The sequence below is a fragment of the Mastigoproctus giganteus genome, chromosome 7, assembly GCF_048544385.1.
Source record: "Mastigoproctus giganteus isolate SK-2022 chromosome 7, ASM4854438v1, whole genome shotgun sequence".
In the NCBI taxonomy this organism is placed as follows: domain Eukaryota; kingdom Metazoa; phylum Arthropoda; class Arachnida; order Uropygi; family Thelyphonidae; genus Mastigoproctus; species Mastigoproctus giganteus.
This window is the reverse complement of record NC_143581.1, coordinates 106436366-106558261: the sequence shown is the minus strand read 5'-3', so window position 1 is coordinate 106558261 and position 121896 is coordinate 106436366. Positions and strand designations below refer to the sequence as shown.

General features: G+C 37.2%; 1 protein-coding gene across 1 annotated transcript; it reads right to left on the bottom strand.

Moving 5' to 3' along the window:
* Positions 1-4887: 4887 nt before the first annotated feature.
* On the bottom strand, positions 4888-104056 carry LOC150083130 (uncharacterized). Its single transcript, XM_090377065.1, has 7 exons — positions 103567-104056; positions 82630-83695; positions 71809-71910; positions 53945-53992; positions 30614-30689; positions 15143-15198; positions 4888-5078 (listed from the first exon to the last, which is right to left on the bottom strand). The coding sequence occupies exons 1-7, from the start codon at positions 103818-103820 to the stop codon at positions 5028-5030; spliced, it is 1653 nt and encodes a 550-aa protein (XP_090233191.1). The 5' UTR covers positions 103821-104056; the 3' UTR covers positions 4888-5027.
* Positions 104057-121896: the final 17840 nt, after the last annotated feature.

Sequence of the window (121896 nt, the reverse complement as noted above, 5' to 3'; positions counted from 1 at the left end):
CCATCTTTGTCTTCCAGGTTTTCTTCTAGCTTCTCTTGGGTACCGTTTCTGTTATTTTCTTTGTCCATCTGTCATCATGTCTTCGAGCTATATGTCCTGCCCAAGACCATTTTAGTTCTTTAGTTTTGATAAGAATGTCCTTTACTTGAGTTTGCTGCCTGATCCATGTGTTTCTCTTCTTATCTAACAGTCTGATTCCCAGTATAATTCGTTCCATTCTTCGCTGTGTAAGTTCTCAGCTTCTCTTCCATTCTTTTGGTGAGTGCCCAAGTTTCACTTCCATAAGTCATGGTGGGGAGTATACATTGATTCATTATTTTATGTTTCAGACAAACTGGGATATTGCTCTTCAGTACGTGACTATATTTCCTGAATGCTATCCATCCAAAATTTATTCTTCTCTTGACTTCCAGCCATTTCTCATTATTACAGCTGATAACTTGTCCCAGATAATTATATGACTCCACCTTTTCAATTACTGCTGCTCCAATCATTATTTCCCTTTCCGTGGCATACTTGTTCATCATTACTTTTGTTTTAGCCATATTCATCTTTAGTCCAAAATCCTTACTAATGCATAACTGATTAAGATTTTCCTCTAATTGTTTGGGATCATGGCTTATGACCAGGGCTCCCACTCACAAATTTAAAAAAACTTAGATTGCAACTTAAATAAACCCAAAAAAAACCTAGTTTTCATCATATAGTATAGCAACACAAATAAGATAAAACTTACTATGCAAAAATATCTTTTATTTAATTGTAATCAGAATTTTCATCCCATTCAGTTCCCTCCACATTTGTTTTGAAGTTCTTTCTTTTTTTTCAAATGTTCTTCGTATCTTTTATGACAAGTTCCTTGTATGACTTCTTTTACCAATTCTTATTTAGGTTTCCACGTATAGCAATTTTGATTAGATCTATTTATCGCCTGTTTTGCCATTAGTCGATTTTTCACAGTTTCTAGTTTAAGGGAGTTTGTCGCTTTTGTTTTTATATGGTTTACTTGGGCGAAGATTCTTTCTACGCTTGCCGAAGAGTGAGGTAAAATAGTTAGACTGGTCATAAAGTTAGATAAAATCTCATATTTAGAATTATTAAAGTCATCTTTTACATTACGTAACAGATACCAAAATTCAGGGATGGTTTTGTAAGAGAAATCTAAATCTTGATTTAAATGAAATGATCTCCATTCATCATCTAGAAGATCTAGTTTGTCTTCAGAAACAAGGTGAGGGAACTGCATTGCTAAATGGAAAATTGAGGATGGCGCATTGGCACGATCATGTATCACTGCTGGGTCAAGAACATTGAGACTGGCGATAATTCCCTCATCATTTAGAGGAAATCTTTTTCTGATTTCCATACAAAGTTCAACAAGAAATTTTAAACAATCATTTTTAAACCTGCTTTCACTGTCACCAAGTGGTGTTCAATTTAATAAGGCCATACAACGGCCTCCCAAATATATTTTATTCAGAGGCTTATGATTTATTGCATTGCTTGGATCAATTTCAACCAGCTTGCACGAAGTAATGACTTCTTTTATGAAAAAAACTAAGAATATTTATATACTCAATTGAAACCATTGAATGAATTAAGTGCAATCTGAAATGCTCAGATTGAAATTCAATATTCAGGCAGTTTATTTTCTCCAGTACATATCCTAAAAACAACAACATATGCTTAGTTCCTTTGGTGTTCATAGTATTGTAAATATTCCCTACACCATCGATTTTGTCAATTTTTTATTGGGACCGAAAATAAAGAACTAACGCATCCCACTGCTCAATAATAATTTTTATTACATTGCCACGGGATAACCAACGTATTTGTGCTAATTTGGGGATTTTATACTTAGCAGTATCTACAACATTTTGAACTCGTTTAATCTTTTACTACTACGGGAAAAATAACAAGAGATATCTTTTATAAATATTTCTAGATATGATGGTAGTACCTTGACTGAATGACTAGCACATAATGCAAAAGAATGGCAAACACATCCCATTATAAATACTGATGCTACATCCTTTTTTAGCAATGACTGGAACCCACTCTTAGTACCCATCATAGTGGCACAATTATCACTTCCAAAGCCAACGAGATTACTTATTTGAATGTTTTTTTTCTATGAAAAGATCTTTTACAGCTTGATAAAGCCCTTCTGAAGTACCATTTTTGACACAAACAGTGTCAAGTAACACATCTACAACATCAAGTTTTTGAATATCAAAATATCTAACAACAACAGCTAGAACTTGCGATAAAGATAAATCTGTACTTTCATCTATTATCATTGAAAACTTGTTTCTGCATATGTTAGAAATGTATGTTTTTTCATGATAGGCTATGCCATCTTGTATAAGATAAGAGACTTTAGTCGCCTTCATCTGAACTTGTTTTGCAATATTGCTATCATGAAATGCTTTCTTACATGCTTCTGTAAGGTGATCACATTGCGCAAATGGAATATTATGCCCAGAAATGAGTGCAGCAATTGTTAATTCTGCCTTTGCTACTTCTTCATTCTCCGTAGGTTTACGTTTTGTGAAGAACGTGTCTAACGTTGAACTTGTCTTAGCAATATTTGCACTTTTTTTACGTTTAACTGTATTTTTATGGGCTAGTAACATCGATTTATTGGCATTCTTTAATTTCATTTCAAAACAAATACAGTAAGACGCACCTTTTTCATTACTGTCTTCTTTCAACCAATCCTTTAATTCCGGATCTTCTAACCATTCATTCCTAAAATTTTGAGTATACCACCGTTTACTCATCTTTCTCTGTGGGGAACAAGTTTCAGACATTGTGGGCAATTTGTGGGTATGGCTAATTAGCAGTTATCTTATTTAAAATATTGTATAAAATAAAAAATAAATCACTAATCCATTAACATAAAATAGAATTAATCACTACAATTTAAATTGATTATATCACTGTATGTAGTACACGCATAAATGTAAAAATCACACCAAATAATGCAATAATACCACGAACGATCACGAAATACTGCAGTAAAGACCGCCTTCCGCCTGCTCAATAGGCTGCACATACATGTTAGTAACACGAACATGTATGCTTACATGTATGAACATGTAAGCGTAATTTCATAGTGTAGAACCCTGCGAAAACTTTGAAATCCTTTTACATTTGTAGTATTTTGTACAAGCACTTGAGATATTACAAATTATGATCAGTATTGTTAGAATATAAAATTAAGAAAATTGTAAACTGTTATTAAACGTATTAAATTTTATTGTACTTACAAGAAATAAAAATAAATTTTGACTTAAAATTAAAAATTACCGAAAAAACCCAGATAATGAGATTTTTGTGAAAAAAAACCTGTCAACCCAGATGACAATCAAAAAACCCAGATCTGGGTGGAAAAACCCAGGAGTGGGAGCCCTGCTTATGACCACAATGTCATCTGCAAATCGTAAATGGTTTAGGTACTCTCCGTTCAAATTGAGTTCTTTCTGAGACCAGTCTAATCTTCTGAAAGCTTCCTCAAGGGCAGCAGTAAACAGCTTCGGAGATATTGTCTCTCCTTGTCGAACTCCTTTCTCGATTTTAAATTTCCTACTGTCTTTGTCTAGTCTAATAAAGGAGGTAGCACTCTCATATATTTTCTTCAAAATCATAATATATGGTGTATCTATGCCTTGTCTTTCCAGTGCCCGAAACATTGCCTTATGCTGTATAGAGTCAAATGCCTTTTCATAATCCACAAATGTCAGGCATAAATGGTGTTTTATATTCATTTGCATTCTCCACTAGCTGTGATATTATGTGAAGGTGATCCATGTCCTAAAGCCAGCTTGCTCTTTCGGTTGATTCTCATCAAGTATTCTTTCTAATCTGTTAGTAATGACCCTTGTGAACAACTTGTAGATGTGGGATAACAAGCTAATTGGTCTATAATTTCTAATTTCTGATTTATCTCCTTTCTTATGCAGCAAAACTATGATTGCATTATTCCACTGCTTAGGCATCACACCTTTTCTAATGCACTTTGCGAAGAGCCTTGCCAGTTTTCGTGTTATGTCTCTTCCTCCCAATTTTAACAATTCTACAGTAACTTCATCTTCCCCTGGGGCTTTCCGATTCTTCATTTTCTTCAATGCATGTTCTACCTCATCAGGAAGAATATCAGGTTGTCGTATGTGTTGCTACTTTGCAATCCATCTTCCCCACTGCTGGTATTATTCCCTCGCTCCTTGTATAATTCTCTATAGTAGTCTTTTGCTATTTGAATTATGCCTTCTCTGCTGTTTATAAGTACACCATCGCTATTCTTCAGTTTCAGTATCATTTGTCTTTCTGTATTACTGCTCATGGCTGCTGATTTAAATCCTTTGTTTTCCCTTAATGCTTGTTCTACTTTTCTTGTGTTAAATCTTGTTATGTCCTCTCTGAGTCTCTTTCTAATGGCTTTGCATAACTCAGTATACTCAATTTTCTCTCTGTCAGTGTTTTTCTTGCTCTTCATTTGTCGTCTTCGGTTCATCATGACAAGTGTTTCTTGACTAATTTTTTCTTCTTTGGATTTCTTTTTCCCTATAGGTTTCTTGGGCTTTATCACTTCAGAAAGTTGTAATATTCCTTGTCGATATCTTGGTCCTGAGCAGTCTGCAGAAGCTCAAACTTGTTCTTAAGTTCCAGTACATATTGCTTTTTCTCCTCCTTTGTTATCTCAAAGACCTTTGTATTATTTACTCGAGTCACAGTATAGTGAGATATAATTGGTGTTTAAATAAAAAGTGAACAGTCTGAACCTTACCAATGTCAAGGATACCATTAAATTTGAAAGTTATTTATAAGATTATGTGAACTCTTTATAAGAAAATTTTTACTAATAAATAAGACAAACTAAAAAAATATGATTAACATTTATTTGTCTAAAAAACTCGGATGATGTGTACAATTTCAAGTAAATGGTAAACTAAACCATAATAAACAAGTTATTCACACACCAAAATGTGTGATAAGGATCTCTCTTATCACAGGTTCTGTGAAGACTACACTGAAATACACCTTGGCTCTATAAGTGCTGTCCAGTTTAAAGTTACCTGTTAAAGAAAAAAAAAAAAAAAAAAACAATGAAATCGAATTACTTACATACGGAGATGTTTAAATTAACAGAATACACCAACCCACAAACAGTGGTGTGTAAGTGAATTTCACCACTAATCTAAAATGAATAGTATAGGTATTTATGAATATATATAGTTAATAATTTTTTTCCCCAGATCAGTGGCAGCAGATTTTCTTAAATTTAAATTTTAAAGAATTTTCTAACAAAAGTGGTTATACAAACTGATTTTCACTGGAAATTCTTACAGGATTATATCACAGCCATATATAAATATGTCTGGCTCTAAGTTTTTATTTTCTGCTAATTAATGCAATGCTATGCACATTTTAAAAGTATTATCATTATTATTATTATTTGCAGTGCCACTAGTTATGTCAGCTATTTTATAATTTAAAAGTAAAAACAAAATATTGTAATTATAGAGCATTTTTTAATAAAAAAAACTTATATTGACAAAAATTTTAACATACCTGGAGCAAAATCATTCCATTTTTTTCTTGACTATCCTCAGATATTTTTTAGCACTATTATCTAAACACCACAAATTATCCCTAAACTTCCCCTCCCCCCACAAAGCCTATATGCAATCATGCCAAACAACTGCTTAACACTGGCCAGACAAGAATCAGTCAATAACGGACCCCCTACCCACAAACCAGCTTAGTATTCAGTCCTCTTACTACCCGAGTCTAACTCAGATGGGAACACAATGCATGGTTTTAGTAAATGATTAGTTAACTGTAAATAAATTTCTTTTATATACAGTGAAGTAAAGTTTGCAGTAGGTTCCATGTTCAATTTATTAGTGGGTAAAATCTTACAATTACTGCATTTTAAAAAACAAATACAAATTTGTATAAATGAAAACCACAAATTTCATAAAAATCAAAATCAGAATCAGTTTTAAATGTTTTCAGTGAATAATTTTGATATTTTAATGCAGTTCAAGATATGTAATGCTTATTAGGTGTAACATCTGAAACCTGGCAACCTCAAGACATGGAAGCTGCCAGTTTTTGGATTTTTCCATTTTTTCTTTGGACAATATTTCTAACCTTGAAATGGCAAAATTGAAGAACTAATAAAGGGAGATCACATCAGCAGTGCAGGGATCTATTTTTTTGATAACTGTTTTTATGTTATTAACTTAGTTTTATCAAGTATGTTATTTTATTGTTATTACTCTTATCCCTAGGACCATTTGTCAAAACTGGTAAATGAGAAACTCAGCACAATGAAGTTACCATAATGATCACCTACAAAATTGATTTGGTATTATCCCATTTAAAAAATAATATAAGAAAAATAAAATAAACAGAAGTACTGCACAACATAATTTTTTATTACTAGCAGCTGAGGATAATACTGCCCACATATACAGGAATAAATGCAAAACTTTTATTTGCAAAACTATATCACTACACATCATCAGGCATCTCTCATATTGTGAAGTTATACTTCATAACTGGGTTGTCACTATTGCAACACCAGGGTACCTGCCCACCCACCGAAGAAAAGCCAACAAATTTTGAAACGGTGCCATCTGGGAAGTGGTATCCACCGAGAATAAATAACAATAGTCTTCTCCACTGGTGAAGTGTTATTTATTCGAGGTAGTACAATATCATGGCAGCTCGTTGTGAAGGCATTCACAATATGAGATATAACCAAAACGATGCCAATGTGATTAATTAATTAAATTAATTAATTCAACTACTTTGGTAGATGATGCATTTGCACTAACCTACATGAAAACTTATTATTTTTTCTTTTTATCGTTTTTTATTTATTTACTTGTGATGAACACAGATCACTTTTCTACTGCTTTGGCAGCAGAAAAGTGTTCAGTGTAGCATAAAAAAAAATGTTCTGATAGTAGCATAATACCTTCAACTGCTACACAACTAAAAAAAAAAAAAAAAAAAAAATCACTCTAAAGAGGAAAACACATCACTGCAATATTTTAAGTTACTGATTTTACTAATATAATGATTAATAAAAAAAAAAATATATATCAATACCAAAAAAGATTCATTTCCTAAAGAAATACATAAGGATAGAAACTAAAACCATACTGCTCAAGTTCAGAATGAGTCAAAGCACTGCCTATACCTGTCAAGTAATTAGTAAAGGCTGCCTACCTATCAGCAATAATAGCCATTGAAAGACAAATACAGATATGTCATGAACATTACAGAGGTTGAAAAATGATGGAATGGACCATATCACAACACAGACTGCAAACTTTAACTGTAAGTGTTTATATACACTAAAGTTATGGCCATGTTAACACCAAGTTTAAAAAAATAATAATAAATAAATAAAAAGAAAAAAGTGAACTACAGCTTGATCTGCCAAAGAACAATCAAGTTGGCTTTTAACAGAGAAATCTAAGTGTAGCCCACTTTGGACCCACCAAGAATCTTCACCTGATCAGGTGAATAATAATATCAATAATAACGATAAAGATCAAGACAGGCCAATTGGCCCAGTACCAACACGGTAACAGGAGTAAGAAATTGATTGGAAAAGTGAAGAGCATCCTCAAGAGAGATAACGTCCACAGCAAACACGACCAAAACTCAGAGAATACTTAGACACACTGAAGCAGAACCTCCTTGCACTCAGCAAGAGACTACACTGATACAAAAAGAGCTCCCAGAGGAAAATAAATTGAATCTTCAATGAAAATTAATCAGCCTTCTTCTACAGAAATTTCGGACAAGACAGGAAAGATGGAAATGGACCATCTGAGCAGAAGACGACTGAGGAGTTCTGGTGCAACGTATGGAACAGGAAGTGAAGTAAGACATAACAACCGAGCCCCATGGATAGAACTAGAACAGAAAAAAACCAAGGAAAATTAATGAAAGAATGGGAGATTCAGGAAGAAGTACAACAGTCAATCAGGATGTCCCACAATTACTAAACCCTAGGAATAGATAACGTACACAACTACTGGTACAAGAAGCTTACCTGTACATACAAGCACCTAGCAGAGCAGTTCACCTAAATGATAAGTCACCCAGAGACAATCCCCGAGTTTTTTACCCAAGGAATCACATACCTGAAGGCTAAAGGCCAAGATACAAGAAACCCAGTGAAATACAGGCTGATCATCTGTCTCCCAATAATGTACAAGATGTTGACCAGCTGAATAATCAAGAAGATATCAGGCCACTTGGGGAGCCAGAACATCATGCCCAAACAGAAGAAAGGATGCAAGGAGCAATTAACCATCGATGCCACAGTTATAGAGCAAGCCAACAAGAAGCATCCCAACCTGTACGTGGTCTACACTAATTACCGCAAGGCCTTTGACTCCGTGCCTCAAAGCTGGGTAATAGAGACGCTGAAGATCTACAAAGTCAATCTGACAGTGATAAACTTCCTAGAAGCAACCATGGCAAAATGAAGTACTCTCGACCTTCAAGAATCAAGGTCGAGAGTACCACAACCAAACCGATCCCCACCAGGAGAGGAATTTTTCAAGGAGATGCCTTGAGCCCACTGAGGTTCTGTCTAGTACTCAACATGCTATCCACCATGCTCAACAAAAGTAAGTATAGATATAATCTCAAGGAAGGAAGAAAGGAAAAACTGTATCTCTCCCACCTGATAAACATGGATAACATCAAGCTCTACATAGCACAGCAACTGAGAAGCAACTTTAGCAACTACGCCGGATGACCAAAGAATTCAGTAATGATATCAGGATAGAATTTGGCCTAGACAAATGCAAGACCCATGGGTTGCATCAGGGGATAATTTGTCAGCTGAAACTACCAGCTACAAACTGGTAAAGAAATTGAAGTCATGACAGGGGTAGACACCTACAAATACCTGGGGATGATGAAGGCTCAGTGGTTAGAGCCCAAGGAGATCAAGGCCTGCCTGACTAAAAAATACCATCAGAAACTCAATATCCTGCTCAAAGCAAAGTTGAATGGAGGAAACACAGTTAAAGCCATAAACACCTATGCAGGGATCATAAATTGGACTAACACTGAGCTGGAGGATATCACGAGAAAGACAAGAATAATGATGACTAAGGGCCACCCAAAGTTAGCCATGGAGAGACAGATAATAGCTCAGAAAGAAGGAGGAAGGGGCTGAGGGATCTCATCGAGCAACAGAAGACAGCGACAGCTAACCTGAAGGAATACTTTCAGAAAAACACAGCACCACTCTATCAGTTCATAAGGAAGATAGACAAGTGGCAAACCCCACTCAACCTAAGTGAGCAGTCCCCTCCCGTCCACATGGAACAAACAAAGCTAAAAAGATGGGCAAAGAAGACACTCCGTGGTAGACACTACAATGACCTCCACCAAGACCACTTAGATAAAATGGCTTCCAATGCATGGCTCACAAGCAGGACACTTTTCCCCGTGACTGAAGGAATCGTTCTTGCCATCCAAGACCAGGTAATGAACATCAGAAACTACAGAAAATACATCGCAAATGAACCCAGAGTGTCAGATTACACATATCAACAATGCCATCCGGCCTCAGAAATGATTCAACACATCACCACAGGATGCAAGTTGATAATCCGGACAAGGTACACTTGTAGACATGACCAGGTAGCCAGGAAAAATACACCAGAAGCCAGTGAGGAAATACCAGTTGATCAAATACAAGTATTTGAGAAAAGTTGAGGAAATACAAGTATGAACCTAAGCCACAAGCTGTACTGGGACTGCACCATAATAGCAGACAAGACAATCCTTCTAAACAAACTGGACACAACCCTTGTTGACAAGAAGGAAAAAGCTACCTGTCTGATTGACATAGCTGTGCTCAAACACTGGCAACCTCCAGAAAACCCAGGAGGAAAAGTTCAGGAAGTACACAAACCTAAGACAGGATATCAAAGAAATGTGGCATATGTAACAGGTAGCGATCATCCCAATCATCATGTCAACCATTGGTATGGTGCCAAAACCCTACATAACAGCCTAATAGCAATAGGTCTCTCAGAGAACACACACACACACACACACACACACACACACACACACACACACACACACACACACACACACACACACAAGGAACTCAAGAAAGTCGCAATCCTGAACACCTGTGGGATAGCCAGAGAGTCCCTTGACTAACTGTAACACCAGACATAACCACCCTGTGCACTTGGTACTAGTACCCATCACAGGGTGGAATCCCCCCCCCCCCTAAATAGGGAGAAATAATATAATAACAATAATAATGATAAAAAAAATCCTTGGTGGTCATTGAAGCCCACCCATTTCAGGTCTTTCAAAAACTGATAACTGGTATCTTAATGGCCTTTGGTTTTCTTAATAAATAAATTTTTCCATTTATACTCTGGATGGCTGAGGCCAGAAGAGTTTAGTGTCATTTTAATACTGCACATTTTGTAGCAATACGAGCTCCAATGCACAATTTAAATCTGTGTATGTTAATCCAAGACAACCCAAGCAGCAGTCTTGGTGCAATTGTGTTGTACAGTGACTGATTTCAAACGAATGTGAGAAGCCTGTCTGTTGTTGTTGTTGTTATTTGGTTTTTAGGAGCATTAGCAACTAAGGCCATATTGCTCTGGGAATATGCGGTGGTTATTCCCTGACCTTTCCGCATCCTCCGTATTTGGTGGTGACGGGCTCGAACCCCGGTCTAATCAAGAAGCGTGTGGTACGCACTGCTGCTCCTTCCCACCTGGCTACGGAGGCGCCTGAAGTCTGTCTGCTATGGAGTGCAAAGGAATTGAAAGTAGCGGGCCACGTTGGAATGCAAGTCTGTTCCAGTTTTTATTGAACACCGAACTCATAGACTCGTAAGCTAAACTCTGTGAGAAATTGTTTGATAGTGTCTCTCAAAGGAATTCTTTTTTTTTTTTTTTTTTTTTTTATAATGTACAATTAAGTTAAGTTGGGTTAGATTATAGATAAAGTTAATGATTGGTTGGTTGTTGGGTTTTATTGGCGTATTAGCAACTAAGGCTATAATGCGCCAAAGTTAATGACCATGAAATGATGTGACAGGACTCAAGAGATAAAGAAGAAAAAAAAAAAAAAAAAAAATATATATATATATATATATATATAAGGGAATTAATAACAGAATAAATCACAGGCATAGTAGGATGAGAATGTGGTAACCTATATTATTATTCCAGACAATGCATTAACAGATGATAATATAACAGAAAAGATTCTAGGTAATGTGTTAATGTGTGAAGCAAAGAAAAAAACGTATTTTATTCAGAGACCTCGAGAGAAAAGGGGAACCCTGCCCTGTATTTGAAAGGGAGAGTAACTAAGATGCTAACTAAGGGAGTAACAAAGATAGAAATAAATAATTTTCAGTATTACAGTTATCTCATCAGTTGTCTCTTACTAAAAATCACATTGGTGATTTGTAGTAATAGACAACTGATGTAAAATGATATGTGTAAACCTGTAAAGCAGCAGTTCTCAACCTTTTCTGACTCGCAAACCCCTTTCAATATATTTTTATTGTGAACCACTAAGCCTATATTCTCTGAAGTCATATAATAGTTCTGAATTTTATTATAAAATATTTCCAGTACTACGTTTTTATAAGTGATGTTGCATAATAATATCAAATTATTATAAAGTACCTATATATAACAATAGTCTTTGAGAATGAAAAAAAATTGAGTATGAAAACATTTATTTAACACGATATACTGTAAGATAGTAAACTAATTATAAGGAATTGTGGGAGATGTGATTTCTTTCCTTTATATTTAATTTTATTTTACTTTGTTTATTGTTACAATTTTTATAACCCTTTTACCATAGATGAACGATGCGATACATATTGGCACGTTTGCATCCAACCCCCCCACTAACATCCCATCGCACATGCTTGCTATGTAAGGGTACATGGCCCATAACCAAAACTAAATATAAATTTTTAACCGAACTGCATAAATTAATATTAAACTATTTTTTAGTTTACAAAAATATACCTATGTAAATCTAAGGAGACACCATTATAGAATTTTTATTGTGAACCACCTGGAATGCAGAGCGTTCTGTTGCTGTAAAGGAAGACAAGCTCCTTTCCAACAATAGTTGAAATTTATAAATTGTATGTGAGAGATTACCACTAAGGAAAAAGGAAAGGAAGGGTTGTGTTAATCAACATAAATTATGTATACATATGAGGAATACTTGAGAATAACCGATGATGAGTGTGAGATGATGAATTGTCGTACATCATAGTTCTTATATATGTAAATTTTGTTTATACAAGTCTCATAAAAACATTTTTATTTAGTGGAGTCCCCCAGGGGTCGGTGTTGGACCTATTGTTCTTTTCTGTATTTTTCAATGATACTGAATGATGGTATATCAGGCTTAGTGTCAAAGTCTGCAGACGATACAAAGGTTAGCATTAGCATTCATAGAGGCATATGATGCAAGAAAGCAAGCTTATGCAGCATCAGCCAAAAAAAAAAAAAAAAAAAAACCTTAAATTTATTTAGGCTATCAACTTCCACAACAAAATATGGAAGTATGTTCCACCAATCAACTACCTACTGGCTAAAGGCAGGCGCCTCCATAGCCAGGTGGGCAGGAGCAGCAGTGTGTAGCACACGCTTTTTGATTAGACCGGGGTTCGAGCCCGTCACCACCAAATACGGAGGATGCAGAAAGGTCAGGGAATGACCACCGCATATCCCGGAGCAATATGGCCTTAGTTGCTAATGCTCCTAAAAACCAAATAACAAACAAACAAACAAACTGGCTAAAGGAAAATTTTCACACATCTATTCTACAACTGTGTTTCCTCAATTTGAATCTGTGTCTCCTCAGGTTCTTAATCTGAGCAAGAGGAAGAATCCCATCAGCAACAGAATCTAGAAAAGTGAGCAAGTGGGCTGAGAGGCGGCAACTGAAGTTTAACATTGACAAATGCAAAGTACGACATATGGGTAGCAGTAATCCCAGAGTCATGTACCAACTGTGCAGTACTACCCTCAGGGTAGTGGAGAATGACAAAGATCTGTGCATACCATGTCTCAGAATAAGTGCAAACACAACAAAATACTGACATGATTTACAGCATTTTTGCAGTATGACCTTATACTTCTGGACCAAATACTCTACTCAGTTTGTTTATACTTTAAATCACTATTACTGGAAGTAATCATTATTACTTGTGTGATAGTAATAAGTAATCATTATTACTATCACACAATGCTGGAAGAAATATTCTGGAATGCTGTTCTGACCAAAAGCTAGAACATGTTAAAACTTTTCCTGATTCTCATTTCTAACAGTTAGCAGCTATAATTCATCAATGAGGACTCTTGCTCTTTTTGTTCACATGAATATACACATACAGGAGGAATCTGCTGAACTTCAGGGTTTGATGCTTGAGTGATTTTAAACAAAAGAAAAGTTTACACCAACATGAATCTAATCTAATCTAATGGATAGGGAGATACAGTAATTTCAGAATTCAGCTGCTAGTATTTGCAGCACTGCATGAATGTGTACATATTGTGGTCTAGTCTAGTCTAGTTTTCATAAGTATTCTCACAGCTTGTAAACAGCATTCAGATGTGTATTATTGGCTTGACTACATTTAACTGTGTGCTTTTGGCAAAATGATGGAATGCTAAGTTTTCAAATGAAGAATATGTTGACATCCCCTTCCTTTAAGGTTTATGTAATGGTAACACAAGAGAACTGGTGTTGAGAAATACCAACTACAATTTCCTGCCTCTGGTAAGTGACAAGTTTTTATTCATATACACCCACATAAAGGAAACGATCATTTGACATTACTTCTAAATGTAACATTAAACATGAAGTTCAAAATAACATGATTTGAGCAGCCAAGTCCTGGAGCAAGTACATAGGAATACAAACACGCTTTGGAGTATGTGGATATTTGGAGGATGCTAAATAAAGAGCGTTTACCTCTGTACCATTTGCAGTAAGTACAGCATCCTGACAAAGCAGATTAGCTGCAAGTGAACTTTTCTTGTTGGTTGATCTCTAATTCCAACACATCACATAGTGCGTAAGTACACTTTATTCACTGATGAAGCGATGTTTACTTAAGACGGAGAGAATAATATTTGTAATGAGCTAGTATGGACTGATGCATATGGGAATCCTCATACAATAGTTGAAACCAATTTCAAATGCCAGTTATCAGTAAATGCAAAATGTGTAGTTGTTGCAAACTAATTATATTCAACAACTGTCTAAGTGGGAAAACATACGTTAGTTTTTTGAAAAATGATGTTTCTTTACTGATGCAACGGCATTATGTATTTCAATCATGATGGAGCCCCGCCACACAGTTTTCTTACAAGTTTCTGATTATCTAACCCACCACTATCTCAAATGTTGGACTGGCTGTGAAGGTCCTCCTTGAGTAGCTAGATTTCCCAACCTAAAGCTTTTAAACTATAACATCTGTGGGTCACATGTAAGAGGTGTAGTACAAAATGTTAATGAGAAGGGTGAACTGTGGAAAATTTTAGATGCTGCAGACTACATTCAGAATGACCAACCAACAACGGAGAACAATTTGGGAAATGTGTGTACAGTACAAGCATATATTTTGGGCAGCTATTACAAAAATTTTATTGATATTTATTTTTAAAATAACTGATTTTCAAACTTAAGAGTAATTTTTAAGATGATTTTAATACATTCTGGAAGCCTAATTTCAAATAAAGTAAACATTTAATACTGTATTCTAGTTTTTTCTTATAAAGGCCATATCTCCATACCAGTGCTCAAAACTGAATCCATGTTGATATTACTTTGTTTTGCTTAAAAATCACTCAAGGAATCCATCCCCAAAGTTTGGCAGATTTCTCGTGGTACACCATTTATTTATTTATTAGTAAACAAGCTTATACAAAAATAAGTTTTTATTTCTGGTATTTTAAAACTACTTAATTTGTGAGTGTGACAAATTGGAGTCATAATAAGGACATTTTTTTATTACAAAAGTAATGCAATATGACTAGATTCTGTGAAATAAACATAAATAAAAATGCAATACCTGATTTGCTTCTTCAACTTGCTCAGGATCCTGAACTTCAAATTTACCACTTCTTTCTGTAAATGAATTACAGAGGCATTATTCTGAAACATTCAATTCATCATGGGATGGTCAAAATTTACTTTTTGAACCTCTGCCTCCCTTATAAATACGTTTTACCAACGTTAAACGTATTTATAAGGTTGACTGTTTTCCCTCAATATTGTCATGACAGCTTTATCTCTTCCCGATATTTGTTACTTACATTTGTTTCTTAATTTTTTACAATGCAATAAATAATCAATGAAATTAATTTGCAAGGAAAAAAAAATTATTAATCACTAATAATAGAATTACAAAACATTAAATTTTTTTAAACAAGCAAGAACATAAAACTGAATTCTAATAAATCAACTTTAATTTAGATGTTCAATTAATTTTTCTAAATAGGCCCTGGTGAAATTTTATTAGCATTAGTAGAGGCGCATGATGCAAGAAAGCATGCTTATGCAGCATCAGCCCAAAAAAAAAAAAAAAACTCTCCCATTTCACCCCTCCGTTCGTTCCAAATACCTGTCCAGCTCAGCCTTAAATTTATTTAGGCTATCAACTTCCACAACAAAGGATGGAAGTCTGTTGCACCAACCAACTACACGCTGGCTAAAGGCAAACTTCCGCACATCTATCCTACATCTGTCTTTCCTCAATTTGAATTTATGCCCTCTCAGGCAATTATTCTGAGCAAGAGGAAGAATCCCATAAGCATTGAGCATGCTTAAACCATTCAAGGCTTTATACACGCATGAGGAGTTATACAGGAAAGAGAATGATGTAGGTAAAGTAAACATTGGCAGTGAGCTGGATGATTTTGTAATAACTGAGAGGAAAGTGGAGGAGAGATTGTTGAGGATAAACATAAAAAAAGCACCTGGGGTGGATGGGATCTATCCAGTTATATTAAAGGAGGCAGCAAAGGAAGTAAGCAAACCCCTAGCCATAATTATGAGAGCTTCTTTGGACTCAGGGGAGGTACCCATAGACTGGAGATGTGCAAATGTAATCCCAATTCACAAAGGAGGATCAAAGGCTGACACAAGTAATTATAGACCTGTTAGTTTAAACTTCTGTTCCAGGTAAATTAATGGAGGCACTGGTTAAAGAAGCACTGCAGGATCATCTAGACAAGAATTCAGTTATAGCTCAGACGCAGCATGGTTTTGTTAAGGGCAGGTCTTGCCTGACCAATTTGATTGGATACTATGATGTAGTCACAAAAGAACTGAATGCAGGGAATAACTTTGATATTATATATTTGGATCTTAGAAAGGCTTCTGATACTGTTGCACATGGAAGACTGCTGCACAAATTGGAGCAGTGTGGCATTGGAGGCAAATTGCTGCTATGGATAAGGGGATGGTTGAGTGGTGGCAGAAGACAGAGTGGAAATCAATGGACACTGCTCAACGTGGACTAATGTTATTAGTGGAGTTCCTCAGGGTTCAGTGTTGGGTCCGTTGTTGTTTTCGGTGTTTATGAATGAGATACTTGGGATATCAAGTTTAATGTCCAAGTTTGCAGATGATACAAAGGTTGGCAGGGTTGTTAAGGACACTACTGACGCTATGCTGCTGCAACAGGATCTGGAAAGGTTGAACAGATGGGCTGAGAGGTGGCAAATGAAGTTTAACATTGACAAATGTAAAGTACTACATATGGGAAACAGTAACCCCAGAGCAACATATCAACTCTGCGGTACTACACTGACAGTGGTGGAGAATGAAAAGGACCTGGGGGTAATTGTGCAGGCAGGTATGAAGTTCTCTGAGCAGTGCAGACGAGCTGCAAGAGTAGCTCATGGTGTCTTGTCAATGATATACAGGAATTTTTCTAGCAGGGATAAGGAGGTGATTATTCCCTTGTATAAGGCAATGGTTAGGCCACATCTTGAGTACTGTATACAGGTCTGGAGGCCTCATTTCAAGAAGGATGTAGAGCTGCTGGAACGGGTACAGAGAAGGGCAACAAGATTAGTGAATGGAACAAAGGGTTGCTCTTACAAAGAAAGGCTTAAGTTTTGCAAATTACAGAGTCTGGAGACTAGGCACCGGCGAGGTGATCTGATAGAGGTGTACAAGGCTTTGAATGGTTTGAGCATGCTCAATGCCAATGGGACTCTTCATCTTGCTCAAAATAATCACCTCAGAGGGCATAAATTCAAATTGAGGAAGGATGGATGTCGGATAGATGTGCGGAAATTTGCCTTTGGCCAGCGGGTGGTTGGTTGGTGGAACCGACTTCCGTCACTTGTTGTTGAAGTTGATAGCCTAAACAAATTTAAGGCTCAACTGGACAGGTATTTCGAACGAACGGAGGGGTAACGTGGGAGTGGTGTGTGTGTGTGTTTTTTTTTTTTTTTTGCTGAATGCTGAATAAGCTTGCTTTCTTGCATCATATGCCTCTACTAATGCTAATGCTACACCTCAATCAGATCACCTCGCAGGTAGTCTCCCTATACTGTAATTTGCAAAACTTAAGCCTTTCTTCGTAAGAGCAGAAACGCTTAAGTTGCAAATTACAATTGTTTATTATAAACACTTTTCATACCAGGAAGAAAAAAAAGTTTTCAAAACTACTTACAATCAAAAACAGACAGCAACAAATTCTATCCAAATTGTGCTCTTCATATATCAGTGGTGTCAATTCCTGAATGCATTTAAGGTATCTGATATTCATTACGTGGCTATCAGATTAACACATGTACATCTTGCTCATTTAACAAACAAATTTTTGAAATTTTTTTTTGTAGACTGAAAAAGAGAAAGTGAAGGTAGGACTGTTAGTAACCCTGGGTATATCTGTCATGTGATGAAAGTCCTGAAATATGGCACGTAGCATAATGGAGGTGACCACCCAGGTGCGAACCAACTTAAGCAGGAGTCGAGGTGTGCTGCCTGCACCATAAGGAGGGATTCCACCCCTCAGTGTTATCAGGCAATACTAGGTTGTAGATGACTCTCATCAACTGGTGCAATAACACCACTTCGCTTAGTGCAGGCTTGAAGTGGTGGAACCCATGTTCAGTCTCCAGAGCAAAGCTCCAGCAACCCTCTCATCTCTTCCATTATGCAGTATGATTGATATCTTTTGAGGTTATGATATGGACATCATAACAAAATTCAATCTTCCTTACATATCATGTAAAGCTCTAAAACTGTATGGAAGCCTCCTAGAGAGTTAACAATACCTCCAGACTGAACCTATTGGTAACTCTCTAGGAGGCCTCGTGCATAATCTCACTCATCCAGAAGTTTGCACCTGCCTCCCACTACTGGAGGGTGTCTGAGTAGTTTGTATGCTGGTGCATTGTTGAGGCCACATGTCAAGGAGCTGAGTATTTTCTTGCCATGCATATGCCATTTCCAAAAATTTCATTACTTCATAGAGCATGTCCTTCCAGCTTTTCTTACTACTGAATACATCACAAATTGTCAAATTAACAGAACACATTTATCTGTAAAAAGATCTAAAGCTCACAAACACTTCCTCGTTCATTTCACAAATATACATGGTCTCAGTTCTAATCTCAATGATGTCCATTTCCACTTATAGTCTGCCAAACCCCACACACTTTTTCTGAAAATATCCCAGTTATTGGTTGATTCAACCATTGCTCATTTCAGTTGTCTGAATTATTCGCTGTATGATTCCTTTTGCTTCAAAGGTGATACTTGTGCATATATACATTCTGATATTCCCTGTCACAGACTTAGTAATCTGTAATCTTCTCTGGCTTAAAGTCTCTCTGCCACATTCTGTCAAATTAGTAAACAATTTGACAGAATGTGGAACTCCTTGACTTCCTCTCTTTGAAATTAATTACTTGTGACACTGAAATTTGACTTTCTCCAGTCCAATTTTCCAAACAAAGAGGGAGGTAATTTTCCTTGAAGATTTTAATGTTCACAACTCCATCTGGCTTCCATTTTATACTCAAATTAACCCGGCTGGTTGAGATGCTGGGGCTTTTGCAAATACTAATGACCTGCATAGATTGTTCATCTACCTAATCATGCAGCCAAAATGCTTGATCTTTTTCTCACAAACAACTCTACTAATTACACAGTTGAGGTGAGTGGCCCCTCTAGGCACTCCAAGTTGTGATGGTCTATTCTACAACGGAGCCTTTCTCTCATGATCATTCTCAACCTCATATTGTTTGGCATTACAAAAATGCAAAATGGGATGATCTTCAAGATTTCGTTTCTTCTTTCCTTGGTTGGATTACTGTTTCAAATCTTCTGATGCCAACGGTTGCTCAGATCATGTCAGTGAAATGATTCTTTATTCCACACTCCACCTTAATATCTCATCTTTTATCTAAACCTTGAAGGCTGTACAAGAGAAGAATGTTGCATATCGTAATTGGCTTATATCCAAATCTCCAGATTCATTTTCTGCCTGTAGCAAAGCTCGCAACAATTGTAAAGTAGTTATTAATCAATACAAACTAGATTTTGAACAGACTAAAAGTAGAAAACTTGCTTCTTTTCTAGATAGTAGTCAAGCATTCTGGTCTCTTAACAAAGCTATTGGCAGCAACTTTTGTCCACCTCTATCAGAACTAGATGGTTCTATTGACACTTCAGCCACAGATAAAGCTCACCTGCTAACATCCTACTTTTCTTCACTCGTGTATTGATAATCTTGGTACACCACCACCACCTATAATTCCCAGTACATTCCAATAAATGCCTCCTGTGGTGATCCATCAAAAGGATTTTGAATGATCTCAATGCTAAGAAAACTCCAGGTTCTAATGGTATTTCTCCACTTGTTTTCAAAACCTGTGCTCCTGAACTCACTCCTGTTTTGCATCACCTTTTTTCTCCTTCTAATTCCAAAGGCATTTACCCTTCTGTTGGAAAATTTGCTCATATCCAGACAGTTACTAAAAAGGGTGATAAATACCTCCCATCCAGTTATGGTACCATTACACTTACTACTACTATTCTTTCTAAAGTATTGATCGTGTTTGACACGAATTGATCGTGTTGATCAATTCAGCCTGGAGAGACTGCGCAAGGATCAAGGGGTAGAATTTTTCTCAGCCTGGTCTGTGCTTTTTAACAGGAGAGATTGCTTCTACAGAGATGGGATACACTTAAATAGAAAGGGTGCAAGAATATTTGCTGATGCTATCGAGGCAGTGTTAGGTTGGTCGGAAAACTGCTAGCTTTGAAGGGGGGAGGACACAGATTAATAGATTAACAGTAGCTGCTGGCAGAGGTGAAAGTGATTCTTGCACCGCTTCTACTGGAATGAGCAACAGCCTGGAAAAAAGAGATGCAGGGTATTTCAGAGATTGCTGGGAGTCATTGCGGTACAAGTAAACACATGGGATATGTTAGGGTAGCTAAGAAGAGGAACAGGTGCATGTATACTTGCATGTACACCAATGCTAGGAGTTTGGTAAATAAATTTGAGGTGTTGGTCAAAACATCAGAGTTGTTGTTATTTGGTTTTTAGGAGCATTAGCAACTAAGGCCATATTGCTCCGGGGATATGCGGTGGTCATTCCCTGACCTTTCTGCATCCTCTGTATTTGGTGGTTATGGGCTCAAACCCAGGTCTAATCAAGAAGCATGTGCTACACACTGCTACTCCTGCCCACCTGGCTACGGAGGCACCAAAACATCAGAGGCAGATATTGTTGGGATATCAGGGACGTGGTGTCACACAGATATAAGGAATGAAGAAATGGAATTTGGGGAACACAATGTGTACAGGAAGGATTGACAGGACAGGAAGGGAGGAGGAGGAGGAGGAGTTAAGCTATTAGTTAAAAAACACATAAAATCCAAGGAAGTACAGCCAGTCAACATGGATGGACAGTGCAGTGTCAAGTCAGTTTGGTGTGACGTAAGCACTGGGAAATAAAAATCGAGAGTAGGAGTGTGTTATAGAACTAATGACTCTAATGAGTTATTTATTTATTTGTTATTTGGTTTTTTTTTAGGAGCATTAGCAACTAAGGCCATATTGCTCCGGGATATGCGGTGGTCATTCCCTGACCTTTCCGCATCCTCAGTATTTGGTGGTGACGGGCTCGAACCCCGGTCTAATCAAGAAGCATGTGCTACGTACTGCTGCTCCTTCCCACCTGGCTACCGAGGCGCCACTCTAATGAGTAAAATAAGAAACTATACAGGGAAATAGAATGGGTCAGTAAATCAGAGAGTCTTATAATGGGGGATTTTAATTTCCCAGATATTGATGAATTATTGGGATGATTGTTTTCTACAGCAGCATGTTCGGGAGGCAACTAGAGGGATTAATATTCTTGATCTGATAATCAGTAGTGATTCTTCATGCATTAAGAATCTGCAGATAAAGGAACCACTAGGTGGCATTGATCACAGTGTGCTGAAGTGGGATTTACTCAAAGAGGTAACTACCATTGGGGGAAAAAGAGAAGGGTTTTTGCTTTCGTAAAGGAGACTACCGTGGTCTGAGACAGTATTTAAATTCTATACAGTGGGACCAACTGATGATGTTGCCAACAACAAATTCAAAATGGGAGGCATTCAAAGAATTAATATGGAAAGCGATTAGGCTTTTCATACCAACTAAGAAATATTGTTCAAGGTTTAGGCCTAAATGGTTGTCAGGTGAACTAATGAGACATGGCAGAGAAGAAAAATGCATGAGATTCATATAAATTAACAGGTGACACAGAAGCCTATGAGAGATATAAGCTGATCTGTAACCAAGTCACAAAGGAGGTTAGGCAGATTACGAGAAATCTTTGGCAAAGGATGCAAAGAAAAACATCAAAGAGTTCTTTACGTATGTAAACTCTAGAAGGAAAGGGATGAATCAGATAGGTCAATTGGATATTGATGGTTCAACTGTTGATGATCCTGCTCAGGGAGCTAACAAACTAAATGAGTATTTTGCATCTACATTCACACATGTGGAGTTATTCAGGGAGAGGAATGCCAGAGGTTAATTAAACTCTGGCAGAGAGAGATAGATGCTTTTATAATAACTGAGGGTAAAGTGGAGGAGAAATTGTTGAAGATAAATGCAACTAAGGCACCTGAGGTGGATGGAATATATTCAGTTATATTAAAGGAGGCAGCAAAGGAAGTAAGCAAACCCTTAGCCATAATTATGAGAGTTTCCTTGGACTCAGGGGAGGTACCCATGGACTGGAGATGTGCAAATGTGACCTCAATTCACAAAGGAGAATCAAAGGATCAACGCAAGTAAATTACAGACCTGTTAGTTTAACTTCTGTTCCAGGGAAATTAATGGACGCACTGGTTAAAGGAGCACTTCAGGATCATCTAGACAAGACTTCATTTATAGCTCGGACATAGCATGGTTTTGTTAAGGGGAAGTCTTGCCTGACCATTTTGATTGGATACTATGATGTGGTCACAAAGAAACTGGATGTAGGGAGTAACTTTCATATGATATATTTGGATCTTAGAAAGGCTTTTGATATTGTTGCACATGGAAAACTGCTGCACAAATTGGAGTAGTGGGGCATTGGTGGCAAATTGCTGCTATGAATAAAGGGATGGTTGAGTGCGAGAAGACAGAAAGTGGTAATAAATGGACACTGCTCTTCATGGACTAATGTTATTAGTGGAGTCTCACAGGGTTGAGTGTTAAGTACATTGTTGTTTTCTGTATTTAACAATGATATTGATGATGGCATATCAGGCTTAATGTCCAAGTTTGCAGATGATACGAAGGTTGGCTGGGTTGTTACCGACACTAATGATAGTACGCTGCTGCAACAGGATCTAGAAAAGTTGAGCAGATGGGCTGGGAGGTGGCAACTGAAGTTTAACATTGAAAAATGTAAAGTACTGCATATGAGAAGCAGTAATCCCAAATAATGTATAAACTATGTGGTACTACACTGACAGTGAATGAAAAGGACCTGGGTGTAATTGTGCAGGTAGATAAGAAGTTTTCTGAACAGTGCAGACGGTCTGAAAGAGTAGCTCATAGTGCCTTGTCAATGATATACAGGAATTTTTCTAGCAGGGAAAAAGAGGTGATTATCCCCCTTGTATAAGGCAATGGTCAGTTTGCACCTTGATTACTGTATACAGGTCTGGAGGCCTCATTTTAGGAAGGATGTAGAACTGCTGGAGTAATTGCAGAGAAGGGCAACAAGATTAATGAATGGAACGAAGGGGTGCTCTTATGAAGAAAGGCTTCAGTTTTGCAAATTATAGTGTCTGGAGACTAGGCACCTGTGAGGTGATCTGATTGAGGTGGTTTGAATATGTTCAGTGCTGATGGGATTCTTCCTGAGAATGCATAAATTCAAATGTAGGATAGATATGTGGAAGTTTGCTTTTAGCCAGCATGTGGTTGATTGATGGAACAAACCTCCATTTGTCATTGTAAAAGTTGATAGCTTAAATAAATTCAAGGCAGAACTAGACAAACATTTGGAGCGAGTGGATGGGTGAAATTACAAGATTTGGTTTTTTTTTTGGCTGATGCTATTTAAGCTTGCTTTCTTGCATCATGTGCCTTTACTAATTCTAATGCTAAAGTAATGGAGAAATCAATTATCTGCCAACTCAAACTATCTAGAAACCTTCCATCCACTCAATATTTTCAATATGGATTCAATCAGGGTTGATCCACTAGAGATATTCTGGCTTATGTTATTCATCTATGGACAAAATCAATGGAAAAGTTTGGTGAAAATCAAGCAGTTTCTATTAACATTTTAAAGGCTTTTAATCATATTTGGTATAAGGCCTTCTAAATCCAATTTTCTCTCTTACCGCTCACTGCAGGTGATGGTAGATGACTCTCTACCGTCTAACTTCTCCTCTAATGCTGTTGGCCTCCAAGGTTTAGTTCTTTCTCCCCCTGTTTTCCTCTTGTATATTAATGACCTTCTTCCATTGACAGGAAATCCTATCCATAGTTTTGCTGATGATAAAGCACATTTCATTCCACCTTACAGTTTGAGAAAACTTGCCCTACACAAACTTCAGCTTCAACTACTCTAATATCCACTACCAATTCCTTAAATACTGATCTCCAGATAATTCTCCTTCTAAAACTCAGTCCTGTCTTAATCTCACAGAAAAGGATCCTTCGGCTCCTATGCTTATCTTTGATGACACTGATTTTTAGGCAAGATTATATATCTCTACTGGGGATTACTCTGACTTCTTGTCTCTCTTGGCATAAGCACATTACAAATATTGCTTCCTCTGCATCTAAAAAACTGTTTTAGATGCAGAGTTTTCTGTTTTGCTCTCAGCATTACTTTTCTTCCAAACAGCTATTCACTATGTACAAATAGAAAATTTCCCTAAGATTGACTATTGTTACCACATCTGGGGCAGTGCCCCAAAACCTCTCTCAGGGTTCTAAATTCCATTCAAAAGAGGGCAGTTAGGTTAATTTCTGACTTATCTCTCTCTCTCTCTCTCCACTCTGTCTCATAGACATTCTGTTTCTGCTGCATGCACTTTGTATAGATAATTCCAAGGGTTCTTCTGAATTGGCTTCTGTAATTTTTGCTCGCGCTCTCTCTCTCTCTCTCTCTCTCTCTCTCTCTCTCTCTCTCTCTCTCTCTCTCTCTCTCTCTCTCTCTCTCTCTTCCAAACCAGTCTGTAAACATATTGCAACCAGTCAACATCCTTTTACTGTCCAGCTTGAAACTCACAGAATCAATTTTTCTTCTTCCTCATTTATTCATTTGAGGTGTGTGGTCCTCTAGGCACTCCAAGTTGTGATGGTCTATTCTCCATTTTCTGGAACACCTTCCTTCATGCATATCTCCTGAAAATTACAATCTACAAAAATTCAAGTCTAAAGTCAACAAATATGTTTTTTCATCTTCTCAACCTTTAGCCCATTCATGGTACTAAGTGCTATAGGTTCTAATACTTCTCATGTTTGGCGTTTTCACATTTATGGGGTTTTTTCCACACCATGGACATGGTATTCAGCTGTGGGCAAGGATTGAATGGTTTCTTCGTCAGAAACTAGAAATTTTAAAGAGAATTAATATTTGGTTCCATTTTTGAAATGCTAATTTGCATTACACTGCATGAGTGTGTATCAATGATTCTTGAACAGAATTTTGATTTGTTTTGCTTCATGTGTGAAAAAACAATGTATATGTGAGCAGGCAAATTTTTTAAACACATTTAACAAACTTCATACCAATTTAACTGTAAGTCTAGTCAAGAAGCATAAATGGTCACTAATGAAAAATGTTGTCAAGCTGTAGTATGACTCAATGCAAAACTGAGCCATACTACAGTTCAATTGATTCACATTGCAATTTTGGAGCATAAGTTTCCAGAGATATGGCTATGAAGGTTGCTGAAGCTCATTTCACAATTCTCAGCCAAGGAATTTATCAAAGGTATGGAAGCACTTACTGATCCATCCTTTTGAAGCACAGCACAGCAAGTAAAATGACATGCCATTCCTTATTTCAGCTACAACTTTGCCCTTCTCATTTATAAATTGATAGGCAAATTCTCCTCTTCCTAAAAAAAAAGGTGACATATGGATAAGCTAAAGAAGGCACATGAAGAGATGATGAGGTCTGTAAGTTGAGTGGCCCCACCACAGTGAGTAATGAGTTTCCAATACATCTAGTGAAACTAAACTAGTGTTTATTCATTTCCAAACTAAACATTCATGGTTTTCATATAATTTTTTTTTTTTTACCATAAACTAATGCATTCTTTTCATAGGTGGACTTTGAAAATTATTTGCTAGACTCAAATTTTCACCAGACCTATTTTACTGTAACAAAATTTTATTATATTAGGTTGGGGTACAAATGTGGGTTAACGGGTTAGTATGCACATCTTGCATGCTGAAAAAAAAAAAATAATATATAAAAACTCACTGGGGTGGGGGGAGAGAGACCCTACACCCCCCATCTGAGATCATTTAACTCTATTTCTAATTGAAGAGGCCTTTAAGAATTCATCCAGTTTTCAGTGGATATGAAGCCGATCTTCTAAATGAGTGAAAAATGCATTTTACTGTCATAGAGGTGTTAATGGCTGGCTGGTGGCAACGAATAATCACATGTGTAGTAATTTTGTGCTATGTATCTTTAAAAAATAATAAATCTGCTTCTCTGGACATGCTTTTATTTCTGCCCCACCACTACTTTAATGTGAAAGAATAATTATATACACCACACAGAAACTATTTTCCTGCATGTGATCAGAGTATTTTTTCTACCCTGCAAAAGCTGAAATGCATAGAATGCAGCACAGAAATTACAGGGTGGGAAGCATAAAAACACAAAAAAACTAGTTTAAGCTCCTTTCCAAAACAAATGCAAATCTCAGAAGAAAGCTTATGCCCCTCATTGATTAATTATTTGATTAAAAAATGATTTTTCTAGTATTTTTGAATACAAAACACTACAAAAATCCTTCAGTTTAATATCATTCCTTAAAAGTATCACATTAAACCTTGTGATACTTTTTTTTGTTTTCAGACAACCCAGACAATGTGAAAGATGAGGAGAAGGTACTTTGCGTTCTTGTTATTTGGTTTTTAGGAGTATTAGCAACTAAGACCATATTGCTCCATGATATGCGGTGGTCATTCCCTGACCTCCCTGCATCCTTCGTATTCGGTGGTGACGGGCTCGAACCCCGGTCTAATCAAGAAGCGTGTGCTACGCACTGCTGCTCCTTCCCACCTGGCTACGAAGGCGCCTGCGGGGTACTTTGCAATAACAATTACAACTGCATTTGTACCAGGAGGAAACAGTGAATAGAAGATATCTAACTGTAAAATTAATGATATAATGATCTCTCTCTCTCAGAAGCATTGTAGATGACATTGAAGCTGAATAAGGGTATGGTCTCAAAGGTGCACATTATACACAGTTATACTAGATCATAGATATAGCTTAGCTTAATTTTCAGCACTCACGTCATAGTAATCCGCTTAGTTGATTGAAAGTTTCACCACACGTACATATTAGTTATGAGATTCTAATAACTTAAAGAAATTATAAATTTAAAATTAAGTTATGAGCTTTAAAAATTTGCCTTAGAAAGGAAAGTGCACCTTCCATTCTATGGTTGTCTAATTAAAATAAATTAAAGTCAGATAAAAAGCTAATAGCCATGCATGAGCGACTTTTGAAATCGTCTTCAGTTAGCTATAGTGGGAAGGGAAGAGCGCACGAGTGTCTTATATATGGGTTGAGTTCCCGAAATGCATTTCAGTGCACGTGGAAACTTTATACGTGCTAAATTCCAAATAGGGGAGAAGTTGGTTGGAATCTTTTTGTTTAATATGTTGAACGATGTGTGTGGCGCTTAAACCACTCAATGACAAGGGCTTCATTTTGAAGGATTCAAAATCAGCGATTACAATAGTTAGACTAAATTCCAGTTATAAAATCCTTCAAAATGAAGCCCTCATCATTGAGTGGTTTAAGTGCCACACAGCATTCAACATATTAAACAGAAAGATTCCAACCAACTTCTCCCCTATTTGTAATTTAGCACGTATAAAGTTTCTACGTGCACTGAAATGCATTTCAGGAACTCAACCTGTATGTAACACACTCGCACGCTCTTCCCTTCCCACACTAGCTAACTGAAGACTATTTCGAAAATCGCTTGTGCACGGCTATTAGCTTTTTATCTCACTTTAATTTATTTTAATTAGACAACCATAGAATGGAAGGTGCACTTTCCTTTCTTAGGCAAATTTTTAAAGCTCATAACTTAGTAATTTTAAATTTACAATTTCTTTAAGTTATTAGAATCTCATAACTAATATGTACGAGATGAAACTTTCAATCAACTAAGCAGATTACTATGAGGTGAGCACTGAAAATTAAGCTAAGCTACATCTACAATCTAGTCATTACATCACAGCACATAAGGACTCCTTAAAATATCATCAGACATAGTTATACTTAAAAATAGGTGATGCAAGTATATCAAACAACGGCGAAAATACCTTATCCATGTCGACCACAGAAGAAAGGGGACCCAAAGAGGAAAGGGTACTGGTAGCTAGTATAATTTAGTTTTTTATAAGAATGGTCTGCAAATCTCACAGTGGAGAAGACAGGATTTGCAGTTTCATTACTGTCAAACCATTATAAATGTCAATGAGATCATTAGACTTTTGGACTTATGGACAGAAGAAGGACTAATATTTTTTAATTCCACAAGAGGGTCTGGGATGATGGGAAACTATAGTTAAGAACTATAGAAATCAGTAAGTCTAACTTCTGAAGGGGGGGGGGTAAAGATCAAGGAGCTATATTCAAGGACAAAATACAGAACCACCTTGATTAGAATGCAACAGATCATCACAGAATGAATTTGTGAAAGGAGGGTCATGCCTAACCAATTTGGTTAACTAATATGATGAGCACATAAAAACAAATTGTCAAAAAAAAACTTAGCACTATATACCTAAACTTTAGTAAACTTCAGATATAGACCCAGATACAGTACAAAATTTAGAGGTCACTTCAAAACTGGAATTATAAGAAAGATAAATAATGAATCAGTGGCTGGCTGAAGAATAAGACATAGAAAGAAGTCATAAATGAGCATTTTAAAGATTGGACTAATACAGAAAGTGGAGTCTCTCAGGACCCCCCCCCCCCCTTGTTTCAAATGCTCATTAATGATATTATTAAGGAGTACAGGGATGGCTGTCAAAGTTCAAGATGATTTAATGGTAATGATATGAACACTAAAAGTGCAAAGTAAATTCAGCGGGCAACGATTTAAAAATTAAACACTGTTGCAAACACATCATAAAGGAATTACTGCCGAATGCAACAATTATTTCATATTTGATCATATCATACCATATATGTTTTGTTTGTTTGTTATTTGGTTTCTAGGAGCATTAGCAACTAAGGCCATATTGCTCCAGGGATATGCGGTGGTCATTCCCTAACCTTTCTGCATCCTCCGTATTTGGTGGTGACGGGCTCGAATCCCGGTCTAACTACGCACTGCTACTCCTGCCCACCTGGCTACGGAAGCGCCCGTACCATATATAATGATTTAGTAAATTGTTATATGACAAGTGTTCAAATTATAGAGGCATCACACTGACATTACATATGAGTAAGCTGTACGAGAGAGTGCTGGAGCGGAAGATAACAGGAATGATTGAAAACCAGATGCCCAAGGAACAGTATGGCTTTACGCCTAGCAGACTGACAGTGGATCTAATTTTCTGCATCAGGCAACTGATGGAAAAATGTTATGAACACAATAAAGAATTATGGATCGCATTTTTGGACATAAAGAAAGCATTTAATGCCGTGAATAGAGAGAAAGCATGGGAGATTTTGAGAAACTTGGGGATAAGGGAACATCTTTGGAAAGAACTGAGAATATCTACACCAACACAGTAAGCAAAATAAGAACAGTGGTGGGGGTTAACAGAGAGCTTCAAAATAACATCAGATTTGGGACAAGGAGGCATCCTGTCACCACTACTATTTATAGCTGTCATGAATGCTGTGCAATGTAGAGTGGTGAAACAATTTGGACAAGACCAGATGAAAGTCATGCTCTTCGCAGATGACCTCTGTATATGGGGAGAGAGCAGGGAACAAGTGCAACAACAGCAAGTTGATGTGGGCTTGTACGGCCAATGAATTTGGACTAGTTTTCAGTCAGGAGAAGAGAGAAGTAATAGTTCTAAAGAGAAGTGACAAGCCTGACAGATACATTACAGTGAAAGGGAAAGAGCTTAAAAAGGTTAACAACTTCAAGTATCTAGGAAGCACAATCATAAAGAGTGGAGTGACAGATGAAGAAATAAGTAGCAGGATACAAGTGGACAAGAATTTCTACAGGCAGACAAGAGATTTTATCTAGAATAGGAACATACCATTGAAGTGTAAGAAGGCCATATACCAGACCTATTACATACCAATTGTGAAGTATGCATCTGAAACTTGGGACTATGAGGAAAAAGGATGAAAGCAGAATACAGGGGGCAGAAATGAGATTTGTGAGGAGTATAGTCAGAAAGACAAGGCACAACAAAATCAGGAATGATGTGATTAGGGAGATAATCCAGTTTGAAAAACTCCAGGGCAGGATTGAAAGGTACCATTTGAAATGGTTCAGACATGTCAAGAGGATGAACGAGAGAAGTTTTCCAAGAGGAACGTTTGATTTACAATTAAAGGACAAAAGACCAAGAATGAGGTGGCACGACATGATAAAGACATGTCATTAAGAGAGGAAGAAATTGGAATGAAACCAATGATGGAGAGAAGTACACAGACAGGGCATGGAGGTGAGGCCTCTTATGTCAAACCATGGAACGTTGGATTGACAGATGACGATCAAAGTGGTGACTGAAGAGTACGCTGGCTTGGATGTGATGAAGAGAAGGCTAATCTAGAAGAAGGTTAATCTAGCAAATTGCATTTAAGAAAATTTAATCAATACATACGCTTTCTTGACCCTCCCTTTGTCAGTTCAATTTCCACACAGTCATTTCTGATATCATATCCAATAACTTTTCCTTCCTAAGAAATTACACAAACAAAAATACAAAATTTTAAAAATTGCATGGATTGATTACAAAGAATGAAGTTAACAGGAATTAACATTTCTTTATTACAGAACATTCTTTAATATGGTATCAAAGGATGCATGATTTATGTGTGTTACTCTAACGACTCACTATTTTTAACCTTCAATAAATATTTAAAATTATATTTTATGAACTGAGATAATGACAATATCAAAAAGCTCAAAAGGTTTTCATTCTCATTTCATATAATCAGTGTACCCATGAGGTTTCTTTCATGGCGAGTATAATTCTAGTTTCCAAGAAGTTAACTAGTATGGTATTAAAAAAAAACTTATTGGGGGGAGGGGCAATTCCTTTAGTCCCCATCTCAGACTGCTCCTGATAAATGCTATACTGAATTTATTTTTTAGATCAGTAAATATTTCAATGACATAATATAATGCTTGTTTGGAGATTACCCTCACATATACACTCTTTATATATTGTGATTATGGTGGGAATCCAACGGTGGAATGGAAAAACGGCAGGCAGAGGATCAGAAGTCTGAGAAATGGCTCACGTACCCAACCCCATAGAGGGCCATTGCTGGCAAGAAAGGCAATGGGAACCACCTTTTACAGCTATCCCTGGTAGCTTCATGAAGTCAGATTTAAATATTAGCAGACTCAACAGGCAGATGTTGTGAGTGTCATTATCAGCAGGATAAGTAACAAGGCTACTCAAGTCGTAAACCAGCGAAATCCTTGTTAATAAGTATCCATTTACGAAGACTGGCACATGGAATGTAAGAACAATGTTGAGGAAAGGGAAACTTGAAAATGTGAAGAGAGAAATAAAGAAAAATAAACTGAACATATTAGGTATAATAGAGACTAGGTGGAAAGATGAGGGAGACTCCATGAGTGAAGATATAAAGGTAATATACAAAGGAGGAATAAGAGAGGCAAGAAGCTGTTAGAATTTTGCAAAAGAAGAGAGAGATGTTTGCATTAAACACACGAGAAAAGAAGATACACTTGGAGAAGACCAGGGGATGTAGACAGGTATCAAATAAACAATATTTTAGTCAACAAAAGGTACAGGAATACTGTGAAGAATTTGCATAGCTATCCAGATGCAGATGCCAACTCTGACCACAATTTGGTAGCAATGAATATGAAGATTACACTCAAGAGAATAAGGGGAGCAAGAAAAAGAAGGAAATAGAATTTGAATGTACTGAACACTGCACTAGCTGGAGATTTCACAGAGGCAACTGACAGGGAGATTGTGGAGGGGGAGGAAATAGAAGAAGTGGAGAAGAGATGGGAAAGGTTTAAAAAGATTGCAGTAGGAGTAGCAGAAAGAAAATTAGGTACAGTAGATTAGAAAATGATAAGGAAACCATGGATCACAGAAGAAATGATAGATAAAATGGAGAAGAGGAGAAAAGTGAAGCAGCAAAGTTCAGAAGAGGCAAGGATTAAATATAGGAGTTTAAATAATGAACTTAGAAGGGGAAACACATGAAGCAAGAGAAAAATGGTGGGAAGAACAGCACAGAAGAGAACTAGAGGGAATGGCAAGAAGAGGAAGAAGTGATCTAATGTATGAAAGAGTCAAGAGCTTAACAAACATAAAACAAGACTAGTGGAAAGATAAAAGACAAGAATGGAAAAACTATATGGCAAAGAACACATTAGGAGAAGATGGAAGGAATATACAGAAGAGCTATATGATAAGAGAAAAAAACCAAAAGTCTGGCCTGTGACAGCTGGAGAAGGCCTTAGGACCAAAATTATTAAGAGAAAAATTTGAAAAGGCAGTCCTTGTTAAAAAGAGTTATGATACACCAGCAGAAACTATAAAAGGACTTGGAGAAGAGGCAAAGAAAGAATTGTTCAGGATTCGCAGGAAAAATCTATGAAGGTGGAAGCTGGCCAAAAGACTTTCTTAAATTCATAATTATCCCATTCCTTAAAAATAATACTAAAAATTCTCTCAGCACGCATTAAAGCAAAAACCAAGGAGTGCGAATTCATAGAAGCACAGTTTGGGTTCAGAGAAGGATGTGGGAGAAGAGAAACAATAGGAATATTAAGAACACTAGCAGAAAAAAGCATGGAAATAAGAAAAGATCTGGCACTAGGAAAAGTTGGCCTAGATAAAAGAGATATAAAACTAATTTGAGAACTTTACATGGGACAGACAGCTGTGGTTCGAATTGATGGAGAGGATTCGGAAGAAGTAAACATTGGTAATGGTGTAAGGGAAGGATATTCCTTGTCCCCCTTACTATTTAATATACATGCAGAAGCACTGATGAGAAAGTACAAAGAAGAGCAGAAAGGAGGTGTAAAAGTAGGAGGGGGGGAGAAGATAAAGACAATAAGATTTACAGAAGACCAGATTTTGATTGCTAACAATGAGGAGGAATTACAGAGCTCCTTGGATACCCTGAACAGCAAAGTAAAGGAGTAAAAAAATATTAACAGCAAGAAAACCAAGATAATGGTTTTTGTGCAGTTAATCTTCTTCTTCTTCATTAATTCGTTCTAGAGGCGGATTTACTGTGAAGCTTAAGCTTCAGGGCCCCTCATTTGCATGGGCCCGTCCAGGTTCCTTGGAAGGGCCCATGCAAATAGAGTGGCCTAGCAAAGTGTTCACAGTGATATTTTTTGAAAAATTTGCAAAAGGAAGATATTTTAATCACAATCGGTTAAGACAGCTGTCTCAAAACACCTAGTCAAAATGGAAGTTCTCTCCTGTCAGGAATATACTCAATAATGCTACGTATACGATTATAAATGCACCTTACATTTTTTTTTTTTCTTTTCTTTTTTGATGGGCATCGCACAAAATAGAATTTATCAGAATTCCTGTGTTTGTAGCAGTACTACAAGCCACAAGTATGCCTGTGCCCAAATTCGCATTTTTTATGCATCCCAACATATCAAATCACATCTTAGGGTATCTGAAGCATCTTGTCCTGATGAAGTCTGGCAGTTCTGGACGAATCGGCATGCATAATTGTCACCAACTCAGTGAAACAGCCCGAAGAAACAAGTGTTCAATGACAAAACTCCTACATATATTCATCAATAAGTCAATGTATTGACTTATTGATGAATTTGGGGGGTTGTATAAAAGTAATTTGATTACGCAATTATGTAGCTCAATACAACATAGTGGCAATTTTAAAATGCATTTGAATTGTTATTGTGTATACCTCAATTTCAGATTATTATTATTATTTTTTTTTCTCAAAATTGTGATCCCAATATTTACCAAGAATCAAACAGAACATATAAAGACAAAAGAGAAGCTTTTCAAACAGATATTTTGAAAAAAAATTAATTTACTAAAATTAATAAACTAAAGTTTGCATATATTGTTTTGTTTGAAAACTGTGTTCAACAAGACAGACACTACTTACATCAGATGGGTTTTCAATATATTCAGACTGGATGAATATATTGAGAACCCTCAAAAGTCAAGAGCACAAGGCTATGTTTACTTGGATTACATTTAAAGTAAAAAAAATGTACTGGACTAGGGATTCTTAACGTGGGGTACGCATACCCCTTGGGGGTACATGGTAAAACTTTTGAGGGGTACGCCGTGAGAGCTCAAAAGTTGCTAGATCTAGTAACAAAGTTGCTAAGTTGGCAACACTGCTACTGATTAATTTCTGAGAACTGAGTGATGAAGAGCGGTGCTGTACATGTCTGTACACATTTGTCAATCCTCCCTCCCCTTCCCTACCTGAGAGCCGAACCTACCTGAACAGCTGATCTCCCAGTCAAAACAAGTGATTTATTTCATTTGCTGTGCTTAACGTTATTTTTAGTCTTCAGTTTACTGTGAAGTTAAATGAATGTGTTTCTAAAGTGCCCTGATAAATGGATAATTAAGAAGAAAGGTAATGTGGAGCCAGAGCCGATTGCTTCTACATCTACAGCTACCTCATCATCTCATGTGAGTAAAGAGGTGGATTCAGCAGTAATTAAAAGAACATTAAAAGTTAAACAATCAAATGATAAAAAAATTAAAAAACATAAATATCATGAATCATTACAATTTGGCTTTACATGGGCAGGAAATTTAGTAGAACCAAATCCACAGTGCATTGTTTGCTCTGAAGTCCTGTCACAAAATTCTATGAAACAGTCTTTTTTATGGCGACACTTTGAAACAAAACATGAGCATTTAAAAAATAAGCCCTTAAGCTATTTTGAACATCTTTTGGAAGACTTGAGTAGTAGAAAAACCGTAATTAAGCATTTTTCTGGTGTAGAAGAAAATGAACGTTCATTTAAAGCATCTTACAAAAAGCCTTCAAATTGCCAAAGCCGGAAAGGCTCACACAATAGGCGAGCCACTCATTCTTCCAGCAGTGGAAGAAACAGCTTCTTGTATGTTTGGTCAAAAAGAGCCAAACCTTGTCAGAACCATTCCTTTGTCAAACGACAGTTTCCAGGAGAATTAAAGATATGGCCTGTAATATTAAGGACCAACTCATTCAAGCTATTCAATGTAGCCCGTGGTTTGCCATACAAGTGGATGAGTTGACAGACGTAGCTGGGTTAGCTCAATTACTTGTTTTTGTGTGTGGAAAATTCCAGGATGCAATATTTGAAGATATTTTATTTTGTAAGCCTCTCAAAACTTCCACTACAGGTGAGGATAATTTTAGTATGACTGATTCATTTTTTGCCGAAAACAACCTTGAATGGAAAAATTGTATTTCTGTATGTACTGACGGAGCAAAAGCAATGAATGGTTACATCACAGGACTAGCAGGTTGTATAAAACAAGTTTCACCAGAACGTAAGTTTACTCATTGTTGTCTTCACCATGAAGTGCTAATAGCTAAATTTCTCCCTGATGATTTGAAAGGAGTTCTGGATGAAAGTGTACAAATGGTTAATTTCAACAAAACCCGACCATCAAAGTCTCGACTTTTTTCAATTATGTGTGAAGAAATGGGTAGCCTGCATAAGAGATTGCTGCTTCACACAGAAGTAAGTTGGTTGTCACGAGGAAATGTTCTTTGCCATTTATTTGAACTCCACAATGAAGTACACCTTTTTTTCATGGACCAAGAGTTGACTTTCTTTGAGACTACAAGACTTAGAATGGCTTCTACGGTTAGCATACTTAGCTGATATTTTTGAAAAAGTGAATATTTGGAACTTATCATTGCAAGGAGACAACATTGATGTGTTCTATGTTTAGAAAAAACAGAGGCCATGGTAAAAAAAATTTCTCTCTAGAAAAATGGAATTAAAAAGAACAGCTGTGACCAATTTCAGCAACTAGATTCATTTCCTAAAAAAAATGAGCAAACGATTGCAGACCTTGAAGACATCAGGCAGTAATCAGGCAGTTGAAAATTACTGCCTTATAAGGCAGTAATTTTCAACCCCCCCCCCCCGGTGAAACACAAGAATAGATTCGAGACCCCTTCACATTTGATTTGGAAAAATGTAAGTTTCCATTGTCCAATAAAGAATAGTTGATTGAGATATCTTGTGACAATAATTTAAAAAGAATTCATTACAAAAAGCCACTGATTAGTTTTTGGATAGGAGTGGAGAAGGAATATCTGACTTTGTCAAGAATTGCAGTCAAATATTTGTTACCTTTCACAACAACTTATTTATGTGAAACTGGGTTTTCGTCTTTAACTGCTTTAAAAAATAAATATAAGAACAGGCTGGATGTTGAAGATGACTTGCAACTCTACCTTAGCAAGATAACCCCAACCATTGATGAACTGTGCAAGTGTAAATAAGCACAACCATCTGATTACCCAGTAAAATGTTTACAATTTTATAAGATTTGTTAAATTGTTTATGTCACTCTTTGTGTTTATCGAGCATGTAATTTATGAATACAAAATTTAACGTGTATATATATATATGTTTTATTTTATTCCATTGTTATACTATAACTATAGTTTTATCTATCTATACAAGGGAAACGCCAGTTACATACACATTTCCAGCAGGTACGTGAAGCATAAAAGGTTGAGAACCACTGCACTATCTTGAAGAATAGACAAGAAAGAGCATTCAGTATTATTCTGAGTACTAAAAAGAGTAGTTGTGGTTATTAAATTTTTAAGTTAAAGAGATTTGTCCTTCAGATGTCATGATGAAAATTGGCATTCTTCAAATAATGGAAATTCCACAGGAATCATAGAACTAATTGCTGAATTTGGTACATTTTTGCACAAGCACTTGGAAAAATGTTAAAATGAAAAAACCATTGTTATTTATTTTTCCAAAATAGTTTATGAAGAATCAATCAAAATAATGTGAAAATGTGTACAAAATGAAGTGGTAAATCAAATAAAAAAAACAAGACACCAAATACTACTCCATTATTATAGATTCTACACTAGATGAGACAAACACTGATCAGTTGGCTATTATTGTGTGCTACTGTTTTAACAGAAAACCCTATGAGCGATTTTTAACTTTTTCGCTAACTGAAAACCATCTATCTGTAATTTTATTGAACAAAGCGAAACAAGTTCTCGACGATTATAACTTGCCATTGAACAATGTTCGTGGTCAGTCGTATGACAACGCAACTGTTATGAAAGGTGAGGACAAAGGGCTGCAAGCACTCTTTATAATCGTAATAAGTATGCAGAATATGTGCTGTGTGCAGCTCATTCCGTTAATCTTGTTGGAAAAAAAAGTTGAAGTTGTTGACTACTTCGGTATTTTGCAACAATTATATGTTGTCTTTTTGGGTTCATCTCATAGATGGAGTATTTTAAACACACATGCCAACTTGGATTTTTCCCTAGAGTCTTAAGTGTAATGAGACAATCTGCCTATTATAAAGTTGTTCAAGCCTTGCAACTTGAGTACAACATTTTAAGGACTCTAAAATATATTTCTGAAGACTTGGAAGAGGAAACCCAAACAAGATGCAAAAAGTTTATTCAAAATAAAGCTCGAATATGCCATTTTAACTGCAATTTGGGAAGGATGTTTTGAACTGTTTCAGTAAAACAAGTGAGAAATTACTGACTCCTGATTTGGATGTATATGAAAAGTACTGCCTTTTGTCATCTTTAAATTTATTAAAGAACTGAGAGAAAATTCAGATAAAAAAAATTAATGGAATATGAAACAAAAGTGATAAAGATGAGCGATGAAATTAATAGAAATTATTCTGACATCGAAAAGCAAATTGTAACAAAAAAATTTTCAGATCATACCAAAAGCAGTAATTCATTAAGAGGAAGAGATAAATTTCTAACAGAAATAATAAATAGGCTCTTGAATTGTTTGATAATCCAATTAATCAGATGAACACATTGGAAAAAGATTTAAATTTCCTGCTGATTTGACATGAAATAGATACTGACATCGACAAAGACAACATAAAATTCATAATACTACAACAAGCACATTGACAACAAACTGGTTAATGAGTGTTGTCAATTCAAAGAGTATTTAAGATTAGTCACTGTACAAGAAAACTTGAAATTCCCTGAAATCTTACAGCTTATACATGAAAGAAACTTGGTAGAGGTTTTCCCAAATTTGACAACAATCCTAAAAATTTACATGACATTACCAATAACGAGTTGTGAAGCTGAAAGAAACTTTTCTAAACTATGACTAATAAAAAACAAATAAATCTCGATCAACCATGCTAGAGAAAGACTGAATTATCTTTCTCTCTATAGAAAATGATATTACAAAATTGTTGTCATATCTTCAAATAACAACAATTTTGTAAAGGTTTTTGTAAAAATTTTGTACAGCCAAAAATTGTAGAAAAAAAATTAATTAATAAAAACATTATGTTATTTTTCTGAATTTTGTGATGTTTGTGGTATTTCTCAGCTTTTTTAAATTCGTAATCTGTTGTGATTTCTTTTCTCATTCTAAATAAGTATTCATTTTCATACCTAATTGTGTATTCTTTTCCTTAAAGAGGGCCCTAAAAAATGTATAAGCTTCAGGCCCCACAGAAACTGGATTCACCCCTGTTTGTTCCCCTTCTGTTTTCTGGAACAACCTCCCTTCATATGTATTTCACAAAAATTACCATATAGAAATTCAAGTCATGTCAACAAGTATCTTCTTTCATCTTCTCAACCTTCAACTGATGTACAGTACTAAGGTTCCAATACCTCTCGTGTTTGCAGTTTACATTAAAAAAAAAAAGTGATTAAACACTTACCTTTGAATGGATATTTTTACCCAGTTTTATTATTTTATTTCTTCATTTGTAATATGATCTTTTCACTGCTTCTAACTTTCAATTTATTTTTCTTAAAACTTTCATTTCATTGATTCCTTTATTGTGAACTCACATGGCTTGGCACCATTAAAAGAAAATATAAAAAGAAAAAACACACACATTTGAAAAACATAAATGAAACTTGAAATACAAAATAAAAGTAAATTCCAGAAAACCACAAAAGACATGTTTTCCAGAAATCTGGCAAGCCAGAAAAGTTTGCACATATGCATTTCAACTAAATTGTATGTATGTACCAAAGGGAAGTGGGATATGAAGGTATAAATATTCTTAAGAAGAGAAACATGTCACTGCAAATGGCAAGTCTCATTTTACATTTTACATAAAATTTGCATTTTACTTTTCATAATTCTTCATTGTTTTACTAAGTAAGAGTTGAAACTGATCATCTCAGTGATCCATTCTCTGAGTTGAAATCAGTCCTGGACTATCAGCTTTCCATTCACTATTCTCTCCATGCCATTTCTATTCTTCCTATTAGATCTTTAACCTTTGCCAGAATACTCAATTTCCTAATTTCTCTAACACATGACACCATCAATTCATCTTCCTCATGCTCTGCCACTAACCCTATTACCACTCACGTTTGCTTAAAAATAAATCCAATCTCCATTCTCCCATTATTTCTACATGCTTATGCTATCTTCAGTTTCTTTCACTTACCTTTGACTGCACATTATCTAAAGATTTTTCTTATTTCCTTGTTTGTTATATATCATCTCACCATTGCTCATATTTCATTTATATTTCTTAAATCTACAATATCTGAAGATCCTAATTTTTGATCTATTTATTTCCTACCCAGGTCTTAGCTCCACAGGCTAAAATAAGCTTTAAAAACCTGTGTTATAAACAATTAATTAGTTAATTTTGTGTTTAGCTAATTTCTCTTTTGCTCAAAATTAATTTGTTAAACTGCTGTCTCACACTTTATATTTTACTTATTCAATTATTTATTTCCATGTCTAGTCTTCCATCTTTATTAAAGACTATTAGCATTAGCATTTTCTTTTTATATGCAAGAAAGCAAGCTTATGCACCATCAGCCAAAAAAAAAAAAAAAAAACCACTTCCACTTCACCCCTCTGTTCGTTCAAAATACCTGTCCAGCTGAGCCTTAAACTTATTTAGGCTATCAACTTCCACAACTAGGGATGGAAGTCTGTTCCACCAACCACCCGCTGGCTAAAGGCAAATTTCCGCACGTCTATCCTACATCTGTCTTTCCTCAATTTGAATTTATGCCCTCTCAGGTGATTATTCTGAGCGAGAGGAAGAATCCCATCAGCATTGAGCATGCTCAAACCATTCAAGGCTTTATACACCTCTATCAGATCACCTCGCTGGTGCCTAGTCTCCAGACACTAATTTTCAAAACTTAAGCCTTTCTTCGTAAGAGCACCCCTTTGTTCCATTCACTAATCTTGTTGCCCTTCTCTGTACTCGTTCCAGCAGCTCTACATCCTTCTTGAAATGAGGCCTCCAGACCTGTATACAGTACTCTAGGTGTGGCCTGACCATTGCCTTATACAAGGGAAAAATCATCTCCTTATCCCTGCTATAAAAATTCCTATATATCATTGACAATACACCATGAGCTACTCTTGCAGCCCGTCTGCACTGCTCAGAGAACTTCATATCTGCCTGCACAACCACCCCCAGGTCCCTTTCATTCTGTACCACTATCAGTGTAGTACCACAGAGTTGATACATTGCTCTGGGGTTGCTGTTTCCCATGTGTAGTACTTTACATTTGTCAATGTTAAACTTCATTTGCCACCTCTCAGCACATCTGCTCAACCTTTCCAGATCCTGTTGCAGCAGCATAGTGTCAGTAGTGTCCTTGACAACCCTGCCTACCTTTGTATCGTCTGCAAACTTCGACATTAAGCTTGATATACCATCATCAATATCATTTATAAATACAGAAAACAATAATGGACCCAACACTAAGCCCTGAGGGACTCCACTAATAACATTAGTCCACGATGAGCAGTGTCCATTGATTACCACTCTGTCTTCTCCCCCTCAGCCACCCCTTTATCTACAGCAGTAATTTGCCTCCAATGCCACACTGCTCCAATTTGTGCAGCAGTCTTCCATGTGCAACAGTATCAAAAGCCTTTCTAAGATCCAAGTATATAATATCAAAGTTATTCCCTGCATCCAGTTCCTTTGTGACTGCATCATAGTATCCAATCAAATTGGTCAGGCAAGACTTCCCCTTAACAAAACCATGCTGTGTCTGAGCTATAACTGAAGTCTTGTCTAAATGATCCTGCAGTGCTTCTTTAACTAGTGCCTCCATTAATTTTCCTGGAACAGAAGTTAAACTCACAGGTCTATAATTACTTGTGTCAGCCTTTGATCCTCCTTTGTGAATTGGGGTCACATTTGCACATCTCCAGTCTGTTGGTACCTCCCCTGAGTCCAAGGAAGCTCTCATAATTATGGCTAAGGGTTTGCTTACTTCCTCTGCTGCCTCCTTTAATATAACTGGATAGATCCCATCCATCCCGGGTGCCTTTCTTGTGTTTATCTTCAACAATTTCTCCTCCACTTTACTCTCAGTTATTACAAGATTCTCTAGCTTACTGCTAGAGTTGAATACACCTCTGGCTTTCCCCTCGCTAAATAACTCCTCATGTGTGAATGTCAATGCAAAATATTCATTTAGTTTGTTAGCTACCTGAGCAGAATCATCAACAGTCCACTTGATATTGACCCATCGATATCAAGTGGACCAATCTGATTCATCCCCTTCCTTCTAGAGTTTACATAAGTAAAGAACTCTTTGCTGTTTTTCTTTGCATCCCTTGCCAATGATTTCTCGTAATCTGCCTTTGCCTGCCTAACCTCCTTGGTAACTTGGTTACAGATCAACTTGTATCTATCATAGACTTCTGTGTCATGTGTTAATTTGTATGTATCCCATGCATGTTTCTTCTCTGCCATATGCCTCATTAGTTCAACTGACATCCATTTAGGCCTAAACCTTGAACAATATTTCTTAGTTGGTATGTAAAGCCTAGTAGCTTCCAAGATAAGTTTTTTGAATGCTTCCCATTTTGCATTTGCTGTTGGTAACATCATCAGTTGGTCCCACTGTATAGAATTTAAATACTGTCTCAGACCATCGCAGTCGCCTTTACGAAAGCAATAACCCTTCCCTTTACCCCTAATGGTAGTTACCTCTTTGAGTAAATCCCACTTCAGCACACTGTGATCACTGCTACCTAGTGGTTCATTTATCTGCAGATTCTTAATGCATGAAGAATCACTACTGATAATCAAATCAAGAGTATTCCTCCCTCTAGTTGCCTTCCGAACATGCTGATGTAGAAAACAATCATCCAATAAATCCACAAAAGCCTTGCTAGTGTGTGAGTGACCAGCCCCCAAATTTCAGTCAATATCTGGGAAATTAAAATCTCCCATTATAAGACTCTCTGATTTACTGGCCCACTCTATTTCCCTGTACAGTTTCTTATTATACTCATCAGCGTCATTAGGCCTATAGCACACTCCTACTCTCAATTTTGATCTCTCAATGCTTGTGTCACACCAAACTGAGTCAACACTGCACTGTCTAGTGATGTCGACTGGCTTCACTTCCTTGGATTTTATGTATTTCTTAACTAATAGCATAACCCCTCCTCCCTTCCTATCCAGTCTATCCTTTCTGTAGACGTTGTACTCCCCAAATTCCAGTTCTGCATTCCTTATATCTGTGTGACACCACGTCTCTGATATCCCAACAATATCTGCTTTTGATGTTTTGAGCAATACCTCAAATTCATCAAATTTATTTACTAAACTCCTAGCATTGGTGTACACGCAACTATACATGCACCTATTTCTATTCTTAGCTACCCTAACATAACCCATGTGTTTACTTGTATCGCAATGACTCCCAGCAGTCTCTGAAATATCCTGCATCTTGTTTTTCAGGATTCGGCTCATTCCAATAGAAGCAGTGCAAGAATCTCTTTCACCTCTGCCAGTGGCTATTGTTAATCTATTCGTCTTTGTCTCCCTCCAAGCTAGCAGTTTTCCGACCCACCTAACACTGCCTCGATAGCATCAGCAAATATTCTTGCACCCTTTCTATTTAAGTGTATCCCATCCCTGTAGAAGCAATCTCTCCTGTTAACAAGTACAGTCCAGGCTGAAAAAAATTCTACCCCTTGAGCCTTGCGCAATTTTTCCAGGGCCGAATTGATTGACAAGGCTCTCATCATATACTCCCTCCTATCGTGTCTGGGCAGAATTGCAGACACTTTCAAATTCAACCCTATTTCACGGCTTTTTTTTCAACAGTGACCTGTACTTGTTAAGCAATTCTGCCGGTCTCCTACTCTTGATATCATTAGTGCCAACATGTACAACTATATCACCTTTTGTGCCCTTAAAAGATGAGATGATATCTGCTCTACAACGTCATCAACCATTGCCCCTGGCAGACATACCCTGGTCCTGTTCCACCTATCCTTTTTACAAAGCATGTTCCCCGTTTCCCTGACAATAGAGTCACCAACAACTACTAGTTCCTTTGGGACCAGTGCATTCTGCCTTGGGGGTTGCTGCTGTGTTGCGCGATGACCAAGTGCAAGCTCTGGCGTTGATGTGGGCAGCTGAGAGCTTGATGGGCCCCTCAATTTAGTTCCTTCGAGATACAAAAAATTACTGATATGTGTTTCAACTTTTAGTTATTTAGCTTACATTTTCTTCTCTCTTTCAACTTTCACAATTTATTTTTGTGCAACTAATAAATTTTCATGGCAAATTCTCTACAGTTCAACTTTTATCTAATTTATTCAGAGATTCTTGAATATCTCACAATACTTAATAACAAACATTATACACATATAAGCAATGATCCAATGGTTACTCTACCCACACTAAACTCTGTGAGCAGCTTACATTCTTTCCATTAACATTTTCTCTGTCAATAATAAATATAGTACAGTGGACCCCTCCACCTTTACGATATTAATCCATTCCAGAGACACCATCGTATCGTGAAAATATCGTAATGTGAACCCAATAACGCATTGTTTTTTGGTAATTCATTCCAAGGCCTCGGAAGTTGAAATTTTCACTATATAACTAAGCTTAAAAGGTCATTTTTATAACGGAGATTGTATATATTGGGTTAAAAAAATTTATTAAAACTAATATATTGAAAATACAACACAAAAAATATCACTTCAACTAAAGGATGCAAAACAAAACATACGGCAAACATATTTATAAAGGCTACTATTGGCTGAGAGAAAGGAACACGTGTCTGGTCGGAGACAATAGTAAGCCAAGTCCATCGTAAAGTGAAATAAGCAAGCACCTCTTAACATGGTCACTGGTTAGTAGAATCAGCCGCTTTATTTTTCAGAAATCAATGGTTTCAGAAATTTCAGAAATCACTACACTTTCATCGTTATCATATTTTCAGTTAAAAGAATAATTTTTGAAAGCCTTTGTGATATTTCTGGAGGTCACAACCATAAAACAATAAAAACAATTTGCAGTTTCCGGTTTATTGGGCTTTTCTGTTAGTGCAATCTAATTATAAACGGGCAGTAAACTCGATCTTATTGCATTTTCAATAGTACTGATAGCCGACATTGTTATTATGGTGAAATGTGTTTCCCCTTCCTTTGCAATCATATGAAAAACAAATAAATTTTCAGAATCTTCTCTTCATTCCTATTTTTCAATTTTCTTAAACTTGTTAGTCCACAATTTGTATTGCAATTTGTGCGTGCAGTGTTCTTCATTATTGATTGCTTATCTTTTTTTACTTTTTAACATTTACAACAAAAAAAAAAAAATGTAAGTGAACAGAAATATCAATTAGCATGTACACATTACAATAGCAATTAAGCTATGTACGTAAGCGTAAATTAATTTTTATTTTGCTAACCTGTGGGAAATATTCTTCCGATTTTCATGTATCATTTAATTTTGTTAATTGGCAAGGTAATAAAGCATTAATTTGTGCTTTATATCTTTACTTTTACAGCCTGTGGATAATATTCCTCCTATTTTTCTTATCACAATCACCTTTTAATAGAATTAAAATTCAATTTGCAAATGGGACCACAATAACCAGCACTTACCACATGACGTATAGTGAATCTATCATATAGAATAGTAAAGTGAACCAATCGTAAAGCGGGGTTCATTGTGTATGAAATTCTACCCCATTTCACAATCTTTTCGTCTTATATAATGGCGAGTTCTGCTCTTTTGCTTAGAAAGCATACTTCAAAAAAATCCTTCTTTTATCTTTGCCCTTATCAATTTTTATTACTAAAGTTATGTTTTCTGCCTACATACTACAGTAAAATCTCATTAATACAAACTCGGTTTATAAGTACTCATTTATATAAAGTACACACCATTCCCTGCAAAAGGATAGGCTTTTCTATGTAAATATATTTGCTTATTACAAAATTTGGTTAATGTGTATTCCAATGTTCATTTTCAACCTGGGAGAAATAAATATTGTTATTCTGTATGTTTAATACAAATCTTGGCATAGTTGTCTGATTATTACTCCTATTATTGCCTCTGGCCACCCGGTTCCCTGCTTCCCAAAGGGTGACACTGACTTGTTAGAATTTATTTTTGTGTAAACAAAACCAGTTTATGGTAGCTACAACATGTGTGCACTCTGAAAAGCATCATTGTGAAGGATGAGCTGCTAAATTAACAAAAGAATAAAAACAGTTTTCCTAAGTTGTTTACATACACTCCCTCGCTCTCCACAGGATTTTAAGGTCAGTTGCAATTGTTATGTCAGTTCAAAGAGTCTTTTGCTACAGTATAATCTATTTTTTGTGCCATTTTATCTGAGCTAATGTCTTTTTTTGGAACTTGTGTCTTTAAATTAATTTAAAGTTTGTTTATATTAAATCTCATCTAGCAGTGTTATGGCAGCAAAATGTAAACGGATGAAATTAAGTCTGGGAATTAAACTGAAAATTATACAAGAGGCTGACAATACGGAATGAAGCAAAATGGACATTGCAAAGGAATAAATACAACATCCCTTTACCTACTTTATTTACAATACCAAAAAAAAAACTAAGTACGTGACACTGGAGCAGCAACAAAAAAACAAGAAACAAATTTGTGGTGCAAAACACAAGGAGCTTGAAACAAAACTTTTTGAGTGGTACCAACAGATGTGTGCACCTAATTTGCCAATATCAGGTCTGATTTTGCAAGAAAAGGCAAATTACCTAGCTCAGCAACATGGAATTAGCACCTTCAAGTGTAGCAGTGGCTGGCTACAAAGATTTAAACTTGGTTTCGCAAAATGTTTGCAGCGAGTCTGTATTAGTCGATAAAGAAAAGGCTACAGACTGGTTGTGTTCTGTATGGTCCATTCTTGAAAAATGAGGCAAAGGATATTTTTAATTTTGACGAGACATTTCACTATAATTGCTGTTCGAGGAGTCTTGTCATAGTGGAAAATTATGTAAACAAAGACTCGCTGTTCTGTTATGCTGCAATCGAGATGGTAGTACAAAACTATGCCCATTGAGATTGGTAAGTTTTCCAAGCCAAGATGTTTTAAAGAAGTTAACAAACTTCCCTGTGATTATGAGGTCAATAGAAGTGCTTGGCTTATGGTAAAAATTTTTCAGTCTTGGTTAGAATGGCTTCAGAAAAAAGGAACATTTTGTTGATTTTAAGTTAACAAATATAAGGTTGTTGTTTTTACTTCCCAATACCACCAGTTTTATGCAGCCACTGGATCAAGGCATTATTTATAACCTCAAGAGAGCATATACAGCCTGCCTGATAAGGTACTTGATCCACAACATAGGAGGGAACAATTTGCAATCAAACTGGAATGTCTTGGATGCTATCCGTAATCTTGTTATTGCTTGGGACAGTACTGCATCAAGTGTAATAATCAACTGCTTCGGAAAGAGTGGCTTTGGAGAGAATATCACCGAAAAACAAAGTCCAGCAGAAGGATGTGATAGCAACATTGAGCAATGGGGGAATTTGAATGAGCATATGGATTTTGTTAGAGAATTTCAAGTTTGTGAAGGTGGATGATGATGTTCTAACACAGCAATGCCAACACCAGCAGAGCTGTTGAGCACCAAGCAATACAATGATGCTTTTGTTACCAGCGACAGCAAAGGTGAAGAAGCACACACACACAGCCATCTAAAAAAGATGCCCAAAATTCATTAAGTGTAATAGAAAATGTGTTGACCTAGAGTAAAGTTCATAAAAAACAATTATTGCATTTGATGTCTGTGCTGTAGTTAAACATGCATATAAGACGAAAAACTGTGCAAACAACATTGGATTCTTCTTTAAATTAGATTAATTTATTAAAAAGTTAATGGTTTGTATGTCTCTTTTTATATTAAGATTGAAATTCTTTTTACTGTGATACTAAAATATTGTATATATCAAAATATATACTGTACAATATTTTCATTTCCATTAATTACTTTTCTTTTAGTTTACCTTAAAATAAAATCTTTATAAAACGTGTTATTCTTATTACTGTATTGTCAGACAAGGCTTTTGTTTATATTATTCTTTATTTTTATAATTTTATTTTATTAATTTATTTTTTCATTCATTTTTGATATTATTATTCTTAGATATATCATCATCATTATCAGATATTTTCAATCCACTGCAGGATGAAGGCCTCTCCAGCAACTTTCCAGTTTCTTCTGTTTTGTGCAACGGACATCAATTTATTGCCCACAAACTCTTCAATTTCATTTATCCATTTCTGTTGTTGTCTTCTAGGTTTTCTTTTAGCTCCTCTTGGGTATTTTCTATCTGTTATTTCCTTAGCCCAGTTCTCATCATATCTTAGAGCTATGTGTCCTGCCCAAGTCCATTTCAGTTCTTTAGTTTTGATAAGAATGTCCTTTGTTTGTGTTTGCTGCCTAATCCATGTATTTCTTTTCTTATCTAACAGCCTGATTCCTAATATAATTTGTTCCATTCTATGCTGTGTAGTTTTCAGCTTCTCTTCCATATTTTTGGTGAGTGCCCAAGTTTCACTTCCATAAATCATGGTGAAACATAAAATAATGGACACACTGGTCCATTATTTTATGTTTCAGACAAATTGGGATATTGCTTCTCAGTATGATTATATTTCCTGAATGCTATCCATCTGAAATTTATTCTTCTCCTGACTTCCATCCTTTTATCATTATTACAGCTAATGACTTGTCCAAGATAAGTATATGAATCCACCTGTTCAATTTCTGCTCCTTCAATAATTATATCCCTTCCTGTGGCATACTTTTTCATCATTACTTTTGTTTTAACTATATTCACCTTTAGTCCGGAATCCTTACTAACACTGCATAACTCATTAAGTTTTTCCTCCAATTCTTCAGGATCATGACTTATGATTGCAATGTCACCTGCAAATCTTAAATGGTTTGGTTACTCTCCATTCACATTGACTCCTTTCTGTGACCAGTCCAATCTTCTGAAAGCTTCTTCAAGGGCAACAGTAAACAACTTCAGAGATATTGTCTCCTTGTCAAACTCCTTTCTCAATTTTAAATTTGCTACTGTCTTTGTCTAGTCTAATAAAGGAGATAGTGTTCTCATATATTTTCTTCAAAATATATGAGATTTTTATATATAAAGTTTATAACCTATACATTATGATTTTCTTCAAAATCATAATGTATAGGTTATCTATCCCTTGTCTTTCCAGTGCCTGAAACATTGCCTTATGCTGCATGGAGTGAAATATCTTTTCAGAATCCACAAATACCAAGCATAATATGGCATTTTATATTCATTTGCTTTCTCCATTAGCTGTGATATTACGTGAAGGCGATCCATAGTTGAGAATCTTGTCCTAAAGCCAGCTTGCTCTTTTGGTTGATTCTCATCGGGTATTCTTTCTAATCTGTTAGTAATGACCCTTGTGAACAACTTGTAGATGTGAGACAACAAGTTAATTGGTCTATAATTTCCAATTTCTGATTTAGCTCCTTTCTTAATGTATTTTGTGAAGAGTCTTGCCAGTTTCTGCATCATGTCTCTTCCTCCTAATATTAACAACTCTATAGTAACTTCATCTTCACCAGGGGCTTTTTGATTCTTCATTTTCTTCAATTGATGCTGTATGTGTTGCTAATTTGAGATCCATCTTCCCTACTGCTGACATCATTCCTTTGGTCCTTATATATTACTTTATAGTAGTCTTTTGCTATTTGAATTATGCCTTCTCTGCTATTTATAAGTACAGCATTACTATTCTTCAGATTCAGTATCACTTGTCTTTTTATATTAATGCTCATGACTGCTGATTTAAGTCATTTGTTTTCCCTTAATGCCTTTTCTACTTTTATTGTGTTAAATCTTATGTCCTCTCAGAGTCTCTTTGCATAACTCAGCAAACTCAAATTTTTCCTTGTCAGTGTTTATCTTGTTCTTCATTTGTCGTCTTCGGTTCATCAGACCTTGTTACTACAAAACTCTTTATTACAAAACGTGAAAATTTAGGTCCCTCGAATTTTGTATTAATGAGATTTGACTATACTTGATTCCTAAAATATTCCAAGACTTTTCTTTAACCCATTCATGCATATCTTAGTGCTTTAAAATTCTTTATAGTCCAGTAAGGGATTAATTAATTTTTCAAAAATTTCTTATAATTTTTTTCCCCTTCTCTAATTGTCTCTAAGTTGTTTGTGAACCAAAGAAATTAACTTCCTTTTTCACTTCTTTTTGGAAAAGCTAACAACTTTTCAATTTTTGTTAGTTTCAACATTTTTTAATACCTCTTAATTTTGTCACTAATTACCATTTTTAATTTGCTCAGAAGATGATTGCTGTCTCCAATTTGAAATCCTTTGTAACTCCAACTAATTATTTAAGATTCCTTTTTATAATGACATAGTCAATAAGCTTTTCTTGTTTCTATTTGTTTTCTTTCCATAAATTTGTGGCCATCTTAAGCTGAAAATACTGTGTTTATGATTAAGAATGCACGGCTTCTTAAAAATTCTAGTGCCCTTTCACCATCATTTGTCACCAAAATTTTAAAATATATCCCTGTAGGTGTAATTATCATCATTTCCTATCATCCTGCTATGTAAATTTCCAACCAATAATATTCTATCTTTGTCATTGCTTTTTAGTGCTCATTTTAAGATATTAAAGAATTCTATTTTATTTTTTTGAGCTTTTAATTTGGCTGTATACACAAATTTCGCCACTCAACTTTCCATCTTAAATTTTGGTCACAATAACTATTGAATAATGCTTCCCAGCTAATTACTCTTTCTTCCGATTTAGTATTATAGGCACTGGTGAGCTGTGAATATTTAAACAATGGGCTCGCAGTTTTTCCGACTTTCTACCCAGTAAATTTGATGGGTTACAGAAGTGACATCATCCGCGGCTTCCACAAGAGGCACTTCCCATGCTTGTTCTACTAGTAGTGTGATTAGAGAGGGTGACGCATTTTTCATGACCGGTTTGATATCTCTAGTCAGGGGCGGATTTAGGGGATGGACAGATGCGGCTTATTAGCCCCTTAACCATGCATATAAAATGAATGTGTAAAACGTTCCCAGGTCTATCTGAAAAAACGTAGAAAAAAACTTGGTCGTCATGCCTTGCCTTATGATGATAACTGGATACGACAGTGTCTGGAATTCTAAATTTTTAAATAGTATTATGTCAAAATCGTGCTTCCTGAAGTTACTACTGCAGTAAGTATGATTGCAACAATACAAATATTTGTGAACAATTTCTTTTTTCGCCTCGCATTTTCGTTACATTCTATTGTTAGGCGCCCTAACAATGGAATGTAACGAAAGCTGTGTATGTTGCTTCAACTACAAGATCGGTACACAATTGGTGCTATTTTACAGAGATATTTAGATACGTTGCACTCGCAAGTATACATCTCTTTTACTTTAGTTATCATAAATTCATTGCATCTTTTCTTCTAGAAATTATGAAAATCTGTGAATGATCAATAAAATATTTACAATAAAAAAGCTCTTTTATTTCGTAATCGATATATACAAATCAAAATACGTAAAAGAAACGCGAAGGATGTTTTTCATAAACCATCTACCGCACGTGCTCAGCACACACGCAACTTTTTATTCGTCTTTTTTTTTTTTAAAAAACTAGGGAAATTTAATGGATACATTTTTTTCATGATAAAATTTTAATATTGCAAATAAAAAATAACACGAAATATTTCCCATATCACAAATAACATAAAAACTATCACAAAACATTCCACAATATAAAAACAAACTTTTCTAAAAAAGTAGACAAAAAAAAAAAAAAATCACAGATTACATGAAAAAAAATTTTATTTCCTAAATATTCAAGAAACATTTATTCTAAAAATTGCCATATAGAAATTGCTTCTTTATTAATATTTGTTGTCGATCTTCTGCTTTACTCAATAGCTGAGCAATGATTACAGAGGAATGATTTGACGTAATGATCCGGATCAAACTGAAGAAATGGTTTTCCATTTAGATGGATGGTCAATCATAATCTGCAACATGTTTAATTGTCACAATATTTAATGGATTTACGCTGAAAGCTCACTCAACTTCAGCACAGTTAATCACAATGGTTTCAAAGATATTTCTGGCTTTCTTAATTGAAAAGGAAATTTCATTCGATTGTAAAGATAAACTGTCTTTGACAAAATCTCTAAAATCATTAATTTTCATTTCATATTTTATCAGAAAACAAATTTCCTATTCGGTTTTCAGCATCTTGCCACCGAGACGAAAGTTCTTTCGCATTCCACGATTTCAGGTAGCATATGTTTAAAATTTCTTTCAATGGTATTGTCATTTTCGTTATTTAATTTAAAATCACTCTGTTGCATTAATAACTTATCCTTTAAGGATAAAACAATGCATTTAATAACCTGCCATTAGGTAATTATTTTGCTTTCGATTTTGATTCCCTCAAATTCTTTCCGCTTCAACATGTTCTCAATTTTACCTTCAGAATTTTTCAAATTAGCAATAACACTGATAGTTCAAATTATTAATTTATATGCTTTTACCATTGTTATTCTGAAAAGCTTCTGAATGGTAAGAGAGCTCCTACAGGATGTCGTTCGTTAGTGCTAATTTAAGAAATTCCAAATTTAAAAGTCGATTTAATAATCCAGAATATTTAACTTCTGATTCAAAGTGTTTGCATAAAGCGGGATAATTCCTCCAACCTGCAACTGCTGTCCGCAAGCTACATGCTGCCCATCGTGGCCCGAACACACGACTGATCTTTATAGTTTCCACATAAAGTTCTTTAGCAATCATCCTTAATTCATGCTAGTTTTTTGGAGATTGGTGATACAGTTTTTTTTTTAAATTATTGCCTATATGCCATTATATTTTAGAATATTTTCTACACAGTGAAAAGCCCAACAAAGTTTCATAAATCTGCCAACGTTTCATCTTCAAAAAAGTTTATATATCTTAGTTGCCTCAATCTCCCCCCCCCCACGTTGCTACTGTCACTAGTTTAAATATTGTGCAAAATGTCAGAATCAAACGAATATTCAGCTACTGTGACCAAGTAAACATAGACGGGAGAAATTCACTGGAAGGCGTGGATCACTCACTTCTCTGTAAAACATGCCTGTTTGTCAGAGTAAAGGGGAACCACAACACAGGTTGACCAGAGGCCATTATCTGTGTCGGAAAGCTTCTTAATCCTCTGACTGGCTATGGAAAGCAGATTGACGAGTGCGACTTCTCGGTATGTGACTGCATAGGTTTTATGGACACCACTAACAATGCAAAACGGTAATTCCCTTCACCCTTAATTTGTGCTTTCTAATTACCTAAATTGCCTAAAGGCCAGAGGTGAGAACAATGCATATAAAGTTGTCTCTCCTAATCGGTTCGTTACATGGAAATCTTCTTCGTTCAACGGAAACTATTTTAAATGTAATTACCAAGGGGAATCGAAAAAAATTCACTATAAAGAAGTTCTTTAAACAGAGGTCCGACTGTAATTAAATCAAAAGTGAAGCAATTTTAAAATACATAACTGATCGATTGCGCCATTAAAATGCTGGGAATGGAGCCCCGCTCGCCCCACCATAGTTTCAGTTCTGGATACTCAGTAATTGCATTCAGGATTTCATTTGTAAAATAAATGATCGTCTCAACAATGGGATCGCAAATTTAAAAAAAAAATAACAATGGGCTCTCTCGAGCCAACTATAGCTCACCACTGATTATAGGCTATTGTTATGTCTTCCTTGCATTTGCTTTTTTATTTTACTTATAGAATAAATTAATTCAAAATTACCATTTAGATACAGCTCATGTATTCATACTCTTGATTTCAGTGATACCTGCTATTCTATATCATATCAATCCAGTTTGTCTGCTAATTCCACACCATTGATTTAAGCTTTAAATGTTGATGGTAAGTGTCTTGATGGTTGTTCCAGCAGCATATTCAGTACTGCATATTGGTTTCATGACAAGTACAGCAAGGACATTGTTGACCCAATGCATATGAAAGTTCAGCTAGTTTTCTGCTTAAGACTACACAAAAATTTCATTAATTCACACGTTTCTCTACCCTTTACTTAGGCAAACAAATTTTCTAAGTTCACCTGGTTATACTCTTTGGTATCTTTTATCCCAGCTTATATAAACTTCAATTCTTTTGTTCTACTATAGTGAGAGGTTTTTTGGCCTAAAAGTTTTTCAATTTAGTCAAAACAGTACACTGGCAGCTCATCCATTCAGTAGCCATATTGCTGACTATTTACTAACAGGTTATCTCAAGCAGATGCAGAGTGGATCTCTTCCTAAGATTCTATAGTTAGCATTGAAAAACTTAATGAATAAAAAATAATACTGGGTTATAAACTGTTATTTGGATAAGCATAGTGCAGGGTAACATATATTTTCTCATAAACATAAAGAGTTAATACCAACTTACTTTATATTCAGAAATTTCTGGACAATACGTTTCAGATAACTCCAATACCTACAAAATAAAAGTTTTTTTTTTTAAAACTTCATTTATAAACACAAAAAAAGATAATTGATAACTGACTTATAATTAACTCTTACGAGTCATTCCATCTCAAATGGTCTAAATTTAAACACTGCTGTCTTTCTCAACTCTGAGAAATAACACCAGTAGTTAAATTCAAAATACAGCTTTGATGAGCCAAAATACAGGCTACTGAATTTTGAAAAACATACCAAATATCGAAAATCATAAAAAATGACTGCTTTGCTTTGAGAAAGCTTTTTTATGTCAGAACTTGTGGGAGCATGTTTAACTGATAAGAAATAGCAATGGTTTGCTATTAAGAATTCTTTTTATCTAACACTGATCTCTGAGATTTGAAGCTGTTTGTTGTTTGTTTGTTTGTTTGTTATTTGGTTTTTAGGAGCATTAGCAACTAAGACCATATTGCTCCGGGATATGCGGTGGTCATTCCCTGACCTTTCTGCATCCTCCGTATTTGGTGGTGACGGGCTCGAACCCCGGTCTAATCAAGAAGTGTGTGCTACGCACTGCTGCTCCTTCCCACCTGGCTACGGAGGTGCCGAGATTTGAAGCAATCATAAGTTTTCTCAATGCTGTGCTAGAAATAAGCAACATTTTCCTGAAAGATACAAATATGCTGCTTATTCATAACTGTAATGTTCTTCCTTGGAAGAACATTAAAGTTATGAATAAGATGTTGTTGTTAGGAGCATTAGCAACTAAAGCCATATTACTCCGAGAATATGTGGTGGTCATTTCTTCACCTTCCGCATCCTCTGTATTTGGTGGTCACGGGCTCAAACCCCAGTCTGATCAAGAAGCGTGTGCTATGCACTATGTTCTATGAATAAGAACCAGACATACTACTGTGATGCCAAACCCCAGACAGCCATTTTAGTGACTGATGTCGCCCTATCCGCAGAAGCCAGATAGTAACCAGCAAAGCTTTTGATGATATGTAGGTTAAATTGTGATGAGTTAAGTTGCAATGACAATTTGAGGATTAAACCACCATAAAAAGTACATGCAAGTTCAGCTAATATGTTTAAATACTAACTCAGATGGGCAAGAAGTTTGCAATCTAAATTTTCTAAATTCATTTTGCATACCTTTTGGTATTCCTCATTTTTACAAAGGAAATCTGGGAGGCAAAATTACATTCCAAGTAAACAGCAATACAGCTCATCCTGTTATAACAAGACATATGTTCTAGAAAAAGAGTGTGTAGTAGAAATGTATATACACTTTATGCACCTTTCCATATAGCAGTTCGGGAGAGATTTCATAAAAGCATTAAAATTTTTTTAAAATATCTTACAAGTATCTTTTTCTTCACAGTTGTTTACAATACAGGTAGTAATAATATATAGGCATGTTATATAAATTTTTACATACACAAATAATAAATTAAAATGTACAACAAGCTAGTGGATAACCACAAATTGAAACAATGCTAGTGAGAAAAAGTGCAACATGGTGACCTGTGGGTTTCATTGTATAAGCCTGAATTTTTTCACATATAGGGTGGCCAAGGTCCACCCTACATGCCTTTATGCACAGAAAAATATTTCAAAATATAAGAGCAAAGAAGCCCAATTCTTCCTACTTTTAATAATATGCAGAAAAATACATTTAATCTGAAATGTATATTGTAAGCCAGCACATTATAACAGGATGAGATGTATACCTCATCTTTGGGGAAATGTTCCTTATTCATTGTGTAGCATTTCAAAACAGGCAATCCCCCCCCCCCATATAACATGGTACTTCGACAACATGGTTTTTCTCTAACACTATTGATAAATTGTGGCGATCCTTGCACAAGCGGTATTTATATAACATGGTTTCACACCAACACAGACAACTGCAGCAAACCGTGCATAACACCGTATTTTTGAGCTTTTGTGTGGTAAAAATCCTGCTATTATGTTGGATATAATTTTTCAACATTTCTATTCTTTTTTGTAAATTCCCATTGTTGACTTGCTAGTCGTTATGCAAAAAAAACAAAAAAAAAAATTGGGAAATCTCCCTGTTAGGTTCTGTGCTATTAAGCTTGGGCTTGTTTGAGCCATAAAAACTTGACTTCAAAGGGCACAGTTCATGGCTTTTGTTTTGTAAGTTATTTTGGTTTTTATTTGATGGTTCATAAATTTTTCAGGGTATGTATTACTAAACTTTGTTCTTAAGAATCATATTGGAATAATTTCTTTGTTGTGAATTAAATTCCAGCTCTAAATTATGCCCAAGGAAAGTAAAAAAAGCACCTCTCAAAACAAACTTTATTTATATATAATCAAAGACACAAATTTTGGATCGTCATTAAAAAGGGGAAAAGGTATCATACGTTACAAAAAGTTTAAATTTAAATGAAGCAACAATCCAGATCATAAAGAAAAATGAACAGAAAATTACAACTGCTGTTACTGTAGGATCTTTCATTCCCACAAATATGACAGCTCATCCCTGAACATCAATAATTGAGAAAATGGAAAAAGCACTTAATATTTGGATAGACAATAGCAGTAAAAAACGGATCCCATTAGACGGCAATGCATTTAAACAGAAGGCACTAAAAAGTGATAACCATTTAAAAGAAAATGGAGAATCTTCTGTTAACCAGGAGTTTGTTCCCAGTACAGGTTGGTTTGAGTGATTTAAAAACTGTTTCTCATTACAGAACATAAGAATTGAAGGGGAAAGGTGAGCCTTTGTGAACGACCTTGTCCTGCTGGTGCATCCTTGGTAACTATTGCAAGTGGAGCACTTGTGAAGCTCTAGAACTGGGCAGCCTTGCACAACCTTATCATCTTGGGAGAAAAAACAAAATCCATTCTCCTCAAAGGCAGACTACAAATTAGAAGACCACCTACCACGAAATTAAACTTCACTCCCATCTGACTGTACACAGAGGATAAATACTTAGGTATTTACACTGATTCGGATCTTACTTTCCATAACCACCTGAAATATCTAGCCACCAAAATCTGGACTTATGCAGCCATGTTCAGGAGGGTGAGCAAGGCTTGAAGCACAAAGCTCTGACCCTCATATACAAAGCAGTCTATATCCCAATAGTTTGCTATGGTGCCTCCACCTGGTACAGACAAGCTACATTAGTAAGAAACAAATGGAATCTGGATACAATTCAAATCAATTAGCTGCTATCAATTAGCAGGGCATGCCACACTGTTAGTACCCCTGCATTGTAAGTTCTAACAGGATGTCAGCCACTCTACCTGGAAGTAGTCAGGCTCAGGCGGGGCCCATTCTACCACCTTAGGAAAGGAAAATGAACAGAAAAATGAAAAGAAAAAGGAAAATGAACAGCCGAAATAGTAAATCTCCAGCTGGATCTTGCATATGACCCCAAGATAGAGAAGAGGAGAATCACCCAACACCTACATGTGACAGGGCAGCAGAACTGGGAAGCCATGCAGAAAGGAGACATCACAAGGCAACTCCTCCTAACTATAAACAAACTAACCTGGAGCCCCCTCTCTGGTTCTCACATGGTCTGCACATGATTTATCATCACTGTACACGGCCCCTTCCATCAGAAACTTATGGTTATGAGGGTTGAAAGAGACCCATGGGGTCATTGTGGAAAAGAAGAGTCCTGGGGTATATAATGTATGCGTGCCCACCTGTGACAACAGTAAACTCAAATTCATTACCACAATTCAAAGGAATCCACGTAATCAGGAGTCCTCGCTGCTGCTTGATGAAAACATATACAAGACCCTAACCATGTGTGTGCAGGAAATCTTCGTACTGAGGCGAGCCAAGATTGCTGAAATGAGAATAATGTTGGATTATGCTCCTCAAAGTCTGAATCAGACAAGCATGGGCTAGCTCCTTCTCTACTAGAGGATTCTGCCCTGACAACTTGTTAACCATTTAAGAGTAGGAACACCACTGGCACCGTTCTGGTGCAGAACTGCTGGCACTCAAGTGCAGGATACTGTAGCAAACCCCTTATAGGGTAGGATCAGCTGAAACTCTGGAGAACTCTTGAGTGCAGGATTTAGACTCTAACCCACAAAGGTTGGACATTGCTGGCACTCTCTGAGTGTGGGATATAAAGTCCACTGGCCACTAGTGATCATGCAGGGGCACCTGTCCCCTGCAACTTTCAACTCCCAGACTCCTATTTTCGCCTCACAAAGAGCGGACTCCTCCTCAACTTTCAGTCCGCCCTCCTTTTCTCTCTTTCTGTACCTTCTTACCTGTACCCCCATTCTATGTTTCCTTTTTTTCTTTTCTTTTCTTTTTTTTTTTTAAACTTGGCCTCTGTCAGGAAGCTCAGGCAACACCCTGGCAAAGGCCAGCCAGAGTATGGTGGACAGCCTGGCTCACCTCCCAGTGGTGTTGGCTGCTTGGCCGCAGAGCCAAGCAGCCAGAGACACAACAAAACATAACACTACTCTCACAGAAACCAGACATTACACTTTTTCTGGCCTTTACAAAGATTCTGTACTTCTTCACAAAGTACCATGGTGCAGATGTGGGAAACCACCGGTGGCACCTTTCACAAAACACTATGCCACTATGTGGAAAACTATTTAAAGTGGAAGAATCTAGATTTCAGAGTTTTATTACTATTGGATAACGAGCCAGGCCATCCAAAAGATTTAAGTCATCCATAGATTGAAGTAATGTTCCTACCACCTAATACAACTTCTTTAATTCAGCCATTAGTTCAAGGCATTACATCTACCTTTAAAACTCATTACATCAGAAAATTGTTACAATGGATTTTGGAAAAAAACTGATTCCAAATCTATTGAAGTGATGGAGGCATGGAAACATTTTTCAATCATGGATTGTATTGGAATCAGCTTTATTGCTCAAATAAAGCACAAAGCTCTGAAGAAAAACTGTCAACATTAAATGCGTGTTGGAAAAATGCATGGCCAGTTCATTCAGGAAATATGGTCGAAACGGCAGAAAATGGAATTGATGCGATAGTAGAACTTGCTAAATCAGTAGAAGTGGAAAATTTTGATGATATGACTACTGAAGATGATCAAGAATTACTGGTAGAAAAAGACGCAGGCAAAGCAGATTTGGAAATGACATCGGAGGTAAACTAAATCAATTTAGAAGATGTTAGCACAGATAAATTCTGAAGTTCCAAATTTTACACTAAAAAGCACATGGGAAGGCATAAACTTAGCCAAGCAATTAGAATCTTATTTTTTGAATGCAGATCCTTTGATTGAAAGGAGCACAAAGTTCAAAAGGGAGCTTCGAAAATGTTTAGCTGTATACCATGAAATTTACAAAGATCAAGCAAAAGCAAACAAACCCAGATTACTGATTTTTTAAAGAGAGCAGAAGATACATGAAGGTGAAGATATTCTGCAATAAAGAAAACATTCTCATTTGATTGTGCTTAGCAGCGATGAAGAGGAAGAAAATTAAATGATATACATCATCTGACATATATGTATCATAGTTTGTAAGACATTTGTTCAGTTATTACTATTTTTAATAAAAATTAAGTTTCTGATAGTTATAAAAAAAATGGTGTATTTTTGTTAGCTTTTGGAATGTAACCCCTTTTTTGTATTGGTTAGTCACATATAACATGGTTTCACACCACACGAGATTTTATAGGAACCTAACTAGCATGTTATATGAGTGTTCCCTGTATTCTAATTCAATAAACTATGAATTGCTAAGTTCTGACCAACAATATCGAATTGGCAAATTACTTCTCTACCTTTCGCCTATGTACCTTCTACGATATTTCCAGTGTAAACATTTCAAAATGCATAATTTATTTATATTAGTTTTTATTAATCATTGTTGCTTTCTAAACTGAGAGCGGATATCATTCCTGGGTCGTATTATGTGTTACACTGAAAATTAAAAACTGCAGAATGAAGTTTTTTTTAAATGGTTAACACTAAGCACTTATCATAGATATATTTGTTAATAAAATGAAGGAAAAAATTCAGATTTTAAGACAGTTTCCACTATTTTTTATGAAAAGGAAAAGATGGAGAAAAACCGTATTTTGCAAAATAACAGAGAAACCTTATGATACAAACTCTGAGATGAAGAATGGATCAGAATGATTCGAAAAAGACAGATTCTCTTTCATATCCATGAATTGGCAGCTCTGTGTGTGTGTGTGGTTGTTTGGTTTTTAGGAGCATTAGCAACTAAGGCCATATTTCTCCGGGATATGCGGTGGTCATTTCCTGACCTTTCCGTATCCTCCGTATTTGGTGGTCATGGGCTCGAACCCTGGTCTAATCAAGAAGCGTATGCTACGCACCGCTGCTCCTGCCCAAGGAGGGTGTGTGTGTGTGTGTGTGTGTGTGTGTGCGTGCGTGCGTGCGTGCGCGCATGATTGAGTGAGTGAGAAAATGGTTTGGGAAGAGAACAAAAACATTAGCCACTGCTCAGCAAATCAGATGATCAATCAATGACTTTCCAGTTGCTATCAATGGGAAAATATGCTAAAGCCTTTAAATATAGAGGACACTGTTTAAAGGTGGAGTAAGTTGTTTTGTAATGGAATTCACTTTATACAAGTGAATTCCTTTACAAATTCTACAAATTACAAACTTTTGGCAAAACATCTGTGACTAGCGATAATCTAACCGACACTTGCTAAGACTGGCTAGATAAATTTTTAATAAAAACAGGAAGATGACTTCTAACATCAAAGTAACTTTTAAGATATGAAATCTCCATGAAGTGTCACTTTTTTTTCAAATCAAAAAACAGACATCAGGTTCTTATGTTTGAGGAAGACATAATCCATAGCTTTATTCCATGCAGACATCTTGCTTCAGAAGCCCACTGCATCTCAGAGAAAAGGTCATTTCCTACTGAAGAACATATGAAACATGTGCAGTGCAAATGGCATGAATACTACAATTGTCATGTCTCACCCATGTAATTTTCATGTCTCATCTTCTACAACCAACTAGTCAGAGCTATAGGGCTATTGCCATATAGCTCTGACACTGGTTGTACAAAGTACTGTGTATACCTGCAAGAGATAATCCTCTCAACCTGCCTGTGCATGACTAAATCAGCTGTTCCTATTATCTGAAATGGGGACATACGTTCATATGTGGGTTCATCGTGTTAATTCCTATAGTCAGCCAGTTGTTAATTACTGGAATAAGTTAAGGGTGAGTTTTGAAAATTCAGAGTTCAGATGAATCAATACTATGGTAAACACAAAACACTTTTTTTTTCTTCTTCTTTTTTTTAATCTTTGATAAAATCTGAGTTTTTTTTTTAATAATTTTTTTTTTTAATCTTTGATGTGTGACAAAAAACTGTGAAGTACTTGAATGTAAAGATAAGGTATCAAATTTTTGAAATTAGATATTACTTTAATTATGAGTCTTATGAAACATAAACCTTATTTCATGTTAAAAATATTTTATAATATTTTATCCTTATTTATTTCATTTATCTTAAGTACTTTGTTCTCTTGAAGTGACATTATTTCTTTCCATTAAAACTTTTCTGTTTTGAGATTTCTTACAAAAATTTACATCTCATCAAGAATTTTAACAATTAATTTGTCTAAGGCGCATTTAGGGCTATAGCCTCTGTGCTAGGCTGTGTATTATGATGCTAAGCACTTTATATACATAGTCCAATTAATTTGTCTTAATGATACAATTAATTTAGATATAGCTGGTATTTTTTTTTTTTTTATCACAAATATAAAAATCCTGGATTGTTAGTTCTATGACATCACAATCAAATTGGTCCAGAGAATATAAGTTTTTCACAACATTTCTCAGGCTATAAGAAACTTCAAGAACATTTACCTTTTACTTGACTTCAAATCCTTCTTTATTCATTGTGAAAGTCCTGATGCTACACCAGCATATTTTGTTGCTTGCTTGATTTATAATTTAATTCTTCTTTATCTAGATATTTATCTTCTTTATCTAGCTGATTGCTTGCATATAACTGTGCACGTAGTAACTAAATAATATCGGTGTAGATACACCATAGATAACTCTTAAGAAACTACGATGGTAGCATGGGATATTAAACTCTTACTCTTAACGTATCATGCCTTGCGTATTTAGTTATTTTTAAATATTAGCACATAGTAACGCATAACACTATGGGTTTAATTCTTTTACTATGATATGATATGATTCCTCCTACTACACAAGTGGAATATTTTTGTCATGTTGCCAGCAAGGTGACCAACTAAAAGTGGGTATGCAATAGTAATTTCCATTACTATTAATAATTAATGAAAATACTTAGAAATTAATGGAAATAGTAATTTCCATTAATTTCTGAAGGCTGACCAGGCTAGCCAGGTGGGTAAAGTGCCTGCCTGGCAACCCAAAGGTCGCGGGTTCGAATCCCGCCTCGGGCTTGGAGCAAAGTAAAATGCAAAAACTTTGGAAGGTGCATTATGGCCACAGAAGCCAATGCCCAACAACTAACAAAAAAAAAAAAAAAAAAAAATTCTGAAGAATTTCCATTACTCAGCACATATAAGGTTGATTCCCTTGTTCCAGGAATCCAGAACTGCTCACTGAAGAGCATTTTATTATATGGGAAGCAATTAATCCAGGGATTTTGATGATAGTTTTTTAACCATTTCACAGTGGTTCATTTAGTACTTGCATAGGAAAGGGAAAGTGCTATTCAAGTTTAACTCTTACCCTATTAGCAGCCAGTTGTAAAGCAAGGGTCCTGTAGAAGATGGATTTACAGCCTTGTTTTGTTCCTTTTTGGCTGCTGCACATTCATCATTCCACATGGCTTTGGGATTGGTCACATGATAAAAAAAGGAAATATGTTATGCACTTCTTGGCTATGACAAACATAAGATACACCACATTTTTTTTTCCTCCTCATTTTTTGTTGAGATCATCTAACAAGTTTCCAACAGACAGGTAAGCTAATCTAATTTTAGTTGCTTTCCCTTTCAAAAATTCAGGGCTCTTCTTAAATGCTATAGTTTAACTTTTTCATAAAGCAAATGTCTTCTTTAGGATAAGAGAGCCCTAGGAACATTAATTTAAACTATTACCTGAAATCTCAACTGCCTCTTGGCTGACAACTTGTTCTCTATAGGAACAATGCAGGAACAATAAGGTCATCAGGTCAATGTTCTCCCCAGAAAATTTTACCAGCCAGGTGGCATTATGAAGTAGCTGGCTGGGGAAGTGTAATACTTTGCAATACGAGGCAAAAATTAACTGCATAATTTAACATTATATGCTCATATTGCATTGACCTCAATTGCATAGTATGTTCGAATTAATATTGATCGAGATAAGTGAGCAGTACCATACGGTACCGCAAGAATTGCTTAAAGTTTAGCCAGGCGGTCAGTTAAATTCACTGGGCGATGCGTCCATTTGATAGGTCCTGGGTAGACCACGGCATGCATTATCCACTTAAAGGAATATCTTGAATGTGTGGCATTGAAAGTAGCCATCTCTCCTTAAAACGAAGAGAAGAGAACAAAGAAATTAATTTGTCAGCATTAACTAGAACATGATACACGGCATAGATCATGGAAAATTATAACTAATAACCAATATCTATTCATTAAAACTCCATAGCACACTCTTCTTTTACTTTTCAAATGTATTCTGCAACACCTAGTAAAAATACTTTCTATTTCAGCTTAATGTCATTTGACTAACTGCCAATTAGATGTTGAGTTTAAATACATGTCAAGTATTGCTAAGGAACAAAATGAGAAACTGTAACTAGTTAAATTCTCTCACAAATCAGGAATGCGATTACATTCCTAAAAGAACTTCTAGTCAAAGGTAAATATAATTTCAATTAACATTAAACTGTATCAATTGTAGTACATAATTTACAATACTTCCTTTTAGATCTAATGAATTACAATAAATAGCAGCATGATTTATATCGATGGCTAGGCTTAATGTATATGTATGAATAAATATAAAGATAGAGACCTCCTAATACAAGAAAATTAAGCAAATCTTAATTAATGTAAATTTCGAATGCCTATTAATGTTCATGCATGAAAAGGAGAAGTACTAGACGTACACACATACAAAAGCAGTTTAACATCAGGACACATCTAGAACTTCACTCCGTGATATGCAATCTCTCTCTCTCTCTCTCTCTCTCTCTCTCTCTCTCTCTCTCTCTCTCCCCCCCCCCTTCCTCCCTCCCTCTCAGGGTAACTTGGGAATTTTTTTTTGGCTGGTGCAGCATAAGCCTCACCATATGGCTAATAATAATAATAACATATCGTTTCAAGCATTCTACATATTTTACACAACACAGCCAGCAAAGTGCACCTGAAAGCCAATTTCAGGTGCATGCCATCAAGGTAGTGTTAGATGGGTCGGAAATATGCTGGCTTTGGGGGGGGGGATTCACAGACTAATAGATTAATGGTAGCCACAGTCAGAAGTGAAAGTGCTTCTACTGGAATGAGCAGCAGCCTGGAAAGCGAAGTACTGGGGATTTCAAGGACTGCTGAGAGCCATCATGGAACAAGTAAATACAGGGGTTGTATTAGGGTAACTAAGAGTAAGAACAGGTGCATGTATACTTGCATGTTCACCAATGCTAGGTGTACAGTAAATAAATTTGAGGTGCTGGTGAAGATATCAAAGACTGATGATGTTGGGATATCAGAGACATGGTGTCACACAGAGAAAAGGAATGCAGGATTGGAATTTGGGGAGTACAATGTATACATGTATACAGGAAGGGTAGCCAGGAGGTAGAAGGGGAGGAGGGGTGATGCTGTTAGTTAAGAAACACATCAAATCCAAGGAAGTGCATCCAACTGACATGGGCAGACAGTGCAGTCAGTTTGGTATGACATAAGCACTAGAAAAACCAAGTTGAGAGTAGGGGGTGTGTTATAGGCCTAAAATTGATGAGTATAATGAACAATTGTACAGGGAGAGAGTGGGCCAGTAAATAAGATTGTGGGGGATTTTAACTTCCCAGATATAGACTGGAACTTGTGGATTGATCACTCACACACTAGCAAGATTTTTTTTGTAGATTTATTGGATGACTGTTTTCTACAGCAGCATGTTCAAGAGACAACTAGAGGGAGTAATACTCTTGATCTGATTATTAGCAGTGATTCTTCATGCATAAAGAATCTGCAAAAAAAGGAACCACTAGATGGCAGTGATCACAGTGTACTGATGTGGAATTACTTAAAGATGTTACTACCATCAGGGGTAAAATTGAAGGGTTTTTGCTTTTGAAAAGGTGACTACAGTGGTCTCAGAGTTTCTATACAGTGGGACCAATTGATGATCTTACCAAGAGAAAATTCTAAACAGGAAGCATTCAAGGAATTAATCTTGGAAGCTACTAAGCTTTTCATACCAACTAAGAAATACTGTTCAAGGTTTAGGCCTATATGGATGTATAGGCCTAAACCCTAAACATAGATCTAATGAGACTTGTGCAGAGAAGAAAAATGCATAGGACGCATATCTGGAGACACATATGCCTATGGTAGATATAAGATAGTCTACAATCAAATCACAAAGGACGTTAGTCAAGAAAAGGCAGATTACAAGAAATTTTTGCAAACAATGCAAAGAAAAACAGTAAAGACTTCTTTACTTATGTAAACTCTACAAGGAAGGGGATTAATCAGATTGGCCCACTTGACATCGTCGGTTCGATTGTTGATGAACCCGCTGAGATAGCTGACAAACTGAATGAATATTTTGCAACAGATTCACACACGAGGTCTATAGGAAAGTGGAGGCCAGAAGCTTATCAGACTCTGGCAGGGAGCTAAATGATTTTGTAATAACTGAGAGCAGAGTGGAGAGAAGTTATTGAAATTGAACATAAGAAAGGCACCTAGGGTGGATAAGATCTATCCAGTTATATTAAAGGAAGCACAAAGGAAGTAGACAAACCCTTAGCCATAATTATGAAAGCTTCCTTGGTAGATTCCCATGGACTGGAGTTGTGCAAATGTGTCCCCAATTCACAAAGAGGGATCAAAGAGTGACATGAGTAATTACAAACCTGTTAGTTTAACTTCTGTTCCATGGAAAATAATGGAGTCAGTGGTTAATGAAGCGATGCAGGATCATCTAGACAAAACTGCAGTTATAGTTCAGACACAGCATGGGTTTGTTAAGGGGAAGTCGTGTTTGACCAATTTGATTGGATACTATGATCACACAGGAGCTGGATGCAAAAAATAATTTTGATATCATATATTGGATTTTAGGAAAGCTTTTGATACTGTTGCACATGGAAGACTGCTGCACAAATTGGAGCAGTGTGGCATTGGAGGCAAATTGCTGCTATAGATAAAGGGGTGTTGAGGGGGAGAAGGCAGAGAGTGGTAATCAATGTACACTGCTCTTCGTGGACTAACGTTATTAGTGGAGTCCCTCAGGGATCAGTGTGGGCCCATTGTTGTTTTCAGTATTTATCAATGATATTGATGATCGTATATCAGGGTTAATGTCTAAGTTTGCAGATGATACGAAGGTTGGCAGGTTGTTAATGACAGTAATGATAGTATGCTACTGCAACAGGATCTGGAAATATTGAGCAGATTGGCTGAGAGGTGGCAACAGAAGTTTAACATTGACAAATGTAAAGTACTGCATATGGGTAGCAGTAACCACAGAGTAACATATCAACTGGGCAATACTACACTCAGGCTGGCAGAGAATGAAAGAGACCTGGGAGTAATTGTTTGATATTTTTGGAGCAATCAGGAACAGGACATGATATTGCAAAGGAGAATGTCTTTGAGTGTGTGTGATGTAAGGGGTGTGAGGAAATCAGGTGCCAACTCAGCATTGTTATGGGCCTATATGAGAGCTTGAAGGAAAGGATGGATGCCCTCAAAGGATTTAAATTGAGGGGTCCATCAAGCTCTCAGCTGCCCACATTTATGCGAGAGCTTGCACTTGAACATCATGCAACACTGCAGCAACCCCCGAAGGCAGAATGCGCTGGTCCCAAAGGAACTAGTTGTTGTTGGTGACTCTATTGTCAGGGAAACGGGAAACATATTGTGCAAAAAGGATAGGTGGAACAGGACCAGGATATGTCTGCCAGGGACAAAGGTTGATGATGTTGTAGAGCAGATATCATCTTTTAAGAGCACAAAGGGTGATACTATTGTGTACACGTTGGCACTAATGACATTAAGAGCAGGAAACCGGCAGAATTACTTAACAAGTACAGGTCAACATTGAAAAAAATTTGTGAATTAAGGTTAAATTTTGAAGTGTTTGCAATTCTGCCAAGACACGATAGGAGGGAGTATATGTTGGAGCCTTGTCAATCAATTTGGCCCTGGAGAGATTTTGCAAGGCTTATTGGGGTAGAATTTTTCTCAGTGTGGTCTGTGCTTGTTAATAGGAGAGATTGCTTCTACAGGGATGGGATACACTTAAATAGAAAGGGTGCAAGAATATTTGCTGATGCTATCAAGGCAGAGTTAGGTGGGGCGGAAAACTGGTAGCTTTGGGGGGGGGATACATGGACTAATAGATTAACAGTAGCCACTGGCAGAGGTGAAAGTGATTCTCGTACTGCTTCTATTGAAATGTAATTGAGCAGCAGCCTGGAAAGCAAGGCAATGGGAATTTCCAGGACTGCTGGAAGTAATAATGGAAGAAGTAAATATATTATTATTAGTCATATGGTGCAAGGAAGCCTGAGGCTTATGCTGCACCAGACAAAAAGAAAAAAAAATTCTGAATTACCCCAAGAGAGAGAGAGAGAGAGAGAGAGAGAGAGAGAGAGAGAGAGAGAGAGAGAGAGAGAGAGAGAGAGAGAGAGAGTTTGTTTGTTATTTGGTTTTTAGGAGCATTAGCAGCTAAGGCCATATTGCTCCGGGAAATGCGGTGGTCATTCCTTGACCTTTCCGCATCCTCCGTATTTGGTGGTGACGGGCTCGAACCCCGGTCTAATCAAGAAGCGTGTGCTACGCACTGCTGCTCCTTCCCACCTGGCTACGGAGGCGCGAGAGAGAGAGAGAGAGAGAGAGAGAGGAGAAGGGAATCACCAAGAAAGAGAAGAATGATGATATCCAGCTCGGGACCCTGGGTGTGCCCAAGCCCATACTCACCAGGATATGGGCTGTATTAGAATAACTAAGAGTAGAAACAGGTGCATGTACACCAATGCTAGGAGTATAGTTAATATGATGAGCTTTGAAGTGCTAGTCAAGACATCAAAGGCGGATATTGTTGGGATATCACAGACATGGTGTCACGGAGACATAAGCAATGCAGAATTGGAATTTGGGGTGTAAAATGTGTACAGAAAGGATAGATGGGACAGGAAGGGAGGAGGGGTTATGCTGTTATTTAAGAAACACAAATCTAGGGAAATGCATCCAATTGATGTTGGTGGACAATGCAACGTTGAGTCTGTTTGGTGTAACATAAGCACTGGGAAAGGAAATTATGCACTGCTGGAATTATTGCAGAGCTTTACTTTACCATGAAATTGAGAATTTTAAAACAATTCTGCATAATTTCCTTCTTCATATCTAACGAATTGGTTTTTACTGTTTTTTTCTTTTTTTTTTTTCTTTGTGAAAATAAAGAGGAAAAAATATGTTAGTATAGTGAGCATGGAAGAAGTCAAAAAGACTGGGGTTGGGGAGTTGTGGTAAATATTAAAAAGTTTGCAATTATGTTTACACAGTCACAAATGATTTTTCATAATCAGTGTTATAAGCTCCTGGAAGGTAGCATGGAAAAAAAAATAATAATTATATTTTAAATGCTATAAACCAAAGCAGTGAAAGACAAAAAGAGGGGAGAAAAAAAAAAAAAAAAAAAGGAGAGAAATATTCAAAACTACCCAATGTTAAGCATTTTAAAATGGATGGTTTTGTGTTTTTCATTCATAATGGGTCAAAATTGTAAACTGCAAATGCCAAAAACCTGGCTACCTTTACTAACAGTAGTTTACAAAATTTAAGTTTTTGTCACTGGGGTTTGAATTTCAATAGGTCCTACTGCCAAAATATGTTGCTGTGATTTCAAATATACTTAGATTTTTTTTCTATTACATCCAGATACATCACAATTTAAGAAATAAAAAATTATTTTTTACGAAAGTATATAACTTGATTGTATTTAGTAATGAAAAATTGATAGGATTACATTTTCATATATCAAAAAATACATAAATACTAACAAGTATTAATCAAAATTCTGAACTTTCATTAATCAGACCTTCGTCTCTTTGTTGAAAAGAACGCTTAATCATTTTTCTTTATGTACAGTGCCAGGTTTCTCTCTTTTTAAACACCAGCGGTAGTTGGCCATCATGCTTGTATTCCACCTTCCTGGTACCTCTGCTCCATTTCCTTTATGTCCTGATGGAATCTCTCCCCTTGTTCTCTGCTCATCTGTGCAAGATTTTTGGGGAAAAAAATCAAGATGGGTACGCAAAAAGTGAATTTTAATGCTCATATTGAAACCTAAATTGCAAAGCTTGAGTATTTTGAACAATTTTCTCATAATCCTATGATTTATGATTTCCTAGAAAGTTTACATTACACTTTTAAAAGCAATCCAGGCTTCCCCTTTCAACATCAGTCATAGTAGTTTCAACAGGACCATCTAAAACCAATTTTCTAATTTGGGGACCAATGAAGATACTCTCCTTAAGTTTTTGTGTCAGATAAACCGGGAAATTTACTGCAAAGGTACTTAAAGCCGTTGCTGTCCTTATTCAATGCTTTAACAAATTGCTTCATTATGTCTAACTTTGATATGCAGTGAGGTAAAAGTATTTTATCTGGCTTCACCAAATCTTTCGTGCACAATATTTTTTTGAACCCGGTGTAAGATTGTGCCTCCGAGGTCATTGCTTCTTTGTCCGATGCAGCACTTTAGCTCTGCTATCCCATTCACAAATAAAGCATGGCAATTAGTGTACCCACCCTGTTGCCCCAACAACATACATAACACTTTTAAGTCTCCACATAGTTGCCATTCTGATCTTGATATTTAATTTTCTCCAGAAGCAACTTTAGATTGTCATAAGTTTCTTTTAAGTAGACTGAATGAGCAACTGGCACAGATGTTATACTTATCTCCATTATACAAGACAACACCTTTTAGAATAGTCTATAAATACTATAGTTATGTACTTAGTTACAGAAACTATAGTTATGTACACATTTGCATATAATACCTAGGAAATATTTTGTTAATGAATTGTGAAACATTTTTAAGTGATAGAAACAAATGGACTTCGGTTTAGTAATCAGTAAACATGCATAAAATAACTGCCACATATTTTTACTCAAATCCCAGATACACTGTAAACTCAGTTTTTTTTTTTTTGGTAGTTGTTGGCACATCGGCTTTTGTGGCCATAATGCACCTCCCAAGGTTTTTGCAGTAGTTTGATCCAAGCCTGAGGCGGGATTCGAACCCGCGACCTTTGGGGTTGCTAGGCAGGCACTTTACCCACCCAGCTAGCCGGTCGGCCTGTAAACCAGTGTAATTAATTCGGTACATTTGCAGTTACACTGAATATTTAAAATCTTTAGGCTTTGGCATATTGAGAACAAACAGAAATTTATTTATTTATTTATTTATATCCCATATAACCACAATTTCTGTCACACATGCTGGATGCATTATATTTAAAATCTAATACTATTTTTATCTTTTTAATAATACTATTATTAACTACAATCAAGCAGTGAACATGCATTGTGCTTAAGTCTATTATGCCGTGGACTGACCAGCAATGGGCTTATCTCTGCAACATTCAGCCTATGATTGTGTTCCCGTGCATGTGCCTTTCCTTTGCCTATAACATCCCCCACCACTTGCTTTTCTCTCTCTCTCTCTCTCTCTCTCTCTCTCTCTCTCTCTCTCTCCTCTCCTCCCCCCTCCCCCCCCCCATCCTTCACACCCTTTTTCTACATTTTCAGTTATTCCTCCTCATCCCCCCCTTGTTATCTGATTTTCTCTCTGCCTCCCCCATTCTTTCCTCCGTTTATTTACTGTTATTTGCTGTATAGATGATATCCAGTCATGCGACTTTTTGTATTTTACAAGTGCCTTTTTTAATGTAAAGCAGAATTTCAAATGGGGAATTTTAGGGTGATAAAGGGCAAAGCCAGTGTTTAAGAGAGTTCCGCTGGTGTTGCATATATTTTCATAGTTTTATTATAATATCATTTTAGGTATATATTTTATTTTTATGTATTTTTGTTATTTTAATAAAGTTTTATAGTTTTTCAGTGCCTACAGCAACTTTATACTTCACTAATTGCATCTATCATTATCAATATTATCCAAGTTTGGTGACTATCAGATTATCATTACATCCAATTTTGAAAGGGTATATAAAAGTCAATGTAAAATGCCTCCCCCTCTCTAAATCTCAAATCTAGGCACCTGTTGAGAAAAAGAAAGTACCTCAACCTTCTATTCCTTGACAAATCACATTCCTTTAGTGCTGATTTCCATGACAGAGTCTGCCTGGAGGGATGGGTCAAATGGGAGAGGGGATCATACTAAAGGAATGTCATTTGTCAAGGAATAGAAGGTTAAGGTGCTTACTTCATCCCCCACCCAACAAGGTGCACAAATATAAGAAATTTAGAGAGACTGGAGGATTTTTAAAATATTTATTAATATATATATATTTTGCTGTTTACAAATAATAACACCATGTCTCCTCATAATAAAGCTAGTAATGGCATTATTCCTGAAATTATGCTAGCTTATCAGTTTATAACTATTTAGCTGTCATGGCCTGTATTCTAGCACTAAGAAAATTAATGCAAATTAAAATAATCATACCTTAAAAGCAATAATGTTTCCAACACAAGGAGGACCTCTTAGTAATGAAAACTGATGATAATCCCTCTGAACTTCAGTTTTAAGTATTTCATCAAATGGAACCTAAAAAAAATATGCAATCATTTCTCAGCAGGTTTACAGAGAGCACCTTAGATGAAGGCAAAAACAATGCCCTATTCCATAAACTAAACACCACTGATAAAATGTTTACAATCACTAAAACATTAAATTTTTAGCAATTAGCATTAGTTGAGGCATATCATGCAAGAAAGCAAGCTTATAGAGTACCAGCCAAAAAAAAAAAACAAAAAAAAACCTTTCCCATTTCACCCATCCGGTCACTCCAAATGTTTGTCTAGTTCAGCCTTAAATTTATTTAAGCTATCAACTTCCACAACAACAGATGGAAGTCTGTTCCAGCAATCCATTACCCACTGGCTAAAGGCAAGCTTTTTTTTATGTAAACCCCAAACATGAGAGGTATTAGATGTTGTTGTTGTTGTTATTTAGGAGCATTAGCAACTAAGGCCATATTGCTCCAGGGATATGCGGTGGTCATCCCCTGACCTTTCCGCATCCTCCATATTTGGTGGCTCATGGGCTCGAACCCCGGTCTAATCAAGAAGCATGTGCTATGCACTGCTGCTCCTGCCCACCTGGCTACGGAGGCGCCTGAGAGGTATTAGAACCTATAGTACTTAGTACCGTGCTTAGGTTGGAGGTTGAGAAGATGAAAGAAGATATTTGTTGACATTGGACTTCAACTTCTGTAGATTGTCATTTTCAGGAAATACGTATGAAGGAAGGTTGTTCCAGAAAACGGCAGTTGAAAGATGAAAAGTTGGTTCTGTGAGTTTGAAGTTGGACAGTAAATGGATATTGGCTGGTGGCAGCATGTGTTCGGACTGTTTTGAAAGAAAGAGCGGGAATTATAGAAGCCAATTCAGAAGAACAGTGCCCATGGAAGTATCTGTAGAGGAGGCATGCAGCAGAAACAGTATATCTATGAGACAGCAAGTGGAGAGAGACTGTTAGAGATGAATCATTAATTATCCTAACTGCCCTCTTCTGAATGGAATCGTGAAGCCTGAGAGAGGTTTTGGGGGCACCACCCCAGATGTGGGAACAATATTCCATGGCTGGGCGGGTTTGCAATTTATACAGAGTGAGCAGCTGTTTGGAAGAAAAGTAACGCCGAGAGGCAAAAGAGAAAACCAAGTTTTTTAGATGCACAGGAAGCAATATTTCTAATGTGTTTGTGCCAAGAGAGATTAGAAGTCAGGGTAATCCCCAAAAGAGATATATCAACTTGCCTAGAAATCGGAGTGTCACCAAAGATAAATAGGAACAGAAGAATCCTTTTTGCGAGATATAAGAAAAGAATGAGTTTTAGAAGGGTTGAAATCAACTAAGTTGTCTTTGCCCAACTGGAGAATTACGTGAAGATCGGCATTTAAGGAACTGATAGCAGATTTTTGAGAAGTTGAAGCTGATTGAGCAGGACAAGGTTTCTCAAAATGGAAAGTGGAATACAATGTGCTATCATCGGCAAAACTATGGAGAGGATTTCCAGTCAATGGAAGAATGTCACTGATATACAAGAGGAAAAGATTGGAGGAAAGAACTGAACCTTGGGGGACACCAGCATTAGTGGAGAAGTTAGAAGACAGAAAGCCATCTACCATCACCCTCAGTGAGCAATCAGAGAGAAAACTGGATAACCAATTACTAAAAACAGTTGGCAAACCATAAGATGGAAGCTTGTTTAGAAGACCTTCATGCTAAACACGATCGAAAGCCTTTGAGATGTCAAGAGCAACTACTTGTGTTTCACCGAACCTTTCCATTGAATTAGTCCATAAATGGGTAACATAAGCCAGAATATCACCAGTGGATCGACACTGAAGGAATCCATACTGGCGATCGTTGATCAGACGGAAGGTTTCTAGGTAGTTTAAGAGTTGGCTGTTAATTGATTTCTCCATTACTTTAGAAAGAGTAGAAGTAATTGCAATAGGATGATAATTGGATGGGAGGGATTTGTCATCCTTTTTAGGAACTGGCTGGATATGAGCAAATTTCCAAGCAGAAGGAAAACACCTTTGGAATAAGAAAGTGAAAAAAGGCGGCAAAGAATAGGAGTACGTTCAGGAGCACAGGTTTTGAGAACAAGTGGAGAAATACCATCGGGACCTGGAGCTTTCTTAGCATCAAGATTCGTCAAAATCCTTCTGACATCCTTTTGACGGAAGACCACAAGAGGCATTGAATGGAGCATGTTGGGAATGGTGGGAGGTATTTTACCAAGATCATTAATACATGAGTTGGAAGAAAAATGGGATGCTAGCAGGTCAGCTAGCGTCCCATTTATCCTTGGCTGAAGTGACAACAGAACCATCTGGTTTGGACAGAGGTGGGCAAAAGTTGCGGCCAACAGCTTTGGCAAGAGACCAGAATGCTTGGCTACCATTAGGGCAAGAAGCAAGTTTTCTACTCTTAGCCTGTTTAAACTCTAGTTTGAACTGATTAATAACTGCTTTACAATTGTTGCGAGCTTTGGTGTAGGCAGAAAATGAAACTAGAGAGTTGGAAACAAGCCAATTACGATAGGCAACATTCTTCCCTTGAACAGCCTTAGCACATTTATTGGAAAACCAAGGTTTAGATAAAGGACAAGATTTTAAAGTGGAGTGTGGGATAAAGGATTCCATTCCTGCAAGAATAATTTCACTAACACGATCTGAGCAAACGTTGATATCAGAAGTTTTGAAACAGTAATCCGACCAAGGAAAAGAAGTCTCGCAGGTCATCCCATTTTGCATTCTTGTAATGCCAAACAACACGAGGTTGGGATAGCCATGAGATAAAGATTCATTGGAGAAGAGACAATCACCAAGTTGTGATCCGAAGCGCCTAAAGGACCTCTCACTTCAACCGTGTACTTAGAAGGGTTGTTTGTGAGAAAAAGATCAAGTGTATTGGCTGTATTGGTTAGGACTGTCCGGTATTCTTGTAGGTAAATGAACAATCTGTGCAAGGTCATTAGTAATTGCAAAAGCTTCAGCATCTTGACCAGGTGGCTTGGTGTGACTAGAAAACGTAAGCCAGCTGGAGTTCTGAACATTAAAATCGCCAAGGAAAATTACCTCACTATTCGGAAAGTTGTAAAGAGAGGAAGTCAAAGAGCTCCAAGAGACAACAGATGAATTTGACCCAATGAGGTAGAGGGATTTTAAGCCAGAGAAGATCAAAGAGAGGAGATTCCAAATTGCCAAGTCTCTGACAGGGAATATCAGAACGGACATATGCACAAGTATTACCTTTGAGGTGAAAGGAATCATATAGCGAATAATTTGAGCATCTGAGATGAATAGTAGTTGAATCAACCAATAACTGAGATTCTGTCAGAAAAAGTACATGGGGTTTGGCAGACTGCAAGTGGAAATGATCATTGAGATTAGAATTGAGACCATGTATATTTCGGAAATGAATTAGGAAGTACTTGGGAGGTTTAGATCTTTTCGCATATAAGCTTGCTCTATTAGTTTGACAATTCATGGTGTATTCAATAGTAAGAAAAAGTGGGTAGGACATGCTGTATGAAGTATTGAAATTTTTGGATATGGCGTACACACGGTAAGAATATATCCAGATCCTTGAAATAATGTGGCCTCGACAATGCTCCCTGCATACACACTACTCAGTCTCCCTTCAGTCACTATCTAGCAGAGTAGAGGTGGCAAGATTATACGCTAGCTAATCCGGAAGCCTCCTAGAGAGTTACCAATAGGTTCGGTCCGGTGTACTATCTAGCGGCCAGCCTGCGAACATCGTTTTAGAACTGTACCCTCGAAATGTAAGGAATATTGGATCTCGCCACGATGTTCATCATAACCTCAAAAGTCATCAATCATACTGCATGATGGAAGAGATAGGGAAAGGTTGACCAGAACTTAGCTGTATCTTGGGCACATTTATTCACAACTGTCTTTCTTCAATTTGAATCTATGCCTCTCAGGTTCTTAATCTGAGCAAGTGGAAGTATCCCATCAGCATTCAGCCTGCTCAAACCATTGAAGGCTTTGTACACCTCAATCAGATCACCTCGCAGATGCCTAGTCTCTAGATACTGCAACTTGCAGAATTTAAGCCTCTCCTGGTAAGAACTATTTTGTTCCTCTCACCAATCTTGTTGCCCTTCTCTGTACTTGTTTTAGAAACTTATCGTTTCTAAAATGAGACCTCCAGACCTGTAAACAGTACTCAAGGTGTGGCCTGACCTTTGCCATATACAAAGGGATAATCACCCCCTTGTCTCTGCTAGCAAAATTCCTATATATCATTGACAAAACTCCATGACCTGCTCTGGCAGTCCATCTGCACTGCTCAGAGAACTTCATATCTGACTGCACAATTACCCCAGGTCTTTTTCATTCTTCACCGCCTTGAGTGTAGTACCATACAGTTGGTATGTTTCTCTTGGGTTACCGCTATCCATATGCAGTACTTTGCATTTGGCAATGTTAAACTTCAGTTGCCACTTCTCAGCCCATCTGCCTAACTCTTCTAGATCCTGTTGCAGTAGCATACTGTCTTTAGTGTCATTAACAACCCTGCCAACCTTTGTATCATCTGCAAACTTGGACATTAAGCCTAATTCACCTTCATTAACATCATTGATAAATACACAAAACAACAATGGGCCCAGCACTGAACCCTGGAGGACTCCACTAATAACATTAGTCCATGTATAATAACATTAGTGTCTATTTATTACCACACTCTGCTGTCTCCCACTGAACTGTCCCTTTATCCATTGTATCAACTTGCCCTTAATGCCATACTTCTCACATTTGTACAGCAGTCTTTCACGTGCAACAGTATAAGCTTTCCCGAAATCCAAATATATGATATCAAAATTATTTTTTGTACCTAATACTTCAAGTTCATCAAATTTATTTACTAATCTCCAACATGCAAGTATACATGCACCTGTACTTACTCTTAGTTATCCTAATACATAGGCTAACACATTTATTAAAGTTAAAGAATTAACTTTTTTAGTTTAAGTTAATTTATCAACTGCTGACCTTAAATTCTTTAAGGTCAGCAGTTGAAAAATGTTTGGTCTTCTTCGGCACAAAATTGGAAAGGTAAACATTTTTAAAGCTTAATATAGTCTTGAAGAAAATGTTGTTGTTGTTTTGGTTTTTAGGAGCATTAGCAACTAAGGCCATGTTGCTCCGGGGATATGCGATGGTCATCCCCTGACCTTTCCGCATCCTCCGTATTTGGTGTTCACAGGCTCGAACCTCGGTCTAATCAAGAAGCGTGTGCTACGCACTGCTGCTCCTGCCCACCTGGCTATGGAGGCACCCTTGAAGACAAGCTGGCCACTTTGTCTCAAACTAAAAGTTTCTGATCAATGTATCCTCCCTGTCCTAATATATGGTTGTGAAAACGGACATTGATTGTCAAAGCTATACAAAGACTTAGGATCACACAGAAGTATGCAGTGCCAAATTTTGAACATAACCAAAAGAGACTGAAAAACGTGCATAGATTCACCAAAAAAAACAAAGTCTATAACATCAATGACAGAACAAAGTGCTTAAAATGGAAATGGATAGGTCATATATCAAGAAGAGCCAATGAAAAGATGGACCAAATGAATTTTGGAAAGGATACCGCCTGACTCTAAACCCAAGAAAAATTGATCGAATTGTGAAATTTGCTGGTGCACATGGCAACCGCAAGCACATGATTCCAGTTCCTTGAAATGTGTTGAGGAGGCCTTCATCCTGCTGTGGTTTGACCATGGCTGAAGAAGATGATGATGATCTTTTGAGGTACTGTAAATAACTTCTCATCATCCACACTTACTACAGTTACATCAATGATTCTATTGCATCTTCACGTAAAGATAAAACAGATTTATTACCTTACTTTTCCTCTTATTCTTTCACTTGTTAAATCACCTCATAGCATACCAAATATATCCCACTCAATGCTTCCTTGGTTTTCTGACAAAGAGATTAGAAGAATCTATGAACAACCTTGATTACAAGATGTCTCTATGTCCTGATGGCGTTTCTTCTCCACTTGTTGACGTTAAAAAATGTTTTTACTAGCGTTATTACAAAAATTTTGTAACAAAAAACCGTCATGCGAAAAGCGTTATGGAAGTGGCATCATCTTCAGCTTCCACCAAAAGCGAATTATTGTAACTTGTATTGTTGGAATCATACTTGTATGATGGCAACAATAATTTATCTTCTACTGAACCAAATTTAATGAAGCTTTGCATGGTGCTTCATCTTAGCTCCATGCAAAAGAGGAAAAACTTTCAAAGCTCTGAAAATTGCAGTGGTTTTACCAGGATAGTGGAAAATATGAACATGTGATCAATGAAACTTTCTCACATAATAAACAGGATAATGTATAGTATATCATGGAAAACTAAGGAATTTAGAAACAGAAATATTAAGGTTTTAAGATACAAAAAAACTTTCAGGAACTGGAAAATGCATTGATTCGAAAACGCATCAGGTTTCAAGTCACCTGGTGTTTTCAGATTGAATGTTGTTGTTATGGGAGTTTAACAGCTTGTTTGTTTGTTATTTGGAGCATTAGCAACTAAGGCCATATTGCTCCCGGATATGCGGTGGTCATTCGCTGACCTCTCCGCATCTTCCGTATTTGGTGGTGACGGGCTCGAACCCTGGTCTAATCAAGAAGCGTGTGCTACGCACTGCTGCTCCTTCCCACCTGGCTACGGAGGCGCCTAGGGAGTTTAATGGCGAATAAGCTACTATGGCTATAATGCACCTAAGATTGAATGTAACTTTTTTCTTTACAATTAAACTCCGAGGCTGGAAAAGAGTTCTGCACATTTATGAAAACATTCAACTTGGACATGTCATCAGATATTTCGATAAATACTACACGTAATGGAACAACCACAGATGGTGTATTTAGTCATGAACTAAAATCTCTTCAATGTAAAAATTATACATCCTACTTTATTCATCACAGACCAATACTTTTAGTAACCGATATGTAATTATTATTAATAAAATAAAAACATTGTTATATTATTATCCATGAATTATATTAATATCTGAAAATTAAAACACTTTTAATACCTGCTAGCGGCAGGACACATTATGTACCTGTTACAGAATATATTTTCTTTAAATTTGTGCTCCAAGTTAACTCCTGTTTTGTACTGTCTTTTTGCATGTTATTATTCTGCAGGAAATTTGCTCATATCTGGCCAATTCCCAAAAAAAGGGGCAAAAAAATCTCTCTCTTCCAATTATCACCCAACTGCATTACTCATTTCAAAGTAATGGAGAAATCCATCAACCTACTCTCAAATCTTCCAACACATAACAATTAGCAATGTGGATTCTGACAGTACTGATCTTGTGATATCTTAGCTCATTAATATACAGGAGGATCATAAATATACTTAGGTCTAACCAGTAAATAAATTCCGTGGAAATATTTGGAGAAATTCAAGCAGTTGCTCTCAACATTTCCAAAGCTTTCAGTAAAGTTTAATAAGAAAATCTTCTTAGCAAACTTAAAACTTATGATGTGCATTCTAATTTTGGCAACAGAGTAGAAAATCTCCTCTCACACCATTCACTGGAAATGACAGCCATCTGTTAACTTCTTGACTAATGCTGGACTACCTAAGGGTTCTGTCCTTTCACCCATTCTTTTTCCGCTTGTATATTAATGACCTTTTCCCAATGACTGAGTATCCTATACACAATTTTAGTGATAACAGTACACTACCTATATCTGAAATAAACACACACTAACCCCGTATTATAAAATAATGATAGAATATTTAATTAACTATCCACACATTTAATATGCAGGCAGTTCCCGCTTGACGAGTTCATTTTTTCAAGTATCAACAAAATTGAAAATAAACATTAACTGCAATAAATAAATCAAACATTTATAAATACGGCATTTCAAGCCACGTCTGTAGCTATACAATACTACAGTGAATGCATTTGTTTGTTCAGGCAGCATCTCAGACTCACATAACATAAAGCAATCACTATGCTGATGTTACAAAGAGTGGTTGTGCTGTTCTTCATTTTCGCTGTCATGTCTTATTTCAAATTTATCCTGCTCATTAAACCCTGTGTACAGCATGCCACAAAGTAATACTATGGAGAGTGATATTAATAAAAAGAAACAGCAAAGAGGAATAACATTAGAAAAAAATATGAGATCACAAGCAAACATGATCTCATTTTTCTTCATTATCATTAGTCAATGATGATGAAGAATAAACAGTCTAACGTTTGTATGACATAAATAATTTCTTTACTATTATAATTTACTTAATTTTAAAAGCTGTGTTCATTTGTTTGGTAAATAAATCATTGTTGAAGCATAAATTATTGTTTTGTTGACCTTTATTTAACATTACTATGGTCAAATTTCATTCTTGAGAATGTAGCCACTATTTTTAACATTATGTTGATGGTAAATGAATTCCTGCTTTACGAGCACGTCCTAGGAATGAATTAACTTGTAAAGTTGAGAACTACCAGGTTAAAGAAAAGCCTGACAGCAAATAACTCTGATTCAATGGCACAATGGAAAGAGCAGCACGAAAAAACTACAGAGTCCCAGCTATGTCATATGTTTTGTGCTGCTCAAACCTTATTTGGCTCCAAGCTCCCACACAAGATCTGGACAATGCTTAATGGGATATGCACAAATCATGGCTGATGTGCAGATGCATTATTTAAATGGACTACCTTCTCCACAATGTGACTGTGGTGCTCCTAGACAGACAATCCATTATATTGTAAATGACTGTGAGCTGCATACCCGACTTGGTGATTGGTGTTATTTCCTGTAGGCAACTCCAGAGGTGTTAGCCTGGATAGAGAATTTGGACCTGGATTTATAATGATATGTTTGTAACTATTCTTTTAATATGTCTTAATCAACTTTTATGTCACATCTTATATTTGTATACACTTGTGTATTGTATGCAAGTCATATATAAGCCATACGCTAAATAAATAAATACTCTCTAAGGCTAATTTAAGAGCACTATTATATATAAAACAGAAACAGGAGTACAAAAGCAGTATCTCTTCATAGAACATCAGCAACTGTGAACTCCAAATTTCGATCACTATCACAGCTAAATATCAATAATGTGTCTATACACCCAGGCATCTATGAGTCAATTAGACACAAAATATGCTATTGCCACTGCCCTCTATACAATAAATAAGGAAATGTAACATACAAAATTAAAATTTTTAGGCATCTACTCCTAAAATCTACGAAGTGAAACAATGTCAATATATGCAACTCAAAACATCATAATAAATTAGAATTAAATTAATGAGCTCAAATAATTATGTTACTAATGTAAACCAAATGATAGAATATAAAACAAAATGAATAAGAATTTGAGTGGCATTGTGAGCATTCAAACTAAACAAAATGGAAAAGGCGAAACCAATCAATATATGAGGGCAGTGGGCAAAGCATATTTTGTGTTTAGTTGAATTATTATTGCCTGCTGTGTCCAGGGCATATTGGGACATCCACTGATATTTTGATGAGGGGAGAGGAGTGATGTCAAAATTTGCAGATGATGTAAAGATTGGCAGAGTCGTTAATGATCAGTGCCAAGCAGCACTCCTTCAGGATGACTTGAACAGACTTCAAAGATGGTCAGAGAAGTGGCAGCTATGTTTTAATGCTGATAAATCCAAGGTCTTACACTTGCGGAATAGCAACTCCCAAATAAATTACACACTTGGTGGAATTGAATTAAAAACAGTGGAGGAGAAAAGGGATCTGGGAGTTACAATACGGGCAGGTATGAAGTTTCTGAACGGTGTAAACAGGCAGCCAAGAAAGCCCATGGTGTCCTATCGATGATTTATTGACTGTAGGGATAAGGAGGTCATAATCCTACTGTATAAGACCACATTTGGAATACTGTGTTCAAGTATAGAGACCCCATCTAAAAATAAAAAAAAAGACACTGAGCTTCTCGAAAGGGTCCAAAGTTGGGCGACTTGAACAATGAGATCAGCAGGACATATGAGAAAAGACTGATTATGTGGGTTACAGAGCTTGGCAACCAGGCACCTATGAGGTATCCTGATTGAGGTTTATAAGGCTCTGAAAGGGATTAATAAAATGAAGGTGGAATTCATACCTGGGGTATGAATTCCACCTTCTTAATTGGGGACATAAATTAAAATTACAGGGGTTGAGGTTTATAGTTTTGATTGTAGGCAGTTTTCTTTTAGTCAGCAAGTCATTGGTTTTGGAATAAGTTGCCCTCACAGTTAGTTTGAGGCTGGCAGTTTTGCATAAATTCAAGGGTCAACTGGATAGTTACCTGTGTAAGGAGGGAAGCAGATAATCTGTATTTGTCTTATCTACTTGTTTTTTTTTTTTTTTTTTTTTGCCAAAGCAGCAAAAGCCTGTGGCTTCCTTGCACTATATGGCAAATACTATTACTATTTGGCTGTGATCAATGACTGAAATATGGCACTTTTTGGGGTTCATAAATGTATATCCCTTTGAAGAGATAATGCCTGCGAGCTTCCTGTTTCTATTTTGTGGTAAAATAGTTTTTTATGGAGGGTCTCCATTTTTATGGGGGGAGAGGGAGAGACTAATTTTTGTGTACTATTATTACTAAATACAATTTTATTTACCTTTCCAAAAAATGTTTGAAAAAATCACTTTCGTTTGCACAATTCAACAGGAAACCATATTTAAAAATCTAGCATTAAACTGCATTCTTACCTTTTCTTCTGTGACTCCTGAATTTTCATTTTGGACTGTCCTCCCATGGAACTTTGCTTTCATGTTTTCTTGATTTTCTAACAATGGACTAGACTGATTCAGTTTTTTTGTATTAACAAAGAAATTTTGATCATTTACCTTAGATGAACTGTTTTCTTGAGTTTCTTTCACAAATGCAATGAATGGCATTTTAGATTTCCCAAAACAATCATTAGGTATCTCATTTGGGGTAGTTTTACTCTCATCAAATCTAATATGTTTATTATGATGTATGTTGCTAGATCTATCAATCTCACTTAATGAATCTAATTGCTTAATTTGCCTGGGCAAAAATTTATCAGAACTTGAGCAACTAATTAGTGAACTTTCAGAGTTGTTACAATCTGCATTTAATCTTTCAGGCGTATTAGCCGCAGATTTCTTTCTTTTTCGACCCCTTCGTATTTTTTTTTTACAATTACCACTAACCTGGCTGATTTCAAGCACTTGTGGATTTTCAATATCAGGCACGATTCTATTAACAGGTAAAACATCGTCATGTGTTGCCTCATGTAATATGAATGTAGGTGAAGAAGGTACAACAGTATTTTTAATTTCTGTAGCATTTAAGCTACCATTTGGCGATTCCATTTCACTGCACACAGCATAAGTGTTAATGTCAGGTGAGTGTTTTCTATGATGTTTCTTTTTTTTTTTTTGTGAAAACTCATTAGATTCTATACTATCTCTATTCTGGCCAAAGATGTCCTGATTTAATGCATGATCAAATTCTACAGACTGCTCAAGGGTGCATTCTTCAATATGAGAAACAATGAGAGATGTTCCTAATCTGGACATATTTGTTTCTGCTGATTTTGAGATTGTATTAGGAACTGTTGCATTTTTATTTAATTGGGATTCAAATGAATTATGATTTTCATCACACACAGACTTCCTTTTTTCATGTATTTTTTCATCCTGAATATGCTTTTTTACTTCAATAACATTACTACAAACTGCATCTTCAACAGCAGTAACCATTTGTTTCTGTGAAATTATATTACAAACTGTATCCTCAAGTACAATTCTGAAAAGAGAACAAAATAAGTAAAGAAAATTAACACACACACACACACAATGTTACTAGGTCTAAGAATATTAAAATGACCAAATAATACAAAGAAGCTATTGTTTGTTTGAAGTATCTATATTTTGATAAAGCTACAAAAAAATAAAAAAGTAACTTCCCCATCATTATTATGCTCTATCAGTTAACAGTAAGGACTTTTCTTCTAATTCCTCATTTAATTTTTCTAAGCTCTCAAACTGAGCAATCCTTGAAGGTCCAGTGACCAAATGTTCACTTATGAGATCCAAGTCCACTGACACTTTTCTATGGTTTGGCTTCGGCTGCCTAAATACAAGGAACATTTTATTTTTCTCGTCAGGTGAAGGTTACAAGGTTTCGTGAAGGAAACTCGAGCTTTCCTGCAGAAAATAATACCAACAATATAAAATACTCACAATTTACAGATAGTAACAATATCATGGTTTCAGTCACAAATTATACATTTTTTCCATTCAAAACTGACCAACCAACCAATCAATTCCCTTTCAATTTATGTGCCTGGTCTTCCTATCAGTGTGAATATAAGACCCTCAATCATTTTAATCATCCACCTTATACACCTCTGAGCCTAGTTTCAGTCTTTGCAGACCACATCTTTGGCTTCTTTCCTCATTTTAAGTGCACCTTACTGAAATGACTAAAAAAAAAAAAAAAATACTGCTTTATGTAGAAAATAATTTATCAAAATAAATAGTACATAAATTACTCATGGAGCTTACAATTTAGATAAACATTTTTATCTGGGAAACCACTACAAATCATATTAATTCAGTTGGAGGGGACAGAAAATGGACACAGGTTTAACTCATTATATATGACTGGAAAAGTTCTGTGATTTGCTATATGTTTCAGCTCAGTATATTCTAGAGCAGTTCTGTATACCAAGTACAGCATTCAACATATATATATACTTGAGATATTTCCAGGCTGTGTTGGAGCATTTAACTATAGTAGTTATTATTGCAGGAAGATGGCAGAACAGAATAAAATCATCATATTTGTTTTTTTTTGTTTTTTTTCCATTAATATTTTCTGATTATTACATGTGCTAAAAACACACACAAGTGAAATTTAGGTCATCACCAAATGGATTAATCAATCTCCCCTCCCCTTGGTCTTTATCTGCAGCAAAAACTGGGAGAAAAATTTTCCAAAAAAAAAAAAAAAAAGAAAAAGAAACCTGCACAACATGTATTTTACTCAGCCTTCTTAAACCTGGTGGGTTCATAAATCTGATTCTAACTGCCGTAAAGTGAAGAATTATTGTTCATTATGGTCTTCTGCTAGCTGAGATATATAGAGGTTCCCATAATTCATATGTATGCATGACATCACACATGTCATGCATTCTGTATGCATGACATCACACACAACACAAGAGAAACTTCAAATGGCCTTCTGTAATCCTGAATAGCTGTTTACTGTAATCCTGAATAGTTGTCATACATTATAATGTGAATTTTCTATTTATTGAAGTTGTCACATGTGACATTTCTCATGTACGGGACTTGTGGATGCTTATCGTGTACACAGTAGCCAGCAGAAGACCACAAAGGACAGTTAATGTTCACTTTGCTTCCGCCAGAGTCAGATGCACATGGTTTAAAAAGCCAGAAGATATGCAAGTTGACTATTTTTTTTTTACATTTTTCCATTTGTGCCACAGATGAAGATCAAGGACTGATTGAAACAGTCATTGTCATCCCCCATTTATTTTAATAGTAATTTCCCAGATAGAAAATTCTTTATTATAATTCAAGGTTGATAATAAATTACTTAATTTCCACTATGTGGAAACTAAACTTAAGAGAAGTGGGGTTTTAAGAAATTTATCCAGGTTGCTTTAAATAGAAATAAGGGGAGAAATATAGGGGACCTAGGGAATGGATTTTAAAATAATAAAATTGAGCAGGGATTACGACAATGGGGGGAGGAAATGCTAGATAACTTAGTAAACCTCTTAAAACATGACATCAGCAGTTCGAAAAAGGCAAATATGTAATCCTTGTTCTTACTCATTGTGCATGTGAACAAGAACTTTGGTAAAGGGTTTGTAACATGATGCTCATTTAATAAAATATTTATCATGATACATAAAGTGTTTGATTAGTTGATCCCTTGATGGATATCAGCTTTAGAGAAAATGATTCATTTAAAGATATGACTAAAATGTAAAGAATTCTTTGGTTTGCATCTTCTCTTATTATCAGCTGAAGTGTAAACTGATAGGGACTCAAATACTGCATGCCTGTTTCTTTGCTGCTAAGTTAGTCTATCAAAGTCCTACAAAAGAGCCTTATGCAGTTGTATAATATAAAGAATTACAAGGGATTACTTTCCCCATTTAATGAAATAGCTATCAAAGGTGAGTAAATGCTATAAATGTTTCTTGAAGGGTTTCATCATGTTGAATATTCCAACACTGGGTTAATGCATGCAATCTGCAGGTTTAATTTGCCTTTGGTTTATTTCTTTAATGCACTGTATAATGCATATAAAAAATATATGGGTAAATGAACAAACCGAGTGGGGTTAATAATTAATTGTAAGACATCTTGCCCAACTGGTTTGTGCAAGTCAACGAAAGGAAGTCAAAGTAGTCTGAGTGATTAGCACAGTTGGGAAAATAAGAGGCAACAGATGTATTTCATAGAATGAGGCGAGGGATTTTAAGCCAGAGGAGATCAAAAGAGAAGATTGCAAGCTATGAAGTCACTGACTAAGGAACCATTATTTTACACCATGAATTGTTAAACTAATAGAGTAAACTTATCTGCGAAAAGATCTAAACCACCAAAACACTTCCCAGTTCATTTCACAAATATACGTGGTCTCAGTTCTAATCTCAACGATGTCAATTTCCATTTGCAGCCAGACAAACCCCATGTACTTTTTCTGACAGAATCTCAGTTATCAGTTGATTCAACTACTGCTCATCTCAGTTGCCAAAATTATTCACTGTATGATTCCTTTCACCTCAAAGGTGGTACTTGTGCATATGTCCATTCGGATATTCCCTGTTAGAGACTTGATAATTTGGAATCTCCTCTTTTCGATCTTCTCTGGCTTAAAATCTCTCTACCTCATTCTGTCAAATTCATCTGTTGTCTCCACCGTTCTCCCAACTCCACTAATCACTTGGAGCTCTTCGACTTCCTCTCTTTGCAACTTAACTTTCTCCAGTCCAACTTTCCTAACAGTGAGGTAATTTTCCTTGGTGATTTTAATGTTCACAACTCCAGCTGGCTTCCATTTTCTAGTCACAACGACCCACCTGGTTGAGATGCTGAGACTTTTGCAATTACTAATGACCTTGCACAGATTATTTATTTACTTACAAGAATACCAGATAATCCTAACCAAACAGCCAATACACTTCATCTTTTTCTCACAAACAACCTAAGTACATGGTCGGAGTGAGTGGTTCTTTAGACACCTTAGATCACAACTTGGTGATTGTCTCTTCTCCAACGGAGCCTTTATCTCATGGCTATTCCCAAACTAGTGTTGTTTGGCATTACAAGAATGCAAAATGGGATAAACTGTGAAATTTCTTTTCTTCTTTTCCTTGGTCAGATTACTGTTTCAAAACGTATGATGTTTTGCTCAGATCGTGTCAGTGAAATTATTCTTGTAGGAATGGAATCCTTTATTCCACACTCCACTTTAAAATCTTGTCCTTTATCTAAACCTTGGTTTTCCAATAAATGTGCTAAGGCTATTCAAGAGAAGAATGTTGCATATCGTAATTGCCTTGTTTCCAATTCTTCAGTTTCATTTTCTGCCTACACCAAAGCTCGCAACAACTGTAAAGCAGTTATTAATTTGGTCCAAACTAGATTTTGAACAGGCTAAGAGTAGAAAACTTATCCTAATGGTAGCCGAGCATTCTGGCCTTTTGCCAAAGCCATTGGCTACAACTTTTGCTCATCTCTGCTCCCACCTCTGTCAAAACCAGATGGTTCTGTTGTCACTTCGGCCAAGGATAAAGCTGACCTGCTAGGACCCCATTTTTCTTCCAACTCATGTATTAATGATCTTGGTAAAACACCTCCCACCATTGCCAACACACTCCACTCAATCCTCGTATAGTCTTCCATCAAGTACTCCTGAGCTTACTGCTGTTCTTTGCCACCTTTTTTCACTTTCTTATTCCAAAGGTGTTTTTGCTTCTGCTTGGAAATTTGCTCATATCCAGCCAATTTCTAAAAAGGGTGACAAATCTCTCCCATCCAATTATTGTTCCATTGCAATTACTTCTACTCTTTGTAAAGTAATGGAGAAATCAATTAACCGCCAACTCTTAAACTACTTAGAAACCTTCCGTCTGATCAACGATTGCCAGTAGGGATTCCGTCAGTGTCAATCCACTGGTGATATTCTGGCTTATGTTACCCATTTATGGACAGATTCAATGGAAAAGTTCGGTGAAACACAAGCAGTTGCCCTTGACATCTCAAAGGCTTTTGATTGTGTTTGGCATAAAGGTCTTCTAAACAAACTTCCATCTTATGGTCTGCCAACTATTTTTTGTAATTGGTTATCCAATTTTCTCTCTGATCACTTACTGAGGGTGATGGTAGATGGCTCTCTGTCTTCTAACTTCTCCACTAATGCTGGTGTCCCCCAAGGTTCATTCTTTTCCCACTCTTTTCTTCTTGTATATTAATGACCTTCTTCCATTGACTATTGGAAATCCTATCCATAGTTTTGCCGATGATAGCACATTGCATTCCACTTTCCATTTTGAGAAACCTTGTCCTGCTCAATCAGCTTCAACTTCTCGAAAATCTGCTACGAATTCCTTAAATGTCAATCTTCAAGTAATTCTCCAGTGGGGCAAAGACAACTTAGTTGGTTTCAACCCTTTAAAACTCAGTCTTGTCTTATATCACACAAAAAGGATTCTTCTGCTCCTATGCTTATCTTTGGTGACTCCAATTTTTAGGCAAGATGATATATCTCTTTTGGGGATTACCCTGACTTTTAATCTCCCATGGCACAAGCACATTATAAATATTGCTTCCTCTGCATCTAAAAAAATTTGGTTTTCTCTTTCGCTCTAGGCATTACTTTTCTTCCAAACAGCTGTTCACTCTGTACAAATTGGAAATCCACCCTACCATGGAATATTGTTCCCACATCTGGTGTGGTGCCCCCAAAACCTCTCTCAGGCTTCTTGATTCCGTTCAGACAGAGTCTCCCCACTTGCTGTCTCATAGACATACTCTTTCTGCTGCATGCTCTTCTACAGATATTTCCATGGGCACTGTTCTTCTGAATTGGCTTCTATAATTCCCGCTTTCTCTTTCAAAGTAGTCCGAACACGTGCCACCACCAGCCAACATCCATTTACTGTACAACTTCAAACTCACAGAACCAACTTTTCATCTTCCTCGTTTATTCATTCAACTGCCATTTTCTGGAACAACTTCCTTCATATGTATTTCCTGAAAATTACAGTCTACAGAAGTTCAAGTCCAATGTCAACAAATATCTTCTTTCGTCTTCTCAACTTCCAACCCAAGCACGGTATTAAGCACTATAGGTTCTAATACCTCTTGTGTTTGGGGTTTTAATTAAAAAAAAAAAAAAAAATCATTTGGGGAACAGTTAGGGCAACTGAGACGAGTAACGGTTAAGGCAACGGAGAGATTGAGACTGTCAGAAAAACTAACTGAGCCATGGCAAACAATAGGTCGAAATGGTCTCAGTTACAATCTTTAGATTGGAATTGACATCATGTACATTTGTGAAATGAGGAAGTTTTTAGGAATTTTAGATCTTTTTGTCAATAAGATGAGTTGGAAAACTGCTAGCTTTGGAATGGAATACACAGACTAGTAGTTTAACAGTAGCTGCAGGCTAAGGTGCAAGTGATTCATGTACTGCTTATAGTGGAATGTCCAGAAGCCTGGAAAGTTTTCATGGATTTCAAGGCCTGCTGGGAGTCCTCACGAAGTAAGCAAATACAGGGACTTTGTTAGTGTTACTAAGAATGAAAACAGTTGTGTGTATACTTTCATTCGACAATAGAGAGCTATCAAATGCTCAATTATTCCTATTTTCTATTATCTTCTTTCGACCAACTCTCTTAGTCCAACGTGTTAGCGATTAATTTGTAATAATGATATAATTATAAGATTAATTAAACATCTTTCCCACTGTCAGAACAGTAGCGGGACAACCCCCATGTTATCAATATTGGATGCCCAACTCTACCCAGGGCTCCAACCACCACTCCCCTGCCAGTAAGGAAAACATCACATCCAACATCATTAAAACGAAATCTAAAATTAAAATTGATATAAAAAAACTTAACTGCATATAGAGCAATGTTCTCTTCATTCCTTAAGTTGGTCTAAGGCTTTTCGAAACTACATGTTCACAGGAATAAGAGCAAACCAAAAAAAGTTAACCAAAAAAAAAAAAATCTCTCTTATGTAGTACTTTTTTTGTTCTTCATGCATGTGCATAAATGACCAATCATCAGATAGTAGGAATGGTCTACGAATTATTAATTGAATTTATACATAACTTCATCTCGAGGGTTTCTGCAATAGGTAACGTATAGTAATTGTGTTGGATATTTATTATTTTTGCTTCATTAAAACCGAATACATGTTGTTCATTTATTGCATGAAATAACAGTTCCGGTGCGTTTCATTGACCCACCCGAACTGAAGCTTCGTGTTGTTTTCTTTGACTCTGAATCACCCCTCACGGTAGAACCTATATAAACTGCATCGCAGTTTTTACATGCGATGCTATATACAAGATCATGTTGTAATTGAAAGATGGTGTTTAAAGGTCGATTTCTAAAAAAACGTATATAATAATTTATTCATAGGTTTGGCTATAATTTTCATGTCAGTACCTTTGCATATTTGATTAAGTTTGTTATACCACTGCATGACATAAGGTATGGTAATAAAATGTTTTTTGTCCATGTCAAATTTATGTACATTATGTGTTTCCTGGTTTTTATTTTTGTTTTTAAAGGAACTAATAACGGAATGCTTTTACATTTCCATAGTTAACACCCCTATTCGTATAAAAAAAAAAATCGGTCATGTTGAATCAATTTATTAATGCGTTTAAATATTCTTCCTCCCAGATTTTATTAACTACAGAAATAAATGAGCTAACAAAGAGATTTACAAACAGGGGTTATCCTTTAACCATTATAAACAAGTTAAAACTTTAGCATGGAAAAAAATAAATAAAAACCAGGAAAAACATAACATACATAAATTAGACATGGACAAAAAACATTTTATTACCATACCTTATGTCACGCAATGGTATAACAAACTTAATCAAATATGCAAAGGTACTGACATGAAAATTACAGCCAAACCTATGAAAAAATTATATATGTTTTTTTTAGAAATCGACCTTTAAGAACCATCTTTCAATTACAACATGATCTTGTATACAGCATCACATGTAAAAACTGCGATGTGGTTTATACAGGTTCTACTGTGGGGTAGAACCTATATAAACCAGTTCAGAGTCAAGCAAAACAACACAAAGCTTCAGTTCAGGTGGGGCAATCAAATGCACCGGAACTGTTGTTTCATGCAATAAATGAACAACTTGTATTCGGTTTTAATGAAGCAAAAATAATAAATATCCAACACAATCAATTACTATAAATTACTTATTGCGGAAACTCTCGAGATCAAGTTATATGTAAATTCAATTAATATTCCATTAATTCATATACCATTCCTACTGGTCATTTATGCACATGCGTGAAGAACAAAAAAGTACTACATAAGTCAAATTTTTTTGGTTTGCTCATATTCCTGTGAACATGTAGTTTCGAAAAGCCTTAGTCCAACTTAAGGAATGAAGAGAATATTGCTCTATATGCAGTTAAGCTTTTTTTTTATATCAATTTTAATTTTAATGATTTTGGACGTGATGTTTTCCTTACTGGCAGGGGGATTGTGGTTGGAGCCCTAGGTTGAGTTGATTTGTTGTTTGGTTTTTAAGAGCATTAGCAACTAAGGCCATATTGCTCTGGGGATATGCGGTGGTCATTCCCTGACCTTTCCACCTCCTCCGTATTTGGTGGTCACGGGTTCAAACCCCCGTCTAATCAAGAAGCATGTGCTATGCACTGCTGCTCCTGCCCACCTGGCTACGGAAGCGCCAGGTTGAGTTGGGCATCCAATATTGATACCATGGGGGTTTTCCCACTACTGTTCTGACAGTGGAGAAGACGTTTAATTAATCTTATAATTATATCATTGTTACAAAATTTTTGTAACAATGATATTTTTGTCATCTTATAGTAAAAAATAAATAAAGGTAATCTCTGCTGCACCTCATAAGTATACTTTCATGTACGCTAATGCTAGGGACAGTAAATAAACTATAAATTTGAAGTACTTTTTATCATCATATGTGAACAGTGTACAGATATCAAAGATATGTTGTCACTTAGACATAAGGGATGAAGAATTTGAATATAAAGAATACAATGTGTACTGAGAAGACAGACAGGAGAGGAAGGGGTGGGAGTTATGCTCTTAGTCAAGAAACACAAAATCTGATGCAATCCAAGGCAGATCATCCAGTTGGATGGTAAGTGCAATGTTGGGTCAGTTTGGTGTGACATAAGCACTAGAAAATAAAAACGAGAGTAGGAGTGTTTTATAGGCATAATGATTGTAATGGGTATAACAAACTATAGAGAGAAATGGAGTGGGATAATAAATCGCAGTCTTAAAATGGAGGATTTTAGCTTTACAGATATCAGATACTGATTGGAACTTGTAAACTTTTAGATTGGTCATACACACAGTAGCATGGCTTTTATGGATTTACTGGATGACTGTTTTCTATACCAGCACATTGAGAGCATTAACATTAGTAAGGCATATGATGCAAGAAAGCAAGCTTATATAGCATCACATGCCTTACTAATGTCAACGCTCTCAATAGTAGTAAGGCATATGATGCAAGAAAGCAAGCTTATATAGCATTAGAAAAAAAAAACACCATTCCCATTTCACTCATCCATTCACTCCAAATATTTGTCTAGTTCTGCCTTGAACTTATTTAAGTTGCTGACCTCCACTACAACAGATGGAAATCTATTCAGTGAGAACAAATGATGATGTCATCAACAGTGAATTCTAAATGGGAAGCGTTTGGGGTAGTAAAAGTAGAAGCTATTGGCTTTTTATACAAACTAAAGTTGGTTTTAAACCAACCTTTTTATACCCAATGATGAACTGATGAGATACGTGGTAGAGAAGAAAAATATATTCATATAAATTATGAATTAATACAAAAGCACAAAGTAGATATAATCTAATCTAGTCTGCAATTGCATCTCAAGGGAGGCTATGCAAGCTAAGGCAGATTACAAGAGCTCTCTAGCAAAGAATTTAAGGATTTCTTTACTTATGTGGTAACGATAATAGTAATCACCATATAGTATGAGGAAGCCACAGGCTTTTGCTGCAATGACAAAAAAAAAAAAAAAAAAAAAAAAACAAGTAGATAAGAAAATACAAATTATATGCTTCTCTCATCACACAGGTAACTATCCAGTTATTTAAAACTGGATAGTTACCTGTGTGATATTTAGACCTTTAAATTTATTCAAACTGTATGCCTCAACTATCTCCGAGGGCAACTTGTTCCAGCAATCAACAACTCACTGGCTAAAAAAAAAACTGGCTACAATCTAATTTAAATCTCAACCCCTGTAATTTAAATTTATGAACCATACTTCTGGAATTCTTTATAAAAGTGAGAATTCCACCTTCGTTCATTTTATTAATCCCTCTCAGAGCCTTATAAATTTCAATCCGGTCACCTCTGAGGTGCCTGGTTGCCAAGGTCTGTAGCCCACATAGTGTCTTTCCTCATACAGTCATCCTTCTGCCAATTTCACCATTCAAGCTGCCCATCTTCGGACCCTTTCAAGAAGCTCAATGTCCTTTTTCAGATAAGGTCTCCATACCTGAACAGAGTTTTCCAAACGTGGTCTTACAATTGTCTTATATATGGGATTATGTAAACACAAGAAGGAAGATGATGAACCACACTGGTCCACCTGATGTCAGAGGTTTAACTGTTGATGATCATATTCAGGCTGCTGACAATATGAACAGATATTTTGCACCTACATTCACACATGAGGAATATAGTAGGGATGAGCATGCCAGAAGTGTATCAAATTCTAACAGAGAACTAAATGATTTTGTGATATCTGAGAGAAAAGTGGAAGAGATATTCTTGAAGCTAAATGTGAAAGCAACACCTGAGGTGGATAGAATCCGTTCAATTATATTAAAGGAGGTAAGCAAACCTTTAGCCATGATTACGAGAGCACCCATGGATTCAGGAGAGGTTCTTGTGAACTGCACATCTAGAAATCATTCCCAATTCACAGAGGAGGGGGGAATCTAAGGGTGAAATGAGTAATTACAGACCTGTTAGTTTATCTTCTATTCTAGGGAAAATAATGGAACCACAAGTTCAAGAAGTAATGCAGGACCACCTAGACATGAATGCAGTCATACTGCAGTCAGCACGGATTTCTTAAGGATCAATCTTGTCTGACCAATCTGATTGGATACTATGATATGGTAACAAAGGAACTGATTTTGACATCATATTCTTAGATTTCAGAAAAGCTTCTGACACTGTTCTACATGAAAGACAGCGGTACAAATTAAACAGTGTGGCATTAGGGACAAATTACTACTATAGACAAAGAGATGGTTAAGTGAGAGGACAGACACAGTCATTATCAATGGTCACTGATATTCTTGGACTCTGTAGATGGTAGATGCTCTCATCAACCGGTGCAATACCACCACTTTGCTTATTGGAGGCTTGAAGTGGTGGAACCCATGTTTAGTCTCTAGAGCTAAGTTCCGAAAAACCCTTCCCTATCTCTTCCATCATGCAGTATGATTGATGACTTTTGAGGTTATGATGAACATTGTGGCGAGATCCAATATTCCTTATATTTCAAGGGCAGAGCTCTAAAACTGTGTTAGCAGGCCGGCTGCTAGTTAGTACACCGGACCGAACCTATTGGTAACTCTCTAGGAGGCTTCCGGATCAGCTAGTGTATAATCTTGCTACCTCTACTCTGCCAGATAGTGACTGGAGGGAGTCTGAGTAGTGTGTATGCGGGGAGCATTGTCGAGGCCACGTTATGTCAAGGATCTGGGTATATTCTTACCATGTGTATGCCATATCCAAAAATTTCATTACTTCATACAGCATGTCCCACCCACTTTTTCTTACTATTGAATACACCATGAATTGTCGAACTAATAGAGCAAGCTTATCTGCGAAAATATCTATACCTCCCAAGCACTTCCTAATTCATTTCACAAATATACGTGGTCTCAATTCTAATCTCAACGATGTCCATTTCCACTTGCAGTCTGCCAAACCCCATGTACTTTTTCTGACAGAATCTCAGTTATCCGTTGATTCAACTACTGCTCATCTCAGATGCCCAAATTATTCGCTGTATGATTCCTTTCGCCTCAAAGGTAGTACTTGTGCATATGTCCGTTCTGATATTCCCTGTCAGAGACTTGGCAATTTGAAACCTCCTCTCTCTTTGATCTTCTCTGGCTTAAAATCTCTCTACCTCATTGTGTCAAATTCATCTGTTGTCTCTACCGTTCTCCCAACTCCACTAATCATTTGGAGCTCTTTGACTTCCTCTCTTTGCAACTTTCCGAACAGTGAGGTAATTTTCCTTGGCGATTTTAATGTTCACAACTCCAGCTGGCTTCCGTTTTCTAGTCACACCGACCCACCTGGTCAAGATGCTGAGGCTTTTGCAATTACTAATGACCTTGCACAGATTGTTCATTTACCTACAAGAATACCGGACAATCCTAATCATACAGCCAAAACACTTGATCTTTTTCTCACAAACAACCCTTCTAAGTACACGGTCGAAGTGAGAGATCCTTTAGGCACTTCAGATCACAACTTGGTGATTGTCTCTTCTCCAATGGAACCTTTATCTCATGGCTATCCCAACCTTGTGTTGTTTGGCATTACAAAAATGCAAAATGGGATGACCTGTGAGACTTCTTTTCTTCTTTTCCTTGGTCGGATTACTGTTTCAAAACTTCTGATGTCAACGTTTGCTCAGATCGTGTCAGTGAAATTATTCTTGCAGGAATGGAATCCTTTATGCCACACTCCACTTTAAAATCTTGTCCTTTAAATAAACCTTGGTTTTCCAATAAATGTGCTAAGACTGTTCAAGAGAAGAATGTTGCGTATCGTAATTGGCTTGTTTATAATTCTTCAGTTTCATTTTCTGCCTACACCAAAGCTCGCAACAATTGTAAAGTAGTTATTAATCAGTCCAAACTAGAGTTTGAACAGGCTAAAAATAGAAAACTTGCTTCCTGCCCTAATGGTAGCCGAGCATTCTGGTCTCTTGCCAAAGCAAGAGACCAGAATGCTCGGCCACAACTTTTGTCCATCTCTGCTCCCACCTTTGTCCAAACCAGATGGTTCTGTTGTCACTTCAGCCAAGGATAAAGCTGACCTGCTAGCATCCAATTTTTCTTCCAACTCATGTATTAATGATCTTGGTAAAACACCTCCCACCATTCCCAACACGCTCCATTCAATGCCTCCTGTGGTCTTCCGTCAAAAGGATGTTAGAAGGATTTTGACGAATCTTCACGCTAAGAAAGCTCCAGGTCCCGATGGTATTTCTCCAGTTGTTCTCAAAACCTGTGCTCCTGAACTTACTCCTATTCTTTGCCGCCTTTTTTCACTTTCTTATTTGAAAGGTGTTTTTCCTTCTGCTTGGGAATTTGCTCATATCCAGCCAGTTCCTAAAAAGGGTGACAAATCCCTCCCATCCAATTATCATCCCATTGCAATTACTTCTACTGTTTCTAAAGTAATGGAGAAATCAATTAACTGCCTACTCTTAAACTACCTAGAAACCTTCCGTCTGAACAACGATCGCCAGTATGGATTCCGTCAGTGTCGATCCACTGCTGATATTCTGGCTTATGTTACCCATTTATGGACAATTCAATGGAAAGGTTCGGTGAAACACAAGTAGTTGCTCTTGACATCTCAAAGGCTTTCGATCGTGTTTAACTGTCCTCAGAAGAGGACAGTTAAACAAGCTTCCATCTTATGGTTTGCCAACTGTTTTTAGTAATTGGTTATCCAATTTTCTCTCTGATAACTTACTGAGAGTGATGGTAGATGGCTCTCTGTCTTCTAACTTCTCCACTAATGCTGGTGTCCCCCAAGGTTCATTCTTTTCCCACTCTTTTCCTCTTGTATATTAATGACCTTCTTCCATTTGACTGGAAATCCTATCCATAGTTTTGCCGATGATAGCACATTGCATTCCACTTTCCATTTTGAAAAACCTTGTCCTGCTCAATCAGCTTCAACTTCTCAAAAATCTGCTACGAATTCCTTAAATGTTAGTCTTCAAGTAATTCTCCAGTGGGGCAAAGACAACTTAGTTGGTTTCAACCCTTTAAAACTCAGTCTTGTCTTATATCTCACAAAAAGGATTCTTCTGCTTCTATGCTTATCTTAGTGACACTCGATTTCTAGGTAAAATGATATATCTCTTTTGGGGATTACCCTGACTTCTAATCTCTCTCTCTCTCTTGACACAAGCACATTACAAATATTGCTTCCTCTGCATCTAAAAAACTTGGTTTTCTCTTTCACTCTCAGCGTTGCTTTTCTTCCAAACAGCTGCTCACTCTGTATAAATCGCAAATCCGCCCAGCCATGGAATACTGTTCCCACATCTGGGGTGGTGCCCCCAAAACCTCTCTCAGGTTTCACGATTCCATTCAGAAGAGGACAGTTAGGTTAATTAACGATTCCTCTTTAACGGAGTCTCTCCACTCGCTGTCTCATAGACGTACTGTTTCTGCTGCATGCCTCTTCTACAGATACTTCCATGGGCACTGTTCTTCTGAATTAGCTTCTATAATTCCTGCTCTCTCTTTCAAAACAGTCGGAACAAGTGCTGCCAACAGCCAACATCCATTTACTGTCCAACGTCAAACTCACAGAACCAACTTTTCATCTTCCTCGTTTATTCATTCGACTGCCATTTTCTGGAACAACCTTCCTTTATATGTATTTCCTGAAAATTACAGTCTACAGAAGTTCAAGTCCAATGTCAACAAATATCTTCTGTCGTCTTCTCAATCTCCAACACCAAGCACGGTACTAAGTACTATTGGTTCTAATACCTCTCGTGTTTGGGGTTTACATAAAAAAAAAAAAAAAAAACACTAATGTTATTGGCAGAGTCCCAAGGGTTCAGGAGTTCAGTGCTTGACCCACTGTTGTGTTCGATATTTATAAATGATAACTGACAAAGGCATATAAGGCTAATATCTATGTTTGCAGATGATACAAAGGTTTACAGCATGGTTAATGACAGTAATCAGGGTATGCTACACAAGATCTAGAAAAATTAGGCAGATGGGATGATTTGGTTTGGTTTGGGTTTTATTGGCGCATCAGCAACTAAGGCTATAATGCGTCAGATGGGATGAGAAATGGCAATTGAAGCCAGCCTATCTCGATGTTGGACAGTTTCAGCAGAGGATAGCTTCTTCCTCACAAGCATTTTGCGATAATAAAACTTTTGATTCTGGATAATTCCTTCGGTTGAGTTAAAGATATTGGGTTGGAGGAAGAAAAATCAGTTTGACTGCTTTCAAGACGAACATTTTTTTTTTGGCTAATGGTATATAAGCTTGATTTCTTGCATCGTTATTACTACTAATTGTTGGAATAAACTTCTATATAATCATGGAAACCGGTACTTTAAATAAACTTCAGGAATGGCTGGACAAAGCATCAGAAGGAACGAAATGAAGGTTTTTTTTTTTTTTTTTTTTTTTTTTCTTTGGTTAGTTGTTGGCGCATCGGCTTCTGCAGCCATAATGCACCTCTCAAGGCTTTTGCAGTATTTTTATCCAAGCCCGAGGCAGGATTCGAACCCACAACCTTTGGGTTGTCAGGCAGGCACTTTACCCATCTGGCCAGCCTGGTCGGCTTGCTAATACTAAACTGAAGAGGGCATTTCTCATAACTTACTTAACTGCAATAATGCATTTATTTGATAATTCTTGATACCTTATTAAGTATGTAAGTCACTGTTCAAAATGTTTCTCCCATTCTCAATTTGAGTTACAGCCTATTAGAAGTTGTGCTGTGGCTAAAGTGACTACACGTCCCGGATTTCAGTTGTTTGCCCCGCATTGCAAACTGTCCCAGAAAATGTCCCAGTTTGGACATGTAGCCTCCATACTTCTTTTAATGATAAAAACAAAAGCAATTAAATAATATAATTATGCAAATCATTTGCATTATGTTTGCCAGGAACAAATGGTACAATGGAAAGAATTTTTTTGGTAGTAAGATATTGACTGGAACTCGTGGGTTGGTCACTCCCACACTAGTAAGACTTTTGTGGATTTATTGGATGATTGTTTTCTGTAGCAGCATGTTCGAGAGGCAACCAGAGAGAGTAATACTCTTGATCTGGTTATCAGCAGTGATCATTCGAGTATTAAGAATTTGCAGATAAAGGAACCACTAGGTGGCAGTGATGTGCGATATACTTAAAGATTTAATTACCATCAGGGGTAAAGGAAAAGGTTTTTGCTTCCGTAAAGGTGAGTACAGTGGTCTCAGAAAGTTTTTAAATTCTGTACAGTGGGATCAACTGACGATGTTACCAACAATAAATTCTAAATGAGAAGCATTCAAGGAATTAATCGTGGATGCTACTAAAAGTTTCATACCTATTAAAAAATATTGTTCAAGGTTTAGGCCTAAATGGTTATCTAATTAACTAATGAGACTCGTAACAGAGAAGAAAAATGCATGGGATGCATATAAATTATCAAGCGACTCAGAAGCCCATGGCAGATATAAGCTAGTCTGTAATCAGGTCACAAAGGAGGGTTAGGCAGGCGAAGGCAGATTACAAGAAATCCTTGGCAAAAGATGCTAAGAAAAACAGCAAGGATTTCTTTACTTATATAAACTCTAAAAGGAAGGGGATGAATCTGATTGGTCCACTTGACATCGATGTTTCAACTGTTAATGAGTATTTTGCATCTACATTCACACATGAGGAGTTATTAAGGTTTGAAAATGGCAGAAGGTTATCAAATTGTAGCAGGATACGTAATGATTTTGTAATAACTGAAAGCAAAGTGGAGGAGAAATTGTTGAAGTTAAACATAAGAAAAGCACCTGGGGTGGATGGGATCTATCCAGTTATATTAAAGGAGGTGGCAAAGCAACTAAGCAAACCCTTAGCCATAATTATGAGTGCATCCTTGGACTCAGGGGACCTCCCCTGAGTCCAAGGATGCACTCAGACAAACTGGAGATGTGCAAATGTATCCCCAATTCACAAAGGGGGATCGAAGGGTGACACGAGTATTACAGACCAGTTAGTTTAACTTCTGTTCTGGGTAAAATAATGGAGTCACTGGTTAAAGATGCATTGCAGGATCACCTAGACAAGACTGCAGCAATAATTCAGACGCAGAATGGGTTTGTTATAGGAAAGACTTGTCTGACAAATTTGATAGGATATTATGATGTGGTTACAAAGGAACTGGATGCAAAAAATAATTTTGATATCATATATTTGGATTTCAGGAAAGCTTTTGACACTGTTGCGCATGGAAGACTATTGTACAAATTGGAGCAGAATGGTATTAAGGGTAAGTTGCTACAATGGATAAAAGGATGGTTAAGTGGGAGAAGACAGAGGGTGGTAATCAATGGGTGCTGCTCTTCGTGGACTAATGTTATTAGTGGAGTCCCACAGGGTTCGGTGTTGGGTCCACTGTTGTTTTGTATATTTATCAATGATATTGATGAAGGTATATCAGGCTTAATGTCAAAGTTTGCAGATGATACAAAGGTTGGCAGAGTTGTTAATGACAGTAATGGCAGTGTGCTACGGCAACAGGATCTAGATAATTTGGGCAGATGGGCTAAGAAGTGGCAACTGAAGTTTAACCTTGACAAATGCAAAGTACTGCATATGGGTAGAAGTAACCCCAGAGAAACATACCAACTGTGTGGTTCTACACTTAAGGTGGTAGAAAATGAAAAAGACCTGGGAGTAATTGTGCAGTCAGATATGAAGTTTTCTGAGCAATGAAGACAGGCTGCCAGCGCAGGTCATGGGGTTTTGTCAATGATATATAGGAATTTTTCTAGCAGGGAAAAGGAGATGATTATCTCTCTGTATAAGGCAATGGTCAGGTCATGTGTTGAGTACTGCGTACAGGTCTGGAGGCCTCATTTTAGAAAGGATGTAGATTTACTGGAGCATGTACAGAGAAGGGCAACAACATTGGTGCGGGGAATAAAGGGATCCTCTTACCAAGAGAGGCTTAAGTTCTGCAAATTGCAGTGGCTGGAGACTAGGCACCTACGTGGTGATCTGACTGAGGTGTATAAGACCTTGAATGGGTTGAACACGCTGAATTCTGATGGGATTCTTCCACTTGTTCAGATTATGAACCTAAGGGGGCATAAATTCAAATTAAGAAAGGACAGATGTAGAATAGATGTGCGGAAATTTGTCTTTAGCCAGCGGGTGGTAATTGCTGGAACAAAATTCCATCTGTCGTGGAAGTTGATAGGTTGAATAAATTTAAGGAGGAACTGGACAGGCATTAGGAGGGAATGGTGTGATTTTTTTTTTTTTTTTGGCTGATGCTGCATATGCTCATACACTTGCTTTCTTGCATCACATGCCACTACTACTACTACCTTCATTTTTTACCAACCTTTAATTAAAAATTATGGGTAACAGATAAGTTTTAGTGTAGTTCTGCATGCATGTAAAAATTCCGTTAAAAATTTTGAGAGAACAAAGAAGTCAAATGATCAAAAAATAAAAAATAAATAAAAAATAAGCTGAATCTAGCTTATACCAGAAAAAGTTCCGTTATATGAATAAAGAAAACTGATCTTTTGAGATTATTAGTCAAATCACATTTTTTTATATTTTTCATTTATAATAAAAAAATGTTTCACAATACACTTCTCTTTTATCATTCTTAATAACTATATAGTATCTTTCTATACATTAAAATAATTTTCCTCCTAATGATATTTATTCAGCTAATGGAAGAAGAGGGATGCAGTTTACGTGTAATACGTAACAAATACATAACAGAAGCTTGTTTTACCGTGGTAAAACAAGCTTCTTTTTAAATGTGGTCATGCCCTACGTTTATCTAACACCACCACGTGGTATTTTTCTTGATTTCCATAGGTAACATTTATTTAAATAAACTAAATGCAACAAGGCATAAAATTTTAAGATTCTATATCTACATAATATCGGTGTAGATTCTCCACAGACAACTCTTAAAGAAAAACCACGATCGTAGTGTGAAAAGCACCCACTGATGAAAAGCCAACTAGCTTTGAAACGGTCCGTCTGGGTGGTGGGGTCCACCAAGAATAAATAACAATAGCTTTACTATTAGTGAAGCGTCACTTACACAAGGTAGTGCAGACACGGGCAACTCTTTGTGAATGATGAGCACAATATGAGATACAGATTAAATGCCTTTCACACTATGATCGTAGTTTTTTTCTTTAAGAGTTGTCTATGGTGTATCTATACCAATATTATATAAATATCGTAACATATTTATGTATTCATAGCTGAGGAAGAGACACACAGTGTCAAAAGCTTCTGTAAGTATTTTATTTTATCAAAAGAAGTGAGCGCAGTGAGCAGGGACGAAGCCCCCTTGTGTTACATTAAAAAGAATTTAAGTGACACAAGTCAAAATAATGGTCACTGTTGTCCTTTTTCCCTGCCTGGACCTGGGAGGGCATTGCATCCACTGCACTTTCCAGCCAAAACCAGGAAGAAGTTGGAAGGGCTTACAAATATCGACTTTATATTCACTTGTACTAAACAGCAAATCATGAAATTACTCTAGGCTTCCAATTTCGAGGTAGATATAAATTATTATTAGCCATGTGGTGCAAGGAAGCCTGAGGCTTATGCTGCACCAGCCAAAAAAAAATTTCTGAATTACCCTGTGTGTGTGTGAGAGAGAGAGAGAAAGAACAAGAGCCAGAAGTAGAAGGGAATCACCAAAAAAGGAAAGAATGATCATATCCAGATCAGGACCCTGGGTGTGTCAAGCCCATACTCACCAGATATGAGCCCCTGGGGTGATTATTGTAACATGGATGTAGATTTGCTTGAGCAATGTACAGCAAAGGGCAACAAGATTGATGAGGGGAATGAAGGGATCCTCTTACCAAGAGAGGCTTAAGTTCTGCAAACTGAAGCGGCTGGAAACTAGGCACCTGCGAGGTGATCTGATTGATGTGTATAAGGCCTTGAATGGGGTGAGCACACTGAATTCTGATGGGATTCTTCCGCTTGCTCAAATTACAAACCTAAGGGGACATAAATTCAAATTGAAGAAAGACAGTTGTAGAATAGATTTGCAGAAATTTGCCTTTAGCCAGCGGGTGGTTAATTGCTGGAACAAAACTTCCATCTGTCGTTGTGGAAGTTGATAGATTAAATAAATTCATGGAGGAAATGGTTGTGTAATTTTTTTTTTTTTTTTTTTTTGCTGATGCTACATAAGCTCATACGCTTTCTTTCTTGCATCACATGCCTCTATTACTGAAAAAACAACCTTAGAGAGTGATTTTTGATCAGGCTCATTTAATAACAACTTAAAATACATACAGAATTAAGAACACTCGTAATCAGATACAACGAAAGATCCACCTACTTTATAAGATCTTCATCTCTCAATATAAATATCGTCTCATCAGATGGAAGGAGACACTGCTGAACATACAACTGCAAACCACGGCTCTCGTTTAAATGGAATTTCCTTTGAATTAAATTCTTTAAATCTTGAACAGACTTTAATAATGAAGTATCGACTGATAACCATATAAATTTTGGGAACTTTAACAACCCTGCAACTCCTCTCATATCTAAACGAACGCGAATTAAGGATGACGGGCCTAAAGGCGCCATAACAGTAGTTCATTTATTAGAATCATAAACAGAATTAGAATCTGGTTTGACAAGTACAACAGCCATCGCTCAAACAAAATTGGTTTACGAATCTCAGCTGGCAAACAAATTTCTCAATACGGGAAGGCTGAAATGAATTTGAGAAAACATTAAAATGGTTACAAAATTTCATCAAATAACAAGTTATCGATTTAAAAACTGGCTAAAATAATCAATAAACTGGTGCAATACTTGGATTATCAATCCCTACAGGAAACACACAAATTATACCATTTCAATTAAATTTCCAAAAAAAAAAAAAAAAAAAGTTATTCAAAATTTTATCAAAGCAGAGTTACAACTTAATACTAGGCTTTAGTTAAAACTCCTATCTACATTATTTTTATAAGAGCTATATCGCATTTTCCATGTGTGCCCTTCCGCGGTAAGACAACTAATTGCAAAGCAACTCCATAACATCTTACTACTCTAAAATATCACTCATTACAAACCAGTTGGGCTGTTCAGAATATCTACGAAAACTTGAACGACTGTTATTGATTATTTTAGGACCGTCGTAGATGAGTGGTCAATCACAAGTTGCAATAATTCTCACGTGTTTGAATGGAGATGGTTCATGCCCATGTGACTGAAGATGGTTAATAATTGCATTCATTGTCGAAATAATTAATTGTAAACTCCTATGACCTAGTAGTAGAGACGAAACATAAATAAGAACATATTTTAAATGCTTTCGTCGTGCCCCCTTGGGTAGCATAGTTGGTAGAATCGCCGTCCTCCCCGCATCAACTGGAAAAGACCTGAGTTCGAGTCCCGTCGATGATGTGAGAAAATTTAATAACCCTTTGTGACAATATGGCTGAGTTAGTCGGTCTCTGGCGAGGATAGCATGGTTTTTTCCGGGAAATTGGAGTTTTTCATCCAGCAAACAAAAAATCGACCTCAAAACACACGCAATTTACAGACAATACAGGGAGTAATATGGCTTCAATCGCTGATGCTCCTAAAACCTTACAACAACAAAAAGTTTTTGTTGTGATCATTTTGTCTCAATTGCCTTAAGACACATTTTATCTCCTACACAGGAGGCAACGACATAAAATTTACTTTTATGCTGTAGGTTTTTTTGACTTCTGCTCTGTATGCTTTAGATCTAATCATAAAACTATCTCTGAAACTCTTTTTTTCCGACACACATATACTGCTCAAAAACATTTCCAAAGGTAAAAAAAAAAATAATAATAATAAATCTGTTGAACGTAAACTATTTAACCATGTGTGTTATTGTTAAATAATTTTATTTTAAATTATTTAAAAGAGGAAGAACAAAAATAAAAGAGAAAGAATAAAAGAGAGATTACCCCAATCTGCTCCATAGAATAACTTCAGGACAAAGCTCTCCAAATGGCTAAAATAATTTTAATGAATTCCTGCACTCACAGAATCATGGATGATTCAGCATACCCCGGAATCGAAGATGAAAGCTGCTTTCCGACCCCAAAACACACAAAACCACCGCCACGAAACTCTCAGTGATAGAAGACATTCCGTCAAAATTAATTAAAATTAACTAAAACGAAAGAATTGATCACAGCAATTCTTTCTTTTTAGTTCATTTTTATTAATCCTTCGCTCTGGATGAAGCCGATCTCCTCTGTCTAAACGTTATACCACTCTACTTGCGAAATAATTCCGTAAACGAGTAAAACCGCGCAATCCTCAGTGCAGCAGAGGAGAAAGTGGAATCAGTCGGAAAGACATCTGCGTGGGTTGCGCGAACGCAGAGCAAGAAGAACGCCAGAACATTCGCCAGAAACTCTATAAAAAGTCGGTTATCGGCATTGCCATATTACCCTACGAGCTCCCACTCGTCATCGGAATTAGCGAGCCCATCAGGGCTCGACAACGGCGCCGTGGGTAAATTATCCAAGATCGAAGAGCAAGAGCTACAACGAATTTACCAGTTTGTCTAAGATCAGAAAGTTAACTAACTATCAAAAGCTAACTATCAAAAACCGCGCAGCCGTGACGCTCGCAAGACGAAACAGCGAGTATATCTTTGAACACTTCACAATCTGTGTCAAAAGAGACCACTTTCCTCTCATACCGGCTTGTGCAATAATCATACACGAGTCTCAAAGCGGCACGTTCTATACATTGGTTTACGAGTACGAAAAGGGGTACGAACAATAGCTGGTTTATGCCATACTGTCACGAATAATTTATTTCAATCGACTTTACATCGTCTCGCCGAAAGGCGACACGAGATTCTACACGGCCTGAGAAATGCTACATCCACCATCGATCTACAAAATGAGTTTACCAAGATACTAATTTACTAATACTACTAATAAATCTACTAATTTACTACAAACAAGACAGGACAGCTTGCTCAAATTCATCCACGATAGGAAGGAATTCTCAGTTCTCTCATTCAACTGCCAAAGCCTATGGATGCACCACGTCAACCTCACCGACCCTGTTACACAGCAATGCCAAACCTTGCCGCTATTTGAGACTTGGTTAAACAATAACGAGAGTGTCAGCATCCCGAACTTCGATTGCGTGGTTCAATTCAAGCGTGAAACCAAACGGACAGCTGAAGTAGCAATATATCACAACAAGATGTCATATATTACAGAAATATAGACAACCGTTATATACAACGGTTGTCTATATTTCTTCTAACAGTGACATACAGGATATACTTGACAGGGTCTGCACAGATAGCACATTGGTATCGTCACCGTCCTCCCCACACCGGGTGGAAAAGGCCCAGGTTGGAATCCCGTCGATGACGCGAGGAACTTTAAGGGGTTTTTTTTCACTCCGTGGCTGAGTTAGTCGGTCTCAGGCGTAGATAGCAAGATTTTTCCCTCAGAATCTGGGGTTTTTCGTCTTCCAAAACAGACAAATCAACCATAGAACACAGGCAATTAACAGACATAACAGACACACTGCATGGCAGATGAATTTAATTATTCGGTGGCCTAAAAATAAAATAAATAATATATGAGGTATAATTGACTTCATTCGTTTAGTTTTGCTGCCGTTTATAATTATAATTAAATTATAAACTTTATAATTAAAGAAAGATTTGTATAATATAACAAAATGAGTTTGTTATAACCATGATCATGAGCGGCAATTTCAACATTAACTTCGAATTCTAAGAAACTAAACCGTAAATTAATTCCCTGCAAGAAACGTTCGATCGAACTCTAAAAACTAATCCCTCAATTTGAACTACAAGATCGGGTACCTCAGTCGACGATGTTTTCCAGAGACATTTAGATACGTTGCAATCGTAAGTATAGGTCTTTTTCTATATATGAACTTTATTGTAAGGTGCAAAGGTACGCACAGGTAGGCTTTAAAAAACCCTTCACGGCACTAAGCCAGGGGTTAACAAACAGTGGAGATATCTCCAGGAAATATAGAACAGGATAAATAAATAACATAGAGTAGATTATATATACTTAAAAATAATAAAATAAAATAGTAATAATAATATATCACATTAAAATAATAAAGTAAGTTAAAATAACACAGGATAGTTTTCTTGAATTTGGTTTTCCGTGAATTTCTTGCCGAGCCAGAGCGATTTCACATCAGTTGATGGTTTTGGAACGCACCTGCAGATCTACGATGAGACGTCTATACTTTCTATCATCTACAATTTTGCACAGGTCGACGTCCAAGGATTTAGCAATATGGAGCTTCTGACAAGACAGGAACCGATCTTTAGAATGTAGCCTCGAAGGAGGAGGAAGAAGCTTTGGTGTGGAGCTGAGCGCTGATTTGGGGAGATCCGCCAGCACACTGTGTCCAAATGTTGGCGGCTGAGATTCTTCCAGCGATCATTTTGATCGTAAAGATAAGTCTTCTTTCATTCATTAAGGCTGAAAATGTGGTTACATTAAGAGCTTTGGCTATCGGTGTTGTGTGCTGTTCCGGTGGGAGATGACACTTCCAGGTCGTCCACTTCAGGAGCCAATATTATTGTTGTTTGATATTTGGTTTTTAGGAGCATTAGCAACTAAGGCCATATTGCTCCGGAAATATGTGGTGGTCATTCCCTGACCTTTCCGCATCCTCCGTATTTGGTGGTCACGGGTTCCAACCCCCTCTCTAATCAAGAAGCGTGTGCTACGCACTGCTGCTCCTGCCCACCTAGCTACGGAGGCGCCAGGAGCCAGTATTCTGCAACATTCAATGGTTTGATTGTTGTGTCTGCAGTCGAGCCCCACAACTCTACTCCAAAGATATAAGGTCTGTCTTGTGATTTAGATGGTTGCAAGTGCACCTCTGGGCATATCATCAGCAAACATGGGAAAATGACTGGACTCGTGCTGGCCTTGCTGAAATCGTGCGATAAAGTCCATCCAGACTTCATGATCGAGCTGTAAGGATAGTTCACATTTTTTCTGACGTTATGATAGGGCGCGCTTAGAAAGTGTTATTTCAACGTGATGTTTCATTCCTTATGACTTGAGGCAGTTGAAGCATGCTCGTACTTTGGAGTATTCAGTTTTAGTTATCATAAATCCATTGTATCTTGTCTTACAACTGAAATTATCGACATTTGTGAATGATCAATAAAATATTTAAAAACAAAAGCATATTTTACAAAATGAAAGCATACCTTCTATTTCGTAATTAATAGATACAAATCAAAATACCAAAAAGAAACGCGAAGGATGGTTCACATGAATCCATCTACCGCGCATTCTCGGCACATGCGCCATTATGTTTTTTTTTTTTTTTTTTTTTTGATTATTTGAGGCATGAAAACAGTTCAAAGTGGAATTTCGATTAGCCGTTCGTATTGATGCTTTATTACAGAGTATGCCCTCTTTCGCAGGGTTAGGTGTAAGGATAAGAATTTCTCTATGCGCTCAAAACTGTTGTAGAAATACAAGGGCGTTACATCCAAAATTTGTACAATCCCGCACAATCAAGAAGTCTCATAATCCTAAACCTTTATCGTTTTTAGTCAAATTATGTCTAAAAATTCTATAATCTGCTAACTGCTCGGCATGATTTAAAAAACCATGACACAAGAACTTTCCAATCAACTGTTCAAGCAATATGAAATAGGGCAAAATTTAATTACATTAAAACTAAAATAGGAGAGATTTTGTGAGTGACCGGTCTAGAAAAAAAAATAAAACAACGTATATCAGCATATCTTAATCGGAGGGATACTATTCGCCTTGAAATTACTTTGAACGTTTTAAATATTAGCATTAGGAGTGACAAATCGAGGGTTTAGTGTCAAACAACGTTAACTGTAAAATCATTATGTAGTAAACGTTTTTGCAATTATCCAAGAAGACAGTCATTTGACATTTTCTTGGTTTACCGGAAATGTGCATATAGCCAAAAGTAACTTGTAAAGTCTAAGAGAGATACCGTTCTATGACATGATATGCATTGTTATTTTAATAAAGTAAAACTAAAATTGTCTCAAAACAAAAATGCAATTTTGTACTTAACGTTGTTTGAACTAAACCATCGAAATTATGCAAGAAATCAAGCTTATACATCATCTGCCAAAAAAAAAAAAAAAAATGAAAAGAACATACACCTCACGTTTCACCTATTGATTCCCTCCAACAGTTTGTCTAATTGCTCCTTGAATTTCTTTAAATTATCACAACTTACACAACAACAGATGAAAGTTTATTCCAGAAATCAACTACCTGCTGACTAAAAACAAACTTTTACATTCTCTTCTGCAACTGTCATTCCTCAATTTGAATTTGTGGCCGTTCATTTTCGTTGTCTGAGCAAGAGAAAGAATCCAGTCAGCATTAAGCATGCTCAATCCATTTGAAAGCCTTAATTACCCCAATCAGATCACCGCGCCAGTGCCTAGTCTCCTGACATTGCAATTTGCAGAAATGAAGTCTTCCTTGGTAAGAGCATCCGGTTTTTTCTGCTCACCAATCTCGTTGTCCTTCTAAGTAGTCGTTCCAGCAGCTCGACATCCATCCTAAAATGAAGTCTCCATACATATATGCAATACTCAATATGTGGCCTACCATGGCTTTATACAATAGTACAATCACTTTCTTAGCCAGGCTGTCAAAGTTTCCGTATACCATTGACAAATCCCACGAGCTGTGACATGATATGCATTGTGACATGATATGCATTGGCAGCCTGTCCGCATTTCTTAATAAAGAAGTACAAATCTGACAGCAAAATTAACCCAGTTCTTTTTCATTTTCCACTACCTGACTGTAGTATCACACAATTGGTACTTTACACGGGTAGTGCCTCCCTTCATATAATTGGATGGATTTCACCCACTAAAGGGCCTTTCTTAAGTTTAATTTCAACAATTTCTCTGTCACTTTCCTCTCAATTATTACAAACTAATTTGGCTTTCTGTTAGTGCTTCATAAACTTGTGGCATTCCCTTCCCCCTAAAGAATTGCTCATGCGTGAATGTACATGCAAAATACTCATTCAGTTACTGTTTGTCACAACCTGAGCAGGATCAACAGAGAAACCATCCATATCGAATGGAACAATTTGATTCATCCCATAAATCTGGGGGTTACTGATACCCATATACTTTCATATGTCAAAGTTAAAGTTCTGTTGACATTTCTCTGGTTATCTGCCTAACCTTTTTAGATCTTCTTAAAGTAACATGCCATTATTACTATTATTACTAATAACATTGTTCCAGTAAGAGCAGTATCCATTTATTACTACTCTAAAAGGGATATTGGTTTAATAAACCAATATCCCTTTAGCCCTAGCAGCAACTTCCCATTAATGCCACAGTGATTCAATTTGTACAGTAGTCTTTCCTGAAATCCAAGAATATGATATCAAAATTATTATTTGCATCCAGATTTTTTGTGACCACATCGTAGCATTACGCCATCAAATTGGTTAAACAGGATTTCCCCTTAACAACCAATGCAGTGTTAGAAATATAATTGCTGCTTTCTCTAGATGATACTGCATTCTTCTTTTATTAGTTATTGGATTGTTTTTCCAGGAACAGAAATTACACTAACAGGTGGGTAATTCGATTCATCCTTTGATTCCACTTGGTGAACTGCGAAGACATTAACACATATCCAGTCTATGGGGACCTCACCCGAATCGAAGGATGTACCTATATTTATGATCGTCAGTTTGTTTACTTCCTTAGCTGCCTCCCTTGATATAATTGGATAGATTCAACACACACAAGCGGCCTTTCTCATGTTTAACTTCGACAATTTCTCTTTCATTTTCCTCTCATTTATAACAAACACATTTGATACTCTGTTTGTCCTTGATAAACTTGCAGCATTCACTTCCTTAAAGAATTGCTCATGCGTGAATCTAGAATACACATTCAGTGTGTTTCAAAACGTCTGATGTCAACGTTTGCTCAAATCGCGTCAGCGAAATTATTCTTGCATGAATCGAATCCTTTATCCCACACTCCAATTTAAAATCTCGTCCTTTATCTAAACCTTGGTTTTCCAATAAATGTGGTAAGGCTGTTCAAGAGAAGAATGTTGCATATCGTAATTGGCTTGATTCTAATTCTTCAGCTTCACTTCCTGCCTACACCAAAGTTCGAAACAATTGTAAAGTAGTAATTAATCAGTACAAACTATAGTTTGAACAGGCTAAGGGTAGAAAACTTGCTTCTTGCCCTAATGGTAGCCGAGCATTCTGGTGCTTGCCAAAGATATTTGCCACAACTTTTGCCCATCTCTGCTCCCACCTCTGTCCAAATCAGATGGTTCTGTTGTGACTTCAGTCAAGAATAAATAAAGCTGACCTGCTAGCAACCCATTTTTCTTCCAACCCATGTATTAATGATCTTGGTAAAACACATCCCTCTATTCCCAACACGCTCCATTCAATGCTTCCTGTGGTCTTCCGTCAAAAGGATGTCACAAGGATTTTGACGAATCTTGATTCGTCAAAATCCTTCTGAAGTAATTGCAAAGGTCTTTTTGCTTCTGCTTGGAAATTTGCTCATATCCAGCCAGTTCCTAAAAAGGGTGACAAATCCCTCGCATCCAATTACCGTCCCATTGCAATTGCTTCTACTCTTTCTAAAGTAATGGAGAAATCCATTAACCGGCAACTCTTAAACTACCAAGAAACTTTCCGTCTGATCAACGATCGCCAGTATGGATTTCGTCACTTTCGATCCATTGGTGATATTCTGGCTTATGTTCCCCAATTATGGACTAATTCAATCGAAAAGTTCGGTGAAACACAAGTAGTTGCTGTTGATATCTCAAAGGCTTTCGATCACGTTTGGCATAAAGGCCTTCTAAACAAACTTTCATCTTATTGTTTGTCATCTGATTTTTGTAATAGGTTATCCAGTTTTCTCTCTGATCGCTCACTGAGGGTGATGGTAGATGTCTCTGTCTTCTAACTTCTGCACTAATACTGGTGTCCCCCAAGGTTAAGTTCTTTCCCCACCCTTTTCCTCTTGTATATTAATGACCTTCTTCCATTGACTGGAAATCCTATCCATAGTTTTGCCGATGATAGCACATTGCATTCCACTTTCTATTTTGAGAAACCTTGTCCTGCTCAATCAGCTTCAACTTCTCGAAAATCTGCTACCAATTCCTCAAAGGCGAATCTTCAGATAATTCTCCAGTGGGCCAAAGAAAACAGTTGATTTCAATCCTTCTAAAACTCAGTCTTGTTTCATATCTCACAAAAAGGATTCTTCTGCTCCTATCCTTATCTTTGGTGACACTGCGATTTCTAGACAAAATGATATCTCACTTTTGGGGATTACTCTGACTTCTAATCTCTGTTGGCACAAGCACATTACAAATATTTCTTACTCTGCATCTAAAAAACTTGATTTTCTCTTTCGCTCTCAGCGTTACTTTTCTTCCAAACAGCTGCTCACTCTGTATAAATCGCAAATCCGCCCAGCCATGGAATACTGTTCCCACATCTGGGGTGGTGCCCCCAAAACCTCTCTCAGGCTTCTTGATTCCATTCAGAAGAGGGCAGTTCGGTTAATTAATGAGTCAGCTCTACAGAGTCTCTCCACTCGCTGTCTCATAGACGTACTGTTTCTACTGCATGCCTCTTTTAGAGATACTTCCATGGGCACTGTTCCTCTGAATTGGCTTCTATAATTCCAGCTTTCTCTTTCAAAATAGTCGGAACAAGTACCACCACCAGCCAAAATCCATTTACTGTCCAACTTCAAACTCACAGAACAAACTTTTCATTTTCCTAGTTTATTCATTCAACTGCCATTTCCTGAAACAACTTTCCTTCGCACGTATTTCCTGAAAATTACAATCTACCGAAGTTCAAGTCCAATATCAAAATATCTTCTTTCATATCTCAACCTCCAACCCAAGCACGGTACTAAGTACTGTAGGTCCTATTACCTCTCATGTTTGGGGTTTACATAAAAAAAAAAAAAAGAAGCGTTTGTAGTCTAACACGCGACTCATCATACAACTGTGCCCCTTTTATCAGTGCTCCTAGTAACATATTCATTGGTAGTGTTAGGTGGGTCGAAAAACTGCAAGCTTAGGGGGACACAAGGATTTGCTCAAAACCTCAAAGTCAGATATTGTTGGATATAACAGACATGGTGTCACAAAGATATAAGGAAGGCAGAACTGGAATTTGGGGGGTACAATGTGTACATGAAGGATAGACAGGACAAGAAGGGAGGAGGAGTTATGCTATTAGTTAAGAAACACATAAAATCCAAGGAAGTGAAGCCAGTCGATTTCGCTGGACAGTGCATTGTCGAGTCAGTTTGGTGTGACATAAGCTTTGGGAGATCAAAATTGGGAATAGGAGTGTGTTGTAGGCCTAATGACTCTAATGAATATAATAAGAAACTGAATGGGTCAGTAAATGAGAAGGTCTTATAATGGGGGATTTTAATTTTCCAGATATTGACTGGAATTTGTGGGTTGGTCACTCACACACTAGCAAGGATTTTGTGGATTTATTGGATAATTGCTTTCCACAAGAGCATGTTCGTGTGGTAACTAGGAGTTATACCCTTGATCTGATTATCAGCAGTGATTGTCCATCATTAAGAATCTGCAGATAAATGAACCACTAGGTGGAAGTGATCACAGTGTGCTGAAGTGGGATTTACTCAAATTAGTATCTACCGTCAGGGGCAAAGGGAAAGATTTTTGCTTTCGTAAAGGAGACGGTGGTCTGAGACAGTATTTAAGTTCTATACGGTGGGAACAACTGAGGATGTTACCAACAGCAAATTCAAAATGAGAAGCATTCAACGAATTTATCTTGGAAGCTACTAGGCTTTACATGTTACACATGCAATATGTATAAAGTCTTGAATGGTTTGAGCATGCTCAATGCTGATGGGATTCTCCCTCTTGCTCAGAACAATCACCTGAGAGGGCATAAATTCAAATTGAGGAAAGACAGATTTGGATAGACGTGCGGAAATTTGCCTTTAGCCAGCGGGTGGTTGGTTGGTGGAACGGACTTCCATCCCTTGTCTTGGAAGTTGATAGCCTAAATAAGTTTAAGGCTCAGCTGGACAGGTATTTCGAACGAACAGAGGGGTGAAGTGGAAGTGGTTATAATTTTTATTTATTTATTTATTTATCTTATTTATTTTATTTATTTATTTATTTTTTTTTGCTGATGCTGCATAAGCTTGCTTTCTTGCATCAAATGCCTCTACTAATGCTAATGCTAATGCTAATATCAACTGAGAAATATTGTTCAAAGTTTAGGCCTAAATGGATGTCAGATGAACTATTGAATCATATGGCAGAGAATTGTTTGTTTGTTATTTGGTTTTTAGGATCATTAGCAAGTAAGGCTCTATTGCTCCGGGATATGCGATGGCCATTCCCTAGCTTTTCCGCATTCTCCGTATTTGATGGTGACGGGCTCGAAGCCCGGTCTAATCAAGAAGCGTGTGCTACGCACTGCTGCTCCTTCCCACCTGGCTAGGGGGGCGCGATATGGCAGAGAAGAAAAATGCAGGGGATCCATATAAATTAATGGGTGACATGAAAGACTATGATAGATATAAGCTGGTCTGTAACCAAGTCACAAAGGAGATTAGGCAAGCAAAGGCAGATTATGAGAATTCTTTGGTAAAGGATGCAAAGGAAAACAAAAAAGACAAATTAGACTGTGTGGACTCTGGGCACCTGCAAGGTGATCTGATTTAGGTGTGTAAAGCCTTGAATGGTTTGAGCATGCTCAATGCTGATGGGATTCTTCCTCTTGCTCAGAATAATCACCTGAGAGTGCATAATTCAAATTGAGGAAAGACAGATGTAGGATAGATTCAGTGGTGGATTACCCATTAAGGCAATGAGGCACGTGCCTAGGGGCCCCAGGCTTTAGGAGTTCCCAAGCCAAGACATTTTCCTATAGTGTTCTAAAATAGATTAATGTTTTCAGTAAACATCATAAAAATCTTGATTAATTTAAGCGAACATCTTATTAGTTTAAGCAAAAATTTAAGCAAAAAATTCAACATTTTATTTATTTGCCACCTGACTTTTATTTATTTTTAATTCTTTTTTTTATTATTATTTTTTGGGGGGCCCCCAAATATAATTTGCCTAGGGACTCCAACTATCCTTAATCTGCCACTGGATATATGTGCCGAAGTTTGCCTTTTGCCAGCGGATAGTTGGCTGGTACAGCAGACTTACATCCTTTGTTCTGAAAGTTGATAGCCTAAATAAATTTATGGCTGAGCTGGACAGGTATTTGGAACGAATGGTGGGGTGAAATGGGAGGGTTTTTTTTATTTTTTTTGGCTGATGCTGCATAAGCTTGCTTTCTTGTATCATATGTCTCTACTAATTCTACTGCTAATGCTGATTTCATCAGCTTCGACGAGTTCTGTCATTGATTTAAGGTTAATTGGACAGAAACAATTGATTTATTTTTGTAGAGTCCACTGAATGCAGCCTTCTTAATATAGTCGAGTTGGAAATTCTTTTCACCTGTGGCTTCAGCATCCTCAAGGGAGAGTTATTTATTTGTAATTTATTATATTTAAGCCACCTGAATAATTAAATTCATCTGCCGTTCTGTGTCTTATGTTTGTTAATTGCGTGTGTATTTTGGTCGATTTTTCTGTGTGCTGGACGAAAAACCTCAGTTTCTTGGGGAAAATGCTGTCTATGCCTGAGACCGACTAACTCAGCCACAAAGTGAAAAAGGCCCATTAAAGTTTCTCGCGTCATCGACGGGAATCGAACCCGGGCCTTTTCCACCCGGTGTAGGGAGGACGGTGATGATACAACTGTGCTACTTGCACAGACTCAAGAAAGGGTTGTAAAGTGTAAAGTGTGTTTAGGGTGAAGCGGCACCAGGGGTTTTCCCCCATCTCCGCGTAGTTTGCATTGTGGATGAACCAGTTGACTGGAAAAGCCAGAGATTTAAAAGTGTATGGACTTTGTATATGTGTGATGCCTTGTACCGTTGTTCATCTGGTCATTTAGCTGCCAGAGTCCTACTGAGGCCCGACGGTGTCCCACTTTCGCCCCGTGGAGGCAGACAGGTACTCACTAGTATATAGTTCACTCTGGCAGGTCCTGCCACCTAATTTCCTGAGATTTCAGTGGCTAGGACCTAAAAAAAAACAAAAAAAAAAAAAACAAATATCGCGTACGTGTCGCGGGAAGCGCTAGAAGTCCAAAATGTTGGGCAAAATTAATTTAGATTGTCTGGGGCATGTTCACATTGCTGTCAGATAGAGTGGGGTGAAGGCTGAAGACTGGGGGGTAGATAGACAGAAATATGGAGCTGAAAGGAAGGCAACTCCAGTTTACAGTGGGGCATGCCCATGCCCCACCAGATGGAAAAAATAGGGTGGCAGGGGGAAGGGGACAGCAAACTGTCTCCTCCCCACTCTTCCAGCAACAGATAAGACAGTGAACCAAACAAGGGAGCTGCTTCAGGTTGTCAATGTGGCCTGTGTGCATGAGTAGTAGCAAACCAGACCGTATGGTCACGTCCACACCATCTAGAAAAACCTGAGGCCCAGCAGAGGCGATCCAATGTTGGTTTGGCTGAACAGGTTGTGCAAAATGTCACAGTTGGGAGTCATTCATGGGACTGTTGTCCCGTCCGGTAGTCAATGTTCTGGGAAATGGAGTTTTGTCACTTCTCATAAGAGTTCCAGTTTTGTCTTGCATGAAGGATCAAGCAGTCAAACCTGACATCTGGTTGGGGGTCTCTGAGAAGCTTTGTTTGACACATCTATTCGAAGTTTGCAGGCAGAGGAATGGTCAAGCGTCTAGCATACAGGTTCTGGGCAAACTTGGTGAATGCTATATATGAGGCTTCATCTTCCAGTAAGTAGTGTTCCCGGTTTTTGGGATTAAGGCGCACTTGGATGATTAATTCAACACGAAGATCTTCATAAAATTCGCAGTCATACATCTGGTGTCCCCAGGTCTCCACAGAGCCACATGCACACATTGGGTTGTTTTCGAGTCCGAGAAGGTGTAATTTGTGGCGGATCGCTCCATGTCCTGTTAGGAGATACGTGCTGTACAGTCCAGGGCAAAGCCATACCGGATACTGTGAGTATATTTGTTGTAGATCGGGGAGGAACCTCCGCGTGACTTCCCCTTTTGTGGAGGTCGTCCAGCGCTGCTGCCATATTGATCGCAAATAGATCTGGAGTCTTTTCTTCTCCACTGTCCGATTTGCAGTTGGGTCTGTGGTGTGATCCTGGACGGTAGTTGGATTTCCGCGTCAAAGCTGCTGTAACATGCCTAGGCGAATCATTTCAAGATCAAGAGGGAGGGTCCCAGTGAGTGCTTGCAGCGGCACGCTCTGGTAAGGGTTAATAAAATCGGTCGATGGATGTTGAGTAGCAGACGATTTACCGCCGTAGACGCCTTATGGTGCCAGACACCAGTAGCATATGAAATCGCAGGGATAATGGCTGCTTTGTAAACTATTGCTAGGGTTCTTATTTTCAGCCCCCAATCGCGGCGGATAATCCTGGCAAGCATGGCAGCATAGTTTTTCATTTTCTTCTGGATGTATTTTAAGTGGGGTGTAAAGATAAATTTCGGTCCAGGATCACTCCTAGGTACTTGATTTCTGTGGCCAACTAGATCGTTCTGTTGTAGATTTTTATCTGAGGTAGTCTGGTAGGAGTTAGATATCCCTTTAGTAGGATAGATTGGGTTTTGGTGGCAGAGATATTAAGGTGATGAGTTTCGGTCCACTCTCTTAGTGTAGAAAGTGCTGAGTTGGGAAGCGTTTCCAGTTGTGCTCTTGAATCAGCAGAGAGGATTAGGGAGAGGTCAACTGCGTATGCGAGCGCTTGTACACCCCCCAGTTCCAGGGAGAGGAACTCATCCAGCACGTAGTTCCAAAGGAGGGGACCCAGTACAGAGCCCTGAGGGCAGCCCCTGTGTACCTGACCTTCAACCTTGCAGTAGGGAGCCTGCACTAGGATCTTCCTATTCTTCAGGTAGCTCTGAATGCATCCATATAGGTTTGATGGCAGGTTGACAGCTCTTAGTCTTGCGAGGATGCTCTGCCACCAGAGGGCATCGAACGCCCCTGCAAAGTCCACAGAGATGAGAAGAAGGTATTTTCGTCGGCAGTTTCACGCGGCATTCATGATATATTCTAGTGCATCCAGAGTGGATTTCCCCGTTTTGAATCCGAAATGTTTGTCTCTTGTTAAATTTTCTGCGGTGTAATGTACTTCAAGCCTCTGTCTAAGACGTTGTTCCAGGACTTTGCTGAGTACAGACAGGAGGGCTACAGGTCGGTAGGACTCCGGTATATGTGGCTGCTTTGTTGAGTTTTTTATGATTAATTTTATGCAGACTACCTTCCAATCCGAGGGGAACCAGCCCTGACGAAGACAATGGTTATATAAGTCTAATAGCAAGTTCGGGGAATACTCGGCCACCTTTTTTACCAGTTCTGGTTCAAGCATGTCCAGTCCTGAGGTTCTTTTGTTTTTTAATTTTTGAACGTCAATTTGTAAATCTTGCAGAGTGAATGGTTGCTCCACTCGGGCCGGTTGGTAGGTTTTGTTGGCGTGACACAGCTGATGCTATTGAGGTGTGTTGTCCTCTTCGATGGGTTTGAAGGTGGAATTGAGAATGTTGTTGACGGTGTCGTGCCAGTTGTTGGTCATGGTGCCTTGTGGGGGTGATGGTGGAGGGCGTAACCTCTCCCCTTGGTAACTTGTTTGTGGTTATTCTATGTATGATGCTCCACAGGTCTGTATTGCCGACTGTGAAAACCAGATGCTCCTAGGACAGTTTCTTCCGCTGCCTGATCATCGCAGTGTAGTTATTCCTGGTCTCCCTGTATTGTTGTCTGAGGGGTTCAACCTCAGGAGGAGGCCAGGACCGTCTGGCTCTTTGGGAGGCACGTCTTTTCCTGTTCGTATCTTTCCTAAGTAGGTCAAGTTCCTGCGACCACCTCGGCACAGCGCCTGGCCGGGGGGGGGGGGGCCCTTCACCGGATCGACTGGTCCGCTGCTTGTAGGATGGCATTAGTGACAGCACGCTGGTGTTGATCGGGGGTTTGGTTGTAGAGGTTATTGGAAGACAGGTTCTCAGTGTTTCTAATTATGGCTTCTTTAAAGTTGTTCCAGTTGGCCTTGTCAACGGTATATCTGTTGAGTTTGTAGCTGTTTGTTGGAGCCCGGTGAAGCGATCTGTGCATCGTGAAGGTAATAGCCCTGTGGTGTGAGGAGGTCCAGTCTTCCTGCACCGTCCAATCATTCAGATGCCTAGCAAGGGATCTGGTAGCCATTGTTGCATCTATAGTGACCTCCCAGAGAGTTGAACTAAATGTGGGGAGATTGTTTGGTCGATGTAGGACAACGAATCTGCTGTTAGCCAGGAATTCCTCCACATATTGGCCATTCCTGGTTCCTCGACGTTCAGGAGTCTCACTATGCCACAGTGGCGAACGACAGTTTAGGTCCGCAGATACGAGGATCCTTGAACCCAAAAGTTCCGTTTGTACTTGATTTAGGTATTGGATGGCTGGTTGGATGTCTGCTCCTGGGTGGCAGTACAGAGAGATGATATATAGCTCTCCCAATGGAGTAACAATGTGAGCGCAGGCCGCCCACTCCGAGCACAGGTGTGTTATTCTTGTTACAGTTACGTCGGGATTCCTGACAGCCACCGCAGCCCAGGGGGGTGGCTCTCTCTACCTGAACAATTTTGTAGATGAGTGGGTAACCCCGGACAGCACCCGCGCAGGTGTAGGGTTCGTGCAGCAGAAGGATGTCCAGGTTCTCTTCTTCAGCTTTTTGTCTAATTTGACCAGCTACGGCAATAGCCCGCTGCGCATTCAGTTGAAGAAATTTGATACAGTTGTTATTGTACCTTTTAGGGAGAGTTCCCATAATTTATTCTTATTTGTTGTGCACTTCTTGCTTTTACATATACCGGGCATTTGTTGTCTCGAACAGAGTGCGTATGGGGAAGCTTCTGCCACTTGCAGTTTGCGCAGGCCGGTTCTTTTCCTTTGTTCGGGCAGTTAGCATAGTTGTGCCTATTCTCGGCACAGTGTCTGCAGGTTGGTTCCTGATGGGCGCACGTGTGGGTGGTGTGGCCGAATCAGCAACATCGGAAGCATTTTGGCACTGCGATGTGTTCCCTAAAGCGGTGGGATTTATTTGTTGTGCACGTCTTGCTTTTACATATACCGGGCATTTGTTGTCTCGAACAGAGTGCGTATGAGGAAGCTTCTGCCACTTGCAGTTTGCGCAGGCCGGTTCTTTTCCTTTGTTCGGGCAGTTAGCATAGTTGTGCCCCTTCTCGGCACAGTGTCTGCAGGTTGGTTCCTGTTGGGCGCACGTGTGGGTGGTGTGGCCGAATCAACAACATCGGAAGCATTTTAGCACTGCGATGTGTTCCCTAAAGCGGTGGGAGCTCCAGCATATGTAGATCCTTTCTTGTTTTTGTGATGACTCTCCACGCTTCAGGGGTCAATCCGACCACCCAGTTGTTCGAGCTGCCATCCCTGGTCCTGGTTTGATGTTTGGGCACTACTAAACTTTGTAGTCTCCATCGGGGAAGTCTTGTTGCAGATTTCGCATGAAGATTTCTTTACAGATTGTCTCCGGAGTCAGATTCGGGTCTACACCAAATATGATGACTGAGGGACCTTTTTCTTTAGGAGTTTCCGGCACGAGACCGAGTGTAGGGATCTTGGTGTTGTTGATAATCAATTTAGCGTCTTCTTTATTTTCCGTTTCGATTATCACACCAGTGTTTCTAGTTTTCCGTATGGAGCGGATTCTGGCTGTTTTAAATTCCTGCGTTTGCGAGTCAATAACCTTTTTTTTGACTTCTTCACTTGTTTTCAGCGTATCTGAGTTGGTCGGTTTGAGTAGCACGAGATGTGGGGTGGGAAGCAGCATCTTCCTAGTTGCTGATTTTGTAGTTGTAGTGGTCATGGTATCGGCAGCAGTGGCGCCTATATGCCGCAGCGCTTCAGAATATGTCGGGGCGCGCTGTGGCATTTGACTTGCCCCGCATTCTATGTAAGCATGAAGTCGAGTGGTGGCTCGCTCACTTTCAAGGTACTGGTCATGTAATATTGTTTCCATCTTGTGGAAAATTGTTGCAATTTGAGATCTAAGTCCGGAGGACACTCTGTTTGAATTCTCCTTAAATATATTCTCTAATGCTGTTTTAAGGAAGAGGGTCTTCTCGTAAACAGTTCCCTGTGGTAGGGCAGAGTCGAGGGGTGAGTCTTGCTGCTTGTCCTCATTGGTGTTCCTTTGCAGCGAAGTAGCTTCTGGCTGTTCCCTGTTCTCCGTCTTGGAGCGCATTTCCCGTTCAGGAATTCGGACATTTTCTTTACGGTTTTTCCGCTTGATTGGGGGGAGCCCGGATGGGATGTTCCCCCCCTCCTCCTGCAGGTAAACGATGACAGGATCATCCTTCTTCCTCTGGAACTGGTTATCGCCGTTTTTACCTTGTTTTCCCTCCATTTTTAGTGTAATCCGGTCAATCGAGAACAATTGGGATTATCGGGGTTACACCTCTATGCCTGGATTGGGCTTTGGGAATGTTGACGAATGGTGTTT

Bases quoted from the DNA above. Each gene is read 5' to 3' on its own strand.
- LOC150083130 (XM_090377065.1), bottom strand. From the start codon at position 103,820: ATGGCGCCTTTAGGCCCGTCATCCTTAATTCGCGTTCGTTTAGATATG. The intron at 83,696-103,566 runs GTAGGTGGATCT...TTCTCTTTTCAG, and splicing joins AGAGATGAAGATCTTATAAA to AATTGTACTTGAGGATACAG. The intron at 71,911-82,629 runs GTAAGAATGCAG...TATTTTTTTTAG, and splicing joins CAGGAGTCACAGAAGAAAAG to GTTCCATTTGATGAAATACT.